This window comes from Perognathus longimembris, chromosome 7, assembly GCF_023159225.1.
Source record: "Perognathus longimembris pacificus isolate PPM17 chromosome 7, ASM2315922v1, whole genome shotgun sequence".
Lineage (NCBI taxonomy): Eukaryota > Metazoa > Chordata > Mammalia > Rodentia > Heteromyidae > Perognathus > Perognathus longimembris.
The window spans coordinates 46476370-46589861 of record NC_063167.1 but is presented as its reverse complement, the minus strand read 5'-3'; the positions used below and the strand labels follow the sequence as shown (position 1 = coordinate 46589861).

At 35.6% G+C, this 113492-nt stretch overlaps 2 protein-coding genes across 20 annotated transcripts; one reads left to right on the top strand and one right to left on the bottom strand.

The window, feature by feature from the left end:
- Positions 1 to 4750: 4750 nt before the first annotated feature.
- Mier1 (MIER1 transcriptional regulator) lies at positions 4751 to 61072 on the bottom strand. 16 transcript variants are annotated; one of them, XM_048351527.1, is made up of 16 exons: positions 60977 to 61072; positions 59745 to 59845; positions 56905 to 56978; positions 47994 to 48018; positions 47821 to 47857; positions 41849 to 41994; positions 27952 to 28113; positions 27161 to 27293; positions 25225 to 25289; positions 23989 to 24061; positions 21416 to 21567; positions 20211 to 20292; positions 17978 to 18072; positions 14957 to 15084; positions 10985 to 11124; positions 4751 to 7889 (listed from the first exon to the last, which is right to left on the bottom strand). In XM_048351527.1, the coding sequence occupies exons 1-16, from the start codon at positions 61035 to 61037 to the stop codon at positions 7561 to 7563; spliced, it is 1803 nt and encodes a 600-aa protein (XP_048207484.1). In that variant the 5' UTR covers positions 61038 to 61072; the 3' UTR covers positions 4751 to 7560. The 16 variants fall into 16 exon arrangements, with proteins under 16 accessions (XP_048207484.1, XP_048207485.1, XP_048207499.1 ...); XM_048351528.1 differs by having other exon boundaries at positions 56905 to 56939; XM_048351532.1 differs by lacking the exon at positions 60977 to 61072 and adding an exon at positions 60617 to 60744 and having other exon boundaries at positions 4752 to 7889; positions 56905 to 56981.
- Positions 61073 to 61078: 6 nt separating this feature from the next.
- Positions 61079 to 112861, top strand: Dnai4 (dynein axonemal intermediate chain 4). Of its 4 annotated transcripts, none has more exons than XR_007211634.1 (17): positions 61079 to 61406; positions 70672 to 70846; positions 77024 to 77208; positions 78900 to 79012; positions 80170 to 80329; positions 84547 to 84686; positions 88201 to 88353; positions 92670 to 92864; positions 95696 to 95904; positions 98597 to 98683; positions 99848 to 99999; positions 102723 to 102880; positions 103450 to 103568; positions 107038 to 107151; positions 107627 to 107853; positions 109622 to 109704; positions 112369 to 112861. XR_007211634.1 is itself a non-coding variant. In XM_048351526.1 (17 exons), the coding sequence occupies exons 1-17, from the start codon at positions 61357 to 61359 to the stop codon at positions 112417 to 112419; spliced, it is 2430 nt and encodes an 809-aa protein (XP_048207483.1). In that variant the 5' UTR covers positions 61079 to 61356; the 3' UTR covers positions 112420 to 112861. The 4 variants fall into 4 exon arrangements, 2 of the variants coding, with proteins under 2 accessions (XP_048207483.1, XP_048207481.1); XM_048351526.1 differs by having other exon boundaries at positions 107038 to 107136; positions 109548 to 109704; XM_048351524.1 differs by having other exon boundaries at positions 109548 to 109704.
- The last annotated feature ends 631 nt before the right edge of the window (positions 112862 to 113492 follow it).

Here is a 113492-nt window from a genome sequence, read left to right as displayed (position 1 = left end):
GCATTGCACCCAGCTATTATGCCCTTCTGTAGTTGGGTAACAGGTGTGCCTAGTCTTTCATTGAGATGGAGTCTTGTACTTTTTCACCCAGACTGGACTTGAACTCTGATACTCCCTATCTCTGTCTCCCAAGTAGCTAGTAGTACAGATTTTTACTACCACACCTGATTCTTTTTCCCATTTTTATAGTGTTTTTGTAACTTGCTTAGTAATTCTTTATATATTTTGATTAACATCTCTTATCAGATGTTAGTTTCATATATGTTTACCATTCTATTGGTTGCTCTTTTCACTGTTGATACATCTTTTGATAGAGAAAGTTAAATTTTTTTTTTTTTTTTTGCTGGTCCTGGGGTTTGAACTCATGGCCTGGCCACTGTCTTTGAGCCTTTTTTGTACTCAAGGCTATTGTTCTACCACTTGAGCCATAGCACCATTTCCAAAAGTTGCAGGTTTTAATGCAGTCCAGTCCAGTTTATCTTACACTTTTGTTGCTTCTACTTTTGGTGGCATATTTAAGAATTTGTTAATACCAAATCCAATTACCATGAAGCTTTTCTCTAAGAGTTTTATAATTTTAAATGATTAGGTCTCTATGTATCTATTGGTTTGGGGCGGGGGGGGGGCTGTTACTGAGATTTGTACACAAGGTCTTATGCCTGCTACATCCCCAGTCCTTAATTTTTATATCTGATATAAAGACAACTTGTGCATATGGATATCCAGTTTCTTTTTGAAGAGACTGTCTTTACGGCAGTTATTTGAATCAACCTAAGAAACCCTTGAGGTTTTTTTTTTTTTTTAACATTTGAATTTGTTTTCAGCCTTTGGCTTAGGGAAATAAATTTGCCCAGTGTGGTTGCTGGTCATACAGCTTGTCTGATTGGAAACACTTTTGTTCTTTAGGAATCATACCTGGCTGTTTCCCTAGTCCATCTTTAATAGACATGGTACCAAGTTCATCAAATGTCAAATATCCTTGATTGTTCACATACCATACATTTAAAGCTCATGAGTAAAGCCTGTGGCTGGTTGAATCTGTGCAACTGTGCCTTTCTGTTTGGATGGCGTCCCCTGCTGGCAACACATGCTGTTGGGGAATAAAATGATGGAAAACATTTTGCTAGGAGAGGAAGGCAGAATGTATGGTCAACAAAATGGCTATGGGTTTTCTAGAACACTTTTTGTTTGTATTGGGTCCTTACCGTGCTTTACCGATGCACAAATGCCTTAAGGGTCATTTGTTACTTAACCTGGCTGAGGACCTAAATTTGCACTTATGATTCCAAAACCCTTTTCTTTCCTAAGTATGCATTCAAGATAGCATACTTATGTTACACAATGCAATAGGGGGCTTTTGTCAAGTGTCAAGTTTCCTTATCCTCTGGTAATGTACTTTCTCCATGAATATTGTTATGAACAGTGATGACAATCATAAAGGTATCTGAGGCATGTGTAAAATGAGAGAATTTTTTTCTTGGGAAGAGTAGCAAAGGCTTCCTTGGGGAAACTTCATTTGAGTCTTAAACTTTCCTACCTGGACTGGCTTCAAACCATGATCCTATTTCAGCCTCTTGAGTTTCAGGAATGAGCCTCTGGTGACTGGCTAAGGCAATTTTTAATTAAGATTTGACAAAATACAGGAGGAGCATTTTGCTTCTGTTCTGGAATGCATCCCTTGTAATTATAGGACATCCATTTCTGTAGGTCTTCCCTAGCCAGTAGGGGGATGAAGTGCTGTGGTAGAAACCTTAAAGGCCCTTGTTCAATTCTTTCATCCCTGCCACTACACACATACACACAGACATAACACATGGCCCAAGGCATGGGCTCAACTCCCAGCATCCTCCTTAACCCCCACAAATAAAATAGCAGGCTGTCCTTACCACACTGTCTTACCTTAATAGCACTGGTTCAATTAATTTTACAAACGCAGGTGTTTGGTATTTTGTTCCTTGCTGAATCTCCAACATCTGTAACAATGCTGGGCACATTGTAGATAAGATGCATAGTACTTAATGAACAAATAATTATAAAGCTGTCAACTGCTACCTTCTTTTTTTTTGCCAGTCCTGGGCCTTGGACTCAGGGCCTGAGCACTGTCCCTGGCTTCCTTTTGCTCAAGGCTAGCACTCTGCCACTTGAGCCACAACGCCACTTCTGGTCATTTTCCATATATGTGCTACTGGGGAATTGAACCCAGGGCTTCATGTGTACGAGGCAAGCTCTCTTGCCACTAGGCCATATTACCATCAGCCCAACTGCTACCTTCTTAGCAGTGAGGAAGACAGAAACAGGCCACCATTTACATTTTAGAAAAGTTACCATTTGCAGTATTTGAATTGTGTACTGAAGGTCAGAGATTAGTGGACTCAGACATCTCATGGGACAGCAGGTAAAGCACATACTCATGAATACAAGTAAATACAGTAGAACTTGTATTTATCTGGTAAAAACATTGAAATAAAGGTCAGATTTTCACTGCAACAGCATTACTGGGGATGCTCTGTGAACTTGTTGGGAGGGGGCTGTACCATTGAGAAATCATCTGGTCCCGAAGTATAGTTATGCACTAAAGAGAAAAAGTATTTGAATTTTAGGAGAATTAACAGAGGCTGAAATCTGGCTTTATTTTTTCATAGCAAAAGATATGGTGAAGCTACCTAGAGCAGCAGTAAAATATGTTTGCATGAGGGAGAAATGTCACACTTCCTCATTCTTAGAAATCAAATGAGGTCAGTCTTTGTTTTGGCCACCTCCCAGGAAATTCAGTCCCTAGATGTCCCTGATAGACAAGATCCAGAATTACTTAGTCCCTGGGAAATACAGGAGGTACTTTGTTGTCTTCATTTGATCTCAGTCACAACTGAAATCCTTAGCAATTAACTATAGTTTGAAAACAGATGGCACCAGATTCCAAATTTTGGCTGGGTAATAGTTTTTATGACATCTTTCAGTACTTAGAGCCTAGGCCTTACACCAACTTAAAGTAGCTACCTACTTCACTTTTAAGTGTTAGCCAAAATGTGAAGCTCCTAGGCCTGCTATGCTCACAGCCTACTGACTTCTGGTTGTTTTCAAATTTGAGGGAATTTCTGTTTTTGGTGGTTTTTTTTTTTTTTTTTTGGCCAGTCCTGGGCCTTGGACTCACGGCCTGAGCACTGTCCCTGGCTTCTTTTTGCTCAAGGCTGTAGCATTCTGCCACTTGAGCCACAGCACCACTTCTGGCTTTTCTATATATGTGGTGCTGGGGAATCTAACCCAGGGCTTCATGTATACAAGGCAACCACTCTTGCCACTAGGCCATATTCCCAGCCCCTCGAGGGAATTTTCGTGGAACTCAACTTTGTGGGAAGAAAGCTAGTGTTTGATTGCAAACAACCTGTGCTTTCTGTTCAATAATACATTATCTTCCCAGAACACACAGTCCTGACTTGGGGACACAGGTGAGATCACTGGGAAGATCAAGTCCAATATCTAACCTGTCAAGGTGGCTCACATTCCTCATTTGGAAATTGAGGGAAATAATGTGAAGACTGATTATAATTAATGTTTAGTAGCGCATGTAAGAGCAATCACTTAACAATGTTAGATACTTGCATGGGGTTTTTGTCTTATGTGCCTCACATCCTTCTTGAGACTAGCAATACATTCCCTTGTAGGGAATGCCTCTTCCTCAAAACTTTCAACTAGATAACTACAATTAACTATGAAGAAACCTTCACCACCATTTTGTGTGAAGAAAACAGAATTTGGATCTAGCTTACAGAGCTTCAATGTTCTTCACCAAATAGTTTTTACAAAAGTGTGCCCAATTACTTCTTATTCAAAACAAGAAAGATGACATTTTAAGTATATTACACATCCTGTTACAGAAAAGCCACACAGTCATTTTCAGAAAAGAAAAAATCATGACTGAGGGGTTTTTTTTGGGGGGGGGGGCGCTCCTGAGTTTTGAACTCAGGACCTTGTGCTTACGAGGCAGGTCCTCCACCATTTGAGTAACACTCAGGCCCATTCATATCTAAATAAATGATAAATGTCAAAAAGACCTGCACAAGATTAATTAAGGGCACATACAGTTAATGGCAAGTTGCTATTAGAAAATAAAGAGGTAATCAGAAATGAGATAATCCTGACATGAAATCAGCTGACTGATCACATGGGTGGATGACCCTTTAAAATTTTGCACAAGACAGAAGTTTGTTCTTAAAGAACAGGTAAATATTATGGGAAAGCATTCAAATAATCAGAATTACAGTACGTAAAAAGTAATTTTCAGAGAGAAAAGTTAAAATTTGAAAATTCCTGTTGGTATTTTTGATGGATCTGAATTATAGTTGGAAAAATGTTTTATTTCTGATTTGGTATTTAGTAGTGATACAATGTCAGTTCACATTCCTGGAGTCCTCAGAATATACCTAGCTCTTGTCTACAGAACCATTATGACCAGTATGGACTATTAATAGCAATGCAACTACTGTTACAAAGTTTAAGTTCTGTATATGATATAAACTGCAGTGGAAAAAATATTAATTAAATATGTAGGAAGAGAAACGGGTAGAGGTCCTGGGGTTAAAATAAGACAAAAATATATCACCTAATACCATGCTACTAAGATCAGAAACCAGTGAAAAAAATAAGTGCAATATGCATTTGAGAAGACACTATATATTAGCACGGTAATGTGTGGCACACAAGTTTAACAATCTATAATTAAAACCATGAGCTGAATGATAGCACATTATGTACACAAATATGTTTAAAAATATTTTAATAAGCATATTCAGAATGGCAGAAGTAAACAGGAGAAGGGAAATATTTTACAGTGCAAAATAACTATGCATAAATTTAAAAACATCTAATTCATAATTTTAAATGACTATTTAAATATTACTTCAAATACATTAAAGCTCAACAGACTTGTGTTGAACTGAGTTGCAGAGTCTGAACCCTATTTGAAAACATATCAAAAAGAACATCATTCCAAATGAAAATGACAGTACATTGCTGAGAGTGGGGGTGAGGGATGGGATTAAATAAGTATTAACAAAGACTTCTTGTTCTCAATGCAATTTGTTAGGAGTTATAAAGGGTACTAAATCTTAAGCAAATTAAATGTATGATATTGCAAAACATTTTTAAATAGTGCAATGATTTATCAAGTTATAGTGGCTAGCATATATAAAGAATAAACTGAAATACCTGTAGAGACAGAAAATACAATTAAATATTGGTGAAAAGGCTGAGCATTATGTGTATTAGTGGAATGACTTTCATTAAACATACTTTAAAGAGATTAAGGACAACAAAATTTCCTAGCATTTACACATATGCTGTACTTGCTAACATGCCTGAGAATTTGTATAATGCTCCTGTAGTAAGCCTGCAAAAAGTTCACAAACCTGCAAACAGATGCATCTTTTAAAAAGGTGAACATGGCACCTTCACCATTGCAGTAATTTAAGAAGTACAGCATCACTATTCTTTAAAAGCATTTTTATAGGTCATCTTTGACAAAGAGCTAGGATGCTTTGGATTCATAATAAAATCTGACATAGAAAAAGAACTGTAGCTGGGCATGGTTGTGACTGCCAATAATTCCCATATTCAGGAGACTGAGGCAGGAGGATTGTGAGTTGAAGGCCAGCCTGGGCTACACTGTGAGACCTTGTCTTAAAAAAGGCCAAACAACCCATTGTCTTACAAAACAAACAAACAACCCCCCCCAAGCACACACCAAAAACAAAACAAAAAAACTCCTAAAAACAAAACCAGCAAAAGGTACTGCCATTCTGCATAAATTAATGTTTTAAGTAAAATACATTAAAAAACAAAACAAAAAATTCATGCTTCTCAACCCTTCCACTCAAAATATTGATTTACTTGGAAACTTACATAACCACAATACATGTACATTATATGAAGTCAAATGCTGCAGAGTGGCTTTTAACACTGTTTGGGAAAGCTGTTCACATTGGAGAAGGAAGCTGTCTCAATAAATGTTCTTGATAATACTTCATGGGGGGTAAGACCTAAATGATAATTTCTCAGTGCAAACCTCTATTTCGATGCATTCAACAACTGAGTATTAAAAACAAGATCACAGAGGATTTAAAAAGGCATTGGTTCTTAAACTAATATGGAACATGAACTGAAAGAAGCACATGTCTGTGTGAGAAAAGAAGTTAATAATCTTTTATAAAAGTTTGGATATAGGTCTATCAGCTGTACAAAACTACATTTTTAACAAGGATTTGCACTAAAGATAAAATGGCACTCTGACAAGGCTATGCACACAGATAATTCTATCCACACTTAGTAATGGTAACTCTATCTTTTCATTTTGGAAAAACATTACCAAATCTAAGAAACTGGACTATAGCAGGAAGTTTTAAAACTCTAAAATTCCTTCGCTTTCTCCTCATGAAACCAATTACTATTGCCTGCCAGCAGTTACTACTTGGGTGTGCCAATATTTAAATATCACTTGACCCCTCTGTCAATGTAATGCAAAGATGAATAATCTTATAATGCATATACAAATAACTGGAAAGGATTCTAGAAAGCATGATACATTTAAGCACTTACACTGACAATAAAAATTTTGTTTTGTTTCAAAAATAATTATGAAAATTACAGCAAACACACAAAAAAATCCCTGGACAATTTAAGTACCATGCTCAATTTCAGCTTTCAAACTATTGTGTCCATAAGTAGAAATTCATCAAAACAAAGTTTCATAATCCCCTATGAATGCTTTTACCACCTGGATAAGAAACATGACCTTATTAACTACACAAACACTTAAAAACATTAGAAAAACCTTAGCAAAATAAAAGAAAAGCTGACAGACTCAGAATATCAATTCCTCTCATAAAAGTTTACCAACTGTACAAGTTAAGAAAATTATACAAGCTTTTTTGTATTAAGAAAGGACAGCTCAGTCAAGACATATGTACTGTAAAAATCTTTCAAAGGCTACAAAGAATCTGGAAAAATACAGAATGTATTTCTTAAGCCCAGATAAGAATATGGAAAGACATCATTGATGTCAACAATTTTACATACACAAACCTGACTTGGTTTATTTTTAAACTTCTATATATAAAAAAAATCATGCCTGCATAACTTTCAGGATTCATAAGAGTTTCCTTAATAATGATACTCAATTTGTATGGATAGGAAAATGTCTGTTGTAAATACATTTAAAGAAAATCAGAAAAACGGATGTTGAATAGAAATGTGAACTTGATTTTTTCAAATCCTTCCTATCAAAATAAAGAAAAGTTACTATGTAGTGAAATTTTATGATCAGTATTTCTTTAGGTCATCAAACTGATTAAATTTTTTTTTGGCATAAAGGTCTTTGACAGTTTGAATGTAAAAGAACCTGAGAAAGGCAGAATTCTTAAATCTTATTCCTAGTTAGGACTCAATTCAAAATTTCAAATTTAATGAACTGCTTCAATAAAATCATCATTTTAAGGTAACCCATCAACCCTGAAAATTTTAGTCACACCAGAATTTACTCCCAAGAAAGTAAAGTATGTCTGAAGTCTAGTCATCTGTGTTTTCAAGTTCTTCAAATTTTCCATGTGAGGCTGATTCTTGGAAAAATTCAGAAGAACCTGGACTTTCTTTTCCACTGCTGTTTACCCTTCGCCTTTTGGCAGGTCTCTCGCTTTTATCATCAAGATCATTTTCATTTCTTGCAGTCATATGGACGAGTTTTGGGTCAGTGGTAAGGTTATCTGTTTCATAACCATTAGTATCCATATCTGTGTGAAGTGGTTTCTTATTTCCAGCTGTTGGTCCATTAATGTGTAACCCTTCGACTTTTATTTCTTCTTTGTTTAGTATTTCACCTGGCCCATTAGCTGACACCCCTAAGTTGAAAGAAAGATAAATGAAGTTGCTAAGTCGAAAAAGATAAATTTACAAATGACTATAAAACATCAAAACACTTTTTGTCAATGGCATGAGGTACCAAATCGCTCTAAATTGGGGCTACGTAACTTTACCAGCTATGAGATACTAGCAAGGGCTTTTACTCTCAATATTTCAGTTTCATTACATATAAAATAAGGAGTAAAAAAAAGCAGGTTTAAGTTTTGGGGCTGTAAAGATGATTAAGTCAATAGATGAAAAGAATGGAGACAAGAATTCGGCATGTGTTAAGAGCATTATAGGTATCATGCAACAACAAACAGGTGTTGGATCCACAAGTCTAAGTAAGGTGAATCAAAAAAAGATTTAGGAATCAACTATTCAGATTAAGCAAAAGGCTAATAACTTTCTAAAACCATGTCAAAACAAACCAATATTTTAATTAAAGAAGTGCTAAGTTTTCTGCCATTTAAAATCAACATGTCACATTTTAATTTATCACACCCTATATTTACCTAAGTAGATTTAAATAATTTGTCACACAACAAAAAAACCCTGCAGTGACCAAACATACACTTGAAAATGCTCATTTTAAATAAAAATAATGGCCACAAATGGTGGTACACATCTATAATCCTTGAATTGAGGAGGATTAAGGGTTTAAGGCCAACTTTGCTCAAATGGTAAAATCTTGTCTCAAAAAAAAAAAAAAAGGAAACAAAATATCCAGTAAGACAAGAAGATGCCTCCCTGCCCCTGCCCTAGAACAGCTAAGAAATGTGAGGCCTAATTATTCTCATAAAAGCCAGTAATAAGAACAAAGATGTTAGTTAACTACAAAACAGAATACAAATTTTGGTGATAGCAAGTACAAGAGAGGATGTAGTACTGGGGATAATTAAATTTTAATAACTTGAAAAACATTCAGCACACAGGATGATCCTCAAATAATTCAATATCTGAGTGATATAGGGATTCACTAACTTATACACATGCTTCTGAAGGAATAATTCTATAGCACCAACTCCAAAGTGCTCGGTGAGTGCTAAGCCCAAAGTAGCTTTAATAAATTTCAACATAGTAAACTGATAAAAAAAAAATTAAAGTAGGCTAAAAAGTTACATGCCTTTGAGAAATCTGAAAATCTTGATTCAAACTGAAATGATACAAGTATCATCTGAGCTACTGAATAAACTTTATAGGTTACTTAAGAACATAATAGTGTTTTCTCATCAAATAGCTAAAAGGCGAAAGAAATGACTGCACTGGCAGTAGGATGTTATGAGCAAGAAAAGAATTCCTAAACCATCTACTCCTAGTTACATGATTGTAGACTCATCATATTTTAATCCAGAGTTGTAGCTGGCATTGGATATTCATACCTATGAGCAATCTTATACAGTGTAAGACTGGCTGCTGGGTCTTACGTTTTATCTGCTTGGCTTATTCTTAGAAGAGAAGTAAAGAGGGAATAACAGTGGAGTCATAAAATGAACTAAGTATATTACAGCCAGTGTGAGATCGAAACTCAGAATAGAGCACAAAGCTTTCACAGTGCTTCTCTTCTACTTCCTCACAGGCAAAGTTCTCCCCTGGCTCTCACAAATTCACCCATTTCCCCCTTAAGAGGATTGGAAACGTACACACATTCCTCTCTTTGCTGAATAATACTCTTACTGAGGACAACCATTTTAGAAGTCCAATGCGCTATCCATTGCGCTATAGAGCCGGGGGACAACCATTTTAATCCAAGTAAAATCAGAGCAATTCTATGACTAGCTGTTGCCAGTTGGCACCGTGATATCTGGTCCTCTATATATTCTGAGTAATAACACTTGTTTAACTCAAAAAATCAGTGTTTGGGTGCCAGTGGCACACACCAATAATCATAGCTATTAAAAAAGACAAGATATGGCTGCGGATATGGCCTAGTGGCAAGAGTGCTTGCCTCGTATACATGAGGCCGTGGGTTCAATTCCCCAGCACCACATATGCAGAAAATGGCCAGAAGTGGCGCTGTGGCTCAAGTGGCAGAGTGCTAGCCTTGAGCAAAAAGAAGCCAGGGACAGTGCTCAGGCCCTGAGTCCAAGGCCCAGGACTGGCCAAAAAAAAAAAAAAAAAAAGACAAGATATGAGAATGATAGTTTAAAGCCAGCCTGGGCAAGAGAGTCTGTGTGAGACTTTAATTAACCAGCAAAAGATGGAAGTGGAGCTTTGGCTTAAGTGGTAGAGTGCCAGCTTTGAGCAAAAAAGCTAAGGGAGAGCACCCAGACCAAGTTAAACTCTCAGTACTGGCTTGTGCTCATACGACCATGCATGTATCATATGGCTTTTGCTTTTTCATGGAGCTAAGTATGTTTCTGGGAATATCATAAGTGGGTAGTAGATAGCCTACTTTTGTTTTCTCATTTCTCCAGATTATGCTATCAAAGGCAACTTAGTCAAAATAATGTCCTTATTAACTACTTTAAAAATGTATGTATTTTAAGCACTCAGGCCTGAGGAGCTCAGAAGGTGTTAAATTTTTGTTTCTGCTATGAAAAACTTTTGTTCTGCAAGTTAACAGCAATACTTATATACAGCATCATTTCAAATAGATAAGAGGTGCTACTAAAAATAAATTTCTTAAAACAAATGGCATGCTTTACTAAATTTACTTTTTGTGATGTTGTTAAGTTTTAATTAATTTTTACTATTAAAATATATATATGCTGCCAATGTTTCATATTACTTATAATGTTCATGTTATTTACAATTTTCACTTTCTGAAGTTAAATAAAAGCCTACACTGCTGGGTGCCTGCTCATATCTATAATCCTAGCTACTCAGGAGGCTGAGATCTGAGGATCACAGTTTGAAGCCAGACTGAGTAAGAAAGTCCATGAAACTGTTATGTCCAATTAACTACCAAAATACAGGAAGTAAAGTTGTGGCTCAAGTGGTATTGCGCTAGACTTGAGCAAAAAAGCCCAAAGATAACACCCAGGTCCAGGACCTGTACAGACACTTAAAAAACCTCAACCGGATTTCTTGAGATGCTGAAGGACCACGTCCCTCGTTATGAAGAAATAAAAAGACTTCTTTAGTTACTTACCATTTTGGTTATTATTGCTTATAGTGCCATCTTCTTTCTCAGACTGGCTGTTACTACTGTTTGAGGCAGTTGGGGGAGGGGATGGTGCTCGACTAGATGCAGCACTTTCACTTTCATCCAAAAGACGATCCATGTAATCCCTTAAAACAAAATAACAATACAATTACTTTAATTAAGACTAGTTGAGGTTAAATTTATAACCTCCATTAACAAATATATCCTAATTTTCACTTACTTTCATTCCAGTAATCATCTATTGCACCATGATATAAATATTTAAGTGGGAAGCTCCTTTTGGTTACATGCATATAGGTGAAATATATAAAGAAATTAAACTACAAAAATTTAAGTTTAAAGACTTAAATATTTAGGGAAGTACCCAGAGTGGCCCAACTAAAACTGGAGGATCTGTAAATGAAGAGATAGTAGTGAAGTCATCAAAAGTACAAAACAATTTCAGAACAGGTACAATCTGGGATTTTAAAGCTCTTAAAGCCAATACCTGAAAAAGAGACTTGGGCTTAATGAAAAGGACTTCCCCAAATCCACCTTTTTAGCAGATCTGACCTTAAAATAGGCTATATTCCTGCATTTATCTACTTGCTTTATTCTGTCAGTATCTCACTGTATGTGAGCTCCTTTTTTCCTTACAGTCATTTCTGAACTACACAGCTGTGGTGACACTGGGTTGGAGTTAGAAAATCTGGGCTAAATACATGCTTCTTCCAATGTGAGTGTCTTTAGACCTAGACAATTTAGATAATTCACCTGCCCTACACCAAATGAGGCTGCTTTATATATTTATGAAAAGGTTCTTTGAACTAGTGTTCGAAAACCACTAGAATGAAAGTCATCAAACTATGGCTTGTGGCCTCCACCTTTGTTGTAACACACAGCCACATATACTAGTGTTTATTGTTTTTAAACATAGGTAGTAGGTGGGTAGTTGGGACAAGGATCTTATAGCTTGTAGAGCCTAACATTTAGTTTTCTCCACTTCACAGAAAGTTTGCTAATACCTGGACAGCATATAATTCTCCAAGGGCAGAAATTTTAGTTGATTTTGTTTATCACTGCTAGCTAACACACACATGGTATCAAACAGAAGCACAGTAAATATTTTAAAACATTTTAAAACTTCAGAATAAGTATAATAATAGAAATACTAAAATGAACCTCAGGATTTTATAAGCAGGGTAAATAGAATGTAAGTAGGAAAGAATGAAAGCTTTTAGGACGTTTCTGAACGTTTGTGGTGACAGTTGCTGCATACTATTAATTATTCTTATCATCTAAAACCTATGTGATCACCATTGTAATATGGGTTATGGGTACATTATATATATATGAATATGATACCAGATGTCAAATAGTCTAAGTATAAAATACACATCACAGAAACATATAAAATCATGACCTAATCAATTTAATATTCTAGGCATTGCTTTCCTTTTCACGTATAGAAAATTAATAAGTACAATGGTTTTTAAGACCTCTTAGCTCTATGTTATTCTTGTAATTACATAACAAATTTGAAACAGAAACAAAATGACAATATGAACACCAAAGGGAATTGTTAAAAGCCAAACAAGCAAAAGGAAGCTAGAAATGATTAGTTATCAAAATTAAGTTTCTGAATGTACTAATGATCCTCTGAGAGAAAAATAATCATTTTCACACTTTCTGTGTTAATAAATCAGGAAAGAAGTCCCACGGATCATCCAGAAGGTTGGAGTACATTTAAGTAATTGGAGTGATGCTGAATCTATTTTTACTTAGAATTATTTGAAAGGATGAGAATTTTAGTTAAATATCCATATATGGCTTTTAATTCTTCTAGGGAGTAAATAGGATAAGTTGCAGTAGGTCTTTCAAAGGCTATTGGCAGAAAAGTGGTAGATGGGCTTCATTGTGGAGAATAATGAAAGGCATCACTTTAATAAAAAAACTTAAATATTTTAAGGATAATACACTGTAAAATATAGATTGTGATCTTAAAAAGGAGAACCAATTTTTTTCTCTAAAGACATGAATATTTTATGCGATCATTTAAAATATAATTATAACAGAAACAGAATGCCAGATAACTTTCTCAATGCTTACAACAAAAAAAAGTCACAACTTCCCCTACTACGAAAAATAATGTAGCTTGGTCACATCTCAGAAAGACATAACTAAAAAGAATGGGTGTCAGTTTAAAAGCTATGGTTCTTTTAGTTATAATTTTTTAAAAGTGTTCACATCATTATAACAGAGGACTACTGTTAACTTGTATAGCCAGAGAAAATATGAGTTTTAATTATGGCTTCATTATCTACAGAGCACTTAAAAAAATTGAGCTTATATATGTATATATAGATATCTTCAAAAAGTTCTCAAACTATGGAGAGATCATTAGAGAAACTAGAATGGTTGGTGGTACTTCCCTACCTAACCTGTTGAGCTTGACTTCAGAGAGCCGACTAAGCCAGCCCACAACACTTTCCTTGGTGATGCTTTCTGAAAAAGAAAACTGGATGAACCATGGGATCTGACTCAGCCTGGCAATTCTTATGTTCTTACTGCTGATGACGAGAGATTGACTGTAGTTCATGTGTGAATATTATTTCTGAAATGGGTGAAAAAAATGAAAGATGTTACTATTGCTTTTCCCTATAGAAGTTTGAAAATTATGAAAACTCTTAGGTATGAATAGCAATATCTAATTTTATATCATTATGCTTGAATATTAACGATGAATAATGCTTATGATTTCCAAGAGTCAACCACACTTGTTTATTCCTTTTCCTTTTTTTCTGATGGCAGAGGATGAACCTAGAACCTTGTATATGGCAGAAACATGCTTTGCCACTGAACTAAACTCGGCACTCATTTATTCCTTTTTAGAATTTTGTTTTTTTTTTTAACTTAGAGCTTGGATTCCAAGTAAGTTGCCAGCAGAGGCACTTATTTACAAATGAACATGACCAAGAATTAGTCAAGTCTAGGAGTTTGAAAGCTCAAACATATAGAATAAGCTTATCTGTCAAAAGCAATTATTCTTAAAAGGCATCTTTACTAGGACACACTGACCAAATCAAGTTATAGCATTGTGTTATTTTTATACTGTAAAGAGTAGGAAATGTCCAAGGAAACAAGAAACGATTATATTGTAAAGTTAACTCCACCATAAGATTTCAACAGCATTTTAAAGCAATTCCTGTCAGACCAGTGTTCAACACTCTCTGCACTTAAATAATAGATCACCAGTAGTACTGGTAGATTGCTTTGATTCAAAGGAGACTGAATGAGGCAAAAATAATTCAATGTATGAGGACTGCATTAGGCACACAAGACACAGTTGGTATGACAATTCCTATTTGTTGAGTGGAAGAAAGCTAGAATGGCATTACTTCTGATGAAAGATTCAGAACAGGTAGAAGGGAAACCACCATGGTCTTCTCTCTATAAAAACCAGTGAAGTTTGATCTGATTTATTATATCCTTATACTTTTTGCTTTTTTGGAACATCTACATTCCAATACTCTTTGGTTCTTATGATCAAAATAGATTAGGTAAGAAAAAATTTCTCTTTCCTCTTTAAAGGGTCTATAACTGGTCATTCTACAGCTGTAGAAGAGTTAATTTCTCCCCTTTTTCCTATTTTCACTGCTTTCAAAGTATCATTAAGACTAAAACTGCATACTCTTAGTGGAAAAGAATTTGAACAAAAATGCTTTCATAGTTGTTCTGATTCTTTCTTTACAAAAGCTTCTGATAAAAATATATTCAAAACCTTAATTTTATATTTATATTCTTTGTAACACTGAACAATCTAAATGCCCTATGAAGGTATGTCAATAGGAAGGACATTTAAAGGGTGATCAATTTTATTATAAAAGAATCTAAAAGCTGTATTTTTAAACAATCTAGGAAAGCTTACATATTTACATATGTAAATATAGATATATACTTATAAAGGAAACAACTCACGTTACACCAGGATGAAGATTGTATTTCTTTTTTCCAAATCGAGTTTGTTGAGCAAAGAAGTCGTAACGTTCTGATTTTTTCCACATGTAATAGAATGCTACACATTCACCAACTGATCTTGTTCGAACCTTTAAGAAACAAATGTTTTTAAGAATTATCTTTTCCCTAAAAATTATTACCTCCTCCTTAACGGACATATTAGGTATGAAACACAGGACTGAAGTACCTGGAATGAAAGCTATTCTTACTGAACTTCCACTAAGAGAAACAATGCACTGGCAATTGGTCTTTTGACATTTAGCATTCATTCTGCTTTTCAAAAAACTTCCACCATCCTAAGAATTCAGAATAAAATCAGTATTCTTCTATTGGAAATATTTGGACAGTCACCAGTGGCTCACACTTGTAATCCTAACTACTCAGGAGGCTGAGTGAGGATTTCAGTTCAAAGCCAACCTGGGATAAACATTGTAGGGACTCCATTCCAAATTAGCCAGAAAATGCTGAACTGGCTGTGTGGCTCAAGCAGTTGAGTACCAGCTGTGATCAAAAATGTTGAGTGAGAACACTAAGCCCTAAGATCAAGTCCCTGTACAAATAAAAACAGAAAACACAAAAAGAAAAGAAAATATTTTGAAGTGGCATTTGGGTTAAAATGAACATGTTAAACAGTTTCCAAATACTTTTAATCTCAGACCACCTAAGAATCTACCTTAAAATTTCCTTCGAAAAGATTATATCACTAGTTCCAATAGCAATCTTAACCAATTTATCTTTCTGTAAAGTCCACAAATAAAAAACAGTGATAGAAAAGCTACTGGATTATAATAATGTTTATGGTTTTGTTTACTAAGTTAATCATTGGCTGATAGTGCTGCATCTATTTGTACATAAAGAGAAACAACTTCTTTCATAGAATGTTCAACAACTATGGGGCTGACAGTACTCCCCCCACTTTTGTTACCTGGGTGGGGAGATGACAGAGTTGATATGTACAAGTAAAATACTAGGAATTTAAACAGGGTAGGACAGGGTATGAAGGGTAGCTTCATTAATGTCTGGATACAAGACAATATTGGTTTAACACATAAAGCTTCAATCTTAAAGTAGGTTTCTTGTGGGTCTGATTTCACCTAAGGACAATGACTGATAGATACCCTTCCTTTTCCAACTTATCCTTTTCTTTCTTCCTTCTCTGCCTGTACTTTAATAATGGTCACCCATTTTGCTGAGACTAAAAGCAATATGATCTTTTACAAATACTGTTCTCCTTAGCTTCTTTTTGGGCCTCCTACAGAATCTTATTTCTAGGTAAGATTTAAAACAAGTCAATTGTACTTTACCGAAAGTAAAGTTTGAAGAAATTTGGGGCATGTAACATTAACATAAAAACATCTTCAATATAATAAGTCTTCATGAACTTATGATTATGAACTGAATTTTAATTTCAAGTATATATTATATTTTCAGTGAAGTTTTTCCATTAAAGAATTACGTCTTACTTTTGTTCACTAGCACAACTAGTATATTACCTAAGTCACATTCTGTAATACTGACAGATCAATATCTCAAATATATACAAAGAAATCAAGGTCTTATTTTTAATGTTTGGGTGCCCATGTAGGTGGGATTACAAATGCACCACTATGCCTAAATGCTTCCCATGTAGTTGAAATTACAGGGATGAACTGGACTTTTAAGAGGAATTCAAGACATACGTAGCCAATCACTAGCACAATGTAGTCCTGGTAGAGTGCTGGCTATACTTGAGTTAATCTGATTTGTACACATTAGAGGCACACATTTTTTATGCCAACTGCATCATGATTCTGAAGTAATCTTACATCTTAAAATTCCCTTCTATTATTAATACTCAATGTAAATTACAAAAATGCAACAAGATAATTAAGTAGTTATTGCACAGAAAAATTAAGAAAAATGAATTCTCAGGATATATAATGCTTAGTTAAGGCTCATAAACTAAGGTTAAATTAACTAAGTACTAAGTACTTAGTACTAAGTACTAAGTAACTAAATTAACTAAGTTACTGTCAAAAGTATCTAAAATGAGAATAAAAAACTAGAGATTCAGACACAGTCCCGTTATTTTCAACAGAGTCCTTTTTCAAACTACCACGTGAAACTTAGAGAAACTATCTTTAAGGAAATATGAAAAGCCAAGCTCCTTGCATTAAGTAAAAATGTGATGTGCATAAACCTAGGAGTTAATTTCCTATATGTATCTCTGCGACTTTAATATTGTTCATTCTAATCTCTTAAAATAAATAACTCCTTTGCTTGTTCTATTAAACTGGGTATTTACCATAATAAATCTTAATTTAAGTTCAGTTGTAAGAACTAAATTCCTGGGCTAGAGGGTAGCTCAAGTGGTACAGTGCCTGCCTGCCTGTCTAGCAAATGAGATGCCTCCAGGTCAAACTCCAATACCATTAAAAACAAAAAAAAAACAAATATACAAATAATTATAAGGTTCTTTTGGGATATATACTATACTATCATGTTAAATACATAATTCATGACAACTAATAATTGGGAATAAAGCCAAGCCACTGAGACAGTTGACTTAGGAAATTTCACTTTAGATTTACTAAGATTTACTAAGATTTATTAGATTTACTAAGAACTTTGCAAATGTAGTATTTTAATTTTGAATTTGGGGTTAAAAGTGATTTGAAGTGTCAAATTTATCTTAAAGATCTACCTTGAGATGGATATTCTGCACATGCTATGGGAAATAGGTATAAGTAATTGCATTGTCCAATATACCCCAATGGAAATACTGTAAATTAATTCAATTCTTAAATACTTCCAGTATCATGTATTAGGAAAACAAGTCACCTGGCAAGTTTATGTTAAGAGGTCTAGGTTTGCTTAATTAATAATTAGCTATGTCCCAATAGCTAATATTCATTATAGAAATTAACAGTACAGAACACAGAAAGATGACAATTGGGTTGTTAAAGTAACTTTTTTGCAAAAAAAGAAAACATCATTACTTACTTTATTAGCCTGAATCAAATGGAAATCTTTTCCATAGGCCTTTAGCCCTTGTTCAAAATTTCTACACTCTTCCTCTGTCCAAACAGATAATTCCTCTGATAAAATGGGGAAGGAAAAACTGTTAAAATTCTCCAAAATGTTATGTATAAACAACACTGCAAACAAAACAACATTCTGGTTAAAAATGAAGACAAAATAAATAATGAGCTCTAATACGGATCACTGCAACAGAATGACAGAACTTCTCAATAACCATTTTGAATGATTTGGTCCACATCTCTCTCCAGCCTCAGCCTGTGGAGTGTTGGGATCACATAGGCACAGGCACACAGCTCTCCTAATTTTTCACAACCCAACTCTGCTAAACACCTTTCAATTCCTCAAATTTCTGAGTTCTCCCATTCTTCAATTATGTGCACAGAAATGTGTACTACTAATCCAAATAATTATTTTCAACACAGTAGAAACATCATTTAAAAATTATCTTTCATTTAAAAAAAATTATCTTTAAGAGCAGCCAGGTGCCAGTGGCTCACCCCTATAATTCTGGCTATGCAGGAGGCTGAGAACTGAGGATTTATGGTTTGAAGCCAGGCAGGGCAGATTGCAATTTGAAGTCTGCTGTGGCTCAGTGGTAGTGCACTAGCCTTGAGCAAAAAGAAGCTGAAGGATAGTGCCTAGGCCCTGAGTTCAAGCCCCACGATCAGCACACACAACACACACAAAACAATTTTTAAGTAGTTATACAAGGAGGTGCGTTTAACAAAGCAGTATGAATACAATGTATCTTGACCAGTGTCACCCCCCCCTTCCACACTCTCAATCCCTCTTTCCCTACTTTTCTTAATTTTTGTGGTATATATAATTAATTTCGACTGTATTTTCTCATTCCTTCACACTTTCATTTGTTTATCCCTCTTCCCGTAGTCTTGCATGTACCCGTTTTCTGGTGATTACTTTTTGTTGGGTTTTGATCTAGTCTTTCCAAAAAATAATGCTCTCCATAGAGTCTAACATAATTGAGTTAATTCATTTGTAACCACTTGCATAAAAAATAAAAATAAAAGATTGGCTCTTAAAAGATTTAAATGAGGGCTGAGATAAAAACTAGTAGAAACATGGTATATACTGTTATAAATGAATGTTTAATATAATCTTTTGTTCTTGTGTTATACAAATGAATTCCTAAAGTGCAATAAAGCAAATTAATTTTTACCTTCAAGCTTAAAAAATATTTTGTTCTGGAAGCTTTCTAAAAGTTCTTCATTACATTAAGACTAACTACAAAGGATTTTCTTTTTTGTTTTAATTTTGTCAGTCATGGGGCTTGAACTCAGGGCATGGGTCCTATCCCTGAACTATTTCACTCAAGACTAGTGCTCTAACACTTTGAGCCATAGCTCCACTTCTGGTTTTTCTGGTTACCTGAAGATAAGAGTCTCATGGACTTGCCTTCCCAGACTGGCTTTGAACCATAATCCTCAGATCTCAGCCTTCTGAGTAGGCAGCTAGAATTACAGGCGTGAGCCACCAATGCACCCTTTAACTCTAGAGAAGGAAGTGGTGGACACAACTACTTCTTCTCTAGGCTCCTACCTAGGTACCACAGGAGACAGGAGTTTAATCTCAGAATTTAGAAGGCCCTTAATTTTTTTGTTAAAATAATCTCTCATTTGTTCCTTAAATATACATGTATATGTATATATTAAAATGTACATACAGATATTTATAATCACATATGTAAACAGTACTCTCTTCATCAAGTGAGGCAGGAGTCAGATATAAAAAAGAAAAGCTTAGATAATATATAACAATAAAATAGGTAATAATAATGGCTTTACTATTTATGAATTATGTTTACCTTAGACAAGTTATTCTGGTTCAGAGATCTAAGTCCTAAAATCTTAAAGTGAAAGCAATATCTGTCATAGTACTTACTCATAGGGCTACTACCAAGATCAAATAATAAAACCTTTATAAACATGCATTGAAACTATATGGAACTATGCATTTTAATATTTTCACTTAAATGGCTTTATTTTCCCATAATGAAAGAAAGGCAAATTTAATCTTATTCTCCATTATGCCTTGTGTAACACTTAGATTTTGCAAATATTTACTAAATTCAGAAGGATCAGTATTATTAAGCTGAGGATATATTTAAGTACTCATGAACTTAATTATTAAAATTTTGCTAAATCATACAACCATAAACTTTAAAATTTATGCTTACCTCTAGCTGCTTTTACGTTAAATCTTAATCTTCTCAATGCTTCTTCTGTATCAAAATTGCATTTAACCAATTCATATAAGGCCTGGGGGGGGGGGGGAGAAAGGCTTTGATGTATATGACCTAGACTATAAACAGTTCAGTACAAGTGGTACAATTTTTTTTCAAGAATAAAGGTTCTGCAAGGTGTCAGTGGCTCATGCCTGTAATCCTAGCTACTCAGGAGGGTGAGATCTGAGGATCATGGTTCAAAGCCAGTCTGGGCAGGAAAGTCTGTGAGCATCTCCAATTAATCACCAGAAAACTGGAAGTGGTGCTGTGACTCAAGTGGTACAGTGCTAGCCTTGAGCTAAAGAGGTCAGGGACAGCACCTAGGCCCAGAGGTGAGCCCCTAGACTGATTAAAAAAAAAAAAGAACAAAGGCTCTTGAATCCAGTATTTGCTTTTTATTCTTTCTGGAGGATAAGTAACATGTACACCACACCAAGTACAAACAAGCATGTTTTTAAGCTTCATATTTACCCTGAAGTGGGTGCAAAGTAAAGTGAAAAAACAATCTAATTAGGGGAGGGGGTGTGCAAAGGGCTCAAAGAATCCTAAGAATTTAGAATACCAGGAAACTGGCACTTGAAAGGTGTGTGTGTGTGTGTGGGGGGGTACGGTTAATGGAGAGGTAGAGAGGGATACACAAATGAAGAGGAAGGTAGGGGAGAATGTAGTCATATCCCATGAATTTAAGAAAACTGAGGGAAGGGATTAGGAAGGATGGGAGAGGACAAAAGGAGTGACATCGATCAAGATGCATTGTATTCATAAAGGGATTTGTACAACTACTTAAGATATAATTCAATTTTTAAAAAAATGATGCTTGCTTTCAGTACTAGTGTTAACATGAACATAATAACATCATACCAAATATTTTAAATTGATGGTATCCACAGACTCTGAGGGATAATAAAAAGAATTTTTGAAAGTCACATAAAAGTATACACAAGCAAACTAAAACATCAAGGTTCTTATTCAAGCTGAAATATTACTAAGGAAATAGGCATACTAGCAACAGCTGATCAACTTGGATTCTTTGCTACTAACAGTATAGGAATTTTGATGGTTAATAGTTAAAGTGATAACATTTTCATAATCACATATATAAAATGTGTCGGTAATTTACATGCAGAAAGCCTCAATTGTTCCTTATTCACACTTACCTGCTCATTGTCTTTTATATGAGATCCTTCAGGAATAGCTTCTACACCTTTTTCATCACCTGTTCTTCTAGATGCATCCTTAAGAAATACAATTACTTTATCTTCTGGTAAATATTCAGGGTCCCACAGGAGTTGATCTTCATTTTCATATACTAAATTAGTGAAACAAAATATTTGAATGTTAATTCTGTTTGTTTTAAAAAAGTTTTTCTTGAATAAACTGCACCAGACATTAACAATACTGATCATTTCTTAGTGGTGGAAATAAAGGACAATTTTTATACTCCTTAAAAAAATTTTTTTTTTTAACATACTGGCTTCAAACTTATGTTCCTCCTGCTGTGGCTTCCTAATTGCTATAATTACGGGTGTGCCCCCATTGTGAAAGGTTTTTACTATTTCTTTATATTCTGAAAATACATTAGAAAGTATATAACTCATTTTCACATATAGAAGTCACGATTTTAAAAAATTTTAAGTTTCCCTATTATTTCCATTGTAAGACTTTATAAAGCCTAAATTTCACCAAAATTTAAAGAGAGGAAAAGAATATGAGGTAAGAGCCTGAGTAACATAAGTATTGAAAACAGAAAGTCATATAAAATAGAATTAATGTCAAGAGTGCTATCATAGGAACCAAGTAAAAGTGTTCACACGATAATTTCAAAGACTAGAAATGACCAGGATAAATAGTGAAAAAGCTACGCTGGATTTCTTAACAAAGAAGTAAATATTATGAGACCTGTCATCTGTGAAGTGATGGGATTAGCAGTCATATTAGAGAGAGGTCTGAAAAGTAAAGGGAAGGTGAAATAAATAAGAAAACTCCTTAAGTGTGGTTGTGAAAGTGGAGATGGGGCAGTAACTAGTGAGGACATTTTTAATGCTCTAAAAAAAGGAAACTGACACACATAACAATTGAAAGCAAAGACAACTGTAACGTTCCTTGTATTAAGAAAAGGAATTAGCAGCTAATTAAGTGTACTAGTTAGTTTTGGTACCAGGCATATATTGTTTTCACCTCAGTTTACTTTGCCCCTGTATCCATTCACATATACTTTAGAACTACTTCCTACCCTTTTGTTTCCCAAAATGCATGCTCTCCCTTAAAATGCAGTTGAAAGACTATCCAAATTTCTTTAATACATTATTCCTTTTCTAAACTGCTTATATAATTCTAGTAAAACTCTAAATTCTAAACACAATAAACTTCAATGATAAATTCAATGTGACACTGTTGTACTGATTTCTGTTTTCTGTTCGGCCTCTGTTTTCTCCAAAGGAAATGGAATGAAATTATGTATATTCTTGGGGTGGGCTTGTCTCAAAATGATGAAGATGAAGAGTCCCATAGTCACTTCATACAGTCACAAGGTATACACAAGGGTTTACTTAGGCAGAAGAAAGACATCCATCCACCACCAACCAATGACAACCAGACCACGGAACTGTGGCTAAACAAAGTAAGCGCTGAATATTTCATTAACCTCAGAGTAATACTTTATTTTATACCATTAAAATATCCATGATAATAACCATTAAGTGAGAACAATTAGCATTTCTTTAAACAATAATCTACTTGCCTTTCCTGATTCCAAAAACTGCCCAATCTATATCCCCAGTTTATACTTTATCTGTTATTGTACTTTGATATTTAATATCTCCATGTTAAAACATTTTTATCACGCAAATTTACTGGCCTTTGGTATTCTTAAACTGTTTCTGATCTACTTCTTTCCTGAGTGTAGGTACATACTAAGAATATGAATAGATTAGAATAGAATAGGAAAAAAGAAAATAAAGAATGAAAGATTTCTCAACTCCAAAGAGGTTTTTGTATATGTGAAGTTAAAATGGGAAGAAAACTAAGATGTTTAGCTTTGAGTGATGTAGCATAAACTCATTAAAAATATATACAATTTTGTCAAATCCATCTAAAAGAGTTCTAGATTACTCAAAGTATGACACACCTTACTTAGGACTTGGTAGATAAAATGACTTAAAAATCATGTAAAATTTAAGTGTGTAAACAGTATCCCCATGTTATTTTAAATACATAAACATCAAATTATTCCTCTCAGTAATGTAAAAAGTTCCAGAAGGAAGTAAGTTTTTTCTTTTTTGGTGGGGAAGAGGGGGAAAATACTGAGATTCAGGTTGGTAGGCAGGCACTTAATTAAGGCATATTCCTTTACCTTTTGGTCTCATGTTTACTACAGGCTTCTGCCACTATACAGAGATTTTAGTTTGTTTCTAAATCTGTTTTAACACTGGCACAAAATAACCTGCTTTTAGTTATAAAGGTTAAAAAAGGGTATATTACTAAGATTTGAAATTTGAAAGTTAAAAAGGAAACACATATGACTGGGATGTTTTAAGTCACAAAAACAAAAGGCATTCATTTTTTCTACTAAACTTATATGGACAAAACTGGGAAAATGGTAAACAGTTCTTATAGAAGTATAGGCCCTCTTTTTCATAAATCAATGGGATTATTTAGTAGATTATCATGTTCTTATTACATTAACATGTAATAAATAGCTCATTACTTTAAGTCCAGCTAAGTAACTCACCCTTTTCGTTTTCTTTATATCTACAAATGCCAACTGGAATCTCCGCTTGAAACATGGAACCCACCATAATTTCCTATTTTGAAAATAACATAGATCATTAGAAAGATCTAGTAACATGATTCTCTGGCTTAAATAATTTCCTAGGTTATCTGATCACTCTGTCATAAAACCAATGAACTACCTCAGAGGGCTATTGTGAGTTAATAATAAGTAAATGCTTGAATATGACTGGATGGAAATATTAGTACTATAATAGGTAAAATGCAATGTAGAGAACAATACTTCAAGGTATGGCAAAAATAAATAAGTGAATTCTGATCATGTAGGTAGGTTATGACATAACACTGTGAAAGAGAGTAAGATTCAGGTGTTTTCAGAGTATCTGTATTTAAAATATGTTGAATTACCAGCATCAGCATTAACTGAGAAACTGTTAGAAAACTACATCACACCTACTATTTCAGAAACTTTAGGACAGGACTCAACATGTTAACATGCCATAAGGGATTCCGACAAACATTTAAATCTGAGAAATAGCTTTAAGGTAAGAGAAGTGATCAGCTTGGGTAGGGCCCAAACAGGTGAAACTCCAAACCAAATGGTAAGTACTTTTATAATGGTAAGTACTTTTAAACTTCAATACAAAATTGAAAAATGTTTCTCTGTAAAAATATAATTAAATCTTATATGAAATCTGCATGTTCGCATCAAATTAAGTCAAAGTGGCTTCAAAATCACTTTTAATGTATTCATTCAATTTGGTGTTTTTGAGCTATTTTGTTTTAAAAGCAATGATTATGTACTAATACAAACTGTTTTAGACTCATTTTAGGAATAACCAATTAACTTGTGTATAGTTACAGGGAAGCCCAATTTGTATCAATACTCAAATCTGTATGAAGCACTTATCAGTAATACCAACATTAAATCCAATCATCTGAGATACTTTATAATGTAATGTAGTATAGAAAACTTGATTATCATTTTCCAACTATATACTGGTTTGAGTATTGACTAGCTCAACAAAATCCAATTCTTTCCATGCTTTTTATTTGATAAAAAAATGTAAGACAATCTTTTATTTGGATATATTAAAGGAGAACCTGAATATCTTTGAAATGCTTCAGTGTCACAAAATGCATACAAATAAACATCATAAGTATACAGAGGTAATAAAATATTAACTAAATTGGCTTTTAAAATATTACTTTAAGTTTTGGGGAAATATGGTTCTACCTTTTTCCAGTCTTCTGATGGAATATAATCTTCATCTTCTTCGGATTCTTCTTCTATTTCACTATCTAGAATAAATAAGATAACAATACAACAAATGCTTATTCTGTCTACATTGATATCCTTATATTTAGATATGCAAAAGGTCTACTGAGTCAAGGAAAGATTTTTAATTAAAACCCCAACCAAAAAAAGTCATAAACCTTATCTAAGGCAACTTATTTACTACACAAACAGGATTCAGAGTCAATTTGTGTGTGTGTGTGTGTGTGTGTGTGTGTGTGTGTGTGTGTGTGTGTGTATGTGTGTGTGTGTGCGCGCGCGCGCGCGTGCCAGTCCTGGGGCTTGAACTCAGGGCCTGGGCACTTTCCCTGTGGCACTTGAGCCACAATGCCACTTCCAGCTTTTTCTGTTTATGTGGTGCTGAGGAATTAGACCCTGTGCTTCATGTATGCTAGGCAAGCAATCTACCACTAAGCCACCTTCCCAGCCCAAGATAATGTTTTTAATCTTCATTTTACTATAAACACCCTGGTTACAAAGTCGGCAGCCAGCTGGTTGACTTCCTCTTTCTGATGTAACATGTCCTGGCATGTCCCATAGTCATATGATCTCAATGTTTTTACTTACAAAATCAGAATTTGCATAAAGAAGTTTTCCAAATAGTGCTAACACTAGGAACTTTATAGGAAAACTTTAAGGGGAGCATGAGAAGATGGTTATATTCTAAAGGATTCTGTTCTCCCCAATCTCCATTTTTTTTTTAACAGAAAGCAAGCTGCTGTTGACATTTTAAATTAAGAACATATTTACATAAAGGGTTGGTAAATATGAAACTATTATTAGATTGTCAACCTGGCTTAAAATGTCATATAAAGTTCAATAGGGCCATACATGTGGAAAGATGTAAGGATTCTATGGAAAAGCTAACAAAGTGTATGCATAGCTTCTGTGCATCCAACACAACTGAAATTATCTGCTTGCAAGCATATAATCAATATTCTTCCCAAAGGCAAAGCTGTAAATTACTTAGCATCTATGTTTTAGTATGCAAAGAAAATTAGCATGGTTATTTCAAGTAACTAATCTTTACAGTACTAATATACCTTCACTTGGAACAGATCTTTGAAGAAAACTCAATTATTACCATATGAAAAATTTAACTGGTACTTCTACACTAAATGTGTAACAAGTAATGCAGAGTATCTATGTTCGATCAGTCATTACCTTATGATGTGAATTTATTCTTTCAAGCAGCTTTCTCCTTTTTAAGGTATAGAATTATGGCTTGTAAGTTTAAATTGATAATACTGGTATAGTTGAATTGCTCTTATCAAGGATCTGTGTTTTAGAATAACAATTTGGGCTTAGAATAAAACATTACGGAATTGCAGGTGAAACATGCAAACCTGTGTTCTTCACTAACGTGAACCACTTTTAGATCAGAGCACCTCAATTAGGGAAAGCAATGCTCGTATCATCATGGGCTATATAAATGACTTCTGAGCAATGAGACTGCATTATGATAGTGTCCTCCTAAGATTACACCATGTAGTGAAGTACACTGTATGAAGTTTTCACAACCAAGAAATTGCTTTATGATGTTTCTCAGACTATATTTTTTTGTTAAGTCATCATGAAAAATACCTTTTCTTAAAAAGGGAAAGAGCAATAGAAATGTAGAAAATGAAACTGAAAGACTACAAAACGAAAAAAAAAAAACACCAGCAAAAGTCAGGCAGTACATAAATAATAATTGTAATATAGTCACTGAAAACAGGGCCTGAATTATTGTTAAACTAATAACCAATAACAAAGTCTTACTTGTGCAAGAGATTTCAGCATGAACTCTAACAGAACAATGAAAAATACATGGCAATTTTAGGTACTATTCAAGAGTTGAAAATTACATTCTAAGTAAAGCAATGTTAATACTTACTTGTATCAAAATATTTACATCGACGTGGACGGATTATTTCCTGAGCATCCTGAGAAGCAACAGATTGTGATGGGTCATCATTGGAGGACTGAGTTTCATCCTCCTGACCTGACGAATCCTTTGTATTTTCCTCCTATGGAATTATTGTTATTATTAATTTAAAACACAAAGAATACTATTGTAGATGAAAGGCCACAGATAATTTTGTTCTAAATATAACCAGAGGACTAAGTGCAACATGGTAGCTTGGGCTGGCATGTGGAACAGGAAAAAGGATCTTAGTGGTAAAATCCAAACATTTTTGTTACCAGTACTCTAGCCAGTACTGTTGATTAGTTTTGATAAAAACATCATTGTTACATAAAATGCTAGTATTCAAAGTTTTTTGAAGAATACACAGAAAGACTGATCCCCTTCTCAAATCTAAACTTATTTCAAAGTAAAAGTAATAAAAGTAGATAAAGTTAAAAACAGAAATGCCAGTTAACTTTAATTATCTAAAAGTTGCTCTATAATATTTTGAAAAAGCACTGAAATCTAAAATGACACAGACCTAACTTATCTCTCAGGATATTTACAGAGCATATCCAGTTACTTATTTTTATGTTTGTTTTTTTTAGGACTTAATCTTTGTGTACCTTATTTATAAATTTAAATTCTGTAATTTAAATTTATAAATTCTGTAATTTAAATTTTTATTTATAAATTCTGTAATTTCAGTCATCCCCTGAGCATCCTGGGACATACAAATTCCACAAATAAGAGAGGAACTACTCTGTGTATACTCTTACCTTGTTTTCCCCACTACAGCCACTGTTGTCATCATTATCGGCATCTTCATCATCTTCACCTTCTTCTTCCTCTTCCTCTTCTTCCTCATCTTCTTCAGGCAGTCGGACAGTACTATCATAACCATAAAGGCTGAGAAGTTCATGAATTGGCATGTCGCCTTCCTATGTACACCAAAATAAAAGTGAATTTCTGCAATCAGTGATTTCATATTTCTACATAATTCACAAATCTACATATTACTCATTCTATAAAGAATATTCTTTAGCACTGAAGAATTTTCAATCATAATAAAGCAAAACTGAAAATATATGAAATGTAAAATCCTGTCTTTTAAATAATCCTATAAATGGATCAATTCTTAACTGTTGATAATATCTTTTAAGTATAATAAAAAGTAACACTAGTCTAAAATTAACTTAGCCATACATTCTTTCCTACGGCTATTTCAATTTCTAAACAAAAAATTTCATGTAATCCTTGCCATCTGTTACAGATAGGTTATATTATTTTGATTTCATAGATGAGGAAACACAGGTAGGAAGATTAAGCAATTTCTTAAAAACAACGATAACCAAATCAATGGGTTGGAGATACAGCTGAAATGGTATAGCACTTATGTAAGGCCCTAGGTTCCAACCCAGGAACACTTCTCCCCCCTACTCCACACACACACACACACACTACATATAATGTAGCCAGAGTTAACCCTTCTAACTTTAAAAGCCTATAATGTATTGATACAACATAGTGCCTAAGTCAGGGACATTCCTCAATACTCCAAAAAAACACACTCTTTGTGGTTAAAGATCCTAAAACAGTAAAATGAAATCAGTTTCCTGCAGAAAGTACTCACTCTAATTGGTAATCAAGTAATGATATCAAGGAAATATTCTAGTTATGAAAAGGAATGTTTAAGCCAAATCATCATATTAGACACACACACAGATACACACAAACATATTCTCTAAAGGCAGAGAAGTGTCAAGTTTAGAACCTAGAAATACATCATTCATGAAAGACATGTTTTTATAATTTTCCAGCATTCTTTACCTTATTTGTAGGCAGAAATAAGTTAAGCCCATATGATAAACACATTGCTACAGTAAGACATATACTTTGAACTCAATAATATAACCTGATGGTACGACTTAGATTTCAAGAATTAACTCAGTGTTCAGAATTCATGTGCAACAAGCAATTGATTCACTATAAAGTGAACATTTCTTATAGGAAGAAAATGCTATTTCATACTTCTGTTCACTCTGTAAAGACTCTAGTTAAAAATTAATTTGTGAACCTGTTTCTGAAGAGCCAGTTTTGGAAGACATAATGATTTACAGAAGCTACAACCTGAAAAGTAGCAATCACATTAGGCAACATATTGACATTCTAGCTAAATGACCAGTATACATATTTAACTCACACTCATATTGTGGTTCTCAAAGCACAAATAGTAGTGTCCAAGGACCTGGCCCATGAAGATCTGTCCTAACAGCCAATGTTCTGGCATAATATGATACTGAAATTTGAGCATATCTCTTCAAACCAAGAGATAAAATAAGCAGAATGAGAGTAAGATACAGAAAAGGTTGAGTTTCATTAACAATAACAAAGAGTTGTCATAAAGTATCTCATATGTGCCAGGCATTTATGCCAGGTACTTTGATTTCATTTCTTCTCTCAAGAATGAAAGTAGTCAGAACATTACACAACCTTGTTAGGTTTAAAAGTAGCAGGTGGTAGTATCAGCTACCTTTATTTGAAATTAAGGAAGCCAGAGAGGAACATCATGCCCTGAGAGCCGAGCGACACCTACTAATCACAGTGACTTTCCTTAAACTGACAGAGCTTTTCTTAAAACTCATCCTGCAACTCAAATTAGAAGTTAAGCAACTACAGTTACTACTATGAATAAAAGCCAAAGCAGGGAAAACATTAGCATCTCAGTTTGCAACTAAGATTGACAGAGACCTTATAAATTCATAAGACCTTGTTCAGATTTAGTTCATCCTCAAAAATATCCTGATATGCTACTATTACCTGTAATTTTTTAAAGTGTGTTGAGCTGGAGGCATGTTCAAGTAGTAGAGCATCTGCCTAGCAAGCATGAGGCCCTGAGTTCAAACCCCAAAACTGCAAGGAAAAAAAAAAGAATATTCACCAGGAGCTGGTGGTTCACATCTGTAATACTAGCTGTCTACTCAGGAGGCTGAGATCTGAGGATGGTGGTTTGAAGCCAGACCTAGGAGGCTTATCTAATTAATCATCCAAAAGCAAGAAATGGAGCTGTGACTCAACTATCCTTGAGCAACAAAGCTCAGAGGTAGCACCCAGGCCCCAAATTCAAGCTCTGGGAGTACACAATCCCTCAACACACAAACACATACACACACACATACATACACCCCAAAATTTCAAAAATGTGTTGATATCTTGAGTCTGATTATTTCAATGGTAGTGGTATATTTGGACTCCTCTTCCAACTAAAACACAAGGCACCTGGTTTTAAGAATTGTTCAAATACTGCCCTTAGGTTTTTTTTCTGCTTGTTTGTCTTCAAGAGTATTAAAATCAGCCTAAAGGCTTACTAAAACAGAGTGCTCAGCCTCAAATTAGAGTTTCTGACCTAAACGGTCTTAAAGAAGGGAAGGTTGGGAATCTGCATTTTAAATAGTTCCAGAGATTTCTGATATACTAATGGCACAGAAAGAAATTCCACTATACAAAATGTATTTAGAAAGTCTGACTTCCATGGTCAGATAAAGAATTTTTCTTAGACACACAGAGGAAAAATATGACTCATTATATAAAAATTCAATTCTCAAACAAAAATCCAGCAACACTTCCAATATTTACTAAGAAAAGAACAAAAAGACTGAAAAGGTCTTATAACAATAGATCTGATGAGGGATTGAATCACAAGTAACAGTAATAGACCTGGTACAGATAGAGAAAAGCCATGCAAGTCAGAGGAAATGACAAATGCTTGAGTACAGAAATCAAAATGAATAACCAGGTCACTCTGATTAAAGCACATGTACTACCTACAGTAGCCTCTCCCAACAAAATATTACTAAAAGATCTACTACTGAAAGGCAACAGAGGGCTGAGAATGTGGCTTAGCGGTAGAGTGCTTGCCTAGCATGCATGAAGCCCTGGGTTCGATTCCTAAGCACCACATAAACTGAAAAAGTCAGAAGTGGCGCTGTGACTCAAGAGGCAGAGTGCTAGCCTTGAGCAAAAGAAAGCCAGGGACCAGGCCCTGAGTCCAAGCCCCCAGGACTGGACAAAAAAAAAACCCAAAACAAAACAGAAAGGTAATAGATTACTCAAAGTTACAGAGATTTTAACTTCAGATTTTATTTTGCCTAATTTCTCTGAGTGTGTCTGTGTATGTGTGCATGTGCATGTATATACATTTGTATGTGCATATACATAAATATACTGTTACTTTGCAAATTTCTTATTTTTTTGGTCAGCAGCACAGAAGATCAGGCATCTGGCAAATGAAAACAACAATAAGAAGCATCTCACCCGAGTCAGAATGACTACTATAAAAAAGAAATGAGAAGCCGGGCTAGGTGCCAGTGGCTTACAGCTGTAATCTTAGCTGCTCAGGAAGCTGAGATCTGAGGATCAGTTTGAAACCAGCCAGGGCAGGAAAGTCCGTGAGACTCCTATCTCCAATTAATCACAGAAAAAACTGAAAGTGGCATGGTGACCCATGTGGTAGAGTGTGGAGCTCAGGGACAGTGCCTAAGCCATTCAAGCCCCAGGACCAGGGAAAAGAAAAAAAGAGAAAGAAATGATAGGCCAGGAAGAGTGGTGTACACCCATAATTATAGCTACTTGTGAGGCAGAAGCAGGAGAATTATGGGTCCGAGGCAAGACCTGAGACCCTACAACGATAAACAAATATACCTAGCCAAAGCAATAAGGCAATAAAGGAATACATCATACTATCCCTATTTTCAGATGATTCAATTCTATACTTAAGCAACATTAACAATTCCACCAAAACTCCTAGATCTAATAAACACTTTTGGCAATGTAACAAGATAAAAAATGAACATGCAAAAATCTGTAGTATTTTATATACCAACAATGAACAGACTAGACTGAGAAAAAAAGTCAGGAAAATAATTCCATTTATGATAGCCTCAGGGGGAAAAACACCTAGAAAAATAAGCTTAACTAAAGACATGAAAGACCTAAATAAATTAAACTATAAAACCTTGGAAAAAGACACTAAAAATACCAGAAGGCAGAAAGACCTCCCACGATCATGAACTGACAGAATTAGTGATGTAAAAATGGCTACACTTTCAAAAGCAATCTAAAATTCAATACAATTCTCATAATATGGAAACAGAAAAGACTCTGAATAGCCAAAGTAATCCTAAGGAAAAAAAGAAACACATATTATACCAGAGCTCAAACTGTATTATAAAACCATACTAACAAAGACATCACGGTAATGACACAGAAAACCCAGAAATAAAACCACTGCCTTACATCTGATTTTTTGACAAAGGAGCCAAAAATATACACTGGAGAAAAGACAGCCTGCTCAACAAATAGGTTTGGAAAATTGGTAATCTCCACGGAAAAGACTGAAAGGAGGAAACGAGCAAGAAGAGACTATTGGAATTGTATGAAATTAAAAGCTTTTGCACATCAAAGCAAACAATTATCAGAATCAAAACATAAACTTACAGAACAAAATAAAATATTTCCAAGCTGTTCAATGGATAAAGGATTAACATCCAAAACATACAAAGGACTCAAATAATTAAACATGCAAAAGAATAACCCAATAAATGGGCTAATGAATTGAATAGAGAATTCTTATGTTACAAACAGTAATATATGAATAAAATGTTCAATATCTTTAGTCATGAAGGGACTACAAGTCATAACGACACTGATTTCATCTCACCCACATTGTTGTAATAGCCTTCAAAAAGGACAGGGTTCTAGTGGTAGAGTGCCTGCCTAGCAAAAAAAAAACAACAAAAAAACCAAACAACACATGCTGGCGAGCAAGTTAAGGATCCCTTATAAACAGTTGGTGGAAATGTAAAATAGTGCAACCACTATGTAATTCAGTATGGAGGTTCCTAACAAAACTGAAATTAGATTGACCTCATGACCCTATCCTGGTACATTGGGCATAAACGTGAAAGAATGTTCATGAATACATGGGAGAGATACCTGCAGCCACCTGTTTAATTGCAGCACTATTCACAATACCCAAGTTGTGGAATCAACCTAGGTACAAATAACTGATGAATAGGTAAAGAAAATATGTATATTTATAATAGAGTATTACTCTGACCTAAAAGGAGAATGATGGCATTTATAGGAAACTAGATGGAACAGGAGTAATAAAAGCCAAGCTCAAAAGCTAAGTATTATGCTTTTTGCTTGTACGTGAAATCTAAACCTGAAAGGATGATGGGGCAGTATAAAATGGGAAATCTTTGGGGGGGATTAGCAAGAGAGAAGAGGAAAGATGCTAGAGGGGGTATAAATACAATAATACATATACATAGTGTAAAGCATAGGTTTTAATTTTCAATTTCATATACATACATATGTCCTATATATCCTATATGTTCTATTTTCATATATATAGAAAATTAAAATCTATTTTCAATAAAATCTTTATTATAGAAAAATTTAAATGGAATTATCACAATGAAACTTCCATATACTATCAATGTTTGCTAGTTTTTGAAAAGATATAAAAATATAAACAAAAGGGCAGAGGACATGGTACAAATGGTAGAGTGCTTGCTGAGTATTAGTAAGTATCACCCCCCCATACACTTATGATACACTGTTGGTAGGAAAATATAATCAGTATAGTCACTATACAAAATAGTATGGAGACGACTACCACATAATCCAGCAATTCCATTAAAATCTTTGTTTTACAGTAAAAAGATAACTTGCAGTCCCATACTTACACCATAGTACTATTCACAATAGACAAAATATGTAATCAATTAGAATGTGCTTCAAACTAATGGATAGACAGAACATCATTGAGCCATTAAAAAGAATTAATTTCATCACATACAGCAACATGGATGGAACTGGAGGGCAAGTGAAATAAATAAGCTGAACACAGAAAGACAAATAGCACTCATGTTAGTTTTATGCATGGAGATGAACAAATTCTGTTTTAAGAAAATGGAATAGGGCTGGGAATATGGCCTTGTGGATAGAGTGCTTGTTTCGTATACATGAAGCCCTGGGTTCGATTCCCCAGCACCACATATATAGAAGTGGCCAGAAGTGGCACTGTGGCTCAAGTGGCAGAGTGCTAGCCTTGAGCGAAAGGAAGCCAGGGACAGCACTCAGGCCCTGAGTCCAAGGCCCAGGTCTGGCAAAACAAAACAAAACAAAACATAATTGGAATAGAATAGTAGACATTAGAACTGAGGAGGGAGAAAGGGAACAGAAGTAGGGACAACTAAAACAACAATTCAAGAATTATTTCTGGTTCCTTAGCACAATAAACTGGTTTAAAAAGCTCTGTATTTCTAAGTAACTAGAAAAACACCAAATTCCTAATACAAAAAAATCTGTAGCACTGCAGAAAAATATTTAATAGTTGAAGAGAGTGAACTGCCTACTACTCTGATTTGAATATTGCACACTGTATTAAATACACAGTAGTATATACCTCATACAAATGTGAAGTCTCTATAAAATACTTTTAAAAAGTCAAACAAAAAGCAAAACACAGCTAGAGGGACCAGAAAGAAATTATTAGTTTGGTTGGCCTCAAATTTGTAATTCATGATCCTCTTGCCTTTAGCATCCTGAGTACTGATATTACAGATATGCACCCATATGCTCAGCAACTTACTTTTGGCTGCACTTAGAAGTAGAATCTCAGAGAGGACAGCCTGAATTTCTTGGCAATCACCAATTCCTGGTATTTGGCATTCTTAGTTCTCTGCCAAAAAATTGAGCCTATTCTGTAGCCTCTCTGAAGAAACAATCTGCCAACTCTGAGTACCCTATCTTCTCTGCCTATGTGGCTTTGACAACATAAAGGCAACACTCTAATCATCTTCATAGACTAAGAAGTTTGTAGTTTCTGCTAGCTCTTTTGGGTCCCAGATTGCAAAGCACTGTAGTACGTATGTCATTCTAAAAATATCCTTCTCTCCTTTTGTTACAATAACCAAGTAGACAACACTCAGACCAGCACCTGTACTGCAACCTAGAAGGGATGTGATTGAGTTCTCCATCTCTCCTTGGTCTGTAACAGGAAAACTCCTTATTCTACAGCAGCAGACACAGCAGGAGTCAAGAAACTCAGATTGTTTCTAAAATTTTAACAGTAAGTAAAGACTGTTTCAAGCAGTGAATCTAGGAGACTTAGTAACATATGACAAAAGCAGATCTGAAAAAAGAAGCAGAAATGTATTCTGGTGCCACTGAAGCCCTGAGACCTGGATACAGTCCTACCCTTAATGAAATCTGTGACCCTTACATTAAATTCTCTATTTTGACAGAGCTAGTTTCAGATGGGGTTTTTTTATTCCCAAAATTTGATATTAGAAACATGGTATCCTGTAAAGAAAATACTTTTTTTTTTCCAAATTTTTATTATCAAACTGATGTACAGAGAGGTTACAGTTTCATACGTTAGGTATTGGATACATTTCTTGTACTGTTTGTTACCTTGTCCCTCATACCGCCTCTCTCCTCCCCCTTGCCCTTCCCCCCTGCCCCGGAGGTGTTCAGTTCACTTACACCAAACAGTTTTGCAAGAAAATACTCTTATTTCTCTCTGAAAATGAATAGCTGTATTAAGACCCATCATTCACCTGTTCTTTAGAATATCTCCAGTGTTTATTCCGCTAAATATTAACATCCTTCAAATTAAATTGAAACACCATACTAATTTTGTATAATGTAACCATAATGTTACATTAAGTGTCAACAGTATAGAAAAGAGAAAAGAAAGCAAGAATTATGGGGCAAGGAGTGGATTTTCATAGATGAAAGATTTGCTTTTACCATTCTTATGAATAATAAAACATGAGTGATAAGCACTATTTTAGTGACCATGTGCTAGACATTGTTCCAAGTGCTTTAGAAAAATAACTGTATAAAACTATCTGAAACTTAACTATGTTAAAGTTGCATGTTTATGAAGTAGTTAAGATGAATTATGAACCCAGGTAGTCTGACTGACTCACTTATACAGCTTTCCTTGAACCCTGACCTTAGGTGAAGTCTAAATAATCTTAATGCAGTATGAAATCTGAAGCTCTGAGTTGACAGATACAGGAATAAAGAAAATGTGCCTGGAAGAATAAGTTTTCTAAGCAGCAGGATAAAAAAAACAGGGACAATCATAACCATGTAAGCTGTTGAGAGGGTAGCTAAAGATTAAAAGAATGAATTATTTAAAAAGACAAACATATCTGAAGTAAAATGAAGACAAGAGGTAAAGTCAACAAACACTGATATAGAACAGGATTATAAAATTGGATTGGCATGGGAGTTGGTCGTTGGAGTTCAGTCATTTGGTGGATGAGCACACTATTCTTCATATACCTATTGTAGCTAAATGAACTCAACAATAAATGTTTATGAAGAGAGGAGAAAAACTCTAGGAACAACACATCAGGCGACAATGGATTTGAATCTTACTTCCACAGAGTCCGGATGGAATAGACTCAGACTTTCATGGCCTTCAACGACTAAATTTTTCAAATCTTTCCAGTCACACTTCTGGGGTCATCTTTTCACTCATCGACTTGTTTGTGGTTAAGTCCACATTGATGATCTACACCTCTCAGATTCATCAGAATTATTCCAATAAGGTGTGAAGGCTACTTTCAATCACTTCATCAATTTGTGTCTGCAGTCTCATACACTTACCACTATCTGAAAATTTCAACTGAGAAGCTGTGGCTCTGGAAGTTGTGTGCCTCTTTTTCTGTGTGTTGCCTGAGGAGAAATGCAATGGCACACAAAAAAATCTCTTGAAGATGCAAAACCAAGATAAAACCCTGCATGCCATGGGAGCAGAATGGCACTGAAAAAGAACCTGACCCAAGTCCTTTCAGGTCATTTCTGTAACGTCCTCTGAACTACTTCCTAGATGAAGGAGTAAAGCTCATCAGGAGGATAAGAGAACATTTGACTAACCTCTGTAAGCTGTCAAGCTGCCAAGCTAAAGCAGTCAAAAAACATTTCTAACTGCTCACCCTTAAGTACAACTAAGAGGCCCCAAAGCCCAGAACCCTTTGAGGAGCTACTCTGCTTTACCTGGCAACAGGGGATTCAGACTAAGCCTGTCTCTGGTCATGAAGCAGCTTTCTAACCATCACCAGAAGCCCCTCCTAAGCCTTAGACTAAATGAACTGAAGAAAAAAAAAAAATCCAGGAGAGAGGAAGGATGCTGTTATTTAGGTAGGTCTAATGGACACAACCAGATTGGGCTGATGGTTCCTAAGGTAGTCAACCTCTTGAAGTTGGGGCTTGACTTAGAAGATTAACTTTGAAGGCATGAACTTTTTATAATTCCCATGTTGGGAGTTTTATTTTTTTTTTCCTATATAATCCAGGATGAGTGTATATTCCAAGAAAATCTCAATTTCTTACAGGATTTTTTTTTCCTTTTAGATAAAGGATTCAGAAATAAGACAAAAAAGGAATAGAAAAGAGCTTTTATGAAAAGTGAAACTTACTGGGAGCTAGTGGCTCTCATCTGTAATCATAGCTACTCAGGAGGTTAAGATCTGAGGATACTGGTCCAAGCCCAAGGAGAAAAGTATGTTACTCTTATCTCTAATTCCACTGACCAGCAAAAAACTGGAAGTAGAGATGTGTTAGAGTCCCAGCCTTGTAAAACAGCCAATCAAGAGTACAAGATCCTGAGTTTATACCCCATAACAAGCACCAAAACATTAAAAAAAATTCCTACTGGGAAGCTGATGAATACTTTTCCATGTATATTAAGTACTTACATTGTCACTAGTTAAGATACTTTTCTAAAATATCTTCAAATGTAAAGACATAATGGAGTGCTCCAATTGTAATCATTCTTAGGTTATCTTGAGTCTTAAGAGTATATTTGGAAAACAAAGTTATACTTCAGCACTAATTCACAGCAAATAAAAAATCCACCTACTATCTTGATGTTACTTCTATGATTACCAGAGTAAATTCGAACAAGTTTATCTAATTCTACTAAAACATTTAATCGTTAAAATTACAAATTAAAATAGCGTTTTTTCTGAAAAGATATATGCATGCAACTGTAACAAACTATAAAGTTGTTTATATCAATTATTTTCACCGAAATTCAAACATAATATACATTTACTGTTAACTATGAATGGACAAGATTTGTACCACAATTAAATTAAAAATCAAAGTACCAAGTTAAAAAAACACCTTATATTCTCTAATACAACTAATGGATCTATACAAAAGAAAGTATTCAGAGTAATGAAGTACTGTTCATAATTAAAATAAAAAGACCAATTTGGTTTGGTTCCTAGGACTTTAAAGCTACAAGAAATTCAACACACTGGCCTACAGCCACATGAAGTAATACTGTGCTGTCTATCAGTGATCCGGGATTTAATACCACTTTTTGCTTTCAGTTGAAGATAGGGCACACAATGCCAGGCACTGTGGCACATACCTATAATCCTACATACTCAGAATGCTTAGAATTAAAGATCGAGGTCCAAAGCCTGCTTTTGTCCAGGCTGGCCTAGAACTGTGACTCTCCTTCCCCTGGTTAGCTAGGATTAGAGGCCTATACCATTATGCTTGATCTTTTTCTTTTTTTTTGCCAGTCCTGGGTGTCAGTCCTGGGGCTTGAACTCAGGGCCTGCGCACTGTCCCTGAGCTTCTTTTCCTCAAGGCTAGCACTCTACCACTTGAGCCACAGTGCCACTTCTGGCTTTTTCTCTTTATGTGGTACTGTGGAATCAAACTTAAGAGCTTCATGAATGCTAGGCAAGCAGCTTACATTCCATCCCACATTCCTAGCCCTTGACTTATTTTCAATAGACCAACTCACTAATATTTTTGTTCAGGCTGGCCATGAACCACAATCTTGTTCCCCTGTCCCAAATAGCTGGTACTAACCTCTTCATGTGCTATTTAATCGATCCTTAAAATGCTATAACTAACACATACCACCAAGACCAATTCTGTTCTCTGCTTAAAATAATAAAATATCAAATCACTGTAGGCGCTATGAGTTATGCTAGTTTTAAACAGTAAATGGGCAAAATGACAAGTTCTGACTAAATGGCAATGGACTCTTTTTTGGGCTCCAAAATAAGTTTCTGAAACACAGATTAATCATTCTTACTACAAAAATATAAGCACTCATTTTTTCTATATTGTATATTACAAATCCTTAAAATCTGGCACTGTTAAAAGCTCTTTTTATCATGGAGTACAGCAGATCATATAAATAAATTTTATTAGAGTTTATCAGATTTTTTTTATCCATTCATTTCATTTAATACTTTCCTTGAATGACTATTTTTGCTACGTACCTTGAAATATACAGATGAATAAAAGTTATGGTCCCTTCTCTTCATAAAATTAATGGAAGCTAAGCCCATAAATTAAACATATACAAATTGTTTAAGTAAAATCAAACAGCAGATACATATATACACAAGTTAAATAGGATACTAATTAAGAAGTACCCAAGTAAACTAAAATAATTAGGAGACAGGAAAGGCCACTTTAAGGGCCACACTAAACCCAGAAAGCCAGCCACAGGTAGCACATCCCAGAAAGTATACATAAGCTGGCAAACCTTGAAGCAGGAAGAAACAAGTTAATCCAATAGAACCTAGTGTGATGATATAATATTGTGACACATGGGTGAGAAGTCATATCATGCAGATGGTCTTGCAGATGAAAGAGTTTCGATTTTCTTTAGGAATAATAAGAAACCTAGAAGTTTAAAACAGATTAACTTTTATTTTCCCATCATGGTTGTGGGTGGAAATAGACCAAAGGTAAGATAGTAAGAGGAAATAATGAAACTGGGTGAGAAGCTATCTAAATTGTCTACAATAAAAATGATGGCAGCCTAGGCAGAGATGAAACAAGTCTGATTAGAAGTATTTTTATTTTTTATTTTTGCCAGTCCTGGGGTTGGACTCAGGGCCTGACCACTGTCCCTGGCTTCTTTTTGTTCAAGGCTAGCACTCTGCCACTTGAGCCACAGCGCCACTTCTGGCTGTTTTCTATATATGTGGTGCTGAGGAATCGAACCTAGGGCTTCATGTGTATGAGGCAAGCACTCTTGCCACTAGGCCATATTCCCAGCCCCTAGAAGTATTTTTAGACAGAAATAAAAGGCTTTTAAGAAACAGGGGCTGGGGATATGGCCTAGTGGCAAGAGAGCTTGCCTCGTATACATAAGGCCCTGGGTTCGATTCCCCAGCACCACATATACAGAAAACGGCCAGAAGTGGCGCTGTGGCTCAAGTGGCAGAGTGCTAGCCTTGAGCAAAAGGAAGCCAGGGACAGTGCTCAGGCCCTGAGTCCAAGGCCCAGGACTGGCCAAAAAAAAAAAAGGCCTTTAAGAAACTGAATATTGAGAATGAAAGAATAACACCTTTGTTTCAGTCTTAGTCAATAGTATAAATGGTAGTGCTACCTGAAGGAGATAAGACAGGGGAAGACAGCAGTAGTAATAGATAGCAATTAATAGTTCTGTTTTGGATATTTAAAATGTAAACATATCTGTTGAACTTTTCAAGCAGAAGTGTCAAATATAATAAATAAAACTGAAGACTGAATATTTTAAGAAACATAAAGGAAAAACTGAGAATATAGACATTATGAAAATAGATCATATAACAGTAATTTTTAAATTTGGTGTGCATGCAATTTAAGCTTGCCTAATGCAGATGTAGATTTGGACTCTTCCACATTCCCAAAGATTCTGGATTTGTATGCTCTGGGAAAGGCAAAAAGTTTTCCACCTTTCTTTTTTTTTTTTTTTTTGCCAGTCCTAAGGCTCAAACTCAAGGCCTTGGCACTGTCCCTGATCTTCCTTTTGCTCAAGGCTAGCACTCTACCACTTGAGCCACAGTGCCACCTCTAGCCTTTTCTGTTTATGTGGTACTGAGGAATCTAATCCAGGGCTTCATGCATGCTATGCAAGCACTCTACTACTAAGCCACATTCCCAGCCCAAGATTCCGCCTTTTTAAAGTAAGTTCATGGATGATTCTGAAACAACTGATCTTATATTCCATTTTGAGAGTTTTTCATCTCTAGAAAGATGCAAGAGAAGAAAACAAAGTGAGAAAACTAAGAAATAGAAAATACAAACATTTAAGCCTTAATTGAGGAGAGTCTGCAAAGGATACTGAACAGGAAAAACAGAAAACAGGACGGTTAAGTGTATTACAAAATCCAAGTGAAAAAAGAGAAAAAAGTAAGTTAGAAAGAGAAAGTGAAAAACAATGCACATGATGAAATTCAAAGATTACCTTGAGAGGAAGAAACAGACACAATCTAGAACATTTTATGTCGTAAGGAGAAAATAAGAAAAATGATGACAACTCTTAATACTGTGAAGCTGAGTAAATAAAAGATGCCGTACTTGGTGAAGAAGCTCAGAATTCTTTTATAGTCCATTTTGATAGTCTAGGCCTCTGAAACCTGACAAAGTCACTACTGACCTGTATTAGTTCACACACTTAAGATATTTTTTAAATGGCTTAAACATCCCAACTATGATCTCATTGAACTTTTCAGTATTTCTACACAATCTTATCCCCCAAAACAGGTAACCAAAATTTTGAAAATTCCCTCTTTCCACAAAAAAGCAATAAGCACTTCATCCCTAGCTCTTAGTATTATTTACCCTTGCAAGATCCTCTATTTCAGAACTGAAGTTTGTTTCTCCTTCCATCATTTCTTCCTCTTCTAATGTTCGTTCATCATCAAAATCATGAACCAGCATGTCAGCTGATGGATCAAATTCATGGTCATCTGATGTTGCTGAACCTCCTGGTAAAGAATATTTTAAAAAGTAGGGTAAACCAGATTAAGTGTATCTTACTAATATTAATTTAGTGTATATGCATTATTTATTTGAGGTTGGTTTAAGTAAAAAGGCTATGCACAGTATATACTAACTTTTGCTTTTTAAAATTCTTGCCCCTGTACATCATCACCCGAAAACAATTCTTCTGAATGATGATTATATAAACACCAAATGAAGTACTTCTCAGAAGGTATCTCTGTTGTTAAATGATGTGGCTATAGAAGTTTTTTTGTGAAAACAAAGACAAATTCAAATATTCTATGGGTACAAGGCATAAAAAATAATCTAAGATAACTGATGAACCAATCCATGTTTATTCTAGTCATTGGAAACACTGCCAGATTCAATAGTCAATCTTTGTAATACTGGACTGTAAGGGTTGGGAATACATATTTTCCACAGTTGAGTAATGCCAAACCTAGAATAGTTTACAAAAGCAATAGTAACAAATACTGAAAAACTGTTGAGTGTTACATTAACAGATATACAAATCTTTTCACTTTCTTTTATTACAAGAACAACCAATAAGGAAAATAAGAAGACATTAGGAATTCTTTTTTTAAAAAGCCCAATGGCTCAGGTTTCTTTAGCCACCTTCCATAGTCTTCAGAGTGGGAACCATAATTTTCTTACTATATGCCAAAAACTATGATCAAACACTTCATATATATTATCTAAATTAATCTTCAAATAATTATAGGAAGTAGGTACTATTACCTATTTAAGAAGGAAAAAAATATCCAGGTTGGGCAATCCATGCCAATAACCTCAATTACTTAGGAAGTAGAGACTGCAGGATCACGGTTTAAGGCCAGTCAAGACATAAATGTCAGAAAGACACCATCTCAAAACCAACCCATACATGGTAGTGTACAACTGTAATACCAGCTACTCAAAAGAATCATTGTCCAAGGCTGGCCTAGGCAAAAAGTATTAGATCCTATATGAAAAATACTACAAAGCAAAAACATGGGCTGTGACTCAAATGACAGAGCACTTGTCTGGCAACTCAGGTCATTTTAAGCTCTAACACTACAACACAAGATTTAAGGTTTGTAGAGTATAACTAGAATTTTTAAACTCATTGGACCAGTCGTAGGTATCAAAGAAGGAATCTGAATTCTGGATTGAATTCAACTTCTGTAAGTCAAGTTAGCATTCTACCTTAAAGAAAACTTGAGGAGGGCCTAAGTTTACTAAGACAAGTGAATTGTAACGCAGGTCAGGTGGCAAAGCACTTAGAAAATGCTATGCTCTTTGAGGAGCATAAAACAATTGATACTAAGTATAAAACAACTGCCAAATTAGATCTTTTTAAAGTTAGTATGATTTTCATAGGTTATCCTAGTCCTGGCTGAAGGACTAAACACAAGGGCTCCACAGGAGCACAATTTCAATAGCACTAACTAGGGTATAGGTCTGTGTTTTCAAGGGAAATCTTGTCTGAAACTTTTTGGTACCCAGGTAATCCTGACTGGAGATGTAGTAAGAGCATGGCCCTAATTCCCAGAGCCACAAAAACCCAATACCTCCCAAACAAAAAATCCACCCAAAAATCTTTTGGGACACTAAGCAGTCAGTAATTAATATTAAGGACGATGCTATATACTTTTCTTCTCCCTGGTAGGCAAAGATCCTTGCCTCCTCAGAACTTCATGCCCCCTTTATATGCAATTTTCCTATACAATTCTTCTTTGTTGTTGGTGGTGGTCATGGGGCTTGAACTCAGGGCCTAGATGCAGTCACTGAGCTTTTTCGCTCAAGGATAGTGCTCTACCACTTAAGAGCTACAGTGCCACTTCCAGTTTTTGGGTGATTAACTGGAGAAAAGAGTCTCATCGACTTTCTTGCCCAGTATGGCTTTGAACTGTGATCCTCAGATCTCAGCCTCCTGAGAAGCTAGATAGAACTACAGGTACAAGCCACTGGCACCCGGTCTAATATACAATTCTTAATAAACAGAGATATTGCCAAAAGTAATTATTACTGATTCCTATTTAATGTAATCCTCTTTTTCTTTTGTAGTACTGAGGCTTGAATTCAGGAAATTACATTTGCTAGCAAGTCTCTACCACTTGGAAAACACTTGCTTTAACTTCTTGCTTCACAGGTAGACACAGGGTATTTGCAAGCACATGGTTCCAAGGAGAACACTACTGAGGAACTCACCAAACTCACCAGTGCAGAGATCACTAATAGACTGCAGACTGTATTTTCCTTTTCCCCCAAATGCTACACAACTTCCACTAAAAACATACCTCCCAACAAATGTAACTTTGTCACTTTTTATCTTAACTTTTACCATGCACACCATTTTCTTTTTGGAAGACATTTTCAGAAAACTAAGGGTAGGGAGACACTCTGCAGACCACAATTAGATCATTCAGCCATGATATAAAAACACAACTAATGAAAACGGGACCAAATGAGAGCTTCTCCACATCACTAAGCTGCAATATGAATGTACAGAATTTCAATTTTTTCTTTTTGGTAAAAACTTTGTGTAATAAATCCAAGAATAAGGTAAGTATACTGCAGATAAGTTTTCAGTGATGATCTCATGATTTTCTCCTGGAACTGAAGTCCTTTTAACCCCTACCTTGTAGCTGGGATTACAGATATGCATCACCATGTCTGGCTAGTACTTTGACAAGATCTTGCCGACTTTGATTACCCAGGCTAGTTTTGAACTATAATCCTCCAATCCTTGCTTCCTAAGTAGCTGGGATTTCTTGCACTACACTGTCACGGCCCTTACTATTATACACATTATCAATTAAAAAAATATCAAGCTTGTGAGTATGTAGCTTCATATATAGTGTTTACCTACATGAAGTCCTTCATCTTTTTGTCAGTATTCATAAAGACAATTATATTTAAAGAGTTGCCACTTTAAAGCCAGGCACTAGTGACTCATGCCTGTAATTTTTAGCTACTCAGATGGTTGAGATCTGAGGACTGGGGTTCAAAGTCAGCCAGGATATACAAAACTGAGAGACTCATCTCTATTTAACCAGCACAAAAAGCCAAAGTGGAGGCATAGCCTTAAGTGGTAGAGCTCCAGCCATGAGTGGAAAAAGCCAAGCAAAAGAGCAAGGGTGTGAGTTCAAGCACCAGGGAGTAAAGGCAGGGAAGGGGGGAACATACCACTTTATTCCCCAACTACATTCACTATCAAAGTGCAAGTCTCCCTTGTTACTTCAATTTCTTTGCCATATATACATTATACTTTTCTCTATAAACTTTCAACCTTTTTTTTTTCTTAACCTGACCTTTTTATTTCATCTGACTTATTTCATTCATTAGTTTCTGTCAATTGTCAGGCTTGGCTCATTGTTAGCTAGCCTGTTTCCTAGGAGAGAGTCACAATAATAACATTTTAAGGGAGTCTAGTACTTTATAATAATAGTTATTTTCCTTCCGAATTAAGGCAAAGAACACTGCTTTGTTGTAAAATTCCATTCCCGGTGTGGCATTACTAAAATGTATCCTATCTTTTCAAAGATTCAAAAGTAAATTTACTTTACAATATATCATGGGTACTCAATGACTCTAAAATTTTTCTTCCCTTCTCTTAATCCCCTAACCTAATGGCTGTAATTTTTTCTGCTGTAGTTCATAGGCAAACTACTCATGATAGCACTGGTTCCAAAGTGTACATCTACAATGTGCAAAAGCCTTTTACAAGTGTACCAAAAAATATTTTTACATGAAATTGGAATTACTACATTTTCTCACAAATTTTAATTACTTACAACCAGTATTACCTATGTGAAAACACTACTTTGGGAAGATGTTCAGTACAACAAAAACTAACTCAAAATATGTTCCTCAGTCTGAAAACAATCATTAAAAAAAAAAAAAAGGCTGGGCGCTGATGGGGAGTGCTCACACTTGTAATCCGGCTACTTCACAGGCTGAGATCTGAGGACTGTGATTCCAAGCCAGCTGGGGCAGAGGGGCAGAAAAGTCCATGAGACTCTGAGCTCCAATAAACTATTCAGAAAAAGGTGGAAGTGGTGCTGTGGCTTAAGTGGTAGGCCTTGAGCACAAAGAGGCTCAGGGATAGGGCCCAGTCCAGAGTTCAAGTGCCCAGACTAGCACACATACACAAAAAAGTAATATATATTATATATATTATAAATTATAAATTTCAACAACTAGCAAAGGCTACTGAAGACTCCATTATTCTTCCAGTAATGCCTATGCTAGTGGCAACTGACAAATGACTCAAAAATTCATAAAATACCTAAATACAGTCTATTTCAATATACTAACAAATACTAGAACCTTACCAAAAAAACCAAAATGATTCCTGTGTGTGAAAATTTTAAAAATACTGAAAACAATTCTACATCATAAAAAGGATATGGTGCTATAACACTTATTTGAGGTTAAATTACTTCCAACATCAACCATCCAGAACATACTTACAAACCAAAAGTTAAAAAGAACATTGAGTTTCAGAAATATCACAAAGCTTAAATATACTTTACTCACAAGTATATTATTAAAGGAACTTTTTTTTCCAGGTGTATTAAAAGTAAAATTTAGTGTAAAGTGAACATCTCAGGGGTTTTTTTGTTTTGTTTTTTTTGTGCTGGTCCTGGTGCTTGAACCTAAGCCTAGGTACTGTCCTACATGAGCATTTTTGCTCCAGGTTACAGCCACACCTGCACTTCTGGCTTTTTGGTGATTCATTTGAGATAAGACTCACAAACTTTGCTGCTTGTACTGGCTTTGAGGCACAATCCTTAGATCTCAGCCTCCTGAGTAGCTAAGATTACAGGTATGAGACACTGATGCTTAGCTGACCAATTTTTTTTTTTAAAGAGGTCAGGAAATAATTTAGTCTAATCTCAACAGAGCACAATTCCATTTTTTTTTTTTAGGAAAATGGCCCTAGACTATTAAAGGTTCATGTTAAGCATTAAAATTTTTTTCCATAAAATTTAAAGCACAGATTGCTCCAATAATATGCAAAATGCAGTAATGTGGAATATATCGTATTAGAATATTTGATATATGAGAGATTTTAAAATAAAACATTACAATGAGTGCTCACTTGCCACACTTTTCTACTAGGTCCCTTTTAACCCCATAATGTGCACAGAAAGTATTTTCAGTTTTATAATTCAAATTTTTGCTTTGTGCAGTTATACTTAAATTCCCAAGTATAAACTCAACCTCTATGAAAGTATATAGGGATGTTGCTCTACTCTTAGTAAAGTTTCTGGAAACAGGCAAATAATGTACTTTTTCTCGTTACAACCAATTAATATCAGTGCTGCCAAAGGAGGAGAACCCTGTATCTAGATTTTATACAAAATGCTCTAAATTACTTTGTGAACCAGAATGGTCCAAATACTACAAGTTTGCAACTTGTAGAATCATGTTTGGGGAAGGATATAAATCTGATATGTAAGGTCAGAAAACTCAACTTAATCCTACTAATTCTAAGAGTAACTTTACTAATTTACAATGCTAAATATTTACTTTTAAGTAATTTGCTTACTTTATTTTCTGTCCCTCAGTAATTACGTTAGCTATTTTTTCACAAATAAACATTGTTCACAAATAAAACATTTTGAATTTCCTACCCAACTATTTCTAAGCTAATTGATATCCTTTCAAAAATATACTTCATACATGCTTCAAAATCAAGTAACAATTTAAAATTAGATGAAATACATAAAATACTGAGAGAGAGAGAGAGAGAGCGCGTGAGAGAGAGCGAGAGAGAGAGAATCCAAAAATAGTCATGAGGATGGACCTCACCGCAGCCTCACCTGTACTTTCATGGGCAGTCAAACATTTCATCCATTTCTTTTTCCCCAGAGAAAAGAAGCATTCAGAAGAAAAGCAAGTCAGATGACAGTCTAACTCCTCTAGCTTTTATATGCAACTAATAGGACAAATGTTAGTCAAATAGAGATTTAAAATATATAGAAAAAATACTTACCTGGACTTGAAGACTCAACAGATGGCTGAGGAGAGGAGAAAAGAGACAAATTAGCACTTCTATACAGTATATCTTCACAAACTTCACAGCAACTATTCAATGACTACTATAACACTAAAACTACAGCAGGTTTTAATATCTGAATTATTGAATACAAACTAAAATTTCCAGTATTTCCTTTGCATTATATTTAAAGGCAGAAAAATCTTAAACACTCCCAAATTTACAAAGACAACAACATGAAGTTGATTCAGATTTCAAAATAATATTGGCCTCCAGAAGTGGAGCTGTGGCTCAAGTGATAGAGTGCCAGCACTGAGTGGCAAGCCCCAGTACTGGCATCTGGGGGATAGGGGGGTGGGAAAGGTCTCAAAACACATGGCCTAAAAAGTAGGATCTCAGGCTGTGCAATTTTTCTGAAACAGATTTTTCTTCTGTCAATACTACAAACAAAAACAATGCACAAAGCTTGCTAACGAGAAAACTGTGGCTTAGACAAATGAGTTATGAAATGAGAGGCAGAAACTAAAGACACTTTAAGTAAAAATTGGGCTAGGAAAAAAACAAAGGAAAAAAGAATTAAAATGTTATGTAAGTACCAAGTACTACATTAACTAAATACCGTGTTTTTAAGTAGTTGGAGAATTATTGCAAACATTCAAATAAAAGTGTAGAGAGGTTATGTTATCTGAGGAAGGTGGCACAGATAACCACTAATTATGTTGCCTCAGCTGTACCACTCTTCTAAGTTTGAGTATAAGCAAATAGAAAATAAAATTGGTAGCAGCTTATTATAGTGTTATTTTACTTTATCTTAATTCATTTAATTTACAATCACAAACAAGCCATTTTTAATCATAAATTTCTTTAAAAGGAATTCAATAAAAACTCAAAAGATGTTTAAGCTACCAGGCATGGTGCATGTCCTAGCTACATAGGAGGCATAAATAGGAAGACTGTATTCTGATACTACTCTGGCAACAAACAAATACCGCCCTCCCCCCCGACCCCCCCCCCCCAAAAAAAAAGCTGGGCACTGATGGCTCATGCATGTAATCCAGGCTACTCAGAAGACTGAGATCTGATGGTTGTGGTTTAAAGCCAGCCCAGACAGGAAAGTCCATGAGACAAGACACTCATCTCTAATTAAACACCAAAAAAACCCAAAACCAAAACCAAAAACAAAGCCAAAAGTGGAGCTGTGGTTCAAGAGGTAGAGCAATAGTTTTGAGCAGTAAAGCTCAAGGAAAGCACCCATGCCCCTGAGCTCAAGCCCCAGGACCAGCATCCCTTTCTCACCCTCTCCCACCGCCCAAACAAACAAACATAAATAAGTACCCAAACAAAAAAATACTCTATTTGAAAAAAACCTAAAGCCAAATGGGTTGGAGGTGTGGTTCAAGTTATAGAGCACTTGCAAGCATGAGGCCTTGAGTTCAAACTCATACCACCTGAGTTCAAGCTCCAGGATTGGCAAAAAACAAAAAAGCAAACAGACTGATACCACCAGGGGAAGAAAAATGGCAGACTGACCAGCACTAACTTATAATAAATACCTTACTGATTATTCTATTAAATTTATGAAAAAGACTTATTTACTTTCTACTCATTAAGATATCACATGTAAAAATGGTAGCATTTGTAGTTACAAGCCACATAGTAGAACAAAACCCAAAGCTAACAACGATCAATCATACTGGAAGGTTTCAAAGACCTATGTATGATCTGACTGAAGGTAAATCTAATTAGATTAGCATGGGGGAGAGGAATTAGGGATGGGGTGCCTACCTATACATTCAGTATCTATACATTGTAGTATTTTATATCCAGAAGAAAATTTAAATGTGTAAATTTACAAGGTAGGATTGAAATTAGTATTTTCAAGTTAATCATAAATCACAGATGAGTTGCTAAAAACTGACTTTTGATCATTCAAGCTGTGATTGTAACTGAAATCACAAAATGATTATCTTTGTGGGAGAATGTGAGTTTAGGATCACAACATAAGAAGTTTCAGTGCAGAATGAAGACAATTTAGATATAAAGGAGAATAGCAGAACTGACTTAAATTCATATACCAATATATACTTTAAAATACATAGTTATTTGACAATAACCATAAATATGCTAACAATACCTACGCCCATGTACTTCATTTTATAAAATATAAAGGAATATAAAGCCAACAGATCAAGATTATGTCGTGACGATAAAGGCAGACCATAAAAATCCATAACAACTGTCTTCACAAGACTCCTTCTGTACCTTCCCGAGAAACTACTAAGTAAACATTTTCTCCTCTTCCTTCTTCCTCCTATTCTTTACTCTTTCTGAAATTTTTAAATAAGTTCAAAGCATGTTTAAAATATGACCATAAATTATCTATGTCTCTTTAGAAACTAGTACCTTTATCTAACAATTACTCTCCAGGATAGCCTACAACACATGTCTTTTATTACTACAGTGAATTAGAAAGGAAAACAGAGGAAAAACGAAATAAGCAAGCAAGTATTTCATACGTTCAAGTTGTTTCCACTATTTTGTAGATCATTTGGCAACGTGATTTACACTACTGTCACACGTAAAGAAGCACAGCAAGTTCTATTTATAGCCTTCATTACCACAATTGCAAAAGAAATGAGAAAAAATTAAAATCCATCATTTAACTAGTTAGAAATGATATGTAGGGGGCTGGGAATGTGGCTTACCAATAGAGTGCTTGCCTAGCATGCATGAACCCCTGGGTTTGATTCCTCAGAACCACATAAACAGAAAAAGCTGGAAGTGGCACTGTGGCTCAAGTGGTAGAGTGCTAGCCTTGAGCAAAAGGAAGCCAGGGACAGTGCTCATGCCCTGAGTTCAAGTCCCGGGACTGGCAAAAAAAAAATGATACGTAGCTTTCCAGGTCCAGTACCTCTTGAGCCTCGCCTCCAGCTCTAAATTTTTTTCCTTTAAAAAATTCAAAGCAGTGAAACACTATAAATCCATTTTAAAAAAGATAGAAGCATTTAAATTGAAAGAGGGGGTACTCTAAATATACCCGCACACAGCAAAAGTGAGTGTCGAACATAAAGTAAGCTGGGTTGGGGACTATTCATTTTTTTCCTTAGAAAGATGCATAATAATTTATTAATAATACTTCTAAGAAATGGGTCAGGAAGAGGGCTTTTTCATTTTCTATTTTTCTGTACTGTTAGAATTATTTATTCATTTCTACATTTTTATTAATTCTTTTAACAAGAAATTGAGTGTTAGCTTGTGAAATTTTCTTTTATTTCTTTTTACAGATTTTAAGAAAGTGTAGTATTTGATACTACTTTTAAACTATAATTTTGAAAACTATCTTCTTTCTGACACACATTTGTTTTATCTGAGATGGCAAACAATACTAAGCAGGCTAAACCAACTGAAGAGTTCCATCCTCACCAATACACTGACATGTTTCAGTTGACAAAGTAGCTACCAGTTGTAACAAATAATCAATGCCTCAAAGGCATATTCTTTTTATACAATATGGTGTAACATGGTATATAAAGGGAAAAATCCATTTATTTGGGAGAAAATTAAAAGATCAACTCTAGAAAAACACTAGAATATTGCACAAAATTAAACTAGTAAAAATACTAAGTACTCATTAGACCTTTTTCATTCCAGACAATCAAAAGATTATTTTCAACACAAATATAACTGTCTGAATGTTCCTCTCAAGCCAATTCCATCACCATTTACTTAACTGTAGCTAGCCATCGCCTTCTTGGGAATGCAGAGATTAAATCAGATTCACAAAGCAATGGAGACAAGCATACAGACGTTAAGAGTGAGGGACACTAATCCAGGATGAAAGTAGCAACAGTAGTATGTCATTACACTTACCCTTACAAAATTATGCGACTTACATATTACTATCAGGAATACTATTTGTCTTGGGAATGTTTCAAGTGAAAAATGAGCAGAATGACTACAGTAATCGTGGAAAATTAAGCAAGACATTCAGAAACCTGGATTCCAGTCTCAATTGTGTCAGACTAATTGTCCAATCCACAACAAACTGCATAACTTCTTTAAGCAGTTTCATTTTCTCTTTGATGAAATGACTTTAGAATTTTGAAGTTTAGTTCAATTTCCTGTAAGACCCAAGTTCTCTTTACCATTAATTTCTCTAAGCACAGCTAAATCTACCTACCTACCTACCTACTATCTACCTATCCATCTATTTTTTTTTTGGGGGGGGGTGGGCGAGATTACTGGCTTGAACTCAGGGCTTCCAGGCACACTACCTCTTGAGCCTCACCCCCAGCTCTGGAGTTTTTCCTTTAAGTTTAGGACTACATGGGAAAGATAATATCATTTTGTAAGAAATTGTTTGGTAGTAGTACTTTGTACACTTGTGTTCATAAATATAATGGTTATACACCACAGAAAAAAGCTTAACAGATTAGCCTCCGCCTCCGAGCAAGTTTAGTCACTGCGATGTATTTTGAAACCATATGTGGAATTTAAAAAAATATACATATATGGATGTATTTAATATCAAGCACAAAATTTCTATATAGCGGTTCACTTTTCAGAAAAACATACTTAAGCTTAAATCGAAGTATTTTCAAAATTATTTGGGAAGTTAGATTCATGTACTAGAATGATTGGACAGTAATTTACTTCTTTATTGTTTGCATCAAAACTTCCTCCACAAGGTTATCAAGTACTTTGACTCTTACTCTTGCTGAATTAAACTTTTTAAGACCCTCATGTAACACTGAAGTTCTTGACTACTTTGGATAAAGTCTTAATAGCTCTGAAATATAAATATCTAAAAAAAAATTCATCATCAGTATAGAAATTTAAAGCTTAAATCCACTGCAGTGAAACAAGATTTTGAAAACAAACACAATCCTACCTCCTTAAAAAATAAAATCCAAGTACATTAATGTCAAGCAAGGAATCTGCTTTTCAGAGGAAAGGATAGTGAATAAAATATTTATGTATCAGTTTTGGAAATAATAATGTACTTAACACTAATATACTATGTGAATCTGTTAAAATGTTTTCTCTTTATATTACAGAAATGTGGCTTAAGGAAAAAAGTCTTGTTTCATCAAAAAGTAAATCTCTTACATGTTTACAAACTGAAATAAATGACAAATATTCATTCCCAATGGTCTCTACACCACATTCCTTATAAACCCAAAGGATTAACTCTTTCTTCTTCCTTTTCTCTTTCTCTTTCTAAAATGTGATGACCCTTGTAGTTTCCATCCTTTAAGTGTGAACAGAAGAATCTCTTTGTAGGAGTTTGGGAAATAATCTTAAGGGATAGCAATAAGCTATATTGCAAAAAAGTAATAAGGAAATATGCTCTTCTAACACACTATGTTTTTAGTGTTATCACAACTGAAGAGCCATTAAATACTTAACAATTTATTAAGAGGATCAGATCAAGTAAGAAAAATGTATATTCTTATTAAATCTAAAGCAATTTGTATTCTAAAATCAAAAAAGGTCAGTCATTCTTAGGCAGGAAACAACAAATACCCCAAAAGTATAATATCTATATTTGTATGGAGAGATTCTTTTTCAATAACCTTCAATTCCCCCTCAGCTTTATCAAGTATTGTGAGCAGTCTTAAACCAAGCATCTCTTCTTTATTTTCAAGCCACTTATCTTAAAAATCACCCCAACTACTACAGTATTGACACAAGGCAAAATTTTAATTTTTACTTCTTCACTGAACAGTGAAGTTTTTAAGACATAAATAACATCCTGCCTTCAAGAGTACAGAAATTAAAGTTGAAGCCACTGTGAGCAGCACAATATATAGCATATATAGCACCATATTTTATATATGTACATATACATATATGTGTGTATATATAGGATAACTAGTGGTCACTGAAAGGGAGTCCACTGAAGACTAATTGTAAATCCAGTTTACTAAAGATAAATCCAGTTACATAATACTCCTTTCTCTTACATCGAAATAAAAGTAACACAAGAATAAGATTCTCACAACTTCTCAGTGTACTGACTGAATTAAGTCTGGTCACAGTGAAGTTAAATGGTTCTGTTCTCTAATATTCTGCTTTGAAATACAATTATTTAATCTTAAAAAACTGAAGAAACAAAAATAAATTAACAAAATTTGGCTGCAAATTAGAAATGTTAAATATGTTTAAAAGAATACTAGCAACAAATATTCCAGCTACAGCAAAATCTTTGCCTACATGAATAGCAAATTCACCAGGAAACAAATACAAAGTCAGTTGCACTAAAAGAAGCAGAACACACTAAGAGCGACTCTAGAAAACCTTTAGCTAAGTCTCTCCATTTGGCCTCCATTATCTAACCATGTTTCTGTATTTATTCCAAGGTTTAAAAATGATAATGTGGTATCGAAAAAAGTATCCACCACCGACTTCACTTAGCAAATAAAGGAGTTGAAAAACGGGGGGAGGTGGAGACTGAGTATTAAATAAAATATACTTCCTGAATCGACTTTTAGGTTCTTTTGGAACCATGAAATCATGAAGTCATGGATTCTACAAAAGTAATGTTTTATTAACGAAACATTTAAGAATGGCTTATCTCAAAGGAGACAGAAAATTCCAAATATATCATTTCAAACTTCAGGAATAAAGAATAACGAAATTCTTTCACAGACAAAAATGGGTAAACAAACTCCACTAAACTTAGGGTCGATGGCTTAAACCAGAAGCAAAACCGAAATTTACAATTACATGTACTAAGTTCCACTTAATCATAAACCAACAGTGGTTGTTTGCCCACCAAATTTTGAGAGCCAAATAGATAAAAGATCTACCGTAGAAGAAAGGGGCTTTAGGAACTTGTTTACGAGAAAATGAGCGGGGAGGGCTGGGGATTGTGGCTCAGTGCAGAGAGATTGCCTAATGTGAGCAGGACCCTTGGGTTCCATACCAAGATCATACAAAAGAAAAAGAAAAAGGGAAAGCAAAGGAGTTAAGAAAACTCACAAAATTATTTCCTCAAGAAAAGAAAAATATGATAGTGAAATAGGAATAATTAATTTCGAAGAAATAAAAAGGTAGGTCGGTGAGGTAGGTAAGGGTGGCTGGGGGTCTGGGAGGCAGAGCTGGACCGCTGGAAGCCTGGGGAGGTTCCCCAGCACCCCGCTCGAGGGCAGCGGCGGCGACCTGGGTCTCGGGCCGTGCAGCCCCAGGTGCTGCCTAGCAGACACGGTGTCAGCGGCGCACGGGTGGGGGACGCCGAAAGGCGCAATAGCATCCCGCCGGCAGGGGAAGGAAGAAACTTCGCACGCAGAGAGCTGGGTCCTCCCTTGGTCCCGACCACCGCCCCGCGAAGTTGCGCCACGAAGAGCGCCCCCCCCAACCCCACCGCACCCCACGACTACGCAGCACCCAGCCCTTCAAAGTGCCCCCCAAGTCCAACTACGCCTCCGCTTCCTCCGGACCTGGACCCGTCCCAACTAAGTTCCGAGCAAAGCTCCCGCCCGAACACAGCCGGGCGGACAACAGGTGGGCAGCAGCGCCGGCAGGGCCGGGCCTCTCCTGGCCAGGCCCACTCCACTCCTCCCCGGCCGGGGCCCGGAGGCGTCCGGCTCCGGGACGGGGAGGGGGAGCTCTCTCCCTTACCTCCGCCATGTTTGCCGTACTGCCGGGTCACATCTCCGCGGCGGCCGCGGCTGGGTCACGGCCAGAACCCGGATGTGAGAGTCGGCAGCGGGACTCCAGCCACCGCTGTCTCTGCCGCTCCCGCCGCCACGGCGGGAACGCGCAGGAGCCGCCCGAGCGCGCGCCCGCCACACCCCACTCCGCCCCCTCGTGGAGCCCCGGCTAGGATGCAATGGAGGGAAAAGGCCGGCGAGGACGAGCAGGAGCGGACGCGCGCGTGCGCGGGCCCGCAGAAAGGCGGAGCCAAGGTGGGTGTGGGGAAGGGGGCTCCCTGCTTAGTGCCCGGGCCCGAGTAGCCCCGGGAGGGGGAGTTCGAGCCCAAGGTCTTTAGGGAGCAAAGAGGTTAAGGGGTGGTGGTGGGAGAGCACGTCCAGTATTTAACTGCATGGGGAAAAGCACGGTCGATTTTACAAGTCAGGCGTTTTGAAGTGCATTTGCTGGAAACGGATGTTGCCTTGCCTCAACAGCAGCGCGAACTAAGCTTGGAAAGCGGTTATCCCTAGACAGGTTGCCTTCATGGGAAATTCTCCACAGGAAATTTAAAAAATCCAGTATTCCCAAATATTGGCCACAGCAAAGATTAAGGGGTTGTTAGGGAGTCTACCATCCTCAGATCTCACTTGTTCTAATTTACCATCTACAGATCTCACTTGGTCTCCTCACTTTGTGAGCCACTAGCAGCATAGTTGTGCGCGGCTTCAATTTTGCACAACCACAACAAAACGATTTTTAAAAACCTGCTGTAAATGGGCATAAATAACTCCACCTTGACTGCATGGAATAATAACTTCCTTCTTTGGAATGCCTTAAAATGCCTAAAACTGGAGTCTGTTTCAATGCATTACCCTGGAGTTGCCAGTTGGCTCGGCCTGATGAATGCCAGAGCTAATGTAACAAGCATACTTCATTTCCATTTACTATGGTAGAAGTTAATACAAAGGTGATATTAAAACCAGCAAGGAGGTACTTTACTAAACCAAAAGTTTATAAGTCTTATAACACATCAGTGCTAAAATACATTGCATAAACGTGTACATACAGTTTTTCTTAAAGTTCATGATTATAGTGCAACATGGTAGAATGCTATTTTCTCAAATTTGTATTCCCTTAAAACTCTAGCCTCCATCAAACATTTTCCTACTTCCAGAGTCAACATTAACTTAAAACTCATGTCCAATAATAATTTGTGTATGAATAAACTGCATTTACAGGCACATGAAGTAGCTGCTAAGTGAAAGGACATTACCTGGTAATTTGACAGGAAAAGAGTCCACAGACAGTCTGTAAACCAATTAAACATAAACATCTGATGCACATTTTCTACTGAAAGAAAAGCAAGGGAAAGAAGAGAAAGGAAAACTTTAAGGTTCCCAAGTCTACAAACAATGTTTACCACAACCGTACTGTACAGTATTTTCATTTTATTTTAAGTTTTTTTCAGGATTCTTTGAGGGAATTAATATTTTAGCATAGATATATAATTTCTAAGAGTTACCCTGTGAATTATCTTAGCACTTCTGACTTGAAATAAAGTAACTTAAAAATATATCAGTTTATCATCCAACTAGTCCTCACTTGACACATTTAAGAGCTGAAGCCAAAGACGAATGTGATTGGACCTGATGTGGATACAGACAAAATCCCTAAGTGCTTAGAAGTAGAAAGGAAAGCTTCATGGCAGGGGATTGAAGGAAGATCTCCCACTAAAATAAGTCAGTATAGAACTGAGCGGCTACCAATGGAAAACTAAGAGGTGTTGAAATATAAGGTATAAGAATAACTTGTGGAAGTGGCGTTGTGGCTCAAGTGGTAGAGCACTAGCCTTGAGCTGAAGAGCCCAGGGACAGTGCCCAGAATTCAAGCTCCATGACTGGCCAAAAAAAAAAAAAAGAAAGAAAAATAACTTGTTTAGGACTACTCAATCTGATTCTTCAGTTAAACAATCAGCACAAATCCCTACTGTGATAAAGAGCAGATCATCAATCAGGTCTCTTAAACTACTCTATGAATCTTGAAAAGCAGAAAGTGAGAAACATTTTTGAGTGAGTAATTATCTTACTAATAATTAGCATTCAAATTTCTTAATATTATTGATCAATGTTGTTAAGTTTAAATGATATTGTTTTGGGGATAAAAATTCTCTTTATATTTTTCTTTTTTTAATAGACAACATGACTTCTGGAGATTTTTAGGCAAGCAGCAGCAGCTCTCATACAGTAAGGCACAGGTAACACATTACACTTTCATCATCTCTTATTCTAATGATAGGACTATCTTTAAATTTTTCAGGAGCCATCATAAGAAAAACAAAGTCTTTCTCAAAACTCTTATGTATCAAATGTGTAAAAACCAATGACTGGTCATAGAATCCGACTGTTGGATGGACCTTTAATCAGTTTCATGAGTTAGGAATTCCTCAGAATGCTTCAACTATTAGCTTTTTCTCCCTGTGTTTAAACACCTCCAATGACTCACTAAAACTCTTAGAGAAGGTCATCTTTTAACTAAGTTCAAATGTTTGGAACAGTGTTTCTTTTAGTAAGTTAAAACAGACCTCCTTGTTACTTTCATCCTTTACCCTGAGGTTCCTTCCACACTCTGTATTAATTGAATAGAAATCTTTGTATTGAAATGCAGTCAATCTGGGTTATACTTCCATTACAAAAAAAAAATCTTTAAAACCTACTGATACTGGAAGAACAGAATACAGGAGATGATAGAGCTAAAGGCACTTAACAGGTCATTAACTATGATCAATACTATTACTCTTTACATTATTAATGCAAAATAGTAGCTTTATTAGAATTATGTAGTAAAATGTTTAAGGTTAAAATTAAAAAGTGTGGTTAATACCAATTTTATGTAAGGTTTGTGGTTTATGTCCCAATACAAAAAAAGCACTATAAAAAGCATGAATAAATGCCTCAGCTCTTTTCTCCACTTCTAAATATTTCCATACAGAAATGGAGGTGTGGCTCAAGTGGTAGAGGGCCAGAATTATGCAAAAAGGCCAAGTAAGAGCCTGAGGCCCAGAGTTCAAGACCCAGTACATGCACAAAAATAAAAACCTATAGGCATTCTTGCTTTCAGGCACACCAAACTAGTTTTTGTCACCTTGAGCTACTCAGAACTGCTATTATAGATTTTTTTATCAATTTATTGAATCCTCTATTCAAAATGATTAAATTATTTTCAGAGCAGCTATAAAGCACATAAAAATACATCCCTTATATATTATTTTGCTGCTGACAAATGCTTTTCATGTCACTATTTTCCTTTAGCCAGTGCCTTACACTAGCCAGTAAATGAACTTGGCAGCTAATATATATCTAACAAATGTAACATTTTATTCAGTATTAACAATACAAACACTGGTGTGAGTGTGTATGTATTTGTGCCATATAAACTTATCTGCTTATGCAACTGAAAGTTACTCTTAAAATACATCATAAAAATACTTTTAACAATTTTGACTGTGGGGTTGATTGGCTGAAACAGACATATCTAATGCACTAAAAATGAGGCCTATATCTAATAACTTTCAGGATGAAATTATTTTGTAAATTCCTAAAATTTTTATCTAAAAGTGACAGCCCCAAATGGTATCTTCATGATGTAGAGCTAAAAATTAATCCTCTGGAAATGCTTATATACTAAAAAACCATATTTCTAATGCCATTTTAACTAAGGTGAGTTTTCCTTTAATTTAGTTGACAGAATGCAGGTTGCAAAACAATAATGTATTACATTTGGGAACCCTGTATCTACAATAATACACATCATCTTTCTATTAATTTTTTTATTAATGTCAGCCTAAAATAGCCTTATATAGCTTTTTGGTTCTTCAAAGAGAAGTTCTGGGTTTTCACTTCATAATATTTAGGGCCCCATTTCATCAGTATATTACTAACTGATATGTTTATAGTTCACACATTACTAATGTTATCTTTATATCACCACATTCTGGAAATTATTGACCCATTAATTGTTCTGCAACATTGGAACATACAGAATAACATGATTCTTTTATCATTTGAGGGAATTTGAATTTTCCCTCCCTTAATCTCCAAGTGAGCCCCTGCCTACCAGCATCACATCCGTCTTGTCTGCATTGAATCTCAACCAGTTGGATCTTAACCACGTCCGAAACTCAGCCAGGCACTGGGAGAATCGAGCCACCACACCATCTGGATTAAAGGAGAGAAAGCCTCAGTAGCAACGAGACAAACCATCGAATGGCAAATTCACACTCACCCTGTCTCATATTCTTTAAAAGATGGCTTGTACTCTTATTAGGAACATTTTTTTAAAAGGCTTGGAACTAGGTCAAGGACCCCAAGACAATTTTAGAAAAATACTAATGAACCTTGAGTCATGCAATTTGTCACCAATGGTAAAGGAATATAAGCAACACGATCCACATGTTGCTTTATTTCAACCACGAGTGAAGGAAGAGGGCTCAGTCAACTTCAGGTTATCTTAGCTCAAGTGGCCTCAGTAGCTAGGCCGGTCGTATAATCCTTCTACAAAGTTACCCGATTTTTAGCATTGGAGAAAGTTTTAAGTAGGGAAAACTGGAGCCCAAGGAGAGGAGGGTGACTCGCCCAAGGTCACGCAGCTTGGCAAGGACCGCAGATGGGCGCCAGGCCAGGCTGTCTCCCATGACAAGCTAAAAGAACAAGGCTACTCAAAGGCGGGAGGGACACGTTGGGAGGACCTCGATCCCTCAAAGCAAAGCCCTGTTGGATCCTCTCGCTTCCTTCCCTCCCGTTCAGAGGGCAGACTGGCCCGGGTTCCCACGGGGCAAACGGGAACCTCCCCGCGAGCCTGGACCACAATTAGAGGAAATTCAGGGGAAAAGAGGTGGAGTCACAGGGCAGTTGTCACTTAGACACACCCCAGGCCAGGGTCCAAGGTCCGGAGGAGGGGCGGAAGCGAACGGGGCGAGGCGAACTCACTCCGCAGCGGATTCCCAGCCCGCAGCGGACTCCAGGGAGACCTGCGCTGCTGCTGCTGCTGCAGCCGCCGCCGCTACCGCCGCCACCGTCGCCGCCGTCACCGCAAAGGCAGAAAGATCCGGCTGCAGCCCCGAGGCGACGGCGAAGCTGCGCATGCGCCCCTCAACAGCAGGCCCCTCCGCGCGGCCGGCCTGGCAAGCGCGTTCCCCGGAAGCCCCGCCCCGGAAGTACAGGGTCTTCCGGGCGGCGCTCTGCGGTGGGGGGAGGGGAAGGAGAGAAAGGGGGCTGAGGACACCTCCGGCGCCCCTCACCCCAAACGCGAATAGGACCGGGGAGATGGGTTGAAGAGGCTGCACTTACAGCTACCGCCTCCGCCGCCTCCTTCGCTACTGCCGCCACCGCCTGAGGAAGCCCCATCCATCCGCCTGCAGCCGGGAGACTCAGAGCCTAGGAGGGGCCTGGGGCCCGGGCCGCCCGCCTCCGCCTTCTTGTCGTCGTCCGGAGCGTCCTCCGGCTCCACCAACCCTCTGCCCTCCCCTCCGCCTCCGCCCTCCTCCCCGGCCTCGAGCTGCCAGCCAACCGCGCGGCCGCTTGTTGAACCGGGCCTCCCCGGTCTCCATGGCGCCCGGCAAACATTCCCGGGCCTCCGCTTGAGCCGCTCGCCTCGCCGGTGGCAGTGCTGGGACTCCGGGAGCAGCTAGGAAAGGGGGCGTCCGGCCGCTCCCCAGCCCGTCGCCACCATGCACAGCTCTCCGACCGACAGCCGCAAGCAGCCAAACCCCGCCGCGTTGTAAGTTCCGGCGCTGAAACCGTAGTCAGCTCGCGTGGGACCCGGAGGGAGCCTTCTAGGTCATTCCCTTGGATTGGAAAAGGGATTGCCTACAACATCATCTGGGTTCAGTCGGCAGCCTTCGAAAGTTTCCAGGCGCCCGTGGCTCCTTCCTGGGAGCAGTCCAGTCTCTTTTATTAATTTTTTAAAGCCCTGCTGCCTTTGCCCTAGCAAAACCTGGTTCGTTTAGGGCTAACCCGCCTCTGAACACTTATTTTTCTTTTCCTGGTCTGTAGTCTTCTGCCTGAGGCTTCCATTCTGTCTGTGCCGGATTCTCAGGTGCCCCAGACCGCAGACCGAACGTTTGGGCAGCAGAGGGTTTTTCTGACCTCTCCGCGATACCATTCTACCGTAAAAACGCTTTCTTCCTTTAAACATCCAATGTGCTGGAGCCAGTTGGACGAGCCCAGGGAAAAGCACACAGCTGTACGGACTTGGCTTTTCTTTGGAGCTGCTCACTAAAGTTTCCCACACTTCCAAGTCGCTTTTGTTCTCTTCAGACCTTCAACATCTTTTCTCCAGTTTCTTCTCAAAGATGTGAAGAAAACCTCACATTCACAGTCAAATACAGCACACTCAAAGTTGCCTAACCTATTTCTCCACTAAACCTTTTTAGATGGAGAAACCTTTCCCCGTGCTCACACCTATAATCCTAGCTACTCAGCAGCCTGAGATCTGAGGTTCAAAGTCAGATCTTAAGACTCTGATCTCTAATTAACCACCCAAAAGCCAGAAGAACAGCTCTGGCTCCAGTGATAGAGCCTTGAGCAAAAAAGGCAAGGCTTTGAGTTCGAACCTAATACTAGCACCAAATAAAAAGGATTTGTGAAAGTAGGAGCAAACCACCAAATACAATAGAGCTTTTATTCTTAACTGACCCCACAAGCAGTTTTGATCTAAGTGATCACTTCTTGACCTATCAAATACTTCATCTGGGTGTGGGACACCACTTTTTTCTAGAACTTCCCTCTTTTCATAATATTTTATGGGTACCTATTCATCTCTCCCATGCATATCAAGGGTTATGTGGTCATTCTGTAACCCTGTTAGCTTCATTATCATCTGTATGCTTGCATACTTATGATTCATAAGTTTTTAGCTACAATAAATACGTCGTCCAAGAAAACACTTAAAAATTTGAGACATCTACATTAAAATGTATTAAGCATTTCAAAATTTCATCTAAAGTGGAATTCAATTCCCTGTTTACAGTCTTGCATTTCTGTAAATGGCAGATTCCACTCTTACCCAGGTGAAACACATTGAAGTTACCTTGGCTCCTCCTACCCCAATGCAGATGTTACAAGTAGAAATTATGTAAGTCATTGTCATATTGTGGTAGCTGCCTGCTTTCCTGGTCAACACCTTCAATATAGTAATTTGTGTAGCTTTTTCTGCTCCAAACTTTGAAGTTTGTCCCATTTCTCTTGGCATAAATGCTCACATTCTTACAGGCTCCAGCAGGTTCTGGGATTTGGACTTTGACCTGAGGTAATTACACTCTGTAAGGGTTATTCCAAAACAGTTGTGGGGTCCCTATTTCTGGCTCTGACTACCTCAGGTAGTCTTATGATCTGCTCCTTTCCTAATGTCACTGTATATAGAACAATACTTCCTCATAGCTTTCCAATCTCTTTTTTTTCTGTAGGATATATCTCAACAGGTGTATTATGTACCTGTTTATAATGGGACAGAGATTTTTGTTTTATTCACTTCTGTGTCTACTGCCTAGAATAAAGAGTATGCTTAATATTTGTTGGCTGAAAAAAAGAATGAAGAGGATGTATCTCAGACACTTTATTTTGGTCTTGGGTTTTACTTTTAAATAGAAATCTCAAGGTGAAACAATTTAATTCATGTAAATTGAACTAGACAACTCAGTATTTGTGTGCTATTAAAGTTCCTTTGGGAATTTCTTAGATAATGACATTCACATAGATTTACTTTTAAGGAAAAGAGAGTGAGAAATGAGAAGTAGTATATTCTTTACTTTTTGAAGTAGTCATGCTATCTAATTAAAGTTCAAATACTAAATTTTACAACAAATTGAATTGACTTAAGGATCTTCCCATCATCTTTCTCTTACACTTGATTCCTCATCTTGTAAAAGATCTTGAACATTTATCAACTTATATGTTTTTATTTCAATTCTTCCTATTAGATTATTTAGATTGGCTTCACATTATAAGACAAATCTCCCATTATTATAGTGAAAATCACCAATTCCTTTTGTCACCACTTTCTCTTCCCAAGTTCTTTAATTCCATACGTGCTTACTTTTTCTTTTTCATCTGTTTACCTATCCTTGCATATTATCCACGTGCTCCACTAGAATTTCTAGCATATTAATTAAACCTATTGCATACTCTTGGTCTGAAAATTGCAAACTTTGTGCCTCATCTGAGTCTGGTTCTATTGCTTGTTTTCTCTCTTCATACTGCTTTGTTGCCTTTTAATTTTTTGTTGAAAGTAGAACATATTGCATGAGTCTTTTAGTGGGTTTTTGTGTTTGTGTGGTTAGGAATTAGGCTATATTTCCTTTTTTGTTTTTTTTTTTTGGCCAGTTCTGGGCCTTGGACTCAGGGCCTGAGCACTGTCCCTGGCTTCTTCCCGGCTCAAGGCTAGCACTCTGCCACTTGAGCCACAGCGCCGCTTCTGGCCGTTTTTCTGTATATGTGGTGCTGGGGAATCGAACCTAGGGCCTCGTGTATCCGAGGCAGGCACTCTTGCCACTAGGCCATATCCCCAGCCCTATATTTACTTTTTGCTTGTAGGTGTGTCTAAGGTTTCAGTTTCTTCTAGTGTCTTTTTTTTTCTTTTGCTTCCTTTTCAGTTTCTCTTGGAGACTCCTTTTTAAATAAGAGTCTGACCTTGCAGTTATTTAAGTTGAAACGTCTTATTATGCAGGAGCTTTGCAGATATGGTAGTAAAGTGTTGGGAGAAGGAATTCATTCTATAAAATAACTAGGTCTCTTTTTAGTGGACCTTATCCTTATCCCTGAGGTGTGACTTTTACAGGTATTCTTAGCATTTTTATTTTTTTTAAGTAGGAAGGGATATCTAATTGGGTTAGTTATTTCACCATGTCAGGCCTTGGCAAAAGTTGGTTAGGCACAATAAAACAATATTCCTTGACTGTACTTATTTAGTAAGGAAAACAATGTTCTGGGTATATTTGAGAATGGTTATTTTCTATCTACCTGCTAGACTTCTGAGCAATTTTTCTTTGATTTTCATCTGAAGACCTGATAGGCTCCTAGAGATAAAATTGAAAATGTGGGTGTACCCTAAGGCTGAGAGTCTAGAATCTTTTGTTTCTCAAGCTAGCCCATCCTCTGCAACTAGCCATTTATTCTTTTTTAAGTTTCTGATCCCTTGGTGCCCCCCCCCCCCCCCCCCCCCCCCCCGCTTAGTTCTGCTCCCAGTCAGCTGTGGTTTTCTGTTTTTCTTGAATCTATCTAATGTCAGTAGTTGTTTATTTGGGGATTTTAATTCCCTATGGATCTAAGAAGTGATGATTTCCTTTTTATTCAGCCTTTTGTGAGGACAAGAATAATGACTTTTAAGGTCTTTATATAATGAGTGGACACTAGAAAGAAGTCTGTTCATTCTTAACTTTTACCATCTCTTGTCTCCATTGCTTCCTTACCTAATGTAGAAACCACTCATGGATGTGTAATTGTAATAAAGGTTTCAAAAATCACCATATTGTGTGCTTTTTTATTTTTTTATGTTTGAATTTTATGAAATGCCTCTTGTCTGTTTCCTCCTCCTTTCTGCCTCCAACTTCTCTCCTTGGTCCTATTACTTTCTTTTTATTTCTTTAGTTTTTTTTTTTTATTGTGGGACTGAGTTCTTTATCTCTATGGAAAAATTTCAAAAGCTGAATTTTATTCTTCCTTTTTTCAGTTCCTAACCAGGTAGCTCCACCAGGAAGGATATCATGCTGATGTGTAAAATGGAATGTGTCTAGAATTTTTTTCCTTTATAAGGAAAACATAATTATCATTCTAATGCTGTGAGGGGAAAGGTAGTATAATTACTTCAATTTCTAGTTAAAGAAATTTAGAAAGTTGCCAGGATGCATAGCCTATGAGTTTTTGGATAAACTGGGTCATTTCAGTTGGCCATGTTTAACTTTCCTTACTCTCATGTTTAATGAGCCACTTAAACATGGTTATTATATTTCTCACATGCTACAATAAGAATTAGACTGAAGACATAGCTCAAGTGGTAGAGCCAGCCAAGCAAGCTGGCAAAGTATATATTCAAACCATAATACCAGCAAAAATACCAGTACAGTGATAGATTGTGGATATATATACTTGTTTATTTAAATTTTATTGTAAAGGTAATGTACAGAGGGTTATAGCTACATAAGTCAGGTAATGAGTACATTTCTTTTTGAATGTTCACCCAAGCTTCTTAGACAGATCTGAGCACAATTCAAAGCCAGCCCAGGCAGGAATGTCAGTGAGACTTATCTGTTAGCACCAAAGTCAGAATTGGAGCTGTGGCTCAAGTGTAGAGTGCTATCCTTGAGCATAAAAGCTTGGAGATGGTACAGGGCCCTGAGTTTCAGCCCCAGGACTAGCTCAAAAATAAAAGTTTACCTAAGCAACTGAAGGATAGTTCCCTTTAATGAAATTAGAAGAACTACAGGAGAAGTAGATTTATGCACAAACATAGGTGATGGTGAAGATTAATATCAGGAGCTTACTCTTGGACGTGGAAGTTTCAAACATGTCCAGTAGGCAGGTGTATATGAGTTTTAGGTTCAAGGAAAGATTGAGTTATAGACACATGATAATAATTTTTATATCAATACAGATAAAAAGGAGAAGGCTAGGGGCTGAGGATATGGCCTAGTGGCAAGAGTGCTTGCCTTGTATACATGAAGCCCTGGGTTCAATTCCCCAGCACCACATATATAGAAAACGGCCAGAAGGGGCGCTGTGGCTCAAGTGGCCTTGAGCAAAAAGAAGCCAGGGACAGTGCTCAGGCCCTGAGTCCAAGGCCCAGAACTGGCAAAAAAAAAAAAAAAAAGGAGAAGGCTAAGGATGAGTGCTACAGAATATTTAAGAGGAAAGCCACATAAGAGAATGTTCTGCAATCAAAGTTTAACAAAATTGTAAAGAAAGAGTAACAGTTTCAAATGCTGTTTAGTGTAATGAAAACATAGAAGTGACCATTAGATTTAGTACTCAGTGATCAGACCTTGATAATCCTTTTGATGGAATATAAGTGCAAAACCTTATCAAAGTAGATTCAAGAGAATGTATAAAAAGATTGTAAGAATAATTTTCCGAAGAATTGCTATAATTAAACATGAATGACGGTGGAACTGGTTAAAGCAAGACAGATTTCTTATGTTTCTTTAAGGTGGGAAACATAACTCATTTACAAACTGCTGAGAATAATTGGTAAATTTTTTATGCAAAAGAAAGATAATCAATGGAGCAATATCCTGAATGAGCAAAAGAAGAATAGAATGTATTATATGTAGAAAAATTAACCTTAACTAGAGTAATAATTCATACAGAGTAACAGGGAAGAAATAGGTAGTCACATTCAGATTCATAGTTGTGACAATAGTAGTATGTGGAAGTTACTTAATTGGTTGAGTTCTCATTTAATCAGATGAAAGTAAAAATTACTTTCACAATGGGTGTTGTAATTTGAGAAAAGTGTAAAAATAGTAACTTTGAAGCATATAGTAAAAAACAACAGCAAAAAAGCCTAATAGATTGCTGACACATTAAGCACTCAGATTAAGTGCATAATCCATAGTTTAAGACTTCTCATCATGATTAGGTTTTTAGATTTCCAGTTTTTACTTTTGGGGGACACTGCTGGGGATAGGACCCTACTTAAAATATAATGTTAGGGCCAGTCATGATGTGACATGCCTGTATTCCCAGCTCCCAGGAAATGGATGCAAAAGGATCAGAGTTCAAGGCCAGCTTGGGCTACATAGCAAGATCCTGTCTCAAAAAGCAAATGTATGGATACATAGGTAGAATTAATAGGAAACTGGAGGCATGATGCGGCCAGAGCATTAAATGTTTGCCATTTTAAAAGAATAGTTAATTTGAGTTGACAGAAAAGGAATTTGTGGTAATACATGGGAAGAGGCACTGAAGACTTTAAGAGGTTGAAGGAATTGGGGAGATGCATTGTGGAAGAGAGCTTTTATTATGATTCCTGCCAGATGTAATGGGTAAGACAGGGATCAACACGCTTAGAATTTACTTTAAATTATTTCAACTGGTTCTTGGTCTTAGAGGTTATCTTTGTGGGTCTGACACTTGGCCATGGAATAATAAGCCATGTGCTGTGTCCCAAAACATGAGAGCTCCATAAAGGAGGCAGTTGAGATTGGGAACTCTGATTGCAGTTTGTATTTGAAAAGTAAAGAAAGAGGCAGAAAGTCAAGGCAAAGTAACAAGCATGTTATTAGGTGGTCCAGGACAAAGTATGTCTGACCTGTGCATATAGGACAGATGTTAAAGAACCAAGAATATAGAATCTAGAAACATGTAATACATAGGTACAGGCTCAAAGTCAGTTAATTGGGATTAACTTTTTGTCAGCAAGTATAGTGAAACAAAAGATGCAAAAAGAGGATGAAATTGGAAAAAAGTAATAACTATAATAATTAACTATCAATTATAACCTTAAGTCTTCTGAGTCTTTAGATCAAACAGAGAGAAATGGCATAAAAGAGGTCAGCAGGGGTAAAAGAATTAGGGCTTGAAGGTCATAATAGAGTTGAATTGATGTTGGGGTTTAAGACTGTCTATAATCTCAAAATATAGGAAGTGACCCTTTACCTTTCCAAAGACAAGTTCAGGTATATGACTTGGTCTAAGTGGCTAAAATAGCAAATCAGGTAAGATCATTTATATGAGAAGATTTTAAAGAATTGAAAGACTAGGATAGTAGGAGAATTGCTTTCATGGATGTTTAAGTAGTAGTTCCAGAAGTAGTAATTTGAATGTAAATCTTCAGAAGATGCGAGAAGGGTGAGCGGTCATAATGAGGATAAACTATTAGGCAGTGGGATGTATGTGATCATTGAATAATAAAATTTACTAAATTTGCTCAGGAATAATGTCTGTGGTGAAAGAACTGATAATAGATATGAGCCTAAGTATAACCTACAAAAGGGGACTCTAGTATATAGGAAATACAGAATGAAAAAAATTAGATTTTGTGAAGATAGAGCAAAAGGACAAGAAAAACAAAAAAGAATTGAAGAGAATAGTATATGTGGTTCAACTGATGGATTGTGGATTCTTAAACTAGCAAAGAAGAAAGATCTAAAAGGAGAGATACAAAACATGGAAGAATTGGGTTAAAATCTCAACAAGGTTGAATATGAAATTGTGATGTCATAGAAAATTTAAGTCAATTTTAAGAAAAGGAAATGGTTGTTAGATGTCACAAAGATAAATACTAAGAAGTTCCTTGGATTCAACAGTTTGAATTGATTTTAATGAGAGTTGTCTGCAGTAGGAAAGGTGAATCTAAATTGTAATGAATTATGGAACAAATGAAAGTAGACAGTACTATGGAATTACCTATGCAAGTATTTAGCACATGATTAGCACACTTACCTATGAAGGTAATTCAGTGTAAGAATGCTTGGATAAAATGTAAGTCCCTGTCAATACCCAGCACCACAAAAAAAATATTATTGGCTAATATTTTAGGGAATTTTACTATAAGTGAAAGAAGAGGGGGAATAGGCAGATGACAAAGGGAAGATTTTTTAAGTTGAGAAGATAATCAGAACATAATTATATACTCACTTTGAAATAAGAGATAGGAGACCTGGAATTATTGATGGAGAGAGTTCAGAAAATCAGAGTATAGATTTAAAAAAAAAAAAAGTCTTGCTAATCACGATGCCTGCAATCCAAAGTACTCCAGAGTCTGAGGCAGGAGGATCTTTACTACAAGGCCAACCTAGAATTTGTATCAAGACCTTGCCTTAGATCTCCTCCTACATAGCCCATCCTCCATCACCAAAACTAATCTCATTTAAGAACCTTGACTGTTAAAGAAGAAAAAAGGTAAAGAATGAAATGACTTCATAGGAGGCATAAGAAGAATTTAAGGATAGTAGAGAAAATGTGCAGGATTTTTTTCCATGATATTGTTTCATTAGTGATTGTAGAGATAAAGTCCTTTAGAGACTAAAGAGGCGCAGACAGAGTAGGATACCCTGTGTTCAAATGGAATTCATTTGCTCATTTATTTTAACAAATTCTTTTTAGGGTGGTAGATTAGTCACTGTTCTGGGTACAAGGAACACAGCAATGGATGAGACAAACAACAAGCTGAGTTGTCAAGTAGTAAAGGTAGAGGCATGGCTCAGTGGTAAGAGTGGTTGTGTAGCAAGTGCCAGGCCCTGAGTAACAAATAAGTAGCTGTCAAGTAATGATATGTGCTACGAAGAAAAACAAAATGTAAAAACTGGGTTCATTATTGTCATCCTAAAATATTCTTGTCTAGCTTAGAAAATAAAAATATTGTTAAAATATTTTCTTTGGAAACATTTCCATTTTATAAGAGAAGATAATCATTTTATAGAAATCTACAATGTAGAGTAGTAGAATAAAGGTAGGTACTATCTTAAGGAGTTTACAGAGAAAAATTAAAAAGTTATCACAATTTTTCTGCCAAATATAAGTATTCTGATTTTAACTTTTCTTAAAATTATGTAATCTTTTCATACTGTAACGGTATTCTTGCTCAGATTTTATTATTTTGCTTTATTTGCTCTATACACTCATTTGTACTTACTGTGGGCTAATGACTTCCTAATTATATATAAATGAATTCATTTAATCCTCTAAATTCTGCGTTTTTAGTGTAAGAAAAATAAAGAAACTAAGACTGAGAGACAGGATATACTTTGGATTTTGCTGCTTCAAATCTTAATTCTAGTAGGATTGTTTCTCTTTAAGCTTATGTATTTTTGTTTGTTTGTTTGTTTTACATAAAATGATGTTAATAGGTCCCCTTGGGGTTGTGAAGAGAACAGTGATTTAATTCATATAGACTCTAGAACTATGCTTACACAAATTAAACTCTCAAGTAGCTGTTATTATTTTGTGTTATATTGTGTATGTTTCTAAGTAAAAGTATTCTTTAATCATTGATTAATTTTCTTCTCAGTCCTGGATCCTCTGTATTGTATTTTGTTTTTCTTGTGCAGTAATGTTCCACAGAAGTCTATTAGCTTTATTGGCCCAGTGAAAAAAGCTTCATCCAAAGGATATCCTGGTGCAAACATGAGCAAAACAGTTGCATCAAGAAACACGGGAACTGTACCTGAGACAAAAGTAGTAGACAAGGATAAACTGAGTGTTTCCAATTCTAAGACGATACAGGTAATATTCTTTAGAATTCTGCAATTATTCTAAAATATTTTAAAAATTTTGATTGGAATGTTAAATATAGAAAATAACACTTTTCAAAAATCACTTCTAATATTGAAATAATTTTTTTGTTTTTAACAGTTTTTATTTTGAGATAGAGTCTTGATAAATAGCCCAGGCTTCAAACTCTCTGTCTTCTTAACTCAGCCTCCTAAATGCTGGTATTAGAGGCATACAACCATCACATCTCGCTTGAAGTATTGACAGCCCCATATCAATCCTTATAACACAATGGCAGTTGTCTCCTGTAACACATTATTGAAAATAAGAATACTGAAGTGGTGCTTGATATGATGGCTCGTTCCTATAGTTCCATCACTTAGGAGGCTGAGGTAAGTGGATCACAAGTTCATGGCTAACCTTGGCTACATTGTGAGACTTTGTCTTAAAAAAAATAATATATTGGAGTGGGATATGATAGATCTATTCATGACCTTAGGAACAGTTGTTTATGGTATTAATTATACCTAATACGCTACTATCATCATTTACCCTTTACAGCAGTATACTTGAAAATGGAATAAAGTCAGTCAAAGTTCCTTATTTTATTTCACCAGAAAACTTGCAAATTGACTTTTAAAACTTTTAACAAATTACATATACTGGAAAATTCATATGTAATTTGAGTAGGCAATTCTTTTAGATGGGATATTAAAAGCCAGGTCTATAAAAGATAAATTTGGTAAATTGGACTTCACACAACTTCTGCTCTTTAATAGACCCTATTACCAGAATGAAACATATTCCAATATAAACTGTTAATCGCATAAACTTTACTTATATAAACAGTCTTAAAAGGTATTAAGACAACTTAATATTTAAAATAAGCAGAATACTTGAATATGCACCAGTGGATATACAGATGATAAATGGGCACATAAAAAGATGACCAGGGTCAGCCATTAGGGAAAGGCAAATGAAAACCAAGAAATCTGCTACAATCCTGGTAAAATGACTGAAACTTAAAAAAAGAAAACAATGGTGTCAACTTTGCGTTATGTGGATGAATTAACTCATACACTACTGCTACTAGTGGATATGAAAAATACAAATGAATTTGCAGATTATTTGTATGTTAAATGTTCATTGTTAAATGTTCATTATTTGTATGTTAAATGTCATTCTGCTTTATCGTTTCTATAGAACAAAAAATACATATTCTACAAAAGTTTATATAAGTATTATAATGTATTTGTAATAACCCCAAACTAAAAACAACCTTAATATAATTTAATAAATGCTGTGCATTACTATGTATATAATGTATATCCCTGTGTGTATGTATACTTATGTTTATGTGTCTGAAAGATTGATTGCTTTCTCTCTTCAACATAGTAATTAGAATCTTAGCCAGAGAAGTTCAGCAAGGAAAAGAAATCAAATTAAAAAGAATTAAAATGATCTATGTTTGTGGATCTCACTTCCCAATGGATAAACTTGAAAATCCTTAAAGATCACATATCTACAGAGAGAAAGAGAGAGAGAGAGAGAGAGAGAGAGCGATCACAAATAGAACTAATAAATGAATCCAGTAATTTACAGATAGAAAGTCAATACAAAAATCAATTGCATCTCTAACAATGAAAAATTCATGTGGTAGCACATGTCTATAATCTGCACACTAAGAAGGCTGAGGTAGGGAAATTCAGTATTCAGGACCAACCTAGACCACATAGTGACATCCTATCTCAAATCAAATAAAAAACTACACTAACAATAGCGTACAGAATAATATAATAACTAGGAAGAAACAAGCAGTGAAATATACACTGAAAACTACAGAGGGAGGAGGTAACAAACAGTACAAGAAATGTATCCAGTGCCTAACATATGAAACTGTAACCTCTCTGTACATCACTTTGACAATAAATAAGAAAAAGAAAATCAGCCAGAAGAAATCCTATGCTGAAAACAATGAGAAGACACATCAATAAATGGAAAGACACCTTTGTGGAGTGAAAAACTTCCATGATATCTTATTTATGTTTACTGATTTAAATAAACATGTAAATTCAAAGAGATTCTTATTAAAATTCCAATGAAGTTATCAGAAATAAGAAACTCTAAAATTCATGTAGGATATGAAGAAAAATTACAAATAGCAAAAGCAATCTCGAATAAGAACAAAAAAGTTGGAAGTCGCATACTTCCCATTTCAAAACTTACTACAACCTATAATAACCAGACAGATAAATATACAGATCCATGTAATAGAACTGGAGAGCCTAGTAATGAATGCTTCCATGTGGTCAAAATATTTTTGACAGAGAAGCCAAGAATGTATGAAGAAGAGACAGTCTTGTTACATGGTAGTGGAGACATCAATAACAAAAGAGATAGAGGAGCCCTCACAAAGGAGGGGATATTTGCAAGTGTATCTATAAGGGCTTCATGTCTAGAATAAATAGTTATGTATTAGTAACAAATAGAAGTTTAGAAATGAAGGAAGGAGGCTGGTGTAGTAGTTTATGACCATAATCCTAGCTCCTCAGGCTGATGAGTATTATTACAGTTCCCGAGTAACCCAGATATGAGACCTCAGTCATTAGCTGGAAACATGGTATATAATTGTTGTCTCACCCACAATGGGAAGTTTAAAATAGGACTGTGGTCCTGGAAGAAACACAGACTGTCTCAAAAACAAACAAAAACACAGCGCAACAAGGGCTAGAGGCATGTCTCAAGGGGTAGATTATCTGCCTAGAAATTAGGAAGACATAATTTAAAACCCCAATATCTCCATTAAAAAGGAAGGAGAGTGGAGAGAAAGAAAAAATGATAAAGGAAGAGAGGAAAGAGAAGAAAAAAACATTTTGAATCCCAAAACACCAATAAAGTAAAAGAAAACTCACAACATGGGGAAATATTTGTAGGTCATTAGAGGCATGAATCTGAAGTACAAGAGGACACTTATAATTCATTTATAAAGATATACAACCTAATTTAAAATTACATGTAGAATCTGAATACTAATTTCTCCTACAAAGATTGGTAGTGAAAAAGTATGAAAAGATGTTCAACATTTATTATCAGAGAAATGAAAATCACAATTATAACCACTGCAAACAGAGCCATATATAACAAGCTTTGGTTAGGGAAGATGTGAAGAAAATTAGGACCCTCAGGCATTGCTGATAGTGATGTAAGATGGTCTGGCCACTTCTTAAAACAGCTTGGGTTCCCTAAGAGGAACCATATGATTCAACAATTTCCTTCCTGAAAAAAAAATGTACACACACAAATAACAGGAGAAATTAAAATATTTTCCACATAGGGAGTTGTCACTGTTTCTGGCAGCCTTATTCATAGTATCCAAGGAGATGGAAACACCTGAAATGTCTACCCATGCTAAAATAACTAGACAAATTATATCCATATGATAGGATATTCATCCTATAATAAGCAAGAAAGCATTGGTGTATGTTACAAGACAATGACCTTTGTCATTCTATAAGTAAGGCAGCAAACCAATCAAAAAATACTTCATAGTGTTTGAATCTGCTCATCTAAATGTCCAGGATAGAGAATCTTTAGACATATGAAGGCTCTGGCTGGGAGATGAGATTGGAGTAAAAGGTCATAGTTAAAGGATACCAGGCTTTGTTTTTTTGTTTTTCTAAGCAACAAAGGGTTTTATACTCATTGTGATGGTATTATCTCACAACTATGAATATACCTAAATCAACTAAACCATTTGCTTTATTATTTTTAAAAGTGACTGCATATTATATGCAATTCCAATTTAAAATTTAGATAAAATGGAAGCTATTCTAGAAAATTATGAGTAGCTTGGAGAACTTTTCTTCAAAGTTAATATTTAACTAAGAGACATGCCAAACATACATGGATGAAAACAACATAAATCCTGGGGCTTTGGGCTCATGCCTATAATCTTAGCTTGTCAGGAGGCTGAAGTTCAGAGGACTGTGATTCGAAGCCAGTCTGGCAGAAAAAATTTTAAGATTCTATATCCAAAATAGCAAAAAGCTAGACTACAGATATAGTTCAAGTGGTAAAGCACCAACTGAGCAAGTTGTAGACCCTGTGTTTAAGTCAGTACCAGCAGGAAAACACACAGAGACACACACACGTGTGATAGGTATGCTACAAAATTTATTTTATGCAGATAGAGTCCTTGATATTAAAACATGCCTACAATATAGGGGGGGAAATCATTTGTTAATACACATGGTAAAGTTCTCAATACACTTGCAAATGAACTTTACTAATGAACAAAATCCATAATGCATCTTGAAGAAGTTGGAAAAATACAAATAAAAAAATTGGTTTAACATTTAAAAATTCAGTGATAATTCATCACATTAACAGCCTAAAGACAAAAATCATGTGACATATAAAGTATTCAAGTCATATTCACTCTTTTCTACCCTCTCTGTTGACCCCACTCCATTGGTACCTTCCTTCCTCCAACATAACCTCTTTTACTGTCCTGTGATTCCTTTTTTGCTAGCAAATATTGATTGTACAAAGGCATTTCACATTGGTAATTCACACAGAGCTAGGGATTTTTTTGAAATACTAGGGACTGAGCACAGGGCTTCAGGCTTGTGAGGCAAGAGCTCCACCACTTGAGTTCTGCCCACAGTTCTTTCACTTTTATGTTTTCTAAATTTAAAATAGAACTTCAAACCGTCATCTTCCTGTCTCCACCTCCTGAATATCTAGAACCACAGGTACATACTACTAGCTCGGATTTATTTATTTATTTATTATTGATTGACATTGGGTGTGTGTGTTTCTCTCTTAACTGTTGCTCTGGCTGGTCTTTAACCATGATCCTCGTTTCAACCTGCCAGGTAGCTGGCATCCGCAAGTATGTGCCAGCACCTCCAGTTTGAGATTGCTCTGCTTTGTTTTGTTGATAGTACTAGGGTTTAAACTCAGGGCCTCATAGTTGGTAGGTAAATACTCTACCCTATGAGCCATGTCTCCAGTCTTGGGATAGTATTTTTCTATTTTTTAATGATACATCTAAAGCAAAAGCCACAAAGTAAACTGTGATGATTTTTGACCAAATTAGGACTGAGCTTCTTATCATTAAATACACAAATAAAGAAAATTAAGCCACAGAATGAAAGAAGACATTTACAGTTTTATCAAATTGAAATGATTTATATTTAACAAACTACATTTTTGATAATGAAAGAAAATGGGCAAATCAATTGAATACTATTCAGTCATAATAAGGTTGAAATCTTTTCGTTTTAAACAACATGGATGAAACCAAAGTTACTATGTTACATGAAATAACCAGGCATAGAATTACAAGTACCACATGATCTTACTCATGTGGTATCTAAAAATATTAATCTCGGGGCTAGGAATATGGCCTAGTGGAAAGAGTGCTTGCCTCATATACATGAAGCCCTAGGTTTGATTCCTAAGCCCCACATATATAGAAAAGGCCAGAAGTGGTGCTGTGGCTCAAGTTGGCAGAGTGATATTCTTGAGCAAAAAAAAAAAAAAAGAGTAAATAAAAATATTAATCTCATAGAAGGATAGGTGATTACCAAGGTTGATGATGATGTAGGTATATCTTAGTGCAAAACATTACTCATACTGTGGTTATGCTAGTGTAAACAAACCTATGCTTCATGAGTTGTGTATAGTATCTAACAAATCAAATATCAGTGGCTTGCAAATGTCAGTGGCTTGCATATGTAGTATATTTATTTTTTAATGTTTGCTGGAAAAATATCCCATGTTATTCCAGCAGCAGGCTCATCTTGTGTTAACCCCATCTCTTGATTGCATTGAGCCTATCTCAAATGATTGACTTGTACTATCTAGGTTTGTAAATGTATACTGTATGATGTTCAAACAATAACAAAAATCACCCCACATTTCTCAGAATGTACCCCCATTGTTAAGCATTCATGACTGTATATTGCATATTGGGTAAACATGAATAAGAAAAAATTTTAATATATGTCTAGTTAAAACATTTGCTAAGCACAAAATTTAGTATCATTTCATCTTTTATATTTATCTTATTCTGGGGAAGACTATACTTACCTCTTTTCTACTCTACTTATTTCTGTGTTTAGAGTTTTGTTTAGAATCCCCATATTGTCAAGTAACCTCACTTTAGATAACCATTTTCTATAGGTATTTGATATGAATGGAGTTGATGTTACTCCCCGACCTCTTTACCATCCAGATCCACATAGTGTTACACCAAAGCCAAATAAACTATTGGGATCACAAGAAGGATCACTTGGATCAGAATTTATTAGTTCCTATAGTCTTTATCAGAACACAGTAAATCCTAGTATGTTAGGACAGCTTACCAGGTAAAGTATACTGTTCTGTAGTTCTTTTTATGCCCTGTATAGTCTTTCAGTTTAACTTGTGTATATGTGTGTGTATGCATATGTACATCAGATATCCTTAGTCTCCCATCTTCCATATATTAATGTAACATCTCTGTGTCCTCTTGTACTATGCTTAGATGTAGAGTTCCGCATTTTACAAGTTCTTGAACACTGGCTCTAAAGCATTTCTGTTATATAGAGATGTGTGTTTGTGTGCATGTGCATGTGTGTATGCATGTGTGCTAGTCCTGGGGCTTGAACTAAGGCCCTGGGGCATTAGTTCAGGGCCTGGGCACTCTCCCTATACTTTTTCTCTCAAGGTTAGCACTCTACCAGTGGAGCCACAGCTCCACTTCTAGCTGTTTTGGTGGTTAACTAGAGATAAGAATCTCATGGACTTCCCTGCAGGAGGTAATTCTGAGCCCAATTCCTTAGATCTCAGCCTTCTGAGTATTGAAGATTACAGGTGTGAGTCACCAGTGCCCAGAAACATACAGATTTTTATGTACAATTTTTTTTTGCCAGTCCTGGGACTTGAACTCAGAGCTGAGCACTGTCCCTGGCTTCTGTTTACTCAAGGCTAGGTACTCTAACATTTGAGCCACAGCATCACTTCTGGCTTTTTCTATATATGCGGTACTGAGGAATCAAACCCAGGGCTTCATGTCTATGAGGCAAGAACTCTACCACTAGGCCATATTTCCAGCCCTATGTACAATTTTCTGAGGAACTAAAAATTGAATCTAAAATTACAAACAATGGATTGCCAATTCCCATTAGATTTTTTTACATCAGTTTCTTCTGTTTTCCTTGCATTTTTAATGCTGTTTTTAATAGGAGGAGTGGCTTTCCCTCTCAACCCCCACCAATCCTCCTAATAAAAATCCAGGATTTTATTTCTCTGTTATTTTAGAATACAGTTCAGTTACATACTGGTCTAGAGCCTGCCTCCAAATTTTCATACAAAAGGCATAGGGTACCGAGTGAAACAAAGCTGTTTCAATAAATTTAACTCATGCCTTTGGTGGACAGGTGAGACCATAAATAGAAAATAAAAGCTATGTGGTATAATAGAGTCATGTTAAGTTTATACGTAAGATTATATTTTTAGATTCCATTGTTTTCTCTCTGAGTATATAGATGTGTTTCGTATTAAATCTTGAGAGTACTTTTTATTAATTGGACAAATCATGTATTTAAGATAAGATTTGGAAAATAGGAGAAACCAAGCCAAAAAACAATAAAACAAAGTAATAATACCCTGGAAGTAATCGAGCTTTGTAAAACTGAAGAAATAAAAAGATAAAAGATAAGAAAATGAGGGAAGGGATGAAAATGTGAATGTATGAATGTGTGTGTGTGTGTGTGTGTGTGTGTGTGTGTCACTAAATAAAGATGAAGAAGCTGAGAAGGAATGTAGGGTATAATTTAAATTTTATTACAAAATATATTTAGAGTATATTGAAGACTCCTAGCATAAATTTTGACATATATAACACTAATTTTTTATTTAAAAGACATTAAAAACCAACTCAATATTTTAAATGCAATTTATTTTGACTTATGTTGTTTGGATTTCTCTACCTAATCATACATTTAATTTATGTACGGTTTATATATAATGCCCATTTGGATGTTAGATACATGAATAATGTTATTCACTGTTAAAGATCAGTTTTGGGAAGCAGTACTGTTTCTAAATCGAGTATATCTACAACTGAATCGATCACTGAAGACCTAGAAGAACCGTCATATAGACGAGAAAGATTGACTAGTTTTACAGGTAATGAAAATATACTTTCTCTTTAATCTTGTTTTTTTTTCTTGTTTGCTATGTTAAAAGTTTCAGAACCAAATAAGCTTTTTTTTTTGAATACTGGGATTTGAACTCAGGGCCTCACCCTTGATTAGGCAAACTCTCTACCACTTGAGACATGCCCTCATACTGGTAGCTATGTTTCAATGAAGGTATTTTTCTTAGTGTATGGATCTTATTAAGATTGTCTACCTAAAGTGCATGTTCTTAAGACTTGTTTTCTTGAAACTACTCAGACTTTACCTATGATAACATCTCATAGATTTCTGCTTCACAACAATAGAAAACAATAGTGTTCAAGTTTGATGGTCTGTAATTCTAACACTCAAGAGGCAGAGACAAGAAGATCATGAGTTTGAAGTCAGCCTTGTGTACACAGTGAGACCCCATCTCAAAAAAAAAAAAACAACAAACAAACCAAAATGAAACGCAAGATCTTACCAAACCAAAACAGATTGAAACCCTCAAAAACACATTGACCTCTGACTACTATGCTCCATCATAGTTCTTTCTTACCTACACAATGAATCCCAAACTTATTTATCCTTGAAAGTCTATCTTCAGTAAAAATTTCCAAGGGCTTATATCTCTTATTACCTTAAAGTTTGGGGTAAATTCTTTTCAACATACTATATACATGTTCATTGAGCCCATTGTATTCTCATTTTATTTAGTCAATCAAAGCTTCTATTGGCAAGTCTTTCTAGCCTCTAGAAAAGATGATTAGAAATGGACCATATTCTAAATTGAAAGGAAAAAAAGGAATAAGGTTTCTATAGGCTTAACAAAGGGTTGTACGCTGCGTGCTGCAAATACACTGCATAGTACTGAGTAGTACCTGAGTTACCCACCCCACAATTCCTATTAATATAGGGTCGTTAGTCTGGGATGTCACTGGAGTTACAACTACTGGTATGAGATTAAGTTAAGACTGATTCCTACAGTCAACAGACTATTATGGACTATCAGATTCAGTTTGTTCAGAGAGTTAGAATAGACTATTACTCTCAATATGGCTGGTTACCTAACCATTTATGTCTCTGGCAATGCATTATGGAAGATAATGACTAGGAAGAAAAATACAAGTCACTGGTAAATAATTTTTATGAAATCATATATTTCAGAATTACGAGTTATGAGAGCAGCAGCACATGAAGCAATGATAACAAAAGAAGACCTAGAGAAGACAATAGACATAATACTCACTGAGACTGAGACACTGAAACTATTTGACCTGCCAACAGTTATGATCTCGGTAGAATCAGAAGAAGCTGAGAAAGTAATGTAGGTATAATTTAATTCTTGCTTCTTTAATTCACATGCTAAAGCAGGGGTCTCTATGAACGGTGCCTGGAGATTTCTGTATTTCTGTTGTGATGTAAGTGCTGTGTTAACTCAAATATAAAGTTATATAAATGTCCTGTGAAATTGGATTTTGCTAGAGAGAAAGCCCATAGCTTTATCATTTTTTAAATAATTGCAATAAATTTTGAAGAGGAAATGGGAGATAATGGACCATGGATACAAAGTTAAAATTAAACAGTAGGATTAGATTATGTGAAAGAGTGATTATAATTAATAATTATGTATTATATCCCCTAAACAGAGGATTTTGAATGGTTTCACCACAAAGAAATAATAAATGTTTGGCGTAAAAGAAAAGCTGTTTACTGTGACTTAATAAAAATTTTCACATGTTTCAGAACACCACATTATACAAAATAAATATGTCCAAACACTATTTGTCAACTAAAAATAAAACTTTAAAAAATAGATAAGCTTTTAAGCCAAAAAGATAAAATAAGACTCTCAATAAAGATTTTAACTATTTTATGCATGCCTAAATTATTTTTAAATTGAAAAGCAAGTCTGACATTTTATATTTGATTTTAAAAGGGGAATGCAAGGAAATAGACTTTATTAAAGCAGAATTACAAATTTTTCTCTTTATTAATTAATGTTAATAGATTATTAGTTCTCTGTTTTTAGGTGTAGAAAATTAAGAATTGTTATGCTATGTTTGGAGATTTAATATTAAATTTTTTTGGCAGTATTGGGTTTGAACTCAGGGCTTCATGCTTGCTAGGCAGGTACTCTACCACTTGAGCCATTACACCAGCCTTAAAAGTATAAATGTTGGAAAATGTAGTACAGTTAAGTTATGAAGTAAGGGAATATGGTTGGAAGGAGAACCTCACTGGAAGAATGCCTGCCTTACATGTGTGAAGGGGGTCTGCAGTAGTCTCCAGCACCACCAAAAAGGAAAGAAAGGGGAGGAAATAGATATAGGTAGCTGAACTAAAAGAGAAAGAGATGCAAGAATAAATGTTAGCATCAGTGTATTTATTTGGAGACCAATAGTAATGTGAGCTAAGTATTATTGTATTAATTAAGACTTGCAAAAGGAGCATAAAGGGAGTGTATCTTAGTAGCGAAGTGTACTCTTAGCATGCCAAGAGCCTGTGTTCAAACCCCAGCAACAAAAGAAAAACGAAGAGAAGGGCAATTCAATCATCTCAGTTTTATATTAATACACTCTTCTTGCTACTTTCATAAACAAATACTTATCTTTAGAGGAATAAAAGAGAGCACACATTTTTTAGATTTTTTTTTTTGTCAGTCCCGGGGCTTGGGACTCAGGGACTCAGGGTCTGAGCACTGCCCCTGGCTTCTTGTTTTTTTTTTTTGTTGTTGTTGTTTTTTGCTCAAGGCTAGCACTCTTATCACTTGAGCCACAGCTCCACTTCTGGCTTTTTCTGTTTATGTGGTGCTGAGGAATCAAATCCAGGGCTTCATGCATACTAGGCAAGCACTCTACCACTAAGCCATACTCCCAGCCCCTACTTTTTAGATTCTTAAGATTCTCTTTGATTGAATTTGATAAACATACCAAATCAATAAAGAAATAAGTCATTATGAATAAGAATAAAAAGAAATAACAAACCATAGTGGATTTTAGTATCAGACATAGAATATGAAATATATATGAAATGTTTAAGAATGGAAACATAATTAACATGAAGAAATGGCTAAACAATGGCTCATGCCTGTAATCCCAGCTGTGCAGAAGGTAGAGATTGGGAAGGTCAAAGTTTGATGCCAGTCCAGGCAAAATTAGCAAGATCCCATCTCACTCAACAAGCCAGGCATGGTAATATATGCCTGTGATTCCAACTACACTGGAGGCATGGTAGGAGGATTGTGGTCTAAGAGCAGCTGGGGCAAAAATGTGAGACCCTACTTGAAAAATTACTAAAGCAAGCAAAAAGACTTAAGTGTGCAGATAAGCCTGTCTGGCAAGCATAAGGCCTTGACTTCAAGCCCCAGCATTGCCCACAATAACAAACATTATACTATCAAAATGATGAAAAGAACTTCAAAGCATATCTATACATTGTTACAAATAAAAAGCAAACATTGGCTTATATATTAGACCTAATGACTACAGAGTTAATTAGAAAACAGATCTGGATACATTAAACAAAGCTTAAAGAAAAATGCCTTATCAATTATGAAACAAAAATTTAAAAAGATGTTTACAATAGAATAGTGGTCTAACATATCCAACCAGAATTTCATAAGGACATAATACAAAGAGTAGAGATGGGGTATTTTTAAAAATGCTAGGGTAAGAACTTTCCCAAACTATTGACATTACTATACAGAAATAAAAATAAAAAGAAATCCACAGAAAGAAAATGTCTTCATGGCATAGTGTCAGCATTCCAGAACAATAAAAATACAAACAGAAAATTTTGAAAAATATGGGAAAAATATATACAACCTTCAGAAACCAAACTGAGAGCATTATTTATTAGAGCTGAAGATCACTTCATAATGGAAGACATAATAATTTTTTTTTTTTTTTTTTTTTGCCAGTCCTGGGCCTTGGACTCAGGGCCTGAGCACTGTCCCTGGCTTCTACCCGCTCAAGGCTAGCACTCTGCCACTTGAGCCACAGTGCCGCTTCTGGCCGTTTTCTGTATATGTGGTGCTGGGGAATCGAACCTAGGGCCTCGTGTATCCGAGGCAGGCACTCTTGCCACTAGGCTATATCCCCAGCCCCAAGACATAATAATTTTAAGTTTATCTTGCTTAACTATTTATTTATGAGTCAACCAGTATACATCTTTATGCATACAATAGCTTTGGAAAAAAGGTTACTAGAAATTTACTTTAGAGTTTGGGGGTTGGGGAAGACAGAGAGAGTGGGAGAAAAAAGGAGAGAGGAGGTAACAGTTTTGTTTGTTTGTTTTTGGCCAGTCGTGGGGCTTGGACTCAGGGCCTGAGCACTGTCCCTGGCTTCTTTTTGCTCAAGGCTACCACTCTACCACTGGAACCACAGCGCCACTTCTGGCCATTTTCTACATATGTGGTGCTGAGGAAACGAACCCAGGGCTTCATGTATGGGAGGAAAGCACTCTTGCCACTAGGCCATATTCCCAGCCCTAGGAGGTAACAGTTTTACAAGACATGTACTCATTTCCTTATGTATGAAACTAATCAATCTGTACTTTACCTTGACAATAAAATTAAAGAAAGTAAATAAATAAATAATAGTGATATACATACCTCAGCAATCAACAACTACAGATTACTTTCAAATATGCACAGAACATTTATAGAAATCAAGCATAAGGCTATGAAATGGGATCTCAAAAATTTCAAAGAAGTAGAATCATACAAACTAAATTCTGTGACCACAGTGCAATGAAATTAATTAACAATAATACATAGCTCTACTAAAACACACATTTGCACACACATTGTGAAGTTAGAAGACATTTCTAAGTTTCTCATAGATCAAAGAAGTTAAAATGCAAATTTGAAGAATACTCAGAGCTAACCAATTATATATACTTATGGGATGCTGCAAGAAAGAATTTATAACTTCAAATGTTTGTGTCAAACTTTATAAAACTTCTGTGAACACAGTGTTAGCTTATCAGGTGGAACCTGAAATGTTAGACATATGGGGAGACACAAGAGAAGGCCATCCTTTGGTAATAGCACAATCTTTTTCTCTGGATTATAACACACATACACACACACACACACACACACACACACACACACACACACACACACACCCCTCTTGGACTGGGAATGTGGCTTAGCAGTAGAGCTTGCCTAGCATGCTCAAAGCCCTGGGTTCGGTTCCTCAGCAGCACAGAAACAGAAAATGCCAGAAGTGGCACTGTGGCTCAAGAGGTACAGGGTGCTAGCCTTGACCAAAAAGAAGCCAGGACAGTGCTCAGGCCCTGAGTCTTAAGCTTCAAACAAACAAAAAACTATTAGCTTCACCTTTTGGTACAATTCGTATGAATGAAAATAACTTCAAGTGTAATATAAAGAGATGATATATGGGCTGAGGCACAGCTCAAGTGATAGAGAACTTTCCTAGTAATTGATAGGGCTCTGAGTTCAGGTCCCAATATCATTTAAATGTGTGTGTTAGTAATTAGTTTTTTAATGAACTGGTTATATTTTATCTTTTATAGCAAGAGAAATAGGGATTATGAAGACCTTTGTAAAAACAGAGTAGGCAATGACTTATATGTTGAAAGGATGATGCAGACATTTAATGGATCACCAAAGAATAAAGATGTTCAGTGTGATAAAATCATAATGGAAGAAAAAGGTAATGTATTTTATTTCCCTTGATAAACTATTATTATTACTATTATTATTACTTTGCCAATCCTGGGGCTTGAATGCAGAGACTGGGTACTGTTCCAGTGCTTCTTTTTCTCAAAGCTAGCTCTCTACCATTTGAGCCACAGTTCCATTTCCAGCTTTCTCTGAATACTTTATTGGAGATAAGAATCTCATGGACTTTCCTGTCCTGGCTAGCTTCAAAACTGATCTTCAGATCTCAGCCTCCTGAGTAGCTAGGATGTATTGGTGTGAGCCATCAGCATCCTGCAAACTATTATGTTTTAATATGTGTTCATTCAAACTGTTAATCATTGAACAAATACTGAAGTACATAAAACAAAAATTGAAATCATTTGGTCAAATAGAAATAATAGTTGTAAACTGTGATGTATAGTTTGCAAGATGTGAAAAATTAGTTAATATGTAATAAAGATGCAGCTCATGTGAATAACATGATTATCAAATAAATTAAAGCACAGTGTCTTCTGGACTTTTTTCTTAGTACTGCTCATGTGTACAAAGGGTGCATGTCTGAACCTCACTCCTCTAGAAGAGGTCTGTTTGCCTAGCTGTGCTAGTTTCTACTAGTTGTAGTATGTGAGATGCTAGTTGGCAATTCTTTATTATTTTCTGAAGGAAAAAAATAGTAAATCTATTTACCTGTGCATTTAAAATTACACTTTTTAATTAGCCCTACCACAAATATAGGTAATATTTTGATCTTCATTTTTCTGATTCCTGTATCTATTTTTCAGTGTCATCCCCAAGTCAGGAATGTTTTCGCTGAGATATATAAAACCTTACTATTTACTTAGTACCTAAATTATTTAGTGTAACTGTCTTTGTTTAATTTTTTTTTTAATTGGAGGAAGAGGTGGAGTTGGGAGGGATGGGGGAGAATAATAAAAAGTGTGACATTAAGATTCACTGTAGCTGTTTGCCAGTGGTGCATGTCTATAATGCTAACTACTCAGGAGGTTGAGATCTGAGAATTGTGGTTCAAAGCTATCCCGGGCAGGAAAGTCCCCGAGTCTCCTGTCTCCAATTTACCACCAGAAAATAAGAAATAGAGATGTTAAGTGTTTTCCTAGAGCTCCCAAGCCCTGATTTCAAGCCCCACACTGACCAAAAAAATTGTATTCTTGTAATACTTGATACTTAGTTGAATGGCAACTCCTTTGCACAACTACTTAAAGATTAAAAAGTGTAGTAAGAAAAAGCCTAAAATTTCTGCAGGGCAAAGGACATAGCTTGAAAGATAAACAGAAAGCCCACAGATTGGGAAAAGATCTTTACTGGCCACACAGCAAACAAAGGCCTCATATCTAAAATATATGCAGAACTAAAAAAATTACCTTCCTCCAAAACAAAACCGCAAAGAACCAACAGCCCCCTCAACAAGTGGGCTAAAAACTTAAAAAGAGACTTCTCTGATGAGGAAATGAGAATGGCCAAGAGACATATGAAAATGTGCTCTACATCCCTGGCCATAAAAGAAATGTAAATCAAAACAACATTGAGGTTCCACCTCACCCCAGTAAGAATGTCCTTTATCAAGAAAACTAACAATAACACATGTTGGAGGGGATGTGGCCAAAAGGGAACCCTACTTTATTGTTGGTGGGAATGTCAACTGGTTCAGCCACTCTGGCAAGCAGTATGGAGATTCCTCAGGAGGCTAAACACAGAGCTCCCCTATGACCCAGCAGCCCCACTTTTGGGCATCTACCCAAAAGACCACAAACAAGAACACAGTAAAGCACCAGCACAACAATGTTAATTGCAGCACAATTTGTCATTGCTAAAATATGGAACCAACCCAGATGCCCCTCAGTAGACGAATGGATCAGGAAAATGTATATTCCATATACACAATGGAATTTTATGCCCTTATCAGAAAGAATGACATTGCCCCATTTGTAAGGAAATGGAAGGACTTGGAAAAAATTATACTAAGTGAAGTGAGCCAGACCCAAAGAAACATGGACTCTATGGTTTCCCTCATAGGGAATAATTAGCACAGGTTTTGGCTAGTCACAGCAGAGGATCACAAGAGGCAACTAGCTATGCCCCTATGAATGCATAAGATGATGCTAAGTGAAATGAACTCCATGTTATGGAAACGAGTGTTATATCACTGTTGTACTTTCAACATGCCATGTGAAACTGTAGCTTCTTTTGTTGATGATCCTTTTGTATCTCCTTCCTGTGGTTGTACCCATACTTTCACTATATCTCATCTGAGTACATTGGATACTGTATATACTGGTATTAGAACTAGGGAAGTGAAAGGGAATATCAAAATCAAGAGACAAAGGATAAAATGACAAACGACTCCAAAAGCAATACTTGCAAAACCATTTGGTGTAAAACAACTGAACAGCTCACAGGGGGAGGGGGTAAGGGGAGGGGGAAGGGGAGAATGAGGGAGGAGGTAACCAACAGTACAAGAAATGTACCCAAGGCCTAACATATGAAACTGTAACCTCTCTGTACACCACTTTGACAATAAATAAGTGTAAAAAAAATAAAATACAAAAAAAGAAAAAGCCTAAAGTGAAAAATAAGATCCTACCAAAAAAAAGTATAGTTACCATTGATTTAGTGGTTACTATGCTCCACAATCTACAACTAAAAGTTTCTGTTAATGTTCTATGTAGTGACAGAGATATACAAGGAACTGTAAGGTACTCCCATAACTAATGTCTACAAAAATTCAGACTACTGGGAGTGCTGGTGGTTTATGCCTATAACCCTAGCTACTGAGATTTGAGGATGGCAGTTCAAAGCTAGCATGAGCAGGAAAGTCCTTGAGACTCCAATAAACTACTCAGAAAAAGCTGGAAGTGGTGCTGTTGCTCAAGTGGTAGAGCACTATCCTTGAGTAAAAGAAGCGCAGGCCCAGGACTGTCACACACACATCCATAAAATTTAGATAGTAATTGCTAGATTATCTCTATTTTAGAGAAACTAGGGTTCAAAGAGACATGAAATACACAGGACAAAGCTCTTGAGAGGAAAAAGATCTCAGCAGATACTGGCCCCCCAGGCAACCTGACTGTAGAGTACACACTGAAATTTATTAAAGTATTTTCAAAACCAAAACAATCTTCATGAACTATATCCTACTAACAGAACAGTATATAATACATATGAATATATGTAGTGTAAGAAAATAATTCATTCCATATGCTTATCAGGCAGGATAGAAAACAGAACATTCCTAATTGCTAATCGCCTCCTGGTCACTTTATTACCAACATGCATTTCTTCTGGACTTGTCTTAGACTCAGAGATTCTGGGGAAGAAAGGAATAATTTGAAATACTATTTTCTAGTACTAGTTAAACTTTCTTAAATAGTTAAGTAGTTAAACTTTCTTAACTATACAATTGGGAAATAATCATTATTTATGACCATTTTGAAGATAATATTAGGGTATGTAATTCTGAGATTTTATTTTATTTAATTTAAAAATATTATTTTTTGTCTATTTAGGTGTAATGGCGACTACCTGGGATTTATATGATTCTTACAATGCTCTGGAACTTTCTTTATCAGCCAAACCATCCGTAATGGAAGTAGGTAGTAAAGCAAGTATACTTCCTAGAGATAGAGAACAAAGATTTCTAGGAAGTGCAACAGACAAAAGTAAGATTTCACTTATTTCAGTTTTTTTCAATGCTGTGTTCACATGACATTTTAAATTCTTCTTAATGAAATAATAAAACTTCAATGTTTACTCAGAAATAGTGCTGTTACTCTTTCACGTTGTCTTGGACTTTACTGAAAATTTAATTTGTTCTTGGATAATTATCAAGAATTTGTGAGTCTTTAGTGTTGTTTTATTTGTTCTTAAAATTGTAAATTCTATTACTGTATTTCCTCTGTAATTTTTTTTCTGTGCTGATACTGAGACTTGAACTCAGGGCCAGAGCACTCTCCCTAAACTATGGTTTTGCTAAAGGCTCATGATCTATCACTTGATCTATATATTCACTTCTGACTTTTTGCTAGACTTTTCTGCCCAAGCTGGTTTCAATCTTCACCTCTCAGCCTTCAGAGTAGCTAGGATTACAGACATGAATAATTGAGTCCCATATTGCCTCTTTTAGATATTTTACAAGAAAAGAAAATATATCAGCACTATTATTACCACAGAAAATGGAGATTTATTAGCAACAGTGACACCTAACTTGGGGCAGTTTTACTTCCCTATGGGAGGTTTGGCAATGTCTGGATATTTTTTTGGTTATCATAACTATAAGGGTATATTATTAAAAGCGAGGATAGTCTTAAAAAAATTAATACTGGAATGCTGAATCTAAAATGTGGATATGTGACCATCTCAGGTATTTGGGAGGTAGGGATAGGAGTCTCATGGTTTGAATCTTTCCCAAAAAAGTTAACTGGGTATGGTGATGTGTGCCAGTAATCCCAGTTTATGTGAGAGGTTCACATGGAGGACTAGAGTCTGAGGCTGGCCTTGCCAAAAGTGCAAGATCTTATCTGAAAAACAAGTGAAAGCAGAAAGGACTAGATATGTGAGTCGAGAAGCAGAACACTTTTCTACCAAGTGTAAGGTTCTAAATCAAATCCTAGTACTGAGTAAGGTAAATTTAAATCCTTTATCAGATGTATATTTTGTTGTAATTTTCTTCCAGTTCAAGGTTTATGTTTTATTTTTAAGGGTCACAAGAGGTTTAAAACTTAAGTACAATTTATTAATTTCTTTCAGGTTTATGATTTTGATGCCTTTATCTAAAAACTTACGTTCATTTTTCTCCTATGTTGTCTTCTTTTTTTCTATTTTTCCCTTAGGTGCAAAGTTCATTTCACTTAGTTTCATGAAAAGTGTAAGCTTTATGTCTAGAGTCAAATTATTTCTGCCTATGGATGTCTCTATTACATACCCTGCAGTATACTGTAATGAAATACCTGAGGTGGATAATTTATAAAGAGAAAAGGTTTATTTTGGCTCACACTTTGGAGGTTCTAGTCTAAGACTGAGGGTGCATTGTTTTGTGGCTCAGGAAAGGATAAGATATCATGGCAGGAGCATGTGGCAAATCAACAACTTTATGAGCCAGAAAATAAAAGAGAGCAACTGCACAGTCTACAGCCCCCAAATTCTCTTTATGACATATCCTTTTTTTTTGTTTGTTTTGTTTTGTTTTGCCAGTCTTGGGGCTTGAACTCAGGGTCTGAGTACTGTCCCTGCCTTCTTTATGCTCAAGGCTAGCACTCTAGCACTTTAGCCATAGTACAACTTCCAGCTTTCTCTGTATATGTGGTGCTGAGGAAACAAACCCAGGGCTTCATTTACGCTAGGAAACCACTCTCCCACTAGGCCACATTCCCAGCTCCTATGACACATCCTTTATGACCTAAGAACCTCCCATTAGACCAAGTTCATGATGGTTCACAGCATTTCTCAATACTATCCTCCTGGGGACCAAACCTTATTTAGCACCCTGACCTCTAGGGGGTGCTCATCCAAACCATAGCAATGTCCACTTGTCCAATTGTTCCCAGCACCACTTACTGAAAACACTAACTGTACTATAATAAATACCCTTGCTCCTTTGTCAAATATCAGCTGGTCAAATATCATTGTGGTTTATTTCTGGACTCTATTGTATTGATCAATTTGTCTATTGGTTTAGCAGTACTGCATGCCTTGATTAACAGTACTGCTTTACAGTACTTCTCAAAATCAATTACTGACAGTCATCTGTCTGTTTTTTGTTTGTTTTAGACATGGTTTCACTGTATAGCCTGATGTGGCCTCAAACCTCCTTCCCCTCCCTCCTGAGTGCTGAATGTGCCACTACATCTGGCTTGCCTTCTGAATGCAGTAGTTGATTGGAAGCATTATTGTGTGAATTTCTTTGAACTTATCATTTTTGAGATTCATTCAGTTTATATCTATTTTTATTTATTAATTTAGCCAAATTTGAGTGTTTTTAGTTCTCCGTGTGTGTGTGTGTGTCTGTGTGTGTGTGTGTGTGTGTGTGTGTGTGTGTGTGTGTGCTGGTCCTAGGGCTTGAACTCAGGGCCTGGGAACTGTCCCTGAGCTGTTTTTGCGCAACACTAGTGCTTTACTACTTGATCCACAGCTCCACTTCCTGCTATATTTCAATTAGAAATAAGAGTCTAATGGACTTTTCTACCTGGGCTAGCTTTGAACTTTAATCCTCAGATCTTAGCTTCTTGAGTAGCTAGGATTACAGGTGTCAGTTATTGGTGCCTGACATAGTTCTTCATGGTTTTCTTTTTTTAGTCACACCCGAGATACTAATGACATACATGTGTGATCTTTTATTGTTGTCTTACTAGTTTCTGAGGCTCTGTTCATTCTGTTCAGATTATATTCTATTTGATTCAAACACTGTTATATTGTACCCAATGTATAAATGTGAAAATGGAGCTAGGTAAATTGAGGAGATGCATAGGGCTGGGAGAAATGGGGGAGAATGATGGGAGGGGTGACACTAATCAAGGTGCATTTTACTCACAAACTGACATGTTGAATTGAAACCTTTTGTACAACTCCTTAATGATAATTAATTTTTAAAAAGATTGCTATACTGTTCTTTATTCAAGTTCACTAATTATTTTCATCTATCAATTCCATTCTACTGTCAAACCAACTGATATTTAACTTTTTTGGTTATATTTTCCAGTTCGACACTTTCCATTTGTATCTCTTTTTTCACTTCTAAAATACTGTTTTCTTTTCCTTAAGGTTTTTTTTTTTTACTATTATTGTTTGGTTTGTGACACAGTTTGACTACATAGCTCAGACTGGACTTGAACTATCTCTGTAGCCTAACTTGAAACTTGAAATTCTCTGTCCTCATACTTTCCAGGCTTGGGATGTGTACAGATCTTGAGGATTCCTATCCTTATCCTTACTTGCAAAATTCAAATGAAATTTAGCATTGTGGCATACACCTATAATCCCAGCATTTGAGAGGCCTAACAAGGGAAGGATATCAAGGCCAGTCTGGACTGCACAGTGAAACCCAATTGGGGAAATTGTTGTGGACAATCTATTTGAATTTTCAACCTTCCTACCTCTGTTTTCTGAGTGCTGAGATCACTGGCATGTGCCACTACACCAGGGAGTAATTTTATACATTTTAAATATTTTAAGGCACTGTAATTTGTCAGAGCAGCAACAAAACGAATACAGTACTGTAGTATTGCCATAATGTAATCCTCAGGTGAGACCTTTTTGTTGAAGGCTGAAAGTAAATAAGAAAGCATGATATTGTTTAAATGAATCCACTAAAGTTCATCTATTGGAAATTTAAACCTTGAATTCATATATTGATGGTATGTAGAAGCAGGCCTTGGAGAGACAACTAGGAGTTTTTTTGTGGGGGGTGGTCATGGAGGTAGCTGCCCCCCTATAATGAGATGAGTGGTTTCATAAGAGGTCATAATGTTTGTCATGGCCTGGCATAGTAAGAAGGTACTACCAGCTGCAGACTTAGGCATGGAATGTCTCAGCCTTTATTTAATATTTATGTTAACTATAATTAATTATGTTAACTATATTAATTATATCAACTATAATTAATTATAATTTGATATTTATATTAATATTTTCCTCTTCATAAATTATCCAGTCTGTAGTTTTCTGATATAGCAAGAGAAAATGAATTAATACAGGTAAAGTACCTCATAAAATTTTCATTGCTCATCTTCTGAAAAACTACATATTGATGGGTTAAAATTCCAAAATGAGTTAACATGTGTTTATCTTAAATTTTGTGTGTACATTAAAAGGTTTAATATATGTGTGTGTGTTGTTTAAAGTTCAATATGTATGCCCACATATATGTTGTTGGAAACTGGAATAAACAGAAATGACAAAGTGTCATTAAAATCTTTAGAATGTATGAATTTTGTAACAATATTTAGATATTTTATAATTGCATCCTGCTTATGTTTTATAGCTAGTGAAGCTAGTTCTCTAATGGATATAGAAAATGTTATTCTGACTAAAGTACATGATGATGAAGAAGACCAGTCAGAGACAATATTAAAATCTGACAATTTTCATCAGGATTTGTTTTTTATGGAACGGGTTTTAATGGAAAATGTATTTCAGCCAAAGTTTGCATCTTATCGTCAGCTTCCTATTTTAAAAGGTATTTTTTAGAACATATTTATGGTTAGACAATTAAAATTTTAAGTGATAAAATACTGTTGTATACTTCTAAATAGAATCTCTAATCTTAGTTATAATTTATTAGATGTGTTTTTATAGTTTTCAAGTCTCAACATGTAGGTAACAATAGAGTCCAATCTAGGAGGAAATGCACAAGACTGCTCCTTAGATTTAAAATGGAATAAGCACTGTGGCTTTTTTCACTTCTCCTAGTTAATGCATTCAATTAGTTAGATATTCTGCAGAATCTCTCATGTTTAACCCTTTCTTCCATTACCATTAAACATTTCCGTTCTAGATTTTATTACCATTTCCAAATTAGATTGCAGAACATGCTTCCTGCCCTCGTTGATACAAAACCCAGCTCGTTTATTCATGTTTTCTTCATTAATTAAAATCTTGACTTGCTGGGGAATGAACCTCAGGCCTTTTGTGCATGTTGTCCAAGTACTCTACATTCAACAATTCTTCCAACCTTATTTTATTATGCATTTAATTATTTACTTATTTATTGTTGGCAGTACTAGGGTTTGAATTTAGTGCCTCATCTTTGCTAGGCAGATACTCTACTATGAGTCGTACCTCTAGCCTTCTTTTGAAAGATGTTTTGAAATGGGGTCTCACTTTTTGTTTGGGTCCGTGCATATTTAGGCTTTCTAGAATAACTGAGATAACAGTGTGCACCACCACATCCACTTTCTTTCATTGAGTTTTAGTCCACAAACTTCCCTGCCCTGTCTGGCCTGGAATCATAATCCTTCCAATTTCAGGCTCTTAGTCTCAACCTCACACATAACGGAGAGTAAAGGCATGCACCATTATGCCCAGCTATGTGTTGAGAAAGGGATTGTACATGTATGCCAGGCCAGTCTCAAGTTAGATTCCTCCAATCTCAGCCTCCCAAACTGTTAAGATTATAGGCTTGAGCCTGTAATGGTTATTTGTGGTGTTTTTAGTGGTGATGGAGATTGAACCCAGAGGTATGCCCTCTACCAATGAACTATATTCCTAGGTCCTTGAATGTTTTAATTAATTTTAGAGATTAATTGGATTCAGCTTTTGAACACATGTATGAAAAAAATGAAGGCTGTAGAAAAAAATGTAGGTTACACAGTAAGTGACAAAGCTAGACATGCGGTGATGGTCTTTTGACCCCAAGTATGGTTCTCTTTCCTCTACACCATCCCACCTTGTTGATGCTTTCTGACAACTATATGACCACATGGCACTTAATTGCTCAAAAACATTTAATACCTTCCCATTGCCTAGAATAAACTACACATCTCAGAGTATCTCATTCAAAGATAACATTCAGTCTAGCCAGAGATTATATCACTTAGTTGCTTTACAGACCCTAAAAGTTAGCCAAAATAGACTTACTCAGTCATCCTGAAAAGAACCTAAATTATGCTGCCTTAGTGCCTTTATCTGGAATCTGCTTAGTGGTTCATTCTTGTCACTACATCATCTTTGCCTATTTTGTTCTTAGCTTACAAATATGGATCAGGGAAAACTTTCATTAGGTGGTTCTTGAGTCTTCAGGTCTAATTAATCTTCTATATGGGTACACTGAAAAAACATGTCACAAATAATATGACAAATGATGATTAACTTTTTTCCTAGTTAAATCTAGAAACATTAAAAATTATGATCCTCACTTAAGTTTAGTGATATTCAAAATTTTCATTTTATATGTAAAATTTCAATCCTACAATCTGTAGGGATATGATATTTTTTTGAGACAGGGTCTCACTGTATTGTACATGCTGACTTTAAACTTACTATATAGCCCAAGGTGACCTTAAAGTCAAGATGTTTCTGCCTCTACCTCCAGAGCATTGGGGTTATAGTCATGTGCCACCAAATCTGCCACTATTGCTCTTTTTTTTTTTTTTTTGCCCAGTGTACTTTTATTTACATTGCATAGTTTGGCAATTTCCAGAGAAGATTAATGGAGAGATAAGATGAGGAAAGATAGGCAGGAGGGCAATAGACTTCCCTATTTCATAACCTGAGCAAATGAGTACATCATCTTCATACCTTGATGTGCTATTCATAAGGGAAATACTTTTTTTTAAAAGACCCCATAGAAACTCATTTTTTCAGCTGACCAGACTAGCAGTAAACCCTCAAACATTTTAGTTTAGTCCTACATTATAATTTGGTTTATACAGACCTTTCATTTCAATACAACATTATATGGGTCCACTGTATGGATGATATTTTATTATTGGACTCAGTTACTAAGTGGTAGCCCTACTGGTATGACATTTGTACATCAGAGGTTAGGATGTAAATCTGACAAGATGTAAGGGTACTTATACCTTAGTTACATTGTGTGAGTATGTGTGTGTGTGTGTGCTGGGGGGTTGTTCCTTGGTATGGGGTAAGATGAAATACCCTTAACAGTATATAGGTTGCATTTGACTTATTTTCCAATTTAAAAAGTCATAGTACCTAAAATGTCTTTTGCCCTTTAGAGAAATTACATTTTTCCATCTAAATGCACCACTCTGGCTCATTTATTGAGTGGTCAGAAAAGCTGCTTCACCTTTTTTCTTTTGTCTTGGGGCTTGAACTCTGGGCCTGGACACTGTACTGGAGCTCTTCAGCTCAAGGTTACGCTACGCTGCTGCTCATTTTTAGTGGGATCGAGAGCAATCAAAGACTGCAGAAATCCAGACACTGTTCAAGGTGCTCTAGTATTTCAGCTGTAAGATTCAGCAGATCCAATACTGCTTGAGGTGTCAGTGATAAGTGTTTGGAGCCCTTGATAGAGGACAGTAATGTTTCTTTTCGATTTAACTTTAGAACGGGAGCCTGAAGAGCCTGAAGACTTTTTACAAGGTGAAAACCAGGAAGATCTAGAGGATGAGTATAAGAAGGAGGAGGAAGATGAGGGAGAAATACATGCAGAAGAATCAAAAATACCAGCCAATTTGGAACGACTTTGGTCTTTTTCCTGTGACTTAACCAAAGGCCTTAATGTGAGCAGCCTTTCCTGGAATAAAGCAAATCCAGTAAGTTATCAGCCATTTTATCAATCCTGTCTCTAGCATTTTAAAAGCAACTGTTGAGTTCTAATAATGAAACTTTTCCCCTCCCTACAGAGCATAGTCCCTAGTTTTAAAATTCTCTAAAACAAATTCGTGTTTCCCAAAGTATAAAATGCAAATAGTTATGAAACAATGTTCTTTTCCTTATATGTGAAAATTATTACTTTTATTTTAGGATATGCACTTGGGATATGGTATATTCTGAATCCATGTCAAATACTGAAAATTATACCAGAGTAGTTTATCTGTTTTAACATACCAAAACTCTTGTACCCAACTCCTCCTGAAAGAGGTCATATGTGGAAGTGTATGCTCAACTCCGTGACCTTGGAAATGTGCAAAATCATTCTGAGATTCCTGAAGACACTTTTTCTAATTTTACTGAATATTTAGGTAGCACTTAATTTGTACCAACCACTATTATAAGTATCTTACCTATATTAATACAATTCCATAAGGCAGGTACTAATATTTTCTCTATTAGGTTATGGAAACGGTTGCATAAAAAGCATAAATAACTTGCCCAATATCACACAACTAATAAATGAAGCAGCCAGAGTCCAAATATGTACATATGGCACTACCAAAAGTCACCTTGAGGCAAAGATGATCAAGCCAAGGAACGCTCTCTTTGCTTTAAAAAAATTATAGAATAACAAAATTGATTTTTCTCATAGGACTCATAAACTGATTCTGAAGGTAGTATTCAATAGTAGCAGTTCTAAATATTTGGGGGAGAATGCAATGTTTTTGGTATGAATACGTAGTATACTTTAAATGAGTCAAGCACTCTTGCCACTAGGCCATATTCCCAGCCCCTGTAGTATACTTTAAAAAGTGATCAAAACTCATTAATTAAAAAATTATAGCTGTATATATGTTTAAGAAATCAGCTTATTTTATTGGCACTTTTTTTATCATTTTATGATTATGATTATGAAAAACCAAAATTCTAAAATCATTTTGTTGACACACACAAGTAACACATAATTTAATTATGCTTATTGCTTTCTGATAAGTTTAAGTACTTTATTGTACACACATAGGCACATCTCAGAGATGAATGGGATTTAGTACAATAACTAGAATATAATATTAATATAAGAATCATTTTTAGAAACTGAATATAGTAACATTTTCGAGGTTAACATATTGCTTTTGAGGTTAAAGTCATTTTGGATCAAGCTAGATGAAAGAATATTACAGATAGCACATATGCTATTTATTAATTAACAATTGGTTATTGGACATCCACTCCGTGCTAGTGCACTGTTAAGGCACTCGAGATACAGCAAAACTTAAGTCATACAAAGACAGTGACCACATACAAATTGGATATATGCTTTGGTAAGAAAAATACCCCTGTAGGAGCATGTAAGAGAAGCTCTTGATTAAATCTTAGAAAGAGTAATTGCCTATGCAGAATCTGGAGAAAACAAACAGGGACTGTCACTATCAGGGTGAAAAGGGTAGTAGTGACAATTATTTAAGATAGGGGCAATTATGGAGAGAGATTTGAATGAAATATGGTGGTGACCAGAAAATACAATAGTTTAAAAACAAAGATTCTGATGGCAAAGGGTGACTGAGTTTGGCTAACAACTAAACATTTGTCTATTTGTATATTTATGGAGTTATTTCTTTTTGACAATGGTTGTTGGTTAAGATTATGTTGTTCTTGAATTAGGGAGAAGGCAGGCATGTAGTACTGTTTTACATGCTCTCTTCTGACATTCCTTATGATGCTTTCATGTATACGTGCAATATATTACAGAATTATTCATCTTTTTTCTCTTCCCTAGTTTCCTTCTTCTCCTAAGTAGTCCCTTATTTTTTAGTTCTATGTTTATCCTGTAAATTATGTTTATATATATATATATACAAATTGTGTATATATAATTTGTCCATGAATATATGTCTTTTAGGTATAGCTTTCAAATGCATAGATATTTTTTCAAGTAACTACTGTCAATTTGTGCTGCCATAACCAAATACCATAGACTGTAGCTTAAATAATGATTTACTCACAGTGGTAAAGGCTGGGAAGTCCAAGATCAAAGTGTTAACTGATTTGTTTGCCAGGAATCTGTGTCCTACCCCAGATGGGGGTGGCAAGAAGAGAGAGAAAGGGAGAGAAAGAGAGAGAGAGAGAGAGAGAGAGAGAGAGAGAGAGAGAGAGAGATCTAGTATTTCTTCGTGTTTCTGGATGGCTACTAATTCTGTTTGGATTAGGGCCCCTGTTTTATGACCTATTTAATCTCAAGGCCTTATCTCTAAATTCAATCATATTTAGAGTCAGATCCAGGGATGATTTAGGCATATGGAAGGAAAGAATCCATAACATCTAAACCTGTCTGTTTTATTTTGCACTCTCCCCTTCCCTCCCCTTCCCCTTCTTATCTTCTCTCCTTTTCTCTCCTCTTCTTTCCTCTCCTCTCGTCTCCCTTCCTCCTCTACTCCTCTCTCTGCCCACTCCCTTTCTCTTTTCAGTGCTGGAGACTGAATCCAAGGCATTTTGTATGCTAAGCAAGTGTTGTGCCTCTAAGCTGCATCCCCAACGCTCTTATTAGGGTTTTAAAATATAGTTCCCCATGCCTCTGCCAATATTTTTTTATGCTATCTTATTTTATTTTAAACTTATTTCTCTGAATTTTAGGACCTTTTGGCTGTTGGCTACGGGCACTTTGGTTTTAAAGAACAAAAACGAGGATTGGCTTGCTGCTGGTCAATAAAGAATCCCATGGTAACCCTAACAGGAATAGGAATCATTTTTATTTAGCTAAATGTTAAAGTTTTCATAAAGAATCTAATTGTATCTACTAATTAAAAAAATCTAGGATATTTTTATCTAAAATGACCTTTGTACTTTAAACATATGATAATTAAAATTTGTTCTTGTTCACATAAAAGGAATTCCATTATAAATCCACTCAATAAATATTTATTAAGACTCAAGATTCTACATTATATTTTGATATAAAATCAAACCATTACCAAAGAAGAATGCATCTATACTGACAATACTATGAAAATGACACGTCTTTTTTATTCTTGGTGGTTTCTGAATATCTGAGTAGTTCCTTAATACCTGATCTGTGTTTCCTCAACAGATAGGTTAAGGTTAATAAGTATAACTGCCACAAATTTTACAAAGAGAATGAGTAATAATCATAGTAATTTTATTACTTTATAGGCTTACATTTAGTTCTAATTCAAAACTCAATTGTAAAGTGGAAAATTTGGAGAAGGGCCAGGGCAACATATGCGATGATTAAGATAAATCTTAAATGCAATGATTATGATACATAGCCCCAAAATGTCAGGAAGCTAAGTATATATACAAATATATGTTATTTTAAATTTGGAAGAATGGACAGAATTATTATCAGTAATTTGTCATCTTTTCCACGTGGATGGTTAGAAAGAGAAAAGGATATAAACTAGACATAAGTTGTAAAATAGAGTATGTTAGAAACTTTGGGTAGATTTTTCTATTTAATATTTAGAATAGATAACCCACATTCTAAAACAAATGCTGGAAACAGAATTTGTCTGTCAAGATGATTTGCATGTGCTAGATTATTTGTTTGTAGCTCACTATGTAGTTCCATACATTGGTAAATATGTGACAGTAATATTAATCCTACTGAAAGATTACCAAAATATGACAGTTGCTATAGAAACCCATAATATATTTTATAAAGTGATTGAGAACAAGGATGAATAAATTTATCAAGATTAAGGAAATAACTCTTTGAGATTTTATTTTCATTTATATTTGAAGTTACAGAGACTAGAGTAACTAAATGTAGATGAACTCTTTTTCCCATCTCTGCTACTATCAGACTAGTCTCAGCCACTGTGATTTACAAAGCTAAGTTTGAAATATGATGATTTTTTCCCTCAGTGGCCAGAGCGTATTTTTCATAGTACATATGGAGTTACTACTGTGGATTTTTCCATTGGAACACCTAACCTGTTAGCAGTTGGATTTCACAATGGCACAATTGCAATTTATAATGTACAGAGCAACAGTAATGTTCCAGTCCTGGACTGTAGGTAAGCATCTAAGGATGACATCAACATTGAGTACATACATTTCCAGGAAGATTACTGTAATATCACTTTTGAGTGAATTACTTTATTATTACTGGGAGTGATTTAATTAGTTTTTGAAACATTTAATACTCCTTCATATTGTCTCTCCATTTGGAATGCTCTGTCTTAATTTCTCTCCATTTGTTTTTTCTACCATCTTTACCAACAGAATTCCTTTGGTTTGATGACTTGTAGATAATTCCTAAACTATTGTTTTGGTGTCGCTTTCTCCCAGAAGCCTCATTCCTTTTGTATATCCTATATATAACTTCATCATAACATTTGTCATATTATATATAAATTATTGTAGAAGTAATATTGTAAAATATTATTATATTTATATTATACTACCAAAAACAGTCTGCACTACAATCTGCATATAATGCCAATGAATTTTTTTCACAAAAAGCCCTCAATTCTAATATTCACATGGAAGCATAAATGGTAACAAATAGTAAAGTAATCCTTACTAAAAAGAAAGAGCAACGCTGCAAGTGCTATATTATCTGATTGTTATCAGATTTCAAATTATGCTGAGATAGAGTAAGAAAGAAAACAGCATGACACTAACACAAATACAGACACATAGAGAAATGGAATAGAACAGAAGGACCAATAATGAGCCCATACAGCTACAGCCATGTGATATTTCACAAAAGTCTTAAAAATATATGATGGAGAACAGACAGCCATTTCAACAAATGAGGATGAAAAAACTAAATTTCCACAGGTTGAAGAATCTAAATCTAGAATCCCATCTCACACAGTATATAAAAATTGATTCAAAATGTGTAAAAAGATTCCAAGTACCTAGGAATTAAGAGCAAGACTTGACTCCTAGGATCATATCAAATTAAACATTTTCTCCAAAAAAATAAAAAAAGATGGTGTGTATCCAACAAACAAAAAAATTACCAGAATGAAGACAGATCCAGGCACTGGTGGTTCATACCTGTAATCTGATCTACTCAGGAAACAGAGATCTGAAGGTTGTGGTTCAAAGCCAGCTCAGGCACAAAAGTCCATGAGTCCCTTATCTCCAGTAAACTACTCAGAATGAAGAGAGAGGTGATTAACGAATGGGAAAAATATTTGCCAAGAGATTATGTCCTTAGACATAAAGGAAATACAAACCAAAACAACACTGAGAGCCAGGCATTAGTGACTCAACCTGTAATCTCAGCTACTCTGGAAGCTGAGATCTAAGGATCACTGTTTGAAGCCAGCCCAGGGAGGAAAGCCTCTGAGATATTTATCTCCTACTAACTACCAAAAGAAAAAAAAAAGCCAAGAGTGGATCTGTGTCTGTGGCCCAAGTGGTAAAGTACTAGGCTTGAGCACAAAAACTCAGAAACAGTGCTGAATTCAAGCTCAGGACTGCCTTGAACTCAAGAAAATTCCATCTCACCCCAATTAGAATGGCATGAAGTTAAAAAACAACACATTGAATTCTGGTGAGAATGCAGAGGGAAAGGAGCCATTTACACACTTGGTGTGGGAAATGCTACTCTGGAAATTTACCCACTGTGGAAATCAGTGTGGAAGTTACTAAAAGATCTGAAAATTTATAAACAAACAAATAAAAATATATGTATATATGCATACATAAATATGCATTGTGTGTATGTGTGTGTGGTGTGAAGTAAATATAAAAGAGAGAATACTGTTTGTGGGTAAGAAGTAGTGGGAAGGGGAAAGGGGAAGAAATGAGAGCATGAATGCGTAATATTAAAGAACTATTTGAATATTAAGTACATGAATGTTAAAGAAGTACTTCATATATGTGTATAAAATGGAATGACTCAAGTGGTAGAATACTTACCTGAAAATAGAATAATCTTATAATATATATATTTTTTAATTAAAAAAAGTTTGGACATGGGCGTGAACTATGAGCCTGGGCATGGTCCCTGAGCTCTTCAGCTCATTCTACCACTTTGAGCCACAGCGCCACTTCTGGTTTTCTGGTAATTAATTGGAGATGAGAATCTCACAGACTTTCCTGCCCAGGGTGGCTTTGAAACACAATCCTCAGATCTTAGTCTCCTGAGTAGCTATGATTGCACGCATGAGCCACTGGCGCCCCGCTTAAAAATATTTTTTTAAAGTATGGCCAAGGAGATAAGGAAAAGTAATATAGGGTGTGAATTTGATCAAAGGATGTACATGTATGGAAATATCACAATAAAAACCATTGGTATAACAATAATATCTAGAAAAATAATAAAAATCAAGAAAAAGTTAAAATTTGTACAACTAAACTATGAAAAAGTGAATGCAGAGAATATGAAAGTAAATTCTGAGAAAACAATACTTGTTTTTGTATTTCTGCTAAGATAGCAGATAGACTAGTACATTCTTCTGCTCAGATAGACCAGTACAAGCTTCCTTTTGTATGAAATAAAATCTTCAAGGACTATAGGTTTAAAGTGATTATCTTTCCTATTTTCAAAATACTTGAGTCTAGTTTTCACAATAAAGACATCATTACATTAGTAGGTAACGATCCTCTAGTATCCTTTGGTATAGCTGTCCTTATAGTATTGGTTTAAAAAAAGATTTAAATGTTTTTCTTTGGTTTTGTTTTTTGCCAGTCCTGGGGCTTGAAATCAGGGCCTTACCACTAGGCTATATTCCCAGCCCCGATTTAAATGTTTTTCTATTCGTCATTTTTCTTGTTTCAGTGAATCTCCTCTAAAACATTTGGGACCTATATGGCAATTACAGTGGATAGAACAAGATCGAGGAACAACAGGTGATGACAAAAGGGAGATCCTGGTTTCTATCTCAGCGGATGGAAGAATTTGCAAGTGGGTCATACGGAAAGGACTAGACTGTCATGGTAAGGAATGATGATAAAAACAAAGGTTGTTTCATAGGCATCTAGTTCTGAGTTTTATTAATTTTAACTTAATCCCATGAAAATGATGGCAGAAACCATAACGTTATTGGCAAAAGATTGCCTAATACTTGCACTATTGGTCATGTGTGTGGGCTCTCTCTCTCGACTTCCCCTCTTTGGGGGGGGAGGGGCTTGTCCGCCCCTTCCTGGGTGGTCCATTATCGCTCACGTGGGAGCGATGGCCACGGGTAGCCTCAGTGGCGTGTGGTCGCAGGGTGCCCCAAAGCCGCCAAGAACGACAGGGACGCGTGGGTCCCTGGAGAAAACCTCTAGGGCTTCTGTCTATTCAAATGAGGAGCCTCCCAGATATACCCCAAAGGCGGGCACAAGAGAGGGGCCCCTGATTGGTCCCAAGGGGCTGTCCCTCAAGTGATGTTAGACTTTGTTCTCTTCCGGTTAAAGACAGGAAGGGGAGGGACAGGCTGAGGTCAGCTGTGGCCCCTTAAAGGTGCAGCTGACCCCAACAATGTGGTGAATAATAGATCAGATATCTTTTCCTTTAAATAAAGATCTGATGCGATTAAAGCGAACTGTTGGTGGCAATAAAAAAGGAGGGGAAAAGGAGAAGAAAGGTGAAGCTTTGATATCTCGACAGGCACCTGGAATGTGTTTTTCTTTTCATCCCAAGGTAAATTATTTCAACCTATTATTTACTATTGCATATGGCACTTCCAATAATAGAAGTATATGAAGACAGAAAGCAAGACAAAATGTTAGTAATACCTTACTTTGTATATGTGAAAAGTAAGCATGGGTGTGGCTGCCAGTTTAAGTTAGGAGACATTTGGGTGAAGCATACATACTATGTCCTTTATCTGCTTTTCCTGGTAGAAGTTTGAACTATGGAAGGATTAATTTTTTTAAGCAAATGAATGCTTTGGTATTCCTCCATTCCCCTTTTAGCCTCTCTGCTCTCCTGTTATACAAACACAATATGGTATACATGCAATGTAGTGCATTTCAATGTGAGTTAAAACTCTAAGGATTGGTAGATTAGGAAGATCACTTGAGTTCATATTTATCAAAATACAATTTCTGGTATTAGGTCATCAGAAAATTCAGATACTATGATGGGCTTATTTATTTCTCCATTTTCAAAGGCATCTTTATGTAGTTGTACAAAGAGGTTTCAATTCAACTTGTATGACAAACGTATTAAAAAAAAAAACAACCCAAAAATTCCATGTTTCCATTACATCTAAAGTGACCATTTTTTTTGCTTCCAAAGTAACCAAAGTGACCATCATTTACTTCATTATGTAAATAAAACCTTGAGTTCCTCCTCTGTTGTACCCTATCATACAAACAATATTTAAATCTTATTGATGCATTCCTTCTTGTCCTAGCCTATTACTATGAATATAGTTCAGGCTTCTATTATTTTCACTTTTGCTACTGCAACCATCTTTTAAAAAATTATTTATTGTCAAATTGATGTACAGAGGGGTTACAGTTTCATTTGTAAGGCAGTGAGTACATTTCTTATCTAACTTGTTACCTCCTCCCTCATTTTTCTCCCACTTTCTCCCCTCCCCAGTTTCTTCCCTTCCCCTTTCCCAGTTGTACAGTTGGTTTACAGCCTACTTTATTCTAAGTACTGCTGTGGCATTGGTTTGCCTTTTACCCTTTGTCTCTCAATTTTGATGTTCCCCTTCTTTCCCTTCCCTAGTTCTGATAAATGTATATATAATACCCAGGGTACCAAAATCAGTTACAGTGACATCAGGGGTAAAATCTTTTTCTTTTGTCTTTCTTTCTGTGGCTTAACCCCTGATGTCACTGCAACCATCTTTTAACTGTCTTTATCCTCAAATCCTGTGAAATACCTTTACTTTAATTCTAGAATAGTACCTTTCAATATGATGAAGGAGAAGGGCATTTCTCTACCAGAGTCTTTTGGGAATGTCTGGAGATTGCAGCTGTAATGGGTTGGGACAAAAGAGGGAAAGTAGTAATGGGCAGAGATACTAAATACTTTCCAGTGCATCAGACAGCCACTGTTCCCCTGCCATTCATTCATCACCCAAACAATTATCGGATCCAAAATGCCAATAGTACTGGGTTGAGAATATTTATATATATAATATGTATTAGAAAAATATATATGAAATATATATGTAAATATGCATGAAATATATATGTATACGCATATATGTGAATATATAAATATATTTCTATTTGTCTGTGTTTTCTTTTTTACTAGTATATATTCTTTTATATCTGGTTTTATATTTATGTATCTTCTTTTTTAATTGTACAAAGGGGAATTTCTTTGTAATATTTTTCTGCATTTATATAATATACTGTGATCATATTCACTCCTTCTATCACTTTTATTCCCGTCCTAACTTTCACTTTTTGTTCTATAATTTTAGATCTCACTGAGTCCAACCCCAAAATAGTCTTCCTTGTACATTTATGTCCTAGGCCTTTATATATAACATTTCACATATGAGAGAAACACGTATATTTTTCCTTTTTTCATTTAGCATGATGATTTCTTTCATTTTCCTGCACATGACATAATGTTATTCTTCATTATGGCTGAGTAATACTTTATTGTATTTACATTTATATCACATTTTCTTATTCATTGGTTGATGGGAAACCAATAAATACTTTATTGTATATATGTGTATATATGTTTATATATGTGTGTATATGTATTACATTTTCTTTATCTGTTCATTGGTTGATTAGGATGGTTCTGTAGCTTTCCTGTTGTAACTAGTGCTGCTATAAGCATGGGTATATTTGTATTTCTATTGTATTCAGAATTACATTCTTTTGAATAGAGGATGATCACATGGTAGTTCTGCTTTCAGTTTTTCAAGGAAATTCCATTTTGATTTCTATAGTAGATGCACCAATTTACATTCCCACACCAAGTGTATATAATGATTTCTTTGCCCTCTGCATCCACACCAGTATTTGTTGTTGTTTGCCTTATTGATTTCCATTCTGACCAGGGGGAGATAGAATCTTAATGAAGCTTTGATATGCATTTCCTTTATGGCTAAAGGTATTGAGCATTTTAAACGTATTTATTGGCCATCCGTTTTTCCTCAAAGAACTTTCATTTGCCTTATTATATGCTCTTTAGGTATTTAATTATTTGAGTTCTTAATCTATTTGGGGTATTGGGAATGTTCTCCCTCCCCCCTCCCCACACACATTCTGTCTGTTCTTTCTTCATTCTGGTAATTTGTTTTATTTGATATGCAGAAGCTCTTACTTCCTAGGTAACTGGAGCCCCAGTCCAAGTCATTGACTATGCCTATGTCTTTCAATGTTTCCCCTGTTTTCTCCTAGTAGCTTCATTTTCAGGTCTTACACTGAGGTCTTTGATCCATTTTGAATCAATTTTTGTATCCCATGAGAGATAAGATTCTAGATTTAGATTCTTCTACAAGTGGAAATACAGTTATCTCAACTCCATGTTGAAGAGACTGTCTCTTCTGCAACATACATTTTTGAGACCTTTCTGAATATCTGATAGCTTGTAGCTGTGTGGGCGCATTGCTGGTTCTTCTGTTTTATCCCCTTGTTCCACATCTGTATTTGGGCTGTTTTGTTGCTTCCTGTGCTTCTTAGTATAATTTGAAATCAGATAAGACAGTACATACTGCATTGCACTTTCTTTTTGTTCAGGATCTCTGAAAAGCTATATAGTTCAACTTCTCATTTCCAGCAATAACAAATTTTTAAAGCATGACACACATAAAAAGTTTACCATTATGTTAATTAGTCTGTTTTGTTTTCTAACTAGTTCCAGTGCTAGAGTATTTACTGTGTGTGTCCTTGGCTGTTAATTCCATTGTCAGGAACACTAAAGGTTAGAAAGTTCTATCTCATTTAATCCAGATTTTTCCATGTAGTTTTTAGACAGACAATTAAGAAGTATCCTCTATTTTAGCAAAGAACTAATATGTATTTTTGTACAGTACTCTTTCAGGTATTTTATCAATGTAAAGTCATAGACAGATTTTCTTGGTTGTGTTTTTGAATTGATTTTTAATAGCTCCTGAATTAGTCAGGCTTATCTATACTTCTGGGTCTATCACAAGCTAATACCTTTTTGATTTCTTGTGTTGTAGGACACAAATATCTACCTAGTTGGTACTGAAGAAGGTCTTATTCACAAATGTTCTTGTTCATATAACGAACAGTACCTCGATACCTACAGAGGACATAAGGTTAGTTTAATTATGGTACGTATAAAAGTGTACCTTAGAGTTTAAAAAAGTATCATTGTATACAGTATATTTAACATGCAATACATTTATAAGTTCAGAGTTAATACCAGCTTGACTCAAGTGCTTATACTGATCCCAAGGTAAAATTACTTCCTGTGGATATCTGTTGATGATGAACTCATGTTTTATTCATAATCTTCCTTATTTCTTTGTTTTCTTTAATGCTATTTGTTATCTTTTTAAGAAGATAGAGTATATGTTAACATTCAGTGAACATTATGATGAATGTATTTTGTGATTCTATATAGAATAATTAAGGGATGATTTAATTTATGATCATATTCTAGGCAAAAGTAATACCAATGGGTATTGTGGTGTGTAATGGATAGTGTTAAATCTAAAAATCTTGATATTTTTAATATGCTAGTTAAGTTTAAAAATAGAAAATGTTACTTATTATTTACTTGTTATTTTAATTTTCTATTTCTAGGGCCCAGTGTATAAAGTAACATGGAACCCTTTCTGTCATGATGTATTCTTAAGCTGTTCTGCAGATTGGGGTGTTATAATCTGGCAACAGGAGACTCTTAAGCCATTCCTGAGTTTTTATCCAACCACTCATGTTGTTTATGATGTTGCCTGGTCTCCGAAATCACCCTATATATTTGCTGCTGCAAATGAAAGCAGAGTGGAGATTTGGGACCTTAGCATCAGCACGTAGGTGTTAATGTTTCGTGGGGACATTTCTAGTAGAAGCAGTTCAAACTCAATGACAACTGATAGTTTTGATATGTATTGCTGTTGGTTACTATAAAACAAACCATAGTTTACTCCATGTCATTCTAATATGAATAAATATATATCGTATCAGTTAATTCTTGTCTGCATTCTCCTCCCTTTGCCCCTTCATTCTTCTAGCTCACTCCCCTTGGCTCTATCCTACCCTCCTGCAAGTACCCCTTTCCTGGTACTTACTATGTTGGGCAAATATAAGTTATGGGGTGGATCAAGGGTGTGTGTGTGTATGTGAAGATATTGAAGTTCTGACATGGATCAGGATACATTGTACACATAAACTGCTTTGTTAAATGGCAAAAAATTCAATACATACCTAAAATTAAGACAAGTAAGGGGAGTGAGGTTTGGGAGGAGTAGGTGAGAATGTTGAAAGAGGTGACACTGACCAAGATAAACTGTATTCATACAATGCTTTGGTGAATGGCAGCTCCTTTGTACAACTACTTAAAGATAGTAAAATATTTTTTAAAATAGTATCAATGAAAAGTGAAGAATTATATCACAAAACAATTTACGTGTGAACTAATGTATAAAGTGTCTATTGTAATAATCCAACCTCTGACTTAAAATTGTAGTTTTACCAGAAAATAGTAGTAGCTATAAACACTTGCTACTTTTTATACTTCTAAAAAAGAGGATTGTTTGAGACAACCAAGACTAGAAAAAAAATCCGGTTCAAAATGTCCTTTTTACCTTTTAAAAGTTTGTTTGGATCAAAACATTCTTTTGTTAAGACAGTTTTATGGGCTGGAGGTGTAGCTCAGTGGTAATGTTAGTTTAGTATACAGAGGCCCTGGGTTTGATTCCCAACAGGCAAAACAAGCAAAACTAAAACCAAGCAAAAACAAACAAACAACACTTCTCTCCCTTCCCCCTATCCAAAAAAAGAAAAACTTACTATTGAAGAAATCCTTAGACAGGTCTCCCCAGAGAAACAGCAGGTGTAGGATGTGTTCATCTTTATCTGCCTCTGTCTTTCTCTGATCTCCTTCTCTATATTGAGAGAACTTAGTTTTGAGGAATTAGCTCACACAGTCATAGCACCTGGCAAGTCTGCAGTCTGCAGGACAGTGTGGTAGGTTGGAATTTCCAGCAGTCTTGTTTTAGTGTTGAATCCAAATATATTTTGTGGACAGAATTTTATTTCACTTCAGGGGATTTCCAGCCTTTTGCCTTTAATGAATTGGATGAAACCCATCCACATTATGGCAGGTAGTTAGCTTTATTCAAGTTCTGCTAGTATAAGTGTTAATAATGTTTTCAAAACAAAACACAAACAAAAAAGACTCACAGGAACGTGTAGAAAAGTGTTTGGCCAAAACACTACGGTAATCTTGCCAAATTGATGCACTAAATTATCACAAACATTTCAATTTATAAGGCCACATCTAAATTGAAAATTATTTTAATTTATCTGGTTGAAACTGGCTCATTGAAGGAACGAAGGCTTTGCTTAAGGAGTGATAGGCAGTTATTTTTAATTTGGAAACACTTTTAGGCTCTTGGTTTCTTTTATATGAAATTTTAAAAATACTCAAACTTTTCTTAGTGTATCTTTAAAGGGATCATTTTAATAAGACAACTGAATTTACAAATAAAATGTTTGATTACAGTTTGGACCCTCTGATTGTGCATGTTGCTAACCCTGGAATCAAGTTTACAACAGTTCTCTTCTCCAAACAAGCAGATTGCCTTTTAGTGGGAGATAGCGATGGACATGTCGTTGTGTACGAACTGAGAAACATGCCTACTACTTCAGATTCTGGCCGGGTAAGACTCAAAAGTAAAAATCTCATGTCATTTCATGAGCATATTTTGTAGCTTGCAATTAATGTATATTTTGTAAGTAGGTTAAAGTTGGTGTAATGTAAAGAACCTAAGTTTCAAAAGTTGCTACTAACTAGACCTGGAATCTAGTAGGTTTATTTTCTGTAAGCCTCATTTTTAAAAAATCTATTCAAGATCAATAATGAGAATAACAATATTACTGAATGTAAGAATTACAAATGTTATATAGAAGAACTTAAAATTGTGCCAGTGATTGGTGTGGTTGGTATGTAGTAATTATTATATATAGCTGAATTTTGCTGCACATTTTCAAAGATTCTGGAGGAAAATAAGATTTTGTTTTCTTGGCTTAGTATTATCTTATTCTTCTACTTTCATCTTCAAAACAAAAGTTTTGTTGCTTGTCATAGCGAGAATCTGGAACCAACCCAGATGCCCCTCCATAGATGAATGGATCAGGAAAATGTGGTACATATACACAATGGAATTTTATGCCTCTATCAGAAAGAATGACATTGTTCCATTTGTAAGGAAATGGAAGGACTTGGAAAAAGTTATACTAAATGAAGTGAGCCAGACCCAAAGAAACATGGACTCTATGGCCTCCCTTATTGGGAATAATTAGTACAGGTTTAGGCAAGCCATAGCAGAGCATCACAAGGCCCAATAGCTATACCCTTAGGAACACATAAGATGATGCTAAGTGAAATGAACTCCATGTTATGGAAACAATTGATATATCACAGTTGTAACTACTTTCAACGTCCTATGTGTATGTGTAGTTTCTATTATTGATGATGTTCTTGTATCACCTTCCTATGGTTGTACCTACACTATCTCTGTAATCTTATCTGAGTATATTAGAAACCGTGTTTACTGGTATTGGAAGTAGGAAATTCAAAGGGAATACCAAATTTGAGAGACACAGGGTAAAAAAAGAGAAATAACTACAAAAGCAATACTTGCAAAACTGTTTGGTGTAAGTGAACTGAACACCTGGGGGGGGGGGAGGGAAAGGGGGGGAGGGAGGGGGGCATGAGGGACAAGGCAACAAACAGTACAAGAAATGTATCCAATGCCCAACGTATGATACTGTAACCTCTCTGTACATCAGTTTGATAATAAAAATTTGAGAAAAAAAAATAAAAAAACCTGTGCTAGAAAAACAAACAAACAAACAAAAAACCCCCAAAAGTTTTGTTGCTGAATTTCGACAAGCAACTCTGTATTATTAGAGGTTTTCTTCCCTCCCTCCCTCCCTCCCTTCCTTCCTTCCTCCCTTCCTCCCTTCCTCCCTTCCTCCCTTCCTCCCTTCCTCCCTTCCTTCCTTCCTGTCTGTCTTAGGCCTGAACTCTAAAGCTTAGGTGCTGTTCCTAAGCTCTTTTTCCTCAAGGCTAGCACTTTACCACTTGTGCACCATTTCTGGCTTTTTCTGTGATTAATTGGAGATAAGAGTCTCATGAACTTTCCTGCCCTTGCTGGCTTTGAACTGTGATCCTCAGATCTCAGCCTCCTGAGTATCTAGGAATACAGGTATGAGTCACTGGTGCCTCGCTTTAGAGGCTTATTTTTTTTGTTTTTTTTTTTAATTTTTTAATTTTTTTTTACTTTTTTTTTTATTAATTGAACATAAATTTTTTTACAAGGTGTTGTGCAAAGAGGGTGCAGTTACATAGTAGGGCAGTGTGTACATTTCTTGTGATATCTTACAACCTGTTTTTCCATCCCTTGTCTAGGTCAGGTAGACACATATGCAATATACAATGTATCAAGAACATATACAGTGTTCACAGACTTGGTCTCTACTGTCTCTCCGTCTCCCTTTGTTAACAGTCATATATCAGGGAGATTAGAGGCTTATTTTTATATTAGATGTTTTGTTTCTAATGTTTAACTTGCTAGGCAAATAGTAATCTAGTGAATATTACCGTGAATAAGAAAAACATGCTAAACTATTAAAACCATATATAAACCAGTAACAAAAACATCTAGAAGGTTCATAACTTTTTAGAATTTGTAAGATATTTCTATGTTCATTAGTTTATTCTACTCTCAAACTTTAGAATAGATGTGGATTTTTCTCATGTGTGATAAAGAAAACTTTGATCTGCTTCCAGTTCCTGTATTTTTATTATACATTCTACCGTCTTCCTTAACCTCCTTCTGTGATTTTCATTCTCATATATAATATCATTTGTCCTGTTTTTAAAATTCAAAGATAAGTACCATTAAATGAAAATCCTAAACCTTTCTGGGAGTTGAGAAGTTCTATTTGCTAAATCCAGAATTAACAGATGAGAAAGGAGTTGGAGGTATCACTAAGGTTTTATAGATGGGAAAGCCCAGCTTTCAACTTTAAGGATAAACAGGAAAATTCCAAAATTTCCCTCTTACTGAATCCTTATAAAATTATTTGTCAAACTTCATTAAAATAGACTTTCATAGGAAATTGTAGGTTTTTTACTAGGAAGTAAGTGTTATTGTTTAAACTTTCCTTTGTTTGTTTCCATTTTACAATCTTCTTGGATGCCCTTTACCTGTGTATTGCTGAACTTATAAACATTTTTAATGGCATTTTAAAGACAACCTTACCTTTTGCATTGTGTTTTATTGCACTGTAAATATTTGGCTTTTTTTCTTTTTCAGGAAAATGTAATAAATGCTTTGCTTGGACCCAAGTCAAATCAACTAGGATAATCCATCACTCCTGAACTATATCTGTCTGTTGCTTAAAGAAAAAGGAAAAGAGTTTATTATTTAGTAGTGTCTTTTTAATGCTATTAACTGGGATTTTTGAGTGTAGAAAATAGTACTTGATGTATGATTTCCATTTAAATTTAATTAACTTTTATTTCAGAAAGATGTGATTAGTTTGAAACTTTCTAAAGCTCTTTCTACTCCTTGCTATATTTGAAGTATATATGAATAAATTTGAATACTTATGAAGCCTCCACATAGTTTAGAAAGTTATTTATAGAAGCAAGATTTTAAATTATTAGACTTACTTAAACTAAAATTTTATAACAGAGTCCATCAACTTTTAAATCTCCTGTTTTTCTTTTCTTTTTGTGTACCATTTCTAGGGCTTGACTCAGGGCCTAGGCACTGTCCCTGTTTTGCTCAAGGCTAACTTCTATTGCTTGAGCCACAGCTCCACTTCTGGATGTTTTGGTATTTACCTGGAGATAAGTATCTCTTGGACTTTCCTGCCTGGGCTGGCTTTGAACTTGATCCTCATGTCTCAGCCTCCTAAGTAGCTAGGATTACAGGCATGAGCCACCAGAACCTGGCTAAATATTTTGCTTTCTAAGCTCCATATTTCAGGATTTATAACTATGCAGTTGTTAGTATGACGAAAAAGTGGATTCTCATATCTAACTTTGAACCTAAATTTAATCTATTTAGATCTGAATGCTGGAGCAATAGATATTTGATAGACTATGTGGCAAACTAAGGTAATAATAATCAAACATCAGAATTGTATTGTATAAACAGCATTGCATTGCATTATTTGGTCTGGAATACATCAAGGTTCCCTTCTCTCTATGCTTAGAATTTGCCCTGGCCATTAAATCCAGACTTAAATGGACATTTATCAAAAAAGTTCAAAGTGTTTGGATCTGTAAGCCACATCAATATGCTATTTTTTGAAGGGTTCTAAAGGTGTTGGGAAGAGTTGTGAATACAGGCAATGACTCCACATACAGATCACTAACAGGTAGTTCCATGTATTATGTGGTCCTGGATGTACATGTATACATACATATATA

Coding starts and splice junctions, on each gene's coding strand:
- Mier1 (XM_048351527.1), bottom strand. CDS start 61,037: ATGGATGGGGCTTCCTCAGGCGGTGGCGGCAGTAGCGAAGGAGGCGGC. Junction 21,568..23,988: donor ATATAAAGAAAACGAAAAGG/GTGAGTTACTTA, acceptor TCACTAATTTAG/TATATGAAAATGAAGATCAA. Junction 18,073..20,210: donor TAACGTAAAAGCAGCTAGAG/GTAAGCATAAAT, acceptor CCATTTTATCAG/AGGAATTATCTGTTTGGACA.
- Dnai4 (XM_048351524.1), top strand. CDS start 61,357: ATGCACAGCTCTCCGACCGACAGCCGCAAGCAGCCAAACCCCGCCGCG. Junction 84,687..88,200: donor AATCATAATGGAAGAAAAAG/GTAATGTATTTT, acceptor TTGTCTATTTAG/GTGTAATGGCGACTACCTGG. Junction 100,000..102,722: donor GTTCCAGTCCTGGACTGTAG/GTAAGCATCTAA, acceptor TTCTTGTTTCAG/TGAATCTCCTCTAAAACATT.